The 140,937-nt window shown below is 53.6% G+C and overlaps 3 protein-coding genes across 6 annotated transcripts; 1 reads left to right on the top strand and 2 right to left on the bottom strand.

Annotated features, from left to right (window-relative positions):
- Positions 1 to 43,478: 43,478 nt before the first annotated feature.
- Positions 43,479 to 77,962, bottom strand: CYLD (CYLD lysine 63 deubiquitinase). 4 transcript variants are annotated; one of them, XM_054570322.1, is made up of 18 exons: positions 77,811 to 77,871; positions 77,182 to 77,260; positions 71,038 to 71,688; positions 69,304 to 69,606; positions 67,199 to 67,304; positions 61,225 to 61,323; positions 59,194 to 59,310; positions 55,681 to 56,060; positions 54,631 to 54,796; positions 53,544 to 53,685; positions 52,227 to 52,349; positions 51,450 to 51,541; positions 50,589 to 50,655; positions 49,026 to 49,158; positions 48,023 to 48,131; positions 47,120 to 47,238; positions 46,652 to 46,868; positions 43,479 to 45,126 (listed from the first exon to the last, which is right to left on the bottom strand). In XM_054570322.1, exons 3-18 carry the CDS (start codon positions 71,539 to 71,541, stop codon positions 44,942 to 44,944), a joined length of 2,862 nt encoding a protein of 953 aa, XP_054426297.1. In that variant the 5' UTR covers positions 71,542 to 71,688; positions 77,182 to 77,260; positions 77,811 to 77,871; the 3' UTR covers positions 43,479 to 44,941. The 4 variants fall into 4 exon arrangements, with proteins under 4 accessions (XP_054426297.1, XP_054426299.1, XP_054426298.1 ...); XM_054570324.1 differs by having other exon boundaries at positions 61,258 to 61,323; XM_054570323.1 differs by lacking the exon at positions 77,182 to 77,260 and having other exon boundaries at positions 77,811 to 77,962.
- Positions 77,963 to 86,222: 8,260 nt separating this feature from the next.
- On the bottom strand, positions 86,223 to 106,843 carry NOD2 (nucleotide binding oligomerization domain containing 2). The gene is made up of 11 exons (XM_054570241.1): positions 106,370 to 106,843; positions 105,134 to 105,253; positions 100,767 to 102,568; positions 96,772 to 96,855; positions 96,478 to 96,561; positions 94,307 to 94,390; positions 92,522 to 92,605; positions 91,978 to 92,061; positions 90,330 to 90,413; positions 88,033 to 88,116; positions 86,223 to 86,295 (listed from the first exon to the last, which is right to left on the bottom strand). Exons 1-11 carry the CDS (start codon positions 106,832 to 106,834, stop codon positions 86,223 to 86,225), a joined length of 3,048 nt encoding a protein of 1,015 aa, XP_054426216.1. The 5' UTR covers positions 106,835 to 106,843.
- Positions 106,844 to 116,807: 9,964 nt separating this feature from the next.
- SNX20 (sorting nexin 20) lies at positions 116,808 to 123,108 on the top strand. The gene is made up of 4 exons (XM_054570240.1): positions 116,808 to 116,922; positions 119,624 to 119,761; positions 121,166 to 121,317; positions 122,414 to 123,108. The coding sequence occupies exons 1-4, from the start codon at positions 116,868 to 116,870 to the stop codon at positions 123,077 to 123,079; spliced, it is 1,011 nt and encodes a 336-aa protein (XP_054426215.1). The 5' UTR covers positions 116,808 to 116,867; the 3' UTR covers positions 123,080 to 123,108.
- Positions 123,109 to 140,937: the final 17,829 nt, after the last annotated feature.

The raw sequence follows: 140,937 nt of genomic DNA, 5'->3' as shown, positions 1-140,937 counted from the left end.
CAGCACGGGCCATGGCTCTCTCCAGACTTCTAAAAGCCCCCCTCGCAGGGAGTTTGCCCCATCGCCTGGGGCGTTTGCCTGGGTATCAAATCCTGTGTCCCAGTTCAATGAATTATTGCTTATTCAGCCTTAAGGCCTGGCTCCCTTGAAGAAGCACCCCAGAAATCCTATCCCAGGGGCGCTCTTCCGACGCCAGCCAGTAAGTGCCTGCTAATCCACGCGGCTCCATCAGAATGTAATCGCTCTCCCTTCCCAGCTGGCCCAGCATGTCCCTGGCAGGTGTGTACTGGGGCGGCGGCAATCTATTGCTACAGAAATTGAAACATATCAGACATAACAGAGGCACACAGATCCTGAGAGCACAGATGGCTCAATTTTCAGGCATGGACACACCCAGCCACCCAGCGCCCTGATCAAGAAACACAGCGTGGCCAGCTCTCCAGAAGCTCCTCCTCCTGGTCCTTTCCCGACCCTGTCACCCTTCCCAAAGACAAGCATGAGCCTGACTTTGTCCACCTTCGGATTTCGTGAAGTGGAGTCGCGCCGTGGCTCTTCCCTGCGTCGGTGTCTTCGGCCCGGCACTGAGTGTCGCCCACATTGCTGGGAGAGGCTGCGTTCGCTGGCTCCCACGGCTGCGCGTGCTCCTCTGCAGGCTTGTATCCCAATGAAAGTATCTCTTTTACTGTTAATGGACGTCGGGGGCTTTCCAGTGTTGTGTGCCATTACGAGCGGTGCTCTACACACACCCTGGTGTGTGTGTTTTGGTGAACACATGAGCACCAGGAGTGGGTGCTAAGTCCCAGGAAAGGCATGTGGGCATCCACCACACATCCAAAACCAGCTGCTGAGTGGGACTTTCCTCCCTGACTTAAGGCCCCGGACTGGGTGTCACGCCATCAGAGATAAGCACCCCCTGTTCTGCAGAAGAGCAGCAGGACCACCCCGCAGACCTTTGGAGGGGTGGCTGAACAGGTCCTATGCGCGTCTGCCGTCAGCCACGCCGGTCTCCATGAGAGGGAGAGTCAACTTTCGAGAGGAACACGGGGAAGTGAGAACACTGTCAGCCCTGAGAGCGGACGCCTAGGCAGAGAGCGGGTGCAGTGTGACCCCCTAGTGGGGCGGGGGGGCCAGAAAGCCCACCAGCCACCGTGCCATGGGAGTCTGCGCAAGAGGTGGGCTGTAGGGATCGGCCTGACGCCCCCGGCGGAGCCATGGCGTTTGTGAGCGCCACCCCACTCCCTGCTGAGCAAGATGAGAAGAGTCAAAAACCAGCCTGCACATGTGGACTTGGGACTCAGGGACGCCTGTCTTAGGCTGGGTCCCCCCCTCAAAGCAGCCCGTGCGCTAAGGGTCAGCATGCAAACCGCGGGGAAATGACCTCAGGAAGCACTGGAAGGGCGTGGGGGACAAGAGAGGCTGGAAGGGAGCCAACACGGAACTGTGCGGGTTACTGCTGTGGGCGCCGCACTCAGCGCCACGGAGGGCCGCATCACCCATGCGCCTTGTCCCACCTGAGGGCAAGGGACTCCGCCGATCCGTCCTTGACTGAGGGCTGCTCAGCCAAAATACGAGCACCCTTGGTACAAGAGCAGATACAGCAAAACATAGTAAAGTGGTATGTGGTAAGGGTGAGGAGCGATTCTGAAAGTCAGACACGCTGGCTAAAATTTCAAAGCCAATTCTAGAATCAAGGCCTGGAAACCATAGTTGCCATAGTGCATTTTAATGTGCAGAGTCGTTTCCCTTCTATGAGGGGTGGAGCTGTTAATACATGTACAGAGTGAACGTTCTCACTCCCTGTTTTACAAGGAAAGAAAGAAAAAAAACAGAGGCAAAGCCGGAAATGGAAGTCAGACGGGTCAGATGGGTCTCGATCCCGGGCCAGGACGCAGTGTGGGCCAGATCTGGTCTCAGCGCCTCTCTCCTCAAGAGAAACCCTGGGGACACCGGCCCTCACCCCCTCGGGCGGCCCCGGCCTCAGTCGCCCAAGGCCCTGAATTAAAACGTGTCTGTTTTGTGAGTCTAGAGGAGGGGCTGCGCCCACCTGGGCCTCGCCTCTCCGTCCACCACCCTGCCTCCGCCACCCTGAGCCCCCGACACCCCGCTGGAGTGGTGACTCTTTCAGGGAAACTAAAAATTGCTTTCTTTTTCACCACTAATTTGCCAACAAGCTCAGCCATCAGTCCAGTTGGCCAGAATGAAATTCTATAATTATACAAAAGCCTGGGTCAGCGACCTCCGGATTGCAATATCTTGTCTCTTTTGTCCCTCCCTTCCAGCACCTCGCCCATGGGACAAAATTGCTTCGGCTTCTCCGGCAGCCTCCCGAATGAGGTGGTATTGGAAACTAGTGAGGCGTGGCCCCGTGGAGGTGTTCATAGCTTTGCAATAATTTACCCATTTTCATTTTGTTTGATTTCATTAACACCTGGGCCCCCAGGGAGAGCCCAGTTGGGAAGAGGAAGAAAACAAATGATTTCAGTGGAGATGGAGTGTTTATCCCCGCGTGGCCTGGAAGGCAGAGGGGGTGTGAAGAGCCGAGAGCGCGGCCCGGTCCGACCCTGGTGCTGAAGGAGGCCTCCCCTTCGAGGCAGCTGCGCTGAGGAGTCTTCCCGTCCACGCCCCTCGGCCCTCCGGGGCCCCGTCTGCTGTACACTCCATTGGCACCGAAGTATAGCCCCACGCTGGTCCTTGGTTTTCAAGGAGCCGGTCTCACCTGCCCGGTGGACCGAGGTCACCAGGGTGGCTGTGCCCTGGCAGGACTGCTCCGTGGTGGGGGACACGGATACCCAGAACCAAATCCTAACCCTGGCTCCACCTCCTGCTTGCTCAGTCGCCTTGGGCCTGGAGCTTCGATTCTACGAGCCTCGGCATCCTCGTAAAGGAAGCGGGGCGTGCTGCGCTCCGGCTGCGGAGCGTGGCAGGCTGTGTCTGACACATGTGAACGCTCAGGAAAGGGCAAAGTGACCACGGCGATAGTTGTCACCTTCAGCAAACCCCTTCCTCCTCTTCTTTCTCCGTCTCCTTCTTCGTCTCCTTCTTCTTCATCTTCTCCATCATCGCTCTGCCCTGACCCCTCAGCCTCTACAGGATCTGACCAGCCAGCACCCGGTCCCAGGACAACCTGAGGTGCTTGTGAGGTCCCCAGGCCTAGGCCACTATAGAGAGATTTTGACCCAGTACAAGCCACACTACTGACCTGCACGCAAACTCCTTCTCAATGTCCTAAGTCTTCTGGGTGACTCAGTGATGTCCAAGTGATGGAGGAAACTACCCCACTGACCAATGGCAACCAGATGGTGAAAACGCCCACCGTGGCCAGGCTGGGTCCAAACACGACCGTCCGTGCAGGCCACGTCACTAGCTGCCGGCCAGCTCCAGCCATTGCAACAGCTTCATTGTCTTGAACTAAAATCTCCTGGAATGCATGCCCTTCCGTTTAGGTTCTGCATTTGGGGGGGTCTCTCTGCCCACGTTGGATCCATCATGGAGCCATCGCAATGGGTCAGAGGGCGCTGGGCTTTCTCAGCAAAGCCCCCCTCCCACCTCCCCAGTCCCTTTCTCCCTGTCTCTTCACTCACACCACGCTGCTTCCCGCTCAGGGCCTCGGGACTTGCTCCTCTCTTGCCCAGAGCTCCCTAGGGTTCGCTCCTTCTCCCCACCACCTCCCCCCGGAGGCCGTCTCTGCCCATCCCAACCGAAGCTGACCTGGCCGGGTCTCTCTGTCACACGACTGCTCCATTTTTTCCACAGCAAGGAAATTTCCTCTTTGTTGTCTGTTTCCCTTATCAAGGAAGCCTGTGTTTCTTTTTCCTCTCTGTGCCTCAGTTTTCCTACCTGTAAAATGGGGATAACTTTACATCACAGGTAAAATTGGGATAATCAAAGGTGTCAACCTATGCAGAATGCTCAGAACAGTGTAAGTGACGGCTTTTGTCATTTCTATTACCATTCACCACTTTGCTCTCAGCACCTAGAACCGCACCTCGTTCATAGCGGCACCCGATCCCTGTTGGGAATGGATATACAAGTGGATGGGTGAGCCACCCCACGGAGGGTCCAATGTCTCACTCTGGCTGCCTCATGGGCTGTAATTACGTGGTAATGAGAAACCAGGCCCCCGAGGGCTCAACACAGCACATCCTCCGAAGACGCAAAGCTCATTTGTTAATAACTACATAGCAATATCTAAAATTTTGGTTGCATTGTGGGGCCGGATGCCTACCCCATTCACCAATAATGACAGACCACTTAAAAAATAAATAACACGTATAATTTAAGCAGCTAAAACAAAGAGCAATGCTTGGCTTTCCCTGGGAAAATATTTTCCCTGTCTCCCCGAGGCGTGCCCGTGGGGGCCCCTGCCTCGGCCTCCCCTGCTGAGCCGCTTTCCCAGAGGGCAGCCGGGGAGTGGAGTGTGGCTCGGGTGCAGGGAGAGACCTCCCTGATGGGCTCTCAGCGGGGGGGCAGTTTCCCCCAAGCTGGGAGGCAGGAAACTACTTTCTCCCTTTGCACCAGCTCCACTCCCTTCCATGCCTCCTCTCCCGCCAGGGTTACAAACGCAAATGCCTGACGGGGCAGGCAAGCAAGGTACGCGGGCAAGCCCATGTGGGTGTATGAGCCATAGGGACTGGTGGGACTTGCGGTAAACTGAAGAGCAAACATCCTTCCCACCGGGGACAAACCTAGCCAGAGGCTGTTACACAGAAATGGAGGAATGGAGGCCCCGTTTTGCTAAATTTCCTGACATTTCAAAAGAAACCATCTGCCCTAGCTGGTGAGGCTCAGTGGATTGAGGGCCAGCCTGTGAACCAAAGGGTTGCTGGTTCGATTCCTAGTCAGGGCACATGCCTGGGCTGATGGCCAGGTCCCCAGTAGGGGGCACACAAGAGGCAACCACACATTGATGTTTCTCTCCTTCTTTTTCTCCCTCCCTTCCCCTCTGTCTAAAACTAAATAAAATCTTTAAAAAAAGAAGAAGAAGAAGAAGAAGAAGAAGAAGCAGAAGAAGAAGAAGCCATAGATTTGGGTTTTAAATGTTGGTCCTTTTCATGAGCTCAAAGGTCCTGCATTCTGGCCCCCCATCGCCTGGCCCCACCTCAGATTTCATCTGTTACTCCTCTACCCTTCGCTCATCCTGCTCTGGCCACTCTGGGCTCTTCACCGTTTGGGGACCATGCCAGACACACTCGTGCCTCAGGACATTTGCACTAGCTACTCCCTCTGTTTGGGGCATTCTCCTCCCAGGTGCACTCACGGTTCGGGAGGCCAGTGCAGCTGCAGTGCAGGAGGTGAGGAGCAATACGGCAGGGAAGGGGGTCAGAGGGAAGCAGGGCAGCCAGACTGTGCGGCTGGCCCGGGAGAGGTTAAAACCGTACGCACAGGGATGCTCCTGCTCACCGCCACATTTAGGAGCTGTGAACAGCACTTAGCAGGCGGGGGCCCGTCACATCAGACCCCGTGCCATGAGCCGGCAGCCCTTCACACAAAGAATTACCCACCGAGCAGCAAGACGGGTGAAAACCCCAGTTACCGTGTGTGGAGTCTCGGATGTAACTTTATTTCACACATAAAGACCTCTTCATCCCTGAGATGTAACTACTGTGATTTCCGCTTCGCAGGTGGGGAAGCTGAAGGCAGATGGGGCCCGCAGAGGCTCCGGCCGCAGGTGCGGCCAGGTGCAGGGTCTGCTGGAAAGACCCCGGGCGACACTCCCGTGTGGCCCATAATAGGAAGCCTGGCACGCAGCAGAGGCCTGTGGCAGCATCTGTCACCAAATGAGACCCCTGGGGCTCCGTGGGTGCCCCCCACCCATTTTTGGCTTCTGAGCATTAGGAGGACTGCAGGCTGGGGCCCTGGCAAGTGCACTCTCAGAATTTGAATCAAATGGACTTTGAATTACAAAGTTCCCCAGAGACCCACGTGAGGCATGGGCTGAGGCCTCCGGGAGGGGCAGGTGAATGTGGGGCACACGGAAGCCGACTTCACTGAGAGCCTAGCGCACACAGCGGTGCTGAACAAAGCAGGGGAAATAGACCAGTGCCCGAGAGAGGCACAGGGGAGAACCTCCTGCCCCCGCTCCGCTAGACCTGCACCCCTGATTCTGAGAAAAGCGTGTCCCGTGGGGCCAGTCCTGGGACTGAGGGACTGAGGCCCGGTGGGGGACAGGAGTGGCAAGGAGGATGGGACGAAGCTTTTCCTGGCCCCTCTCCTCCCCGGCCTCAGGCCGCTCACTCAGCACCCTTGGGGTTTAAGGTCACACGAAAGTTCTTGCTGGTGTCCAGCTGCTTCTTGCTCCCTCTCCCCAGCATGCCGTTGCCTGGGAGACAGGAGGCCAGCATCTTATGGGGCACTTCTGCCAGAGCACCCTGTAAGCAAGGGTCCACAAAGAGGTACCACATGATGTCCCCAAAGCTCAAACGAATCCAGGGAGAGTCCCCGGAGTGGTGAGCGGAGCCAGGAGTCAGGTGGGAAGCTATTTCTGCCTGAGTGGGCCGGACCCTGATGCTGTTCATTCATTCGTTTATTCACGGGTTCATTCACTTACGTGGCAGATCAGCCCTGGTCCAACAGCAGGCAGGGGAGTCTCCTGAGTCCACCACCCCCCAACCTCAGCACAGTGGTGACCCTGAGGCAGAGAGAGGGGCGGAGAAGAGAGCAAGGCCAGACGGTCAATGGCCTGCGCTCCAAGACTGGACCTGCCTTTACTAGCTGTGCGGCTCTGGCAAAGGCCACAGCATCGGATGCCAGGAGCCTGGGCCTCCCCACCCGTGAGACAAGAAGAGTAATCAGCCTCGGAGGGATTGTTTTGAGGATGAAAAGAGATAATGCAAGCGAGGTGCTTCTAAACATTTGGCCATGATCAGTATGCAAAATCAAGGGAGCTGCTTGTTGCTATTATTGTTTTATTATTATTTCCACTTTTTTCCTGAACAGGTCCCCAGCCCGGGCCCAGGCTCGTCTTCACACTGCCTCACACACATGTTTTGTCCCGCCTTCTCCACCCCACAGCCCGGCCGCCCCTGGGACCGGCCCGCTTCTCGCCGCCTCCAGGCAGCCTGGCCACCCCCTCCCTGCAGCCGTGCCCCGCCGGCGCTCACGGAGGCGGCCCCTCGTCACCTCTCGGGTGCCCGCGTCCTCTGCCTGGCCCCGGGACGCTCTCGGGCCGTGCCTACGCGCTCTCCTCCGTCACACCCTTGCCCAGCCTTGCCCAGGAATGCTTCCTGGCGGCCTGACGGGATTTGTTCCAGAAGGCTCCAAGTGTCGGTGGCTCTAACTAGGGGTGATTTTGCACCCCGCCCGCGAAGTATTGGTTGTAACAAGTGGAACGCACAGAGAGGAGGGCGGCTGCTGTCATCTCGTGGGTGGCAGCCAAGGAGGATGCTAAACACCCCAAGTGCACAGGACAGCGCCCACAATGAAGACATCCGGCTCCCAAAGCCCAGGGGCCAAGGGCGGGCAGGCCTGCTTCCCGGGGACACCTGTCCTCAGAGAGCAGGAACTCTGCAGTTCCCGGTAATTCGGTTAGCAGCTCCACACCGAGCCGGCGGGGCTGGCGGCTGCATCACGGCCTCCGGCACCTGGAGCCCTGCCTGTGCCTCGCGCACCCGCCCCTTGTTGGAGCCTCCGCCGGTCCCTGCGGATTTGTCCGAAACAATTGACCTGTGACAAAGGCCAGCTGAGCTCGCCTTGTTCCTGCGGAGCAGGGACAACGCCCCATTAACCAGGAGGCCAGGTCCCTGCCCCAGCACAGAGCAAGGACTGCAAGGACGGGGGAGGGAGAGGAAGGGAAGAGGGCGAGGCCGGAGCAGCCCGGGGTGGGAGTGTGGGGTCCCTGGAGCTAAGTATCCCGGCCAGGACAACGCGAGTATCCGAGTATCCGTGTCCCCTTCTAGATGCCCAGCAGGGGAGGACTCGTGCTTTATCCTCATCTCTCATGAGACGCCTCCTCCTGCCAACCCCGTGGTGTCTTTGCTTGTGCTCACGCCAACCGGATATGGAAACTGAGGCTGAGAGAAACCAGGTGATTTGCCCAAGGTCCCCCACCCAGTAAATGGAGAAGTAGTGGCAGAAACTCAGGTGATCTGAAGTACGGTTTTTATGATGCACCCATTCTGTGCGAAGCGCAGTGAAAAGCACAGAAGGGGAGCTGGTGACCCCAGAACCCTGAAGAACCTGGTGAAACCCGGGACACGCCCCTCCGTCTAGCCTCTGGCGCTCACCTAGCACGAGACTCCGCCCCTCACCAGTGATTGGATCAAGAGAGGGCCTGATCCAAGATGAGCCAATCAGAACATCCCTCCAAGAAACTGGAAATTAGGACACCGCGTTTGCCGGTCAGATAGCCGTGGGCCCTGGAAGATAAAGGTCCTGAGGGAGCAGCACCCTCGTCTGGTCTGGGTGTTCAAAGCCAAGGGCAGATGGAAGTGAGAGAAGGACAAACGCTGCAAGCATCTGCTCATGTCAGAGGCACGCAGTCTACCGAGGAGGGGAACTTCCCCGCGGGAAGGCACGGACCCACCCCGCAGGCCTGGAGACGGAGATGGTCCCTCTGTGCACCTTTCTGTATCCTGATCCCAAAGGGACCCCTGAATCTCAACGTGAGGACGTGTGTTTGCACATTGCAAGTTCAATGTATAGTTGGCAGCCCTTTCTGGAAGGAGCCAGAGAGTAAATGTTTTCTGCTTTGAGGGCTGCACAGCGTGTGTCCCCGCCACTTGACCCTGCCGTTGTAGCAGGAAAGCAGCCGCGACAGTAAGAACGTGAAGAAGCGTGGCTGGGTTCCAGTGAAGCAACGCAGGGAGGGCAGACTTTGGCCCGCAGGCTGGAGTTTGCTGACCTCTGATCCCAATGAAGCCTGGGCCCAATGTCCAGCGTTTGTCTAAAGCACAGTTCTTATGTCTCGGGACATGGCCATTTACCCAGCTGTCTGGCCAAGAACCTGGTATAGCTGACCAGACAATGCTCCACCCTGCCCCCCAGGCGCTGGCCCCTGGCCCTGAGGCTGTTTACTGCTTAGTCCTGCCGACAGCACAGAGTGCAGACAGGTGGGGACCCAGCGCCTCACCCCCAGACTCAAGGCTGTGTGCTCCCCCCGTCCCCTCCCCCAGTCCCCAGCAGGAACAAGCTGAAGACGCCCACAGCAGAAACTTCCTGGTTCTTCCCTTCACTGGCTGCTTTCGCTTCCCCAGCTCACTTCTCTCCCCTGGGGGTGCTTCCTGGGAGCCCCTCTCACTTAGCCCACCTGCCCCGGAATCCTGACCTCAGGTCTCTGACCCAAACCCAGACACCCAGGAATCACCGATGACCCCCTCCTTAGCTCTCACCCCCCACCCAGACCGTCAGCAAATCGGCCCTTCCTTCCAACCACGGAGGACCCAGCCATACTGCGCCTCTCCCTCTCTGCTCTCCCCTGGGTCGAAGCCACTGTCATCGCCGGGACCTTCTTGGTCCTTTCTCCACACACACAGCAAGCAACCCAACAGAACCGAAGCCCAGCCAAGTGCTGCCTCTGCCCAAGGGCTCCCCATCCCATTTAGAGGAAATACCACGTCCTCAACCTCGTCGACGGAGCCCCGGAGGCCCGGCTCCTGACCGCCTTCTGGGCTTGTCACTCTGCCCCTCTCACTCTGCTCCGTCCCTCTGGCCTCCTTCCCGCTCCGAACACACCGCACACGTTCCTGCCTCGGGGCCTTTGCACTGGCTGAGATCCCTGTTTCTTGAAATGCACATATTTACCTGATTCCTCCTCTCACTACACCCAAGTGTCCACTCAGATTTGACATGATTCGTGCCGTCTTCACTGTCTGGCCTTCCCTGCCCATCCCCTCATCCTGCTTTATAGCCTGCCCCTGATAAGGTACTATGTTTGTATTTGCTTGTTTGATTCTGCTTGGTCTCTCCCAACTAGAGCGTAATCCGCTTTAACCCAAGCCGGGTACACTAGCCACGCAATAAGCATTGATTAGGGAAGGGGAAATGGTGTTAGGCGGCCTGGCTTCTGCCACGGGTCGGCTGCTGGCCTGCAGACAAGTCATTTTCCCTCCTCACATCTCCATTTCTCATTTACAGAATCAGAATAAATAAGAAAACAACAATAATAATATTTACCTAATGGGATGGCGGTGGGGATCAGGTAAGATAGCCTTGGTAGACTTTAAAGTGCTTAATAAATGGCAACTAGGTTTATCATTGGGATAAACTTAGAGCCTCAGTTTCCCCATCTGTAAAATGGGGGAATTGCTTGGCACATAGCTCTCTATAAAAATCAGTGATTGTTTCTTTAGAAATATGCACACACCCAAACACGCATACACCCAGGCTCCGAAGCTCCATCTATCCATTTCTGCCTTTTCTAAGCAGATCCGCCCCCTCCCCGCAACAGGGCGCGGAATTAGCATGGATGTAAGGCCATGATGTCAAGGCTGAAGAAGGATGGTCCGGTTTAGCCACTCCTGCCCTCAGTGCCTCGGAGCCGACACCAGCACATCCTTTCTGGGGGTCTTCTCTTCCTGCACGCCCTGCAGCTCCGGGCCTCCTGCAGGCAGGCAGCCTGGCGTACCCGGAAAAGCCCCTCACAGGCCTCAGAACCCCAGCACCCCCTCCGCAGCCCAGACCACCAGGCTGAGCAGCCGCCATGCCGCTGTGTGATGTTGCTCTTTATTAGGCATCATTAGGTACACAGTAATTATAATAATTACGTGCACTGCTTAGGCGACCATCCTCAGTAACAAGCAGTGCTATTCAGAAGTCATAATTGCTGCATCGAAACTTAAAATGAAGGCTAATTCAATGTCAGCCCCCCCACACAGCCCTCTACGTAATCTCTGTACCCAAAGGGCCCATTCTTGATGCATCTGTAGAACCCAAAACTAAGAATGCGACGTACAGCCGAGCAAGGCTGCCCGTGGGGTTAAGAGGGAGGAGGAGGGGGCTTGGAGGGTGGCTTGCAGGGTGCTGAATCATTTAAAAAGCAGCGGGGACAAGAGATGGGCTGGCATCAGGAGCTGGCCTGGCGGGGTCAAGGGCTTGCCGTGCCATTGAGCAGGTCACCTCCTTCCCCAGCTGTGAGGTTGGAGGGTTTGACTTAGAGAAGAGCTACGGGAGCTTCCCTTCAAGGGAAGCACAGGGGAGCAATAAATACCGTATTTTGCCATGTATAATGCGCACCCACATTTTTGTGCGCGTTATACACGGGATTATTATGCCCTTTGTTAGACCCATGGTATGTGATCATTACCCATGTGTGATAGGCATCCTTATTTTTCCCTCAAAAATTTAGGCAAAAAAAAGTGGGCATTATACATGGCAAAATATGGTAAAAGACAGGCAAACACAGCTGCTCTGAGGAGCTCCTGCCCTGCCCCCTCCTCGCAGCCCTCAGCTACCTCCCAGAGCCCTGGGGGTTCCCTGTGGAGTCCACGAAAGCACCGGTTCACAGGGGAATCACTGGGAAGATCTAAAAGCTGCAGCTGCCCCAGGTCCTCCCCTTGAGGTTCAGCTTTCACGGATCTGGGATGCGGCCTGGACACCAGGATTTTCCCAGTTTCCCTGGACAATCCTAAGGTGCAGTCAAATGGGAGAAGCCCTGCTCTAGGGGCAGGTACCCAGCGCCGCCCAGCCTGGCACATGGCCTTCACCGCCTCGGGCCTCCCTGTCCCCATTTTCCAAGCGTTGGACACAGTGGCCTCCAGGGCCCCCCAGTTCTCCATTTCCTTCTGGTCGGCATCACTGAGCCAACGTGAGCCTGCCTGTGTCCCTTCTTTCTCTGCCAGATGCTGTTTGTATCCGCTCCTAGGCGTGCAGGCCGGGTCCCGGGGCTACAGAATGAAAAACGGAAGGGAAGAAAGACCAAACTATGCGCTCCTTGCCCTCAAAGTACTTCAGGAACCAACAGGAAACCAGTGGTTGGAAGTGAAAGGGTTAAACAGCAACACACACACACACACACACACACACACACTCACACTCTCACACATGCCAAAGGCACCAACATTCAACTTCCCCGAAGGTAAAGTAGCAGTTTTTGTCGCTGGTGTATGCAAACGCAACATTGACAGAATGCTAATCCTGCCAGAAAACAGTAAAACTGTAGACACATCGCCTTGTCCCCCAGGCGCTGCTGCCGTGTGCCCCAGCCCCAGGCGCCCCCGCGAGGCCAGGAGGGGAAATAACAGGCGACTCCTGCGGAGCCCCCGCTGCACGCAGGGCGCTGCTCTAAGCGCTCCTCGTGTATCGCCTCCCTGAGTCCCGGGCCGGACCTGAGCCCCTGGGAATGCTCTTATCCCCCTGTTCAGATGATGAAGCCAAGGCTGGTTTCCCTGGTTCCTCACTGCAGCTGGGACGTGGGGAAGAACACGGTGGAGGGGTCTTCTCCTTCTCTCACGTTCTTCCCTGTAACACACCAGCAGCTTGGTCCTCTCCAGGTTTCCCAGGCAGGACGCTGGCGTGGGGGGGCTGCCTAAAATCTGGGGCCCAGAAATCTCTGTCGGAATCTCCTGGGGGTCCCCGGACAACAGATGGGCTGGCAATGTGCGCGTGGAGCGAGACTCTGCCAGGGTCGCTGAGGGCGGCTGCTGAGGGCTAGCGGGGGGGTCTGGCCCAGCCAGAGTGAAAAGACCGTCCCGGAGCACCTCGGGCATACGGCTAGGAAATCCGAGGCCTGGGCGTTAGAAGACAGGACCACATTCTAAAGAAGGGCCATGTCCTAAGACGAAGGGCGACACTTAAATAGACCTACCTGAACAAAAAGTACAACCCAGCCTTACAGAAGCAAGAGAATCCATCCAGAGTAAGTAGAAGGAAGAAAACAACAGAGGTGAGACCAGAAGCCAGGAAAATAGAAAACAGACGGGTAATAGAGCAAACCAAAGAAAGTTGGTACTTTGAAATTGTTAATAATACAATCGATAAACCTCGGCGAGAACACTTAAAAAGAAGCGATAAAACAGAAATTGCCAATATCAGTAATGGAAAGGGAATGGCGCTACAAATCCTACAGACATTAAAAGAACAATAAAGGGATAAACAACTTTGTGGCAATGAATTCAACACCTTAGATAAACTTAAAATATTTCTTTAAAAAAACTAAACATATCCAAATTGACACAAAATGAAGCAGAAAAGGTTAGCAGCCTTTTGCCTATTAAATAAATTAAATTCATTTCCAGGGAGAAAACTCCAGGCCCAGATATGTCCATAGTAAATTCTATTAAACACTTAGGGAAGAAAAACAGTCCCATTCTTACACAAAATCTTCCAGAATGTATAGGTAGGTAGAAGAAATATGCTCCAGGAGTTCTGTGAGGCCAACATTACCCTAATATCAAAACCAGACATAGGAGCAGGGATCAAACTGAAAAGGAACCACACAGAACCTGGAACTAAATAGGACAAGTAAAAAGAAAAATTCACTAGAGGGATTCAATCACAATTTGAGCAGGCAGAAGAAAGACTTGATGAACTTGAAGATGGGTTGGGTGAGATTATCCAGCCAAAGAAGTGGAAAGAAAAAAAGAAAAGAAAAATAACAGAAACTGAAAGACCCAGTAAATTCCACCCGCCATTTAAATGTTTCTTAACTCATCTTATGAGTTCAGTGTACCCTGATACGAAAGTCAGACAAAAACAGTGTAAGGAAAACACTATAGACAAATATACCTTATGAATAGTGATGCAAAAATCCTCAACAGAATGCTAACGAACTCAATCCCACAGTATATTTAAAGAACTATACCCCACAGCCACATGGGACTTACCCCAGTAACTCAAGGGTGGTTCACCATTCAATGATCAATGGTGATGATGTGCCACATTAATAGAATGCAAGAAAAGGAACACATATGCATCTCAACTAATGCAGAAAAAAATGCATTTAACATAACTCAAATAGGAAGACACGTGAACTTCCTGAACATGCGGGAGGGCATGTATGAGGCACCCACAGCTAACGCCGTAGTCAGTGATGAGACACTGGCAGCTTCCCCCCTAAGGAGGAAGACGAGGACTCGGCTTTCGCCTCTTCCGGTCGACAGTGAAATAGTTCTAGCCTGAGCAATTATATAATTCACAATTCCATAAATTGTATTATAAACAAAGATAACCCGCAAAAACTCACCACTCACTTTTACTAATGTTTTACTATTACCTGTGATTTTGAGGTTATTTACATCTTTTGTATTTTTATCATAAAAATATTATTGCCTTGGGTGCTACTGAGCATCGCTTCACAACTCCAAGTTCAGTGATGCCACACTGATAGTTTGAACTTGGCCGTGGTGGGCATTTTGACACCATGGAAATCAGCAAACAGTACAAAGCAGGGGTTGATTTATTGTTTTGCTGCCTGTCTAGATTTAAGGAGTAGATGAAGTTAGGAATTCATATTAAATTTAAAAGTGTGATGTCTGTGGCCACTGTATTGTTAGGAGCACAAAACACGAAGGAAATAATCTAATATTATTGAATAGAAGATAACTTTGATAATTTTTTTTTACTGTTATTATTATTTTGATATAGAGTGTCATTGGAACGCTGGTTTTTACTGTTCACAGGATAAGAGCCACACCACCAAAGCCACAGTTCTCAGCGCCGTGGCCTTGCTAGAAAGGATCTCAGAATCTCGAGAGCCAGGACACGGAGATGTGGAGAGGGGAGTCTTGCCCCCGTGGAATGGCTGGACCACTGACAAGAGGGGAGGTGCAGGGGCCCCCTTGCTCCCGGCCCACCAGCCCCCACACGCCCTCCAAGGGCCCTGCCCGGAGGGACACCCGTCCTTTCCAGTGAAGCCAGGGAGAATTTTACCACACGTACTCAGGTTGGCAAGAAACATCCCGTCCTTTTCTCTAAATCAAATAACCCTCCTCCTCCAAGTTCCCATCCAGCAGGCCTGGCCAGAACATCAGTCTTGGCTACGCTGGGTTCACCCAAGAGCCCAGGAGGATTCCCTGGGGTTGAGCAAGTAGGGGGTAGAGGGTGTCTTCCTCTCATGATGGTTTCTTGTAGCTTCCTTGTGAGCCACTCTGGGCATGGCGCCCTTTGGTGAGCCACCAGGCCCAAGCCACGGGGTAACCCAACCCAGCTGGACGCCCCCGGACACATGGCGGAGACACGGGCTCCCATAGGCACGTCTCCCACACAGACAGCCCCATTCCCACCGACCCAGGCAGCCGCAGCCTTGCATGCTGGACACACGCCACACCAGACACTCAGACACACACCCGGACACACGCACAAAGGTACTATGTCTGCACCGCACACACATTCACAATGACAGGCACGGATGTCTGCGGAGCTTCCCCCTCGAACAGATATGGATGCTCACAAAGACACGCACACAGGGACTCACTCGCCCACATGTCCTCAGCCAGACACCAGGGACAGCTGCTGTCACCCTCCACCGCGAGCCTGACACGGCCTCACTCACTCCCGTCCCAGCAGGTGTGCTCGCACACCCAGACAGCGGCACGCGCTGCACACACGCTGAGACACGGCAGGCTCCCACGCGTGCACAGGCAGCGTCCCCAGCGCGGTTCCCGGGCCCGTGCTGCCACACAGTGGAGAGGCTGCGTCCTTCCTGCGCCCCCTCCCAGCCCACCCCACCCTGCCGGCCCGTCACAGGGATGAAAAGACAAAAATATGGCTGGGGCGGGAGAGGTGGGCAGTGAGGAAGGGAAGGGGCAGAAGCTGAAATAATAATACTGCAGAGTTTGTTCATTTCCGTGATAATTAGCGGTGCATTCACGCTGCCTCACCGGCCGCTCTCAGCTGATCCCGCGTGATGGATGCCTGGTGGTGCTGAATGCAAATTAGCATAATTTCATTACCGAGGGACCCGTGAAAAGGTTCAATTATAGAGCAATCTCATTAATACCAGGGCTTGTTAAACTAATAGAAAGAGACAGGCCCCGCAGCTCGAGAGGCAGACGTGTGCCCCGAATGCAATTAATGCCGGCACCCTGGTACCGGGGCCACACCTCGCTCCCTGGGACCCGCCCCGGTGCCCTGCAGACGTGGGCTCCCAAAGGGACAGGGGCTCTGACCCCAGTGACCTGGAGCCCGGTAAACAGACGCCTGTCGGAAGAGGAGAGACTTCAGGCCGGACCAGACTTTACTGATCAGCGAGTCCAGGGTGACAGCTGGGGAAGCAGAGGCCCACAGAGGGGAAATGACTCACCCAAGGTCAATGGCAGAAAAGAGGAAGTGTGGCAATGGGGGGCCATCTGGCAGGGGAGGTGCTGCTCATCCCTATGTTAGGGGCTGGCCCCACGGCAGCACCTCGGGAGCCTCTCACACGGTGACTCAGTTTCCCCACTACTGTGGAGGTCCACGAGGCCCCTCGGCACCTCTTCATTCCTCATAAATCTTACCAAAGCGGAAGCACCAGCTTTGGCCCTTTCCCCAGCTGGAGTGGCCACGTGAGCCCCCAGCTCCTGCAGACGGAGCCCTGTCGGGCTCCCTGCAAACCAGAGCCGCGGGCCCTTGGTGGACGCAGGACCTCAGCATCGTGGCCGCCATCCCCACTTCCACCCGACCCCGCCCACCCAGCGTGCCCGGCGGAAAGACGAGAGAATCCGGAAGGACAGCTCCCATTGAGGGGGGCGCCTTCCCTCACTCCCGGGCCCCTCGGGGCTGCATCAAGAGGTCAGCATTAGAAGACGCCTGAGGAATGCCATCCTCACCCCCTAATGTGACTTCCGCAAAAAGGGGTCATGCCTGGCATTCAGCCATGCCCATCCTCCCCGAAGAACCGCGTGCAATGACTTCATGCCCCAGCGCTCTTCCCAGCCCTGGTATTGCGTGCACGCTGAGTTGGGTTATAGGAATGCGCTGTATTTTTTATCACCTCTGTAATATTTGAAAATTTCTGCAATTGTAAGTAAAACAGCACGAATCCCAAAATACCCCCAAGCTGGAGAATGACTCACACTGTATATCACTGAACACATAAAAATATGCGGTGACTCAGAGGGCCCCACAGAAGCAACACCCCCCACAAAAGGCCACATTGTTCATATTTCAAAGGTAACGGGGGGAGGGGCGCAACGGCAATCGCAGAGCGCGGGCTCGGGCGGGACAGCTGGCACTAGTCAGCGCCTGTCGGTCCTCGGTGCGCTTTGCTTCTCTCTTTTCCTAACGACATAATGAAGCCAGATAATTTCATAATAAGGGAAAGGCCCCTGGAGACCTTTGTTTCCCTTTCAAAGTGCTGATAAGGAAGAGAGGTCAGGGGTGACATCGGAGAGCTGGGCTGTGGGACCCCAAGACGCTGAATGTCCCCTCAGGCCGCAGGACGTCTGGCCAGGCTGATACTCCCGCGCCTCACAGGGGACCGTGGCAGAGCCTGCAGTGGGGGACGGGACCGATGAGGAAGGACCAAGCCATGGGAAAAAGAACAGCAGAGGCCCAAGGTGCTAGGACAGGCGTGACTGGCCGGTCCCCACAGGCATGTGCTGGGCATCGGGGAGGGGGCCGTGGAGCCACCAGGAAGCCAGGGGCCTGGGGAGCCTCGTCTGGCCAAGAAGGGATTCAGGAGCTGCAGGAGGACCAGCCCCGTGGGACCAACAGACAGAGAGGGAGGCAGAGTCCTCAAAGTCAGAGAGGTGACCGCTGCTGGGGGTCCCCCCTGGGAGGCGGCGGTGTGTGCAGGTGGTCAGTGGACAAGGAGGGAGGCTGATGAACCAGGAAGTCCCGGCAGGTGCGCGTTATGCGCAGAGGGGGCAATAGTGGGGGCAGCCAGAGGCAGGGCGTTCATGGGAAGCCGGGCAACACGATGGCATCGTTTCAAACATTTTCTTCAGGAGCTGTTGCTCGTGCTTTCTGCCGAGCCCCTGTTCACCCACTCCTGTTGCCCTGAATTGGGCGGACGTCGGAGAAGACAGACGTGAACCCAGCCCAGCTCCGCGTCTGTCCCGACGTCCACCCCGAGGGCTCGCCCCTGCCTGGTGTTTTCGTCTGACCCCGACCCTGGGAACCCTCACCATCTCTGGACTTTAGCAGGACTGTCTTGTCGGGAGCCCAGAGGGGAAAACACGAGGCTCTCCAAGTTGCCACACTGTTGGGCGTGACAATGGCTGCCTTCTAGGTCATTCACAAAGACCCAGAAAAGCCCTGGAAAGGTCATTTCATTGGGCAGCAAAGTATATCTAAAATGATCTCCTTTACGGGGGGAATAAATAATCTAAAACTCCCGGGAACTGGGAAATATTTAAATGTCCAAAAAAGCCAAAGCCCCTCTAAGGCCCAGGGGTCCACCCACCCCATGAAACTCACACAAACTCTAGAATGAAGGTCTCGTAAATTCTCGGAAATGTGTCCTCCTGACAGTATTCCAAGGAGACAAAAACGCAGGACACACAGTTCTCTCTGGCTGACCATGCAGCACGAAAGCCATGCACTTATGAGGACAGACAGGAGCCAGCGTGGACGAGCCCTGAGGTTCAGAGGGATTGAAAATGATTTTTTGTTTTGCCTTTTCTTTTCATGGCTATTGCTACAGTAGTGTTTGTGCAATTAAAACGCAAGTCCAAGCCACGCCATCCCAAGCTGCTCGCCACTCCGCTGTCGCCAGGCTCGCTGAGCCCTGAGCCCCATGTCTGCCCTGGCTGGCCCTGAGCTGGACGTTAGGATCCCAGAGAGAGAACGAAACGGAGCCCATCCTGGAGAAACTCCCTGTCGGGGGCGGGAAAAGGGGGGCAGAACCCAACAGATCACCACAACAGAGCAGAAAGGCTCTGAGCATGAGGGGCCCAAGAAATAATAGTGATAATGTGAAGAAGAATAATGACAGCGGGTGGGGGGGAGATGTTGTTCATTCATGCATCTCTGTATTAGTCAGGATACAGCAGGTTCTGCTGCAGTAACAAACAAGCCGACGCTCTCACTGGCCAAGGTTCATCGCTTGCTCCTACTGCTCTCCATTGCAGGTTGTCACGAGGGGACGGGGAAGGGAAGGAGGGGGTGACTCTGCTTTGACAGTCACAGAACAACCCCAGAAGTGAAGCAGCCACCATCTCAAAAGTGGCTGGTCCCTGTGCCCAAGAGAGTTCAGGGCAGTCTTACGGCTGCAGGTAATTACTCAGGCCCAGGAAGAGACGGCCGTAATTTCTGCAAATAACCCGTCGGCTGGGGGGTTGAATATGGACTCTATGTGAGGGGACAGCGTTGTGTCAGTGGAGTCCACGTTCCTCGGTTTGATGATTACACGTGGATCTGTAAAGGAGAGCGCTCGTTTTTAGACAGTCTCTGGAATATGTAGGTATGAGGAGGGTCGTGATACCAACACTTTCTCTGAAAGGGGGTGGCAATAACTGTATCAATACTGTACACAGATAGAAAGAGAGAAAGCAAATGGGGTCCCATGCTGGTGACTGTTGAATACAGGTGACAGGAACCAGGCAGCCACAGTCCTGTTCTTCTAGCTTCTTTGAGGCTGCAAGAATGTTTCTCAAAAAAAAAAAAAAAAAAAAAGGGATTTTTAAATAAAAAGTGCAACATGCCTTCTGCCCTAGTCATGCTGTGTGTGTGGGTGGGGGGCACCTCTCATCTGTCTGGAGACGGGCTGTCGGCCGCCCCTCTGAGGATCGGCTGATTCTGCCCAAATTGGCCGGAGCAGGTCTCAGGACTGTGGCCACCAGCTCCAGCCTTGTCACTCTTTCACTTGTAACAGCCTCTCCTCCCCCCATGAAACACCCTGGGTTACAGCCTCTCCCCCACCGTGCCCTCTCCTGCCCCAATCCCACCAGTTTTTCCAGACTTGACTTTCCCCTCCTTGAACTGTAAAGGGAGACATTTCCAGACCCTGCCTTTGCCTCCTCCCAGAGTGGCATGCACCCCCCCTTGGGTTAATTAACTCTCAGCCCCTCAAGCAGGGAGCAGCCCCCACCCCAGCAAGCACAGGGGTGCGAACCGGCTGCTGTCCCCTCCTCCGGCCCCCTTCGCGGCCCCCTCAGCCTGCGGGGTCTGAGATGCATGGATGTGCAGAGACGTGGCTGTCCACTCTGTACAGGCGGTCGCCTGGCCAAGTCTGAGTCCTACGATCAATTATCTACCACCACAGTAATGATTGATAACAAACTACCTTAACATTCAGTGGCCTATCTGACAACCGTTTGCGATTGGTCACACATCTGCTGGCCAGACGGGCAGCTCCGCTCTAAACCAGTCCCAGCGGGGCTCCCTGACGTGTGTGTGACCATCCCACCGGGGCCCCCGCTGAGACCTCAGCTGCCGCGGTGTGGCCGACTCTCCTCTGCTCCACGTGGTCTCTCATCCTCCAGCAAACTAGCCCCGGCTTGTTCTCACAAGGAGACAAAATCCACGGACAGAGCTCAGGGCCGGCGCAGGCCACTTCTACCGTGTCCTGGTGGCCAAAGCAACGTGCGAGTTCACAGGGGTGAGGAAATACACAGACCCACTGTGTGATGGGAGAAGCCACCAGGCCACGTAGCCCGGGACGCAGGGAGAGGCAGAGAACGGGCCGACTCCCAGACCCAGCGCTTAGCCCACGGGTGGGATGACTTGACCTCCGCTAACCCCGCCAGCAGGGCTCGCTCCAGAACATGGGGGGCCCCACGTCGAGTGAAAAGGCAGAGTGTCTCCCTCCAAGGTGATTAGAAGTTTCAAGAGAGTGTGTCAGCAGAGCGTCAAACCAAGCGCAAGCCCTGCTAAGCCTGGGGCCTTGCCCGGCGCTCTCGCTCATGAAGCCACCCGTCCTGCCTGCCAGGCCGCCTCGCCCAGCCTGACCCTGGCTACCCACCTGGGCAGCAGGAGCCCCCACACAGCCAGTGCTGGGTCTTCCTTCCTTTCTTCCTTCCTTCCTTCCTTCTTTCCTTCCTTCCTTCCTTCCTTCTTTCCTTCCTTCCTTCCTTCCTTCCTTCCTTCCTTCCTTCCTTCCTTCTTTCCTTCCTTCCTTCCATCTGTTGAGTGTCTATGGCATTCAGGGACTGTTTGGGGTGCTTACCTTCCAGAGGGGGAGACAAGCAACAAGCATGACAAATAAATATGTCCTCTGCCAGACGGCGAGCCAAGTTATAAAGAAGCAGCCACGCAGGAAGAGACATTAGAAATAGGGGTCCAGGGTCGGGGGGGAGGGCTTGGTAAGGAAGGAAAATAATAACTAGAGTGGGCAGGGAAAGCGTCACCAAGAAAGTGACTTTTGATTAAGCACCTAAAGGAGGGGAGGGGCTGATTCTCGCCCAGGGAATTGGGGGTGGGGGGAGATCCCAGGGAAGGAGACAGTATGGGCAAAGGCCCTGAGGCAGGAACGTGACTGGAGACTTCTCGGAATGGCAGGAGGCGCTGGGACTGCAGAGCAAGGGGGAGACTGGGAGGTGAGTCAGAGAGGGGGGCCGGCCGCGCAGAGCTCTGTCGGTGACAGCAAGGAGTCTGGCTTTTACCCCAAAGAGAAGAGCGGAAGCAGGGATGGCTTTTGAGCAGAGGTCCGACTTAGAGTTCAAAAACATGGGCCTAGCTGCGGAGTGGAGGGGGGCGGAGGGGTTGGGAGGCCAGAGCTGGAGAGGGAGGCCGGTTGGGGGGCGCTGGCCTTACTCCGCCACATACCACTCCAGCCCACGCCTCCGGCCCAGCGGCGACGCCTGTGACCCCCGTCTGTGGGCTTCTGCAGCCAGCACTCGGGGCCTCAGCCATGGCAAATGCACTTGAAGGTGAAATACACCAGCTTCCTCATCTCCCGGCACCACGGTCCCAAAGCGCCCACGGCATTGCCACAGGTGCCCAGAGATCCCCTGCTTGACACTGTACCTCTAACTGCTTTCTGCTCCTCTCTGCCATTGCTTCCTGGGGTCGCCTGCCATAGAAACCACTCCCTCAAACCCCTGTCCCAGGTGTGCTCTGGGAGAGCCGTCCTTAAAACAGAAGCATGACAAGAACTGGCAAGAGTGGGAGGTGGCGGGGCTGGGCCTCGCAGGTGCTAAGACGGCCTCAGATCCTGGCTGCACTGGGGAGGGATTTAAGGAGAACTGGAGGCGAGGTCTGCAGGTTCAAGGCACCTGCCTTCACCCCTACCTGGTGTATCTTTGCCCCCGGCCCCAAACAGGGGCCAGGACCTGAGGCGGTTCAGCCTCCTGGGGTCCAGGAGGCGGGACTGTGGCCTGGACACAGGCCCTGAGTGCCCGGCAGCCAGCCCGTGTCCAGCGGGGTGGGGGGCGGAGGGGCTGCGGCTCAGGAGTTAATGAGGTCCCCGGCTGGAGCGTACCCCGCTGAAAATGACAAACGAACAGCATTACAGACTGTTCCCACAATTACTATCAGTTGACTGCAATATAAATATGCAAATTCCCTGGGCTTGAACTTTAACACCCTCTGTAGAGACCATTCATCTCTTTAAAGTATTAATTTAAGTTGTAAAAGGGCCCATACATCACCGCGTGTCATTTTGAAAACAAATATTAATCAATTTTACCCTCGGAATTGCAACAGCAGAGGAGGCCCCCACTACGGCCGCAGGGGGAGATTTACATATTCCTCCCAGCTTAAGGAAGCCCGTGATAATGCGAGGACAGCCCGCAACTTGGGCCCCGCAGACCTTATCTGCGCGCCCCCGGCCCTGCGCACGCGCCACCATGCAAATGAGGCCGCGCGCTATCTGGATAACCTTGAACGCAGGACAGGAGGCAGGAGCCGCTCCCAACTTCTCTCCTCCCAGAAATGACAACATGCTGGGGAAGGCTGGGCTCCCGCTCTCCAAAGGCAGGGGGACAGCCCTGGGTGGCGGGTCCCGTGCAGGACCAGCCAAGTTTTCTTCTCCTCCGGCCTTGAGGAGGAGAGGACGGGACTCTGCGCCCAGGCTGGCTCGAGGGTGGGGAGCACTGGACGCCTTGTTCCCCTGGGGAGAGAAAGCGGCTTCGGGTTTGAAGGAGACGCCGCCTGCACGCCCGTGTAAGTGGGCGCGGGTTGGCTGAGTACGTCTGAGCCTCAGGTCTGACTTGTCCTGAAACTATGGACCTAGGCATTGAAAAGACTGACTCGCAGAGATTAGTAATTATCTACGAAAAGCACCTAAACAGAAGCGGGTATATAGTCAGAGCTCAGATGGCACTGTTGACGATTATTACGCGAGTTATTATCCCTGCTGGCCTTTGTCCCCTCCCTCCCTGTCTCCATCCTTGTATTTAAAGTGCGTTTAGATAGACCGGAGCCTCCCAAGCCCCACCCACCAACTTCCACAGCCCAGCCTAACAGAATCTCCTGCCTCCTGCCTGAATGTCGCCACTTCTTTACAAAAGGACAGGGGTTCCATGAGGTCCCCGGAGTGAAATGCGAGTCCAGGTGAAAGGTTAACGGCCCTCAGTCCACCCTCACGCCCCCGCAGAAGATAAGGCGTTACCGGGGCTTCAGGAACCACGTGGGCCTGGCCAGGGCAGGGCTGTCGCCATTCCCTGGTCAAGCCAGCAGAGGGCGCATTGCACCTGGACAGGTGCAGGAGAGGGAGCCCTTCCTTCCCCGGCTCACACTTGTGAGCTGCTAACGTGCTGTACGCATGTCCCCACACGCTCGTGCCCAAAGAACACGCACGGCGTGCTCAGGCCCCACATCACACCCCAGAAAACCTGTCACCTGCATCCGCGCTCTGCAAGGCTGGGCCAGGCCTCCCCTGACGGACGCGGCGGGTGGACCTGCACAACCTGAGGGCTCTCCTGGGAGTGTTACACGGACCAGTGGTCAGCGTCCCCCACCCCCAGGGACGGCTGGGTATCAGCCAACGACAAACGCTCCCGGAGCAGCCGCAGATCCCGGCTCAGGTGAGGGACAGAAACCCTTCCCTCCAGGAGCCCCGCCCTGTCCTCCACTCCAGCGCCAGTGCAAGCAAAACGTACCTGGTCACTGCAAGCCTAGGCAGCATGAGGGTCACTCAGAGCCAGTGAGACGCCCCCCCAACTCCACAGGGGCATCCGAACCCTGCCAAGCACATATACATGTTATGAAAAGCCCAGTGTGTGTGCACATCTGTGTACTGAACCACGTGTGTGCACACCTGTACATTGAACCACACATGTGTATATGTGGTCGCCCATGTGTGTGCTGGGCTACACGTAGGTGTGTGCACGTGTGTGATAGTCTACATGTAAGCACTGTACATGCTCAGGAGTGTGTTGAGCCGCAGGTAACTGTGTGCACAGCTGCCTGTTGGTCTGTGAGCGCAGGTGCGAAAAATGACAACCAGAGACCACGACAGAAAGAAATGAAGCAGTCAGTGGGCCCCCCGAGAAAAGAAAAGAAAAGCCCACGGTCAAATACCCTACCTTCAGATTTTTAATTCATCAAACTTTTGTCCCACAAATGTCCATGGAGGGTCTAATAAGTTTCAGCTCCATGTCCTGTCGGGAGGCCCAGGGGCCGAGCTACGAGGACAAGGCCAGGCAGTGGAGCGGTCACGCGGTTCGGCAGGCCTAACATAGGGCTGAGGGCTCTGAAGGAAGCATGTTCCCATGAAGTCAGGGACCCCGGGCCACGCCACTGGCTGCTGCCCTACACCTCAGAAATCACACGGTCATTTCCTGACACTTACGGGAACCCCAAGATTTCTACCAGAGAGGTGGCAAATTCCAGAAAACAGGTGTTTTGTTTTGTTTTTAAAGAGGGGGCAGCATTGGTTATTTTCTAAATGGAAATAGACGTAAATTGTCCTCTGCAAGGAAATCTATCTTGAGACACAAGCCATGTTTCCCACGCCGGCCCAGAGTCCCTCTCGTTAGCAGGTCCCCAAGTCCCCCCGCATAACTGGCCCGAACGGCACAGAGAGTGACCTCAGGCAGTTACTTGCTGTGCTTCCACATCATAACCTGGAAGCCAGGAAACACCGGTACCTGTCTCGCAGCATCGCTGGGAGGGCGAAACCCGCCCAAAGGAGTCCCCGTCCGCGACAAGCACTCAGAGATGTTCGCTGTCATTCGTCATCACCATCGTCATCACTGATCAAAGCCAGCCAGCATTTTACGTCATCCACAGAACGGCGTTTCTTAATGTTTTTAATTCAGTGCCAACACTGAAAATTAAAACAGCTGACTGAACGACTCAGAATTTCAGTTTCTCCCCACAGAGGTGCACCCCTGGGCCTGCAGAGCAGCGCTCACTCAGGGCAGCGTTTGGCTGCCCGGGGACGGGGGGGGGGGGGCGCGGCGGGCGGTGCCCTCCAGCTCACCCCAGTCCCCACCCCCCGGCCCCCTTGCCCACCCCCCTCCCCCTGGCGCCCCCTGGCCCTGGCCGGAGTCTGATCGTGAGCACGTTGACCTCCTGCTCCTTCCCCTCAGTAAACAGGTGGGAAGACTGAAGCCAGGGCGCAGGGCCCCAGCAGCCAAGTGCCCCCAACTCCAGCTCAGAACCCCTTCCCCATCCCCCATTAAATCTGGGGGTGGGGCACAAGGCCAGAGGGAGGGTGAAGTCTCAGCTCCAGTTTTCCCAAGCTCTAAGAGCCCGATTTCCTCCCCGACTCAGTCTAACGGGATTTGCAAAGACAAATGGGGACGTGGTTCAGGGTGGGGCTTGTCCGGGTGGAATGTTTTAGCCTCCCTTCCACGTTCTCTTACACTTAACGTATTACCAATATTAAGGCGAAGTACATCTATTAGGCAATTACACCAGGGAGCCCGGCCGCTACCATAAAGCCAATGAAGTTATGACAGCAGGGCCCGGGAGGAATCAAAGCTGAGTAAAACCTGTCCAGGCTGCTGACAAATGATGATAAAGTGACCGCTCGTGCCCGCGTGTGATGGAAATTGACAAGGTGAGCCTCCCCACCTAATGAACAGATGCAACCCTTGCTCCCCATGAAAAGCACGGCGCGTTTAATCTCAATAAGCATCAAAATAAATTTGCTCCCACGATTAGGAAGGATGTGCACACGTGGGCAGGGGGCGTGGCGTTCGCAGCAGGGACCCCTGGTGGGTGGGGCCAGTTGGCAGCGAAGGTGCGGGCTTCCCACAGACAACACCCCCCTGCACCTGCTGAAAAATACCTCCATTGCCCACCCCACCTACCCCCGGAGCGGAAGCGGAGGCTCAGATGGCACCCGCATCCCAGAGACCCCAACCGCTCAGGGAACAATTGTCTCCATGAGTCCTATTAAATGTGCGGAGCTCCAAATCCTTATCAAGTAATGTCAGCGAGAGAACAATACCAGCTTGCTAGACAAGACACATTAGCAGAAAGGCGGGTGGCGTGGGGGTGGGGGGACACACCCCCCCCACCAGCCCTCGGAATACAATGCACCAGCTGCACATTAATAAATATGTAATGTTTGATTAGAAATATGTATAGCATTTTTCCCTCCCCAAAAGCCAGCTCGCCCTCCGGCGGCAGACGGGACCTGGCCCGCACTGGCGGATTTCTTTCTCGCTTGCTTTGAAAATACAAACTCGAATGTTTTCCTGTCCCAGCTGTTTGCCATTGTTGCTGTTTATCAGCTTGAAGGATGAACAGTGGAATAAAAAAAAAAACACGCCCGCATTTCCAATGTGCCAGTCAGTCACGCCATTGTTCGGAGAAGAAAGCTGCATTGTCTGTGCTGGTAAACTTCTTTTTGGTGAATGTCCAGGTTTTAAGAAAAGCTATTCAGCTGTGCAATTTGTTTAATGCATGCAGAGAAAAGCATATAAAACTGCACGTTTTCTGGAAAAAAAAATGAAATAAAAATGAGGGAAAGGAGGGATTTGGGGGAAAAGGAGGCACGCACTAAAGTTTTCCAAGTTGCCCTGCACTGAGCACCGGGCTTCCCTCCTGGGCTGAGGACCGGGCTTCCTGTTGGGACATGCGGACTGTCCTGCGTGGTCGGCATGGGGCCTGGCTCGCAGCTGGCAGCAGGAGGCGCGGATTGTACCGTCTATAACCCTGCCTCCCCGCGGGCTGCACCAACTGCTGTTGGAACAGCCTCTACTCCCCAGCAGTGAGGTGCGGACGACGCAGCAGCAATGAGCGCTCAGACTGAGCCGCGAAGTTCACTCCAGAGCCCTGTCCAGATTTAAAACGACGGCGAGAAAAAGTTTGTGCAGCTAGAAGGCTAGTTACACACAAAGCAGACAAGGCCCTGTCCCCACGGCTCAGCGAGATCCTGTCCAGTGGGCACAGCGGGCAGCCCTCAGAACCGCCCACTGGGACCTGCCGAGCTGGGGGTGGGCGGGACCCATGGCAGCCTGGGGAGGCCTTGGGGAGGGCCCCTCTGTCTCAATAGCAACGCCGCTTACAAGGCATGGCCTCCAGCTTGGGTTCTGCCCCTGGTTGCCTTCCAGAGGCTTCCACGCTGACACCGATGCCACGGGGCAAGGGATGGATTAGAGCGTCCAGTAGGAAGACCCTCTGTGACGTTCCAGACCCTAAGAAACTATCCCTAGGATGTAGATGGCTGACATCAGACCTTATCTCTGAGCAGAGGAAAGAAAAGAAATTGGACATTTTATCCAAAGAAATCGCACAAGTGAGTTAAGGGGACACCATGATTTGCAGGGAAGGTCACCAAGCAGGGTGACAATAAGGATCCGTGTCACAGGTTTACCCGAGGGTGACACTATTACCCTTCTCAATCTCTCTCCCCCTAGATTTGACCTCAGCGATGTTTCCAGTAGTAGAAAGGGGTGCTACAGCCATCAGTCTCCTGACAGTGTTCCCCGAGATTTTGAACACGTCGCGCCACGCCCCGTGTTGTTCACAGCCACCCCAGGAGGTTGCTGTCACCGTTACCTTCAAACAGGAGAGGACAAGAGGCTCAGAAGAAGAAGGGTCCCTGTGTCCAACAGCTGCCACGTGGTAGTGTGAGGTCTCGAACCCAGACCTCTGAGTCCCGGGCTACCTGGGCCTGCAAAGAGAATTGGAGGTGGGAAGGGTCAGCCAGAGCCTGTTCTCCAGCTGCCAAACCCACGCCCGACTCGGCGGGGCGGAGGGCCGGCCCAGGTGGCCCCTGTGGGCTGGACACCCGGGGGGACGGGGGTCCCCGGCAGGACCCGGGGCGGCTCCCGGTCAGCTCCCTCCCCCGCTCTCCACAGTGATGATTTCAAACATTCACCGCCCCCTCCAGGACCCCTTGGTTCCTCCGTTCGCCCCTCCACCACGATAACATCACGTCCTCCATCACAGAGAACACAGAGGGAATGAATGAGAACACAGTTCAGGGTCACAACCAAACCTGTGCACACGCCTGAACCTGCCCTCGAGCCGGCTGCCTGTCTAACGCCAGCCCTGCCGGTGACCTTCGAGCCCAGCCCCTTGTACCCCTGCCCCGGGGACCAGGCTGTATCAGTTAGCACTTCGTGCCCGTGTCTTCACCTTTCCCTGCTCTGCCAGCCCCGCATCACCACAGGGACACAGAGAAGATTCTCCTGACTTAAGAAAAGCAGAGACACACAACTATGACGCCACAGGGCAACCGAGGCGCTCCCTCTCCCTGCCCTCCGGCCCTGACTCCCGGGAAAGAGAAGCCACATTTAAAAGAGAAACAGTGAACCCTCACCCACAGGAACTCGTCCCCAGTTCTCAGAAGACGGGATGGGATTGGAGGGGCAGAAAAAGCCAAGCCGAACGCCACCGGAGCCAGCGCCACGGAGAGAGGAGACCCACGGTGACCTGTGCTGAGAGCACACAAATCCAGGGCCCAGGGGAAGGTGGCAATCAGCAGGGAAGTTAGTCCAGTAACGGTGTTCTGACCGGTCTTCGCTTAACGCAGGAGGCCACCTGGCCCGTACGCCAGGCAGGGGGCCGCGGCAGCACCTCCATCACAGCCCAGGGGGCCCACCTCTGCGGCCAGTGTGACCCCCTGAGGGCAGGAAGGTACAGCCGCCGTCCCTGAGGAAGCAGGGACACTTCTTCATTTCTTTCCTTCCACGCCCGAAGGATCCTGTGCTAATCGAAGCACAACCCCAGAACCCCTCCGGGCCCTTCACAAGGGAAACGAGAGACAGAACATGCCTGTGAATGAAAGAAATGCTCAGGACCTACGAGGAGGGAACTATAGACGTTCACGGCAGGGCACGAAAACCTGGGTAAGTGGCAAGGTGTGACCGCAGGCCTGGGTGTGAATACTCCGCGCTGTGAGGGTGTCCCATCGCCCTGGATGAAACTAAAGCCACCGCCATCCCAGCCTCCATCCCCACAGGTGTCCGTATGCAACGGAAAAGCCAAAGCTAATCTGCCTTTGAAGGAGAAAAGTTGAAGAGACGAGCCAAGAAACATTTGGAAGAGAAAAACAATTGCTTGGGCACTTGTTTTACCAATATGAAAGCGACCATAAAGTATTTTTAAAAACATGAAATGAATGCTGTTAGGCAAAGACACCAAAGAAGTGGAATAGAAAGTCCAGAAATAGGCACGTATATAGAGAAAAAAGAGAAAATCCAGGACGTGATAGAGTTCTCAGTGCATGAGATTGTCACACCTGTCTCTCCATTTGGGGAAAAAAAAAGGTGAGAGCCCTACCTCACATCATGAATAAAAATAAGTTCCTATGGGATTAAGAAGCTCAATACAACAGACAAATCTAGAAAAGTATTAGAAGACGCTACATGTTATATTGGATGAAAATAGGAATGGTGTGATTTTGAGATCATGTCATATAAAAATAATAATGTCTCCATGTTACATACAAAATTTGAAATCCTCTGCTCCCACGTAAAACAAGTCATTGAGAATTGTGCCAGCCCGGGCAGGTGGCTCATTTGGTTAGAGCATCGTCCCGTACACCAACAGGTCACAGGTTCGATCCTGGGTCCAGGTGCACACAGGAGGCAACCAGTCAATCTTTCTGTCTCATATCAATGTTTCTCTCCCCTACCCCTCTCCGGGATCAATAAAAACATATCCTCAGGTGAGGACTTAAAAACAATAAAAGAATCGTGTCATTTACAAGGGAGCTGAAATTACATTTCTATTACCACAACACGGCTCGTGATGATGCTCTTTAGCTGGCGAAGACGAGGCCCTGCCATCTACTGTCACTGCTGTGCCACCCCGAGACCCTGAGGGGGACCAGCACCGCCTTCCACGCCTCACTAGCGGCTTCCTGGGTCGCCCCTCCCCCGGGGGGCCGACCGCCTCTGCGGACCCAGAGGGGTCACAGTTCTCGGGGGCATGTTCTCGGGTCGCAAGTTTCAGAGCCCGCAGCCTTCTTACCAGGGTCCAGGCCCAGAGCTAAGACTTCTCTGTGGCTCTCTTCCTGGGGAGCAGCCCTCTCTGTCCCCCGCTGCAGGACAGCAGGGGCTCTCAGTCTCCCAGATGGCTCCACCTCGTGACCCACAGCCCTGAGGCTTCAGCGTCCGAGGGACACCCACTTCCACGGCCTTCCTCAGTGCTCTGTGGCCCACACCTCCCGAGCATCGGGGTCCTTGCACGGGGCAGCGAGCCCCTCCCACCTGTCTCCCGTGCACAGGTGCACCCCAGGCGGAAGTCGCAGCAGTTGCGCCTGCCGTGGAAGAGTCTCCACCGCCACCGGGCGTGGGGTCGTCCTTCTAGCCCGCTAACGACTGCCGAGTCCCATCCCTTGCGTCTGTTTCCTAGGACCAAGTCTTTTCCCTCAGGTTTCCCGGGCGCAGGTCTGAGACAAGGAGTCCCGAGCACCAAGAGAGTTCTCATCAGCAAAACAGTGCGGAGGGGCAGGTATCAAGCGAGATGAGAGAGAAAGAGCAGGGCGAGGGGTAGTCGTGGTCAAGCCCGGTCTCGCCTGTGCCATGGCGGGGGTAGGACGCGCTGCAGCCATTGTTCTGGAGGCCGAAGTCTCCCGTGCCCTCGGCAGCCAGTTGCTGGCTGTGGCTGCCCTTGCCGGGCGCGGGTGCTGAGCTTCCAGGGCCCAGCACCTCCCGTCAGCTGAGGGCAATCCTTCGGAGGGGGGCAGCTGGGGGCTGTTACCGCCTACCGCCAGCTGGGTGCAGAAAGCGTTCCGGGAACGGACAGCAGCATCCTGAAGACCCCATAGGGTTCAAAAGCCAGCAAATCTCAAGGCTCACGGTCCCACGCGGAGGTGTGCGCGGTGCTCTTGGAACGCACAGCTTCGTAGTGATGGTGAATTTTTTTCAGGGACGTCAGCCCCTTGTGGGGGTGGTTCGGTCTTCTTCAAAATAACGTTGTCCCTCCATTCTGTAGCCCAGAGCTATTGACGTTTAGGGGGGTGTGTGTGTGAGTGTGTGTGTGTGTGTGTGTAACACACACTCTGGGGCTCCCCTCGCCCTTCAGGAAATGCCTGGGTGGTGTTGCTAAAAGGTAAAAACACATTTGGAACCATAAGATCAGTAATGACGTTAGGCACCAACGTCATCGTCCCCGTGGTCCCAGCCAGTGTCACAAGGAATGCGACAGGAAGAAGAATATATATCTATTTCATACATATAGACATACGTATATACGAAAGAAGGAAATCCAACTGCCTGTGTTCATGGACACTATGATCATTTCCTTAAGAAAAAAAATCTACCATAGGTTTTTTTCTCTGCCATAGTATCTACCCAAAGCAATTAGAACTAATATGTGAGTTTAACATAGTCACAGGACGCAAGATCAATATAAAAAAATCAATTCTATTTCTATGTGCTGGAAATAAACAATTGTAAATTGAAATTTTAAAATACCATTAGCAAGAGCTTCAAAACTGTACAAAATGGTTAGGGATAAATCTAGCAATATATGTGCAGAGTTTACATGCTGAAAACTATAATGTTTTTCTTTCAGCTATTTGCATTGCTGAAAGAAAAACATTGTAAAGATCAAAATAAAGGCAGAGACAAACCATGTCCATGGATCAGAAGACTCAATACCGTTATAATGTCAATTCTCCCCACATAGCTCTGCACAGCCAATTCAATTCCGACAGGCGCTTTGTGGAAATCCTCAAGCTGATTCTAAATAAGCTAACTTTGTATGGAAAATGAAGGAGCTAGGGTAGCCAAAACGATTTTGAGAAAGAAAAGCAAGTTGTCGGGGAATCATACTAACTTCAGACTTACCGAGAAGCGATCTGCTGTGAGCACAATGAAGTGCTATTTGCATACTGATAATCAGATGGATCAAAGGAACAGGATGAAGAATCCAGAAAGAGGCCCACACAGGACGATCAGTCTCCTTTTGCCAAGGTGCCACGGTAAATGACGGGAGGGTATTTTCAAGAAGGTGCTAGAAAGCTGGACATTCATTTCAGAAGAGGAGGAGCCCCAATCCTTATTTTGTACCATAGGCACCAAATAACATGACATGGGTCACAAACCTAAATGTAAGAGGTAAAAACATAAAACCTCTAGAGGAAAACAGGAGAAATGTTTGCTGTCTGGGTGGAGGCATATGATTTTTAGACAGAAAACAAAAAAGCTTCCACCAGAAGAGAAATAATTGGATCTCCTCGAAATTAAAAACTGCTCTTGAAAAGACATTGTGAAGAACATGAAAATAGAAGCCCTGATTGCGAGCAAATATTTGCAGACCACACGTGATGAAGGTGTGCATTTTCGACGGGGTGATTTTCGCTCCTCAAGGGGAAAAAATTGGCTGTTGAGGAACTAAACAAAAAAATTATTCATTATCACACTTGCGTTCAGCCCTCCTAAAAGCGCCAGGGACACCAACAGATACAGTGTGTCTGTGTCCGTGGTGTTAAGTTTGGGCTGGGGGCCGAGGGGCTTTCTGAAAGAAAGTCTAAAAGGCTCCTTGGTAGGGGGGAAGGTAGGAGTAATATAGAGCATATAATGAGAAACATTGTGTAAAAACCTGCTCTCTAGAATATATAAAGGACCCTCTCACAACTCAATAATTTAAGACAAGGAATCCAACTTTAAAATGGGGAAGAAGTGTGAAGAGATACTCCACCGAGAAAGACGTACCGATGGCAAATAAGCGTGCTCCACCCCGCTGGGTATTAAAGAAAGGCGCACCAAGGCCGCCAGGAGATACCACCGCACGCCTGCCAGAGTGGCCGCTAAGAAACAGGCTGAGCGCGGACCGGGGTGGCGACGAGATGGCGCAACTCTCTCGGAAAACACTTTGCTGGCCTTGGACACAGTCATGCGGACACTTGCTGGGTGACCCAGCCCTTGCGCTGCCAGGTCTTCACCCAAGAGAAATGAAAACCTGCGTCCAGAAGAGATCCTGTGTTCACATGCCTGCGGCAGCGTTATCTACGTTGGCCTAGACCAGAAACAAGCCAGAGCTCTACCCACCGGCGAATGGGTGTGGGGCGGGGGAGGAGCTGGAAAGTCCCTGGAACGCGCCTAATGGAACACTCCGTACCGGTCCTTTGCTGTCCGTAGTCATCTCTGTGGGAAGAGGTGTGGGCAAGGCCCTGGTAAGAAATTTAGAGAACACGTGGGAATCCAGGGTTATGTATTCCGGCGGCTCGCCCGCGTCTTTGAGTTCTCACTGCCCCTTTGGGAGACCGGCCGCGTGTCCTGGATGCGCTTCGTAAAAGGAAGATGGCGCGGAGTTGCGACCGTGGAAGGACTCGGCCCTCCCTGCTCCTCTGAGGACGTTTACTAGTGACACCCCGGCTCTGTGGCCGACTCACAGGCCCTGAGGGCTCCGTCCCAGCCTGCCTTGGGGTGTCCCCGCAGCGGCCCGCACAGACCTAAGTAAAGCCACAGGGCTGCCCCCACAGAGCTTGTAACCTGGTGCACGGAGGCAGCCACCAGAGTCACACGGATGTAAAGTGACAGCTGGGACAGGTACCCCTGTTGTTCAGAGAGCCCGTACTTGGGGGGCTTGATGGAGTCAGAGGCAGCCAGGGAAGACTTCCCGGAGGCAGGGATGCAAAGCCCGCGGGGTGACGAGGGGTGAGTGGTGAGCAGGTGCGGACCAGGCCGGGCGCGTACCTCAGCTCCTGGCAGAAGGGCTCCAGGCCCGCGGGCCAGGTGAGCTCCGCGGAATGTGCCGGCGAGATGCCGGGAAGCCCCGGGCTGAGGCTGGGCGAAAGGCGAGCCGCCAGGAGGTGAGCAGCCTGGTCTGGAACATTCTACCCCTGCCCGCCCCAGCTGCCAGCGGGGAGTCCCAGGCTCCCTATTCATTACCTGACATAACTAATTGCCTGGTGACATTTCCCATATTATAGACAAATGTGAAGTATGGGCCCAGCTGTTCCTCTTCTCGTCACTGGGAATCGGTTGATAAATATGTTTATTTGAGGTCAGCCTGGCCTCATCCATTAGAAATATTGTTTTTCTAAACATTACATTGATTTAATTTAACTCTAATCAATTTAAAATGGTTCTGACAATTAACAAAAGCTTCAAATATGACCTTAAAGTAATAGGATTCATTAGCTATGTTTAGGATTAAACTAACCCTAATAGGGCAATTTTTCTTCCGAGGGTATTTGGTAAGCGACTAGTGGTCAGTCAAAATGAAATCAATTATTATAAATTATACAGTTAAAGTTGATTATGTATCCCCTGCTAATTTGTATAAATAAGGGTCTCTGACAATAGGAGTAATTTATTAATAACTATCTCTCCCCCAGCCTGGTATCACACTCCGTGTAACAGCTACCAGGGCATCTGTAACCCGTGAAGTATTATTTTCCAGGGCTGCTCTCAATGTATGCTAATTAAACCCATAATTAATTGGAACAGTTATAGTTAAAGACAATGCTGGCGCCCTTTGCCCTATTATTCATGACAGTCAGCTCATTCAAAAGGCAAGCTGATCAAAAATTCATACGAGCAGGCGCCCCGAAAGCCACGCGACCCCCGGCAGAGGGCGCGGTGACAGCTGGTGGCTGGGGCGGGGCGCGGTGGCGTCCGCGTTCCAGCCCAGGCGCTTCTGGGTTTCCCCCCCTGCCACCCCCTGCCGATGTCCGTGCAGGAGGCATACAGGGTGGGGACAGATGTCTCGGTCAGACCGGTGGCCCATGGAGCGAGAAGCAACAAACAGACAAACAGAACTCAATTTCTGCCGGAATTTTACAAGTTCAGGAATAGCGCTTCTCTTGGAAATTTCTCACCTGGGAAAACCAGGACACACGGAGCCTGCCTCCCTCGCTCCCTCCCTCACACGCACGCTGCTCTTCTCCGTCCGCTGTCTGTCCAGCAGGTGCCTTGAGAGCCATGGTCTGGGGAGAGGAGCCTGCAGGCGAGCCTACACTCGAGGCCCCCCGGGTGCGGGAATGCTGGGTGAGCGTGGACCCACGCCACCGGGTCGGACGTCCTGCTACCCCACCTCTTCAGGCCGGGCTGGAAAAGGGTGGGGACATTCTTCCCCACCCCATACGGGCCCTCTGGGGCATGTGCACTGAGGGGCAAGTCCTGACAACCAAAAGTTTGATCATGGGCCCAAAAGAACATTCAGCTTGGAAATGCCCTCCAAAAATGACCTCGTGTCAACCATTCACCCTTCCGATGACAACGGACGCCCCTCGCAGAGGAGACAGGCGCAACGTGCCTTTGGCCTGCCGGTGGCCCCGCTCCTGGAGCCGGCGGGTGCACAGAAGGCTTTTCGGAGCCCACAGAGTGCTGGGGCACCTGGCGGCTGGGCCCTGGGGGCGGAGGGCAGGCTGTGGAGCTCTGATGGGAGCCCAGGAAAGGGAGGGTAGAATCTCAGCAGGGAAAGCCCTTCCTTGCTAACCTGTCGAGCCCAGGGGCGCAGCGGCGAGGAGGGAGAGGCGGGGCTGGAACAGGTGCGAGGCCCAGAAGTTCTTGTGAGCGAGGGCACTGGGGAGCCACAGGTGGCGTGGTGGAGCCAAGAGCTGGGGACAGGCCCTGGCGCTGTGGAGCGAGCATCTGAGGCCACCTGTGCCAGGCTTGGAAAGCCTATAGCTCGAGGACTTCAAGGAAGGCCAGCATTTTGGCCGCTGCACCTGCTGCATTCAAGGGAGCAGCGGTCCTGGTAAGAGCGCAAACTGGGAACGGCCCCAATGTCCGTTGTTGGGAGCACCAGCAACCAAAGTGCGGCCTGTTTGCCTAAGAGAGCACTGCAGAGCGGCGCGCGGAGGGAGGGCGGCACAAACCCATGGGAACCGCAGGTGCTACTAGGTGGGCGGTTCTCCGTCGCTCTGCAGGTGAGGTCTGAAACCTGGCAAAACGAATCCAGGGTGACCGGATCGCTGGGGCAGGAACGGGAACTGGGAGGAGGAAAGGGCGCCTGCCCAGGTGCTTGCGAGAAGGGCAGGATGCACAGACAGGTCATGCAGGAAGGTCGTGACCTGCAGTTCTGGCATTTTTTCCACGCAGCCTTGTGCTCCCTTTAAAGCCAGTCCTGCTCAGGAGGAACAGCCAAGGGTGCGGGCACAGCCTCTTCGGGAGGGAGGGGGACCGGCCTCACCCACCTGCCCAGCCAAGCAGGTGCGGGAGGGTGGGGAGCTGGGGAGACTGGATCACTGCCGCAGCCGCAATCAGGACGCGCGCCCGTGTTGTTGGCCTTGGGCCCATTGACATCTCATCCGCGCCACGACGTGAGCGAAGGTGGGAGCCATGACGCCGTAAAGCACGGCTGCTCTAAGTCACACACCCAGCGGTTCCTGTCCATCAGCCTTAACCCGGACGCACCCTCTTTCTGGATGTTGCTGAAAGAAAAAAGTTTTTTCCACAATGGCAGGGTCTAGGGCCGGGGGCCCTTAGGCTTTGCAGTGCGTAAGAGTCATTGGGGGGATCAGAATGCGAATCCCAGGGCCGCACTGAGCGTTTGGCCTGTGCATCAGAGGGCAGGGGACTCTGAGCCTGCGTTCTTAAGCTCACCCCACGATCGGGGTGCAGGTGGCCGAAGACCGCTCGTTGGGAACCATTGACGAGAGTGTGGCTGGGTTTTGCATGGAGACCTTGCGGACTTCAGCTGCGGAAGTTCGCCCGCAGGTCAGAGGCTCCCACTGGCGGGCGTTCCCCACGCTCCGCGGGAGAAGATTTCTAACGAAGGGGCTTGACGCAGGATCCGAGGATGCGCCTGCTTGCTTCCTATAAAGCTGTGGATTTGTAGCCACGTCCTCTCAGATCCCGGAGCGACCGACCGCACATCCGACCTGGCGGCATTCTCCCAGTAGATGGCGCTAACTCATCTTAAATGCCGTGTGTAACCGAAGCTCAAGGTAGATGGAGAGCCTGAGAAGGGCCCCCAGAGGCAGGAGGGGAAACGCTCACAGGCAGAAACGCGCAACACTGACCAGCTGTCCTGAAACGACACAGAGGAAGCTTAAAACCCCCGGACATACTTTATCATCTGCTGTGTAGCCCTGGCTAATTGCCACGGTTGCTTTCAAAAATCACCTGCTCCTTCCCAAACCTGGCCTCTGGCCGCTGGTGGCCGCTGGGAGGGAAGATCAGCGACGTTGCCATACCCCGTTATGACCACCAGATGGCGATACTGCGCCAGAAGCACGGGAGGCATTTAAAAAAAAACTAAATTGTAAAAAACAGTCTAAAGACTGAGTATGATCTGGAAATAAGATCGTGGAAAGAAACATGGCTGGTTACATGTGCACTTCACAAACATGGTTTGAACTGCATAGACCTACAATGTATCCACTTCTGAGAGGAGACAGGGGGAACGGGCCCTGACACCTCTGACAAGAGACGGGGACAGCGTGTCATTCCCGGCGCGCCAGCGACAGTGAGTGGGAAGGATTCTATGCGTAAGAGGCCGAAATTTCCTTCTTTTACGCAGCATATATGGGAGCCCCTGCTTTGTGCCAGGCACCGATGGAGGCGCTAAGAAACCTGAAGGGGCAACGGCCGTCCCCCGTGCGGTGTGAGACCCCGCCAGGCCGAAGAGCCGGCGCCAGGCCGCCTCAGGTGCGTTCCAGCCGTTCCCACCGATCCCCGGAGCCCACGGTTAAACTGTCAGGAACGTTGTGAGCCGGCTCTTAAATACATCCATTATTGAAGTTAAATTATATCAACTTACAATTAAATATGTTATATTGAAAAGCTATAATTAAATAAGTCCTATTTAAAACTCATCGCTTCCTACTTATTTTACATTTTACAGTTACCTATGCCGGGGCAAGCAAACTTTCTGTGAAGGGCCAGAGAGGAAATACGTTAGGCTGTGCGGGGCATATGGTGTCCGTCGCAGCTGCTCTGCCATTGTCGCGTAAAGGCGTGACAGTGTGTCCCTCAAACCTTGTCTGCCCTCGTTGGGCAGCCCCTGGTCCGAGCTCAGGGTCTTACGTCCCTGGTGCCTGTAAGGTGGCCGATCCTACTGGTATCTCGTCCCAGCCTCCCCTGCCGTCCCGTCTCACTGATAGCCTGCAATGGGCCATCACAAAATTGGCCAATGTTTTTCTCCCTGGAGAGCTGGTGGTTGAGCACTGACCAGCCCACCACCGGCTACTGCTGTCTGCGAAGGCGGCCATCCTCTTGCCGGGGGGCGGCTCATCCCGCCCCCACGGGGCCACCTGCAGGGCACGGTCTGGAAACACGTCCGAACAAAACAGCCTCAGGTTTGCAGAGATGATGGCCACAGAGAGTAAGACACACATTTGTGTTAAATATATAGATTCCGATGTGAGAGGCCCACCGTGCCACAGGCCACGGGGCGGCCTCGTCTGCTCTCCGCGGGGCAGGAGGCCCCGCTAAGCCCCCACGCACCACGGCCCGGGGCCTGGCCTCGGTTATTCCACAGGCCAGCGAGCCCCGCCTGCCGCCAACGGAACCCTCCGGGTAAGACCTCAGAGGGCACATTGACCATCTCGCAATGGGGAGGGAGGGGGAACGGGGCCTCAGGAGGGCACCGCGCCCCGCCCTTCAAACCCGAGCGCAGCCCCGCACTGTGGGGAAGGCGCTGTTTATCACACCCTAGAGTTACTTGTACGGCGATAAGTTGACGCGTGGATGGGAGAGATTTGGAAAGGCAGTACGGGCAACGCAGCAGATGCGGCTTGTCATTCCGCCTGTGCTCTGCGACGAGTGGCTCTATTTTGGCTCACCGAATGACTTTAATTAGACAGCAGCAAATACTCGCCCCTCCACTAAAAGTCAGCCCCGAAAACGGGGTGGGGGGCCCTGCCGTGGGGCGGCTGCACCCAAACCCAGGGTCGCGCCCAGGAGCCTCTGCGCTCTCGCCCCCCCAGCCTGGCGGCTGTCCCTTTCACGTCCTCTCCGTTTATTCACTCTCTGGAACAGCCCCTCAGCGGGGAGCAGCCCCTCAGCAGGGAACAGCCCCTCAGCGGAGAGCAGCCCCCTCACCATGCCCCTCTGAGGCGGCCTTTACTCAAGTCCCCCCTGAACTAGTGACCTTCCTTCTGCTTCCAAGTCCCGGCTCCCGTGTCCAGAGCACGTCCATCCGACGTGCGCACGTTTCCAAGGCTCTTTCTCAAGAGTCCGGGCCCGGAGCTTCAGGGTGGGTTTTCTACTTTCCCTTCCCAGCTGGTCCAAGTCCACAGCCCTCTGCCGTTCCACAGGGAAGGACGAGATTGGGCCTGTGCCCCAGGCCCCGCTGCTCCTGCCAGGCAGCTCCTGCCCCCGGCTGTGCACTGGACCAGCGTCAGGAGCCCTGACAAACACCAGGAGCCTGGGCTGGGCTGAGGGTTCCAGCAGCGCTTGGGGGGGGGGGGGTTGGCACACAGGGATGAGTGTCTTTAAAGTGTCCAGACCCGAGTCCAGCGTGCAGCCGGGACTGAGAACCGCTGTCCCGGGTGGCGTGTCATTGCTCGTCTTAGGGACGACGTGCCTCAGCCACTCAGGGAAGAGGAGGGAGCCAAGGCTGTTGTCACCTTATTGTCCACGTCCACAAGGACTTGAACAGTCACGGTCACGGTCACAACACCCCCTGCCTCCCGCCGGGAGTCAGGCAGAACGGGGTCTATGAGAAAGCTTGCAGCCCTTGCGTCTGACCAAAGCAGAGGGGTTAACCTGCAGAGCTTCTCAATCACCAACATCTTCATTCCGCAATGGGAAACGGAAATGTTCCTAAATGGTCTATTCAAACCGGTATTCCCAACTCGGACCGTTCTAGCTTTCCTACCTCTGCATGCTAAGTGACACCCTCCGGGTCCCCTCCAGGGAAGCGTGGTTCCATCAGTAGCCCGCCTCGCGGCATGGACTCATTCCTCTGGATTATACACCAAAAAAAGTATAGCCATTAGGGACCGGGACACATTTTTGCAGTAAGTAGCTCTGTGCCCGTGGACGAGCGGCTGCAATGAAGCAAAGCAGGAGCCACTTCTGGCGGGCGAGCTTCAGAGGCTGCGGAACCGGGCGCTGTCTGGGACCGGAGCTCAGATCGGCCAGGTCGCTCCTCCCGGAACGGAGCTGCCCATTTGACTTTCTGCAGTGACCGACCACAAGGGCGGCAGAGGCGCCCACGCGGGTATGCCGGTCTCTCCCGGCCCCAGCTGCCCCGGCTGGCCCATGACCCCAAACCCTTCCCCCAAGAAATCAAGGAAAAGGAACCAAAAAAATTAATTTTAATGATACAGAAATAGTAGGTAGTACATTTCTTTCCACAGCAGCTTTTCATTCATCTCATAAGAATTTAACAAAATTAAGGCGAAATCAGAGCAATCTGATAGTAAAGGGCTATTTTATGTGGTGTTTTTTTTTTTTTTAGGTCTTCATAGATACAGGATGTTCTTCGGGGAGGAGGGGGAAATGCTGAGCAGGAGACCAGATCTGGGAAACACTGTACAAAAAGTGCTTTAGACCAGTTTACTAATAACCATGACATCCCAGCAAAGCTGCAAGTGGGATTCCTGTTTTTAAAAAGCCATTGTTAAAGGCACTAAGACCTTCCACAGCTGAAATTCCACAGTGCTATATAGGCCATTCTAGAAGGTAAAGCCAAGGACGGTTGAGTCTCCGACCCCATTTTCTGCTAGAGAAAATAAAAAGCAAATGTGGGCTGTGTTTAAAAAGTGCCACAGAATTACACCTGAAGCGGTGGGGACAGGACAGTCCCCCTCCCCAAACGGTCCCCCTGACCTGCGACCTGTTATGCAATAACAGACTTAAAAATGTGGCCAAATCAGCACGGCCCCTCCGCCCAGACAGGTTCCCAGCGACCTGCTCCCACTTCTGCGTGTCCGGGGTCAGGGCCAGGGCAGCGCCCCTCCCCCGCTCTCCTCCCTCCTGGGCCGCACGTGCAGGCTGGCTTTTGTCACTGCTCTCTGACTCGAGTCATTTTTCCCTCTCTTTTTCCTCCAATAAAACTTCTGAAAGGAGAAGAGACAGAAGCACGTGCACTCCGTCCCTGAAGGAGGCCTTGCTCTCCAGACTCCGGTGTCTGACCGGTGACAATCTCAGGGCTCACGGAGACCCCACGGGCCCCCCATCACACCTGTGGTAAGGGCTTACCCCGGCTCCCATCCTCTCGTGCCCCCACAGAGGTTCCCATCCTGGCACGCAGCCCCCCCGCTACACCACCTGCCGCCTGCAGAGAAGGCGAGCTGCCCGTGTGGCTGAGTCCCCAGCCCGAGGGGAGGTGGTCTCGTTTGCGAGGACACGCTGCAGGGTGCACCTGCTTTAACAAGGACATTTTACTTTATGATCAGAGGACCTATTACCCCAGAGAGGAAATGTCCTATATAATGTTAAAATGTTCACCATAAAGTTGCAGAGGGTAAGAAATAATCTAAGGTTTTTGTTTAACTTGGCATGACAATTTTGTTTTTCCATTTCTTTAGTTCCCAGAGCCTCAGTTTCCCCTGAAGAAATAAACAGGAAAGAAAAATAACATCCCATGTCCTCGGAGGCAGGCGGGTTCCGAAGACCGCTGAGGCCGCCGCCGGGAGACGTGGCCGAGTACGCGTACACACGCCTTAGACAGTTCACACGCAGACATGGACACACAGCACAATAAACATCCAACTACCCCCGTTTATGTAACACAATAACATTATAAGATCACACAATCACATTTTTTAAAAGACATTTTTTTTTGAGATCTTTCAGTTCAGTGTTGTTTGCTAAATCGGGTTCATCCTCAGCATCACTGGGTAGAGCTTTTCACCATCAAATGTCCTAGGCCCTATTTGCGCAGAGCCAGACCCAGCAGGTCTGGCCTGGATCCCAGAAATTTGTTTTGTTTTTGTTTTTTGCTATAAAGTCCGCTCGGCCAGCCACCTTGTTATACAGAGGAAGACACAGAGAAAGAAAGGGCCTGAGCCGGGTCTCCTGTCCCCAGGCCAGCACCTCCCGTCACACCACCCGGCCCCCTGCAGGGTCCCCAGACCCAGTTCTCTCCCACTTAAGCTAAGCAACCGCCGGGACATCGCGCAGGAAGTGGGCGGCAGGCCGTGTGAGGGTGGGGCCGCGCCTCGAGGTAGGAAGCCCTGGGGAGCCAGTGTCCAACACAGGCCGTGCCGGCAGCCTCGCAGCCAGGGCCCGACGCTGGCTCTCCCGCCCACGTCGCCGTCGACCACCGCCCGGGCCGGCGCCGGACGCACTGGCCGGACATCCCAGGTCCACCTGGTCAACCGGAAGTTAATGACAACACAGGTTCCGGGACATTAATTACTGGGTCTTCCCCTTGTTCCTGAATTGTGGGAATTAGGTGAAAAAAATACATGCACCCGAGGACAGAAAGAAGCCATTTACCTCTAACATTTCTCAAGTACGAATTCCAAAAGCCCTAACCCGTCCTGAGGAGATAATTTTGGGCAATTGTAACAACGATATCTTCTTGAGTTTTGTCACTGGTTCTCGGTTTCCCATGTGTCTTAGAAAACACTGCTTTGCGGGAGGAGTCAAACTCCTCTATAAAGCTGAGAGCCAGGGACCGAACACATTTAGCCGCTATGAGGTGGCATTCCTCTCTCCTGCCTGTCAATTCACACACACTCTCTTATTCGGAGCTGGGGGAAGATGACTTGCTCTATTTCTAAGTGTAGCTATGAGTCAGAAGCCATGATATACATAAGTTAAGTCTACTATATTGTCATGCTGTTTGCAGATACAATATGGAAAAAGAGATCCCCCAAACATTATAAAAACCAACAGGAAAATGTGTAAGCAAATTGAAGGCTAAAAATTAAATAAATCAGCAGGCACGTGGGCCACCAGTGCCCCACAGCGCGGCCCGGCTGGCGCCCACCGGATGCCGGGCTCTGCCGGAGGCGGGAGGGGGCGGCCGCTGGCGCGCTCCGACGGGAAGGACCCCCGGCCGCTAGCCTGCGTCTCCACGGAGGGCGCCACACCGCCCGCCCAGGAATGTGGGAGGACAGGACACTCCACCTCAAGAAAAAGTCCTTAGAAACCACTGCGAGGGGCTCTGACCCATGAGAGCCTGCACGCCGTGCGGGAGGGACCGCGTCCTCACACACGTGTCCAAGTCCTTGGCACAGGCGGCTGGCAGGACAGCTCTTCCTCTGCTTGCATTTTGTTTGGATTTTTACAGAAAGAAAACTGCCTTCCCTTCTTTTTTCTTTTTAGCCTTTAAATCCAATCTTACCTATAGATTCCTAACCATTCTTCCAGACGACCTCTGAGGATCACGTGACACACCCCTTCATCCATTCGTTCGTCCCCCACGTGCGTCCTGAGGGGCCACTGGGCTTGAAGGGGTCAGGGCGGGAAGAGGCCTCAGCCACCATGCGCCCCACGGCCTCCTGCGCCCGCGGGCGGTGGGGGCCGGGCCAGCCCCGCTGCTCGGGGCTCCGCACCCGCCAGTACCCAGCTCAACACCCCACCCAAGCATTTAGCAAAACCTTACACAGAAGTTACACACTTTCATTTCAAAAATGAAAAAAAAAAAATCACAAGATGAAGAAATTTTCCTACCTTACTACAGTTGATAAAGCTAATAGGTATTAGCAAATGGAATGAGAAACCAATGGGTAAAAATGCCCTTAAAAAAAAAATTGCAGGTTTGTTAAGAAAGATTCTCCCCATGAATTTTGGACATCGTTTTTTGAAGTCATATGCTGTACATCTATGACCACTTTTCTGTCTGCACGGTTAGGAGGTCATTCCAGAAGGACCGCAACCACAACAGCACGCTGCCGTTCACGACCCACGCGGCTAGTCTACAACGTCCACGTGGTCTAGACGCACTATGGTGTCAGCTAAGAAAACATTCATTTTCTGCTCATTTAATCAGGAGGAGGATAAAGCTGCTGCTACCAATCAACGGAAACATCTGATTTGTCACTGTCTTTATTTTTAGTGAAGTCAAAGTGAGGGAGCTGACTAACTGATCAAACCTGAGTTCTGGACGGTCTTAGCCATCGAATTCACCTCTTCAGGGAGGCTTCGTGAGCCATTCTCTATGTCAAATTTATTTTCTATGGATCATATGTTTGTGCAGCATGACATTTATCACTCTAAGGCTTTCATAAGATTTACTGTGCCCCATTCCATAAAATAGTTAGAGAGTCTCAAAAAACCCCAAAAAACTGTAGGCTGACAGTTACTATGAATGAAGAGCGTCAAGGGCTGTATACGCTAATCTCCCCCATGAAAATTACATCAAAAATGGACAGTTTATGACAAAATCACTCATTTATCTCAATGGTAGAACAAATAGAAAACAACACCATTAGGGAATTTAAGTACTTGTCTGATCATTACTGCAGAAACTCCATAAATTGTAGACATGCAGGAGTCGGCGCTATAGAGGAAAAAATTAATAAATCAAACTTAATGCAACTTTAATAACTGGGTTGAAGGTAGTCTCTTAATAAAACCAAAATATTTCTTCCTCAAGGCAGCCATTAGCTACAAAGGAAAAATGATTTCATATCCTTGGTCCATAAAGAAGACACATTTATTTACATTCCCAATGGACTGAAAGAGGTTGAAACTGTCACAATTAAAATTTTATGCTTCCAAAAATATCATATGATCAATGCACTTAACTTAAAGCTTCTGTTATTAATAACTTCATTTAGACTTCTTAAAAAACCAACACAAACATACTTTCCAGAGTGCAAAATGCTTCTTATTAAATACTTCAGTAACACAAAAGCAGTCTGTTTCAAACACAGGAATTCTCCTCTGAGGGCTCACCCCACCGAGACGCCCATTGCCGGCAATGGGCGCGAGCAGAGCCGCCGCGGCCCAGTGCGCGGCGAGCGGGCGGCGGGCGTCCCGGCCCCGCCCGGAGGGCCCTACTTGTACAGGCTCATGGTGGGGCTCTGGTACATGCACATGTACGCGTCGCAGAGCAGCCTCCTTGCGCAGCCCTGGATCCTCCTCGAGTCCAAGGAATGCAGGTCTTCCGGGGACATTTTCAGGTACTCCCGGACTTCCGGGCACGGGGTCACCTGGGGGATGTTGAAGCCGTTCTGGCCGCCTGTGGGCAGAGGAAGAGCCCTGCTCAGCGGGGCGTGAGCAGCTGCCCGCCCGGTGGCCCGCCCGCCCGCCGCCCGACGCTCTGCAGCTCAGGCGGGCCGACGGCCGGGGTCTGGAGGGCTGACCTGACTTCTGATTTTTGGAAGTTAAAGCCTCCCTTGGGTGTCGGCAGCTTTCTCACGGCCTGGCCCCTGAGAGGATCCTGGGGCCAAGAGTGAAGAAAACGGGCAAAAAGACACACAGCCTGAGGTCCCAAAGCCACCTCCCAGGCTCCTCTCCGTGCTCAGCGAGCAACAGCGTGACAGAGACAAAGGCACGAGGCATCCAGCGCTCCCGGTTCCCGCAGCCGACCCCCAGCACCACGGCCGTCCCCCACTATGAGGCCGGTCAGGGCGCTCTGGAAAAGGCACGATCGCATCTCCTTAGGTTTAAAAATGCACCCGTGCAGTCCCCACGCCCTTGGGCTGAAAGGAGCTGCGAGGGGGATGGGTTCAGGGGTCACGGCGGGCCCTGCTGGGGCGGCGGGCCCGGGGTCTCTTCCCAAAGCCCAAGCCCTTGTGCTTCCAAGCCTTGCGGGGAAATGGGCCGTTGGCTGGGGCAGGGGCACGCGAGCAGAGGCGCTGCGCTGCGCCCACGAGTGTCTCAGGGCTGGAAAAGGCGGGTCAGCCCCCGCCGGAGGCTGGGGCGTCCAGTCCAGAGGCTGCTGCAGGGGGCGTCCCTGGCTGGCGGGGGCCACGCCCGGAGGTGGGGCCTGGGGCTTGTTGGAACGGAGAGTGGAGGCGCGGGAGGCCTTGGCCTTGCCAAGGACAGGCCAAGGCCGCTCTGACAGCCGTCATTCCTGAAACCCGCCACCACCCCCTGCCTTTCGCGGCCACTAACCAGGCCTTTGTTAATACCAGGCACCCCAGAAAGAGGCCGGGGAGGTGTGGAACCCCCCATTTCAGGAGGAAACACATAGCATGCAGAACAGGCTCCTTCTCCCAAGGGAGACATCCACTCCTGTGCTTAGCCTTGCCACTCAGAGGACAACACGGCGGGCTCAGCCCGAAGCACTTCAGCACCGAGGTCACCGGGTTACAAACGAGCCCTGGGTCCTGGGGCCCCTCAGCCTCCGCCTCAGTAACAGAAGCTCAGGGATCGTTCCCATTTCACAGGGAGCCGGGTGGAATGACTCAATGGACCTGCCGGAAGGTCTGGCTCACGGGCACATGGCACGCGGCAACCAGCCTAGTACTGAAAATGAGAGGAACCTAAAGGGTCAAGACGATGAAGCTGGGAAGCAAACCCCTCAACCCTGAAAAAAGAATTTTAAGGTCCTTTCTTTAACGAAGACCACGTGCAGGTCGGAATATCACCACGTGGTCATCGTTGCGTTAGCCGCGGGGCTGTGAACGGGCTGCGCGGCTCCGGGCCGTCCCCAGCAGAGGCTCCCCGCGCCCGCTGCGGAACGTCTCAGACGGCCCCCACCAGGACTGCCCCACCGCAGACGGGCCGCGACCGCGAGCGGACGGCAGGGTGCACGTTACCGTCCCGATCGGCCATGCTGTCGAAGAAGAGCCAGGCGGAGTCGTCTTTGCCGTACTTCACAAAGGCCACGTAGTGGCTGGTTTCTATGCACAGAACAGCGAAGAGCTCCATCTTCTGGCAGGGGATGCAGCCGTGCCTCCAGTCCCAGTCGGGCAGGTCTTTGGGAAGCGACACCGGGTTATACTGATGATTCAACCTCTTGGGATGAAGGTGGACCTAAAAGGGGACATGGATGACCAAACTCAATGCTTCTCGTGAACGGATCCGCGCCCTCGGCCTGAATCCAGCCCTGTGCCCAGCAACCCAGTACTTCTCTGGAGTCTCTTCGATGAACAGAAGAGGCATAAGTAATGCCACTTCATTATGAGTTCTTAGAAGCTGATCACGCGTTTGAAAACTACCCAGAGCCTGCAGTCCGTTCTCAGATGCGTGCGCACGTCCCGCGGGCGCCGGAGCGCAGCCCTCACCTGCGTGTTGCAGGTCTTGCAGAACTGCTTGATGCTGCCTGCCGCGATGTCGGCGTCCTCGTAGCATTCCCTGCACTCGTACACGGCCAGCCCTCCGCAGATCCGGCACTGCCGCGGGGCTGCGTGGGACGGGGCGCGGTTAGGGGCCGTTAAAAAGTGCGCTCTTTCATTAGAAAGAGTCAAAAGCTAAGCTTTAAAAAGGATAACGTTTATAGGTTCAAAAAAGTCTCTCCCTCCCCATCCCCATCCCCGTCAGCTTTGAATGGGATTTCCTTGGAGTCAGGATGAGTTTAAAGACATTTTCCCTGACCAAATGACACTTTTTTTTAATTCATATATTCTAGGGTTCTTTCCCAATTATAAAATGTCTATTGACGAACATTCAAAGATATAAGACGGGATAAAGAGAACTGAAGGCATCTACAGTTCCTGGTAGCCAGAGACAACCACTATCAATACTGCTGGGGATTTTCTCCACTCACTTTCTATCTGCATTTTTACACAGCTCCATGGGTGTGCGCAGCTGCTCTTGTACAAAGTGTTGACACATCTTGTCACCCAACAGCACACCATGACCGCGCGGGTCTTCAAACATGTGAACTTCGGTGGCTATGGTTTCGGATGGATACACCACAGCTCACTTAAGAACTCTCCTCTCGTTAACATACAGATTGTTTCTAACTTCTTAATCACGCAACAACAAACATGTTTGCATATAAAATATTTACTGGCATGTCCGATTATTTTCTCGGAATAAACTCCTAAAACTGAAATGACTAGTATTTCCAGGCTCTTCAGATGCTGAATTGCCTTTACAAGACTTGTATCCTGTTACTATTACAATTCATGGCAATGACTAGCAGACTATTTCTGAAAAACAGAACTAAAAACTCTTATACTTACTGTCTTCAAGTAAATCTGTTATATTTAATTCCAAGGAAGGAAAAATTTTTTTAAAAAGTTTAAAGTCTTTTCCAAACCGAGGCATCTGAATAATCAGACATGATGGTGCCTGAAAAAAAAAAAAAAGAAAGAAAGAAAGAAAGAAAGAAAAGATGGATTTTTGGAATCAAGGCCCTGAAGAAAGCGTTTCCCCCCGACCCTGAAATCGTGCAGGCGCTCAAGGCCAGCAGCGGCCCCACCTTCGCATCGACGGCCCGTCGAGCAGGAGCCGCGCTGAGCCCGAGCCCTCCAGCCGCGCGTCCTGACGCCCCGGACACGGCGCTCAGGCAGGCCCACGGCCCTGGGTCTCAAACAACAGGGGGACGACCGAGAGCGACATGCTACTCTGGGGTTGCATTTTACAAACGCTTTGGGAGAACTGTCTCCGCACGTACCACGAAGAACCTGTCATCCCTGAAGGACACTAACCCTTCCATTTCGACCAACAAATCACTGTAGCTCTTAAGGTTGTACGAGAACATTCTTTCAAAAATGAATGTAATAAAAATAAGCAACAAGCATGACTACTCAGATCATGAAGACAATAAACAGTAAAAGAAAAATAATTGGCATCATTTGTTCATTAACAGTATCAATATAAGTGAATTCATTTGTCTCTTATACCATTCTTTTTTGAATATTTAGATAAAATGCTTGGGTAAAATTAACATTTTTTTAAAATGTTAACATAACTCTCCTTTGCTTTAAACTACTTAAAAGTTTTCAAATTACAAATTAGTTTAATATTTTCTTTGGCACAAAAATCCAAAAAGTTCAATCTTAATTCAAAGGCATTTTCTACAAGGACAAAATTGAAACACCGCATTTTTTTTGAACTGGTGTTTTGTTAACAGTTTGTGCTTCTAACTATTCTCAGTGGGTTACAAGTAACAGTTATTAAATCTACCAGTAGTCTTAGGAATCCTAAGAACTTTCATATAAAATACAAGCAATGGTCACTAACCTCTGCAAATTTCAGGTTACTGTGGATAAAAGACCATTCTAACAACTGTTGAATTGTAGGAACTCCAACTTTCTCATTTTTTCCAATAAAAATTTGATAGAAGTAACAGTCTTGTACTTTTTGACCTTCTGACCTAAAAGAATGCAGACAAAAAAAATATAATTTATTTATGAAATACTTAGATTGAAATGTGAAGTTGTTCCAACAGTATTTGAGAGGGGAAAATTATGCAATTGATGGTGTAGCTTCAGATAGTCACAACAACGGGGCAGAGACAAAGACTTAGGTAAAATAATTAAATGCCTTTCTGCCAAAGACCTCAAACATGATTTCTTGTTCTAGTTTTCATACTGAAAAGCTCCCCAGTGATCAGGAGAAAACACAATGGAATAACAGCACAATCAAGAAGCACTGTGTCATAACCAGGATTTAAAATCACTCGGTTCAACATAACAATGCCAATATAAGTGAATTTACTTTGAGTATTACTTATTTCGTAATCATTTTTAAAAATATTTGGATAATATGCTTAGGTATAATTTTAAATTGGGTAAAATAAGACTCAATACCAGTATTGTCCAAATCTGGAAAGCAGCAAACTGCATTTAATGCTCAAACAGGAAAAGAAATCCGTTCATGCCTGAATAGGACAGACCCTTAGAACCTTCTAGGCCCAACTTGTCATTTCTAAAGTGAAGGGCCTGAGGCCCACAGCAGGGGAGGCACTTCCCAGCAAGTCGCTATTCTCCAGGCTGGTGTCACCGCCTAGAATTCCAGCTAGAATCTAGCTTCCGTGCCTCCTCTCCTGTCTTCTTGCCAACTGCTTATCCCCCTGAGCTACATTCTGGGTAACTCCTTCAGCTCCACCTTCCACACGAGCGGCTCCCTCTCTTCAGCTGCGCCTGCCGCATCCTGTGAGGTGCCCCTTCCTAGTTATTCACATATACAATGCGCATATATGTCAAATGTGATTCATAGGATCACATTAGCTATTACGGAAATAAATAACACATTAGCAAGATTTTCAGCAGAGAAACCCACACTAAAATATAAAAAGGTTTAGCATTCAAACTGTTTGGAACATTCACCAATTAGAGTATCTCACTAAGAACTTCATTAAATTCAAGGCTTTCATTCCAGATGGAGAGAAAGGGACCACGCTACAAAGCTGGGAGTAAGAGGGCTCATTAATTGAGGGGTGAGGACTCAAAATCAGCGTTCTCACTGTATGATTAGCTTAGAATAAGATTCTCTTACACGGGTTCACTAATTTAAATTACAAAATATTTCTATGTAGTTTTGTAAGAAAATGATTTGCAATGGTATGTATTCCTAGGGCTAAAATTAAAAGCACAAATCCACACTGGCTCCGTCCCCCGAGTTAAGCACAACACCAGAGAGGGGACAGTGACCAGGGTTAATCTGCACTGCGGGGGCCTAGCACACGAAGACCCGAAACAGACGCAGCGCTAAGTGACCCCGCAGAGTTCGCGTCCACGGGATGGCGGCCTGGCGACGGGGGCTCTTTCTTTTCCAATGTTTCTCTAAAAATTTAAAAGTTACCTTATTTTTAACAACGGTTCCACCCTTAAAATATCATGAAACAAGATATTCAAGAATTCTTCAGGATCTAGGAGAAAATAAAAAAGCAAATAAGTCAAAGACAAACCCTATAAATCATTCTATTTTTTAAATAACAATCATATTCCTCTACTGAATTCAATTTCATAATCAACCTTATTTCAATGAAAAGCATTGAAATAAGTTTCTCAAGTTTCCCTAACTAAAATACAAAGGCGATAAAGTATTAAGTACTAATTTTGTTATAACTCTATTGCACTTGAAAAGGTATAATAATTCACACAGAGCAAAATAACTTTATTTTGAGGGGCTCACGATAAGTGAAATGAAGCCTGAAGCACGACCTAGTCTTTTCCTGATAGTTAAATCATTCGGGAGCCTCTAGACATCACAGCTAGTCACAACATGCTGGCCACGCGCTCCGAGTCAGGGGCCTCTGAAGCGTAAATCCCTTCCCTGAGAATCGATTAAATCACGGACCCTGACCACAAATTTAATTCCTCCGTGACAAGGACATCTCAGCGGGACAGTGTGGGTGCTGCCTTGCGGCCTCCGCCACGTGGGGAGAGAGGGACTGATGCTGCGGGTGGGAAGGGGCGCGCCCCCTAGCCACCCGGTGGCCGCACGAGGGCCGGCCGGTTTCTGAACGGAGCTCTGATTCCAGATCATCGCTCCCTTTTAGAAGACAGGCAGCACTTTAATAAAAGGGGGGAATTGTACATCACGCGGAAGTGTCTACTTTAAAACAAAGTCCCAAAACTACATGGGCAGACATTTCAGCCAGTCACTTAGCATGTGCTCTCAGTTGTTTTGAGTGCATATCTTGAAAGGTAGAATAGTCACCTTTTTCTTCAGAGGTAAATCCTGATGCAGCCTTCACTTTTTCAAGTATTTTCCTTAGTTTCATAATCTTTGTTGCACACACATATCCGTATCTATGTTAGTAAAAAATATGAGTGAATACTGACAGATAATTAAATTAATATTTTGATAATCACACATTTCTTATGTAATTTTAGCATAGCATAAATTAATAGGCTAGACAATTATTTTGAAAGATACAATTATAGGCTTCTTCTTGAGGGCTGGAAAATTAAGAATCTAGAATCAGACTTATCCCAGGTACCATTACGCCCTAAAACTATCCCATGCTGATACAAGAAAAACTGTTTTAAATTCATGATGACTGGTTTTTTAATTCTTTTTGCTTAAGAAATTAAAACTACCTTTATAGAACAGAACGCACAGCTTTGTGAGAGAGAGTTGTCTCGCTGCCGCACTGACAGATGAACCGGCCCCCGGGGGAAGGGCAGGGGCAGGACAAGACGCTGGAAATCTAAAATCTGCACTCAAACCGGGCCTCAGAATTAGGACACTTCCTCTCATCTTTGCCTGCACATAGGGGACATTCAATACGTTTCCCATCAGCCGTGACAAGATTCTTATTCTAACAATGGCTTCAGAAGAGATGTTAGAGGCCACCATGGGCTTACAAGGGCCCGTCCGAACTGGCTGACCTTAGAGCCATTTTTCATATTGACTGTTCACTTGCTCCTTCACTCTCTGTGCCAACGTGTACGGAGCACCTAGCACTCACGCGGCTCTACGTCTTCTACTCACATTCTCAGAGGATTAACGATTTCTGTCCTCAGTAGCTCTTGAGTCTCACTATAATATTCTACATCGTTCTTTTCTTTGGGTCGAAGTAACACAGTGTCCAGAACAGAACTAAAAGCAAACAAGCTGCAAAAGAAACAATATTTTTCCCATGATATATGATACACACACACATATACATATATGTAAATTTTCCTTCCTTTTTCTTGAGAAGCACATACTAGAAAGGATGCAAAGAGAAAACGCACAAATGCTGGAGAGCAAATAACATACATCGTTGTGTTTTCCACCATGACAGGATCCCACGACCCTGGCAAGCTTCCCAGGGTTCAGGCATCAGCGCCTGGAGACCCTTCCAGGTTAAGAGGAGAGCAAGCATCAAGAAGGCCAACGGCAGACCAGCCATGGTGACGGATGAATCACGCCTTCAGTACACTGGGAAAGCAGCCTTGCAAAAAGCGAAAGGGGGCCCGCGACCCCGAGTGCCTGCCCGCGGCCCGTGCAGAGCCCTGAATTTCTTTCAATGCCACGCCTCTGTGACTGATTGATAGCAGTAACGTGCTGGTATCAGAGAAAAACAACATTTGGCTAATAGAGATTTTTTTATCAGGAAATCTAAAGAATATTATATCAATTCTTGCTTCTGTCAACACATCTGAGAGACAAAGTACTCTGCCCCCCAAAATGGCCCACCATTTTATTTCTTCCTCCTACCTTTAAAGTTTCAGCGCCCTATTAACTCCCCAGCTGCCCTGCCCTGCCCTGGCTGCGGAGAGCGGGCAGGCTGCCGTCGGAGTCCCTGGCAGTACGCTCGCCGTCCAGGCTGTGCCGCTTGGCAACAAACTACACACACGAGGGCAGCTGAGCTTCTACTGACAGTCATGCTTTAAAGTAGAGTCACCCTAGGATGGCCTCCACCTAATGAAACCGCTGCACACGCCCAGCCAGTGGCCCGCTGCGGGTGCGCACAGAGACCCCGCGCCTCCTCTCACAGGCCCGGGGCGGCCCGCGCCCCCTCCGGAGGGCTACCCCGCCTGGGACACCGTCATTCGCCTCCGAGCCATCGTTCACTGCATTACGTCTTATGCTAATCTTTTGGAAACAGGCACAGGAGACAACCACTGACAGCTTCCAAGGAGTTACAATGGAATGCGCACCTCCCTTTCTTTCCTGGCCCCCAAACACCCAGCGGCGCTACTCAGAGGTAGTTAGCAATCTCTCTCTCTCTCTCCCCGCCCTCCCACTCACATAGACACGCGCACGTGTGTGCGTCCCTGCCTCCGGGACCCTGCAGTCCTCCCGCTCTCATTTTAAACTTACCAGAATAAGGTCGAGTCTAAGTAACAAGAGTTGTAATGACCCTGGATACCTTTCTTCTTTCCAATCATTATCTCCAAACCTTCTTTTTCCATTTTTGGTGGAGTATTTTCTTCCACTACTTCACTTAAGTAGCCTCCAAAGGCTGAAGAGAAAAAAAAATAATTCTTTTAAACTATGACAACAAGCGTACCTGCGTATGTCCTCACTTAAAATAGTTTTTGCTTTGTGAGTCAAAGTGTTATTTTCTCAACTGAAAGCTAAGTTAAGGGTAGGTTTTGACTGCTATTCAGCTTGGCTTGTAAAAAATGCCGCTGTGCATTTCCAACCTCACCTCCTCCACAACACAGAAAGCACTTCAGAATACTAAGTAATCAATGTAAAAAAGCACCTGCCAAGCAAAGGATTTTTCCCCAACTGTTTTACTATTTGTTTGAAGATGTTTCATTTTCAAACTGGAAAAAAATTCCAAAGGACTATTGCAACTGCACTGAAAAGGGTTTTCCGTAAGGATGGTTTTCCTTGTCACACCTATTTAACCCTCGAAATGCTTCGCCACCGTCATTCAGAAGGCGGGGACAGGACCGAGAGCCTGGCCCGACCCAAGTGACGAGCTCCGAGCCCCGTCCCGCGCCGGGCAGCCTGAGCTACATCTTCCAGCAACGCCAGCCGCTCGATAAATGCGCCTGTGGCTGCGCTTGGCGCACAGACAGGGAGGCCATTCCTGGTGACACCCACTCGCTGTCTCCACCGAACGACACGCTGAGAGGGACATCGGTGCCCAGAAAGGCCGCCCGTCTGCCCCTCGTGCTGCTGCAAATTAAATGTCTATAACCAACAGGAAGAGAAAAATCAATCCCGCTGATTTTCACTTCTTAAGTCTCCAACACGTTTTCCTAAGATCTTTTTTAAATGTCCCCTCTTAGGATAACTGAAACTTTCTTATACACCAAGTAACAACTCTGACGGATTTAAAAGCTTGATGACCACAAGGGACGCAGTGAAACGGTCACGGCCACCTCCTGCCGCGCGGCCTGAGGTCAGAGCTGGAGCCCCTCCAGACCAATAGTCAGTAAAGGCGGGCACATACCTAGCGAGTTACAGCGCTCGATCTGATTGGAAACCGGCTGCAGGGAGGCGAACCTCGAGTCGGGCCGGCAGCTCTTCAGTTTGACGAAGAGCGCCTTCTTCAGGGCGCAGGTGAAGTAGCGGGTGCCCCGGAAGGTCCCGTCCGTGCAGCCAGCACATTCGTCCTCCTGGAAGAGAGTGGTGTCCCCATGGGTCACTCTGCTTCTTGCGAAGACGGTGTGCAAAGAGCTGAGGCTTGTTTTGGGTTTATCCTGCCTCCGAATTCCCGCATCCCACCTGTACTGAGAGCTCCCTCAGGCCTGAGGAGTTGGCTGGTCAGCATTTTAGTCCACAGCTAATGATTTAAGAAATCAACTCCTTAATCCAGTGCTACGTTCTCGATGGATTGCCCTCTAGAATACATGCTTGACTCTTCCCTGGTTAACTCACTCTCCTGCTCCTTTTCCAAAAGTATTAAAACTGGGGGAAGGGGAGGGAGGGGGCGGGTAGAAGAGGCTATTCATCTTACCGACCCCCAAAAATAGCATTCACTAGCATGCAAACAAATAAAACAGGAAGCATATTTACATAAAAGCTAAATGTACTCAAATTCTCCTCTCCTCGTTATGAAATGTCAAACAATATATTTTCCTAATCTCCAAAGGGAAACTCTCTCCTTCTAGCAAAGATCCCGAAAGATTTCTTAAAGTGGTAATTAATCTTAAAGTCAATAATATAAACATTAGAACTGACTGGGGGAGGGAGGCTGAGAAAGCAAAAGAAAAGCTGTAACAGACTGGCTTTCCTCACTGTGTATTCTGCTTAATATAATGAGCCCAAACATATTAGCCTAAACTATTGTCATTCCTTGGACGCTGACCAACCGCCACACAGGAACAAGTGATCAGATGCTCGATGGTGGCAGAGGAAGCCACGCAACATGGCAATACAATTGTTCTCGAGTGATGATTTTTCTGACAAGTGTAGCATTTCACCAAAAAGCACGTAAAAGGGGAAAATCTGTACAAAATCCCACCTAGCAAAGAGCAATTCTTAGGTTAAATGGAGTTACCAGTTCCAGCCCGGCCAGCACTTCGTTGAGTCCCGGCGGCTGGCCGATCCAGCGGATCACCCCATAGAAAGGGGGGTTCTCCTTGACTTCAGCCAGCGAGCCCACCTCCAGGCCGTGCGAGCTCCCGGGCGACGCGGCCAAGGGCGGGCTGTCCTGGACGGGGGCGTTGTTCAGCTCCCCCATCACAGACTGGACAGACAGGGAGAGCGGGCTGTGGCCGATGCTCCCGTTGGTGCTGGGCGTCTTTGTCAGGCTGAACGGTAAAGAGTGAAATCTGTTCTCGCTGGACAATGAGTTCGCGGATGGAGCCTGCGGGGGCGGCGAAGCTTGTCCGAAATCTGGAGACAGCTCTGTGAGCGACTTTGCAGGGTCTTCGGCAACTATAAACAGTTATTCTTTGTTAGCGAAATTCATTCGATTATACTGAATATGCCCTACAGCCCTAAAGATTAACATGCACATGCAGCCCAGCTGCCCGCCTGACCCCTCTGGCAGGGGTCGCGCAAGCACCACAAGCCTGGCGCCTGCAAACCGGGGTTCTTCGCTCTCGCCGCCCCCACAGCCTCCACATCTTCTGCCTCAGTAAACGGCGCCCAACTGTCCACACCAAAGAGCATCCGTTATTGATTAGTATTGTATAGGTTCTATTCTTTGTCCATAATGAAGTTAGAAACCACCCCAAAAGATACCAAAAAAAGTTAAGAAAGACGCTTCTAAATAACAAGTGGATCGAAGAAAAAAATGCCGATGTAAATTTTTTAAATCAAGAAAAAAAGAGAGAAAAAACAAACATTTGTGGAGCATGGCTAAAGTAGTACCTGTAAAGAAAACGTCTAGACTTAACAGTTTATATTAGAAAGAAAGAAAGGTAATAGTAATGAACTTAGCGTACAACTTAAGTTAGAAGAACAGAAAAGTAACCAAGGGGGAAGAACAAACAGAAAAACGGAAATTAAGGAAAGAGAAACCAAACACACAATAAAGAGGAGCGAGGCCAGCACAGCGGCCAGGCTGGCCCTGCGGGTCGGTGGGGAGGGAGCGACCTCCTTCAGAGGCAGCGTGGAGGTCGTCAGTCACCCACACACCACGCAGAGCCACTGCCCGGTGCTCCGGAACACACGTGGAAGGCAAAACTACAACTGCTGGGAAGACAACACAGAGGAACGTTCTCCATGACTTTAGGAGAGAGAGAAAGCTCTTACACGTGAGTATACAAACAATAAAGGAAAAGACTGGCGAATATGAGCATATGAAAATTAAGAGCTATTTGGTCATTAAAAAGCATCCTAGTAAGAGTGAAAATATGAACCACAAGCAGGAAGAAATTACTTCCACCCTTGAATCTGACAGAGGATTAGAGTCTGAAAAAGGTCCATAAATCAGTAAGAAAAAGATTTTTTTTAAAGTAGAAAAAAATGGACAAAAGGCTTGAAAAGGCAACTCACTAAAGAAGAAACCTAAACCACCACAGAGTGGATGAAGATTCTTGCCCTTACTAGTTAATAGAACAAAGAATGTCAAAACCAACATGAGGTATCATTTCAGAAGTTAAAGGTCTTAGAGCATAACTGCTGGGAAGACAGGAACAGCGATGCCCTGGCGCGATGCCGACGGGCGCGGGGGCCGGTGTGACTGCCCCGGGAACCGGTAAAGGCAGGCGTGCACAGCCCACGACCCAGCGCTCTGCTCCCGGTTACAGACCCCGGACAGGCGTGAGACGTCAGTTTCAGAGCTGCTCCCAACAGCAGGAAAAGGAAGCCAATCTGAATGTCTATCAGTGGTTGAATGGGTAATTACATTGTGGTAAATTCACATATTTCACAGCAAAGGACTGGAATGGAAGACTATACAGCAATGAAAAAATTACAGTCATGCCATAGAGCCTGCATGAAACTTAGGAACATAATGTTGAGGGAGGACATTATATGACATACATATAGTCCAACCCCTCGTATATACAGCTCAAAATATGCACACCTAAGAGTATGCTGTTTACCTATTGAAACTTAAAAAGCTCTAATGAAAACCAAGAGAATGATAAATACCAAATTAAAGATGACAAAAGCTCAAGGAGAGAGCGAAGACAATGACAAGTCCAGCCAGTAAGTTCCTCTAGGCTCAGCCTCAAGCCACAGCCCCTGTCCCCGCTGCCTCCTCAGATGCTCCTGTTCACGGGACGTGACCCGCCACACGTACGAAGAGAGCCCGCCCCTGCATGTCTCCAGCTCGCGCCTCCCCTCTGGCCTCCACACCTGTATCTCCAACGGCCTGCGTGAGAGCTCACCTCCAGGAAGTGTGTACACGGCCCCTCCAACTCAACACATTCAAAAGCAGCCCGTCCCCTTCTGCACAATCATGTACGTTCGCGAGCCGACAAGTCAGGAATCAGCGTGACAGCCTTCTCCCTCCGCTCTCTCCCCCAACCTGTCTGAGAGTCCTGTCACCGCACCTCCCAAATATCTCAGAGCCACCCAGTTCTCCCCATCTCTTCCCCGACAAGCCCCGTCCCGGCTACTGCCACCCGGGGCTGAGCCCCCGGCCGTCAGCGGTGCCCTTGCATTCACATGCCCCCCTCCCCGCTCCAATCCGCTGTCCACCCCGCAGCAGGGACGCTCCTTTCCAAAGGGAAACCTGGTCACGTAACGCCTGCTGCCACCCCTCCCGCGCTCCCCTGCCTTTAACAGGGCGCCCGGCCCCCCGCACCCTGGCCCTGTTTGCCCTTCCCGTCGAATGCGATGCGCGTCTCTCGCTCTGGCTTGTCTCAGTCCCTGGCAGCACTGGCCGCGCGTCCTCATGGGCCTTCCCACCTGCTGCTGCCTCCGCCTAAAGGGCCCTTCTGTCCCCTTTCACGCCTCTCCCACTCCCCCGCTAAAGCCAAGCTCATGTCATCTCCTCAGAGAGACACCCCCGAGCCCCCTAAGTAAGATCTCCCTTTAATTCACTGCCACAGACTCAATACCTTCTTGTACTCATCACAATTCTGCATCTGTTTCTGTGATCGCTGGATTAAAGTTATTTTGACAAATGGACCATGAACACAGAAAGGCAAGGACCATGTCTGTTTCTCTCACCGTGTGACCTCCATGCCTAAGAGACTGTCTGGCACATTGTTCAATATCCAAAAAACATGCACTGACAGACGAAGGAAGATGAGACTAAACCAGAAGAACATGGTGTCCCAGAACCAAGGGAAGGTAGACTTTCTCAAAGGGAGCATTTCCAAGAGATACAGACCCAGGCAGAAAAGTCTTTAAATGGTTCTTTGATTCGAGTGGTCTTCTACCCACAACAGATCGGTTAGGCCAAGAATGTGAGCTGCTAATGTATTTTCAAATTTTTTATTGATCACAGCGATGCAATTCAAATTGTGTGCAATATTTCAGTTTGGCAACATTAATAAAGAATGGTCTGCTCTTTCTATTTCCCAAAACTACACATTTGTAAAAAAGCCATTTTTCTCTGATGTGTTAAATAGAGAGGTTCAGTAGAAAGAACGCTATAGTTATAGATTACCTTCATCAAGGTACCACGAATTTTTTGATTTGGATTGCGGCTGTGAGTCAACAGAAGACCCATTTACGTTATAATATAACTCAGATCTGCTTCTACTTCCAGGGTCTGAGGTAGATCCTATGAAACAAGAAAAGTTCCTTTTAAAAATAAAGTCAATATGCTGTGGAAGTTTTTTATAAGAGAAATTAATATGCATATGATATCAACAACTATTCACATAACCAACAGACATCCACGGACACACTGTATTTTATTAGTGTCTTCAGCTTTTAAAACTTCAGTAGCCATTTTAGCAATGCCAAAAATATTCTTCCGAGACTTAATATAGGAGGGGAAAGGAGAAAGATTAAAGAAAACCACACACACACACAAACTATTTTTATAAAAAAAAAATTGTAATCATTTCATGCACTATGGCTTATTTCCTAATGTCAAAATCACCATTCCCCAATTTCACTTGCCAAACCTGTGGGTTCACAAATTTAACCTATTATTTTAAAAGAGTTGCTCCCAGAAGGAGGTAATCTTCAAATATCATATAAAAATTAGTGACCAAGTTCAGTTTTAAAAATTTAATGTTTAAACATTTTATTTTATTTTGAAATATTTATTTTTAGAGAGAAGGGAAAGAAGGGAGAAAGAGAGGGAGAGAGATACCCATGTGTGGTGCCTCTCATGCACCCCCCACTGGGGACCTGGCCCACAACCCAGGCCTGTGCCCTGACCAGGAATCGAACTGGTGACCCTTTGGTTCTCAGGTTGGCACGCACTCCACTGAGCCACACCAGCCAGGGCCGTTTAAACAGTTTAGAGCTGTGGACCACCAAATTCCTTGCTTAGCTTCTTCATGGCCTTGGGAAAAGGCAACAGTATCATTTCTTAGGTCTTAGACTCCTTAAATGTAAAACAGAGATGGTGCCGCTACGTCACAGACGTCTCAAGACACTGCCTGCACTTGGTCCAAGGAGGACACGCCGTGGACTCAGGTAACAGGGTCTCCAGAGCCCATGCAGTCACCTGAGTCTCCTTTCCATTCACAGCAGACGGCTCTACACTTTGTACCTACAGCTAAGGTCTGCTAAACATAAGGAACACCCATGTCTTGAGACAATATTGCGGCTACTTATATTTAAGTGAAAGTAGCATGTTTGAGCTACCTTACCTACGACAGATCTATAGGAAGTGCTATTACCTATATATTCTATTTAATTCTAAGTCTCCCAGGGTCTGGTGCCACATAAAATATTTCTAAAGTACAATTTCCTTTTAAATGAGTTGAAACATTTTTTGTTCACTAGATGACGGAGGAAAAAATACTCTTCTCTAGCCCACATCTAAGTTAACAAAAATTCTTACAGCTTTTTTAATGAGCTGTTTAGCTTATATAACTACCATCCTATAAATCTATGAAATCTGTGGGAGCTAACAAAAAAAAAAAAAAAAAAAGCTAAGAACTTTGCATCTATTTTGGGGAGTTCCTGGAAAAGGGACAAAAATTTTTGCCTAGCAGTTTGGAATTTAATTTGTGCCACATCTAGTCTGTGAACTCCACATACTCTCTAGTACACTTTATCCTGTGTAACACTAGCCATATATAGGCTGGGGCAACAGCAGGTATACGGCTGTTCATGTGGAAAATAATACAGTAATAATAAACATACAAGAATAAACGCTGTGTTTTGCGTACTTCCAACTATAAACCTACTTTTGCCCACCCTGTAAGACCAGGTTGTGCAGTTGCAACTCTAAACAATACACAGATGTCCCAAACAGAGTTCCAAGAACCAGGTGCTAGGGACCAGCAAAAGACACGGGTCCTCACGAGGCACTTTTCATCAACAAGAAAGGCTGGGAACTCTTGGCTTGAGCAACATCATCTATAAAAAATTTTAGTAAACTATTAAACCTGTTTGAAAGAAGAAAACCCACTTGTCCTTGAAGGCGTAATACCTTGGGTCTTCTCTCAATGCTACGGGAAACCTGCTGTCACGTGAGTTAAGCTAGAACTGAGCTCGCTCGATCAGTCCGTACCTGTAACCTTTGGTTTATTGTGACTGGACGAACCTTTGTCCCCAATACCTCTGGAGGCAAAGGCGAGCTTGGGAGGCCTCCTTTCCTGGGTCACGCTGTCTGAAACAGTAAACACGTTCTTTAAAGATAAAGGCAAACTCTTATGGAAGAAAAACAGTCGAGCAAATGATGACAATCTCAACCACAAAAATCTCCTTCCAACAAAAAAAAGCAGTCCTTTCACGGTAGTTTTACAAATTCTTAAAGGCTACCGAAAGTATTGCAGTCAATGCTGTGTTTCAAAACAGAATTTCTGCAAGCTAATACAAATCAGCTAAACACTTTAACTTCTTGAAGATAGAGTCGCCTTCAGTCAATTTTATTTCATGTGTTAAAACGCTACCAAGGAAACCTCACTCGGGTTTCCCTGTTCCCTGCAGGATTCCCCAAACCAGTGTCCCCTGACGCCCCGTGTGTTCCAGTGTTCCGCACTCGGACATCCCTAGAAGATGCTGAGATGAGCAACGGCAAACAGACTTCTTTACGGAATAACAGCGGGGCCTTTAACATGCTCATGTGCACCTTGACTCTCTCAAACAGGGACATGGTTAACTTACTTGGTAACATTTTTTGAACCAGTCTACTTAGCATCCTGGATTAATGTAACCCATGGAACACACTTTGGAAAAAGTCTGGTTAAAAATATGTGTCCATTTTTAAAAACACACACACATCAATAACACAAATGTCTACGCAAACGTACATATAAATAGGAAAGACACAGAGAACTATATGTTGATTAATAAGGCAGAGAAAGAGGCAAATCTCACTAATATTTTTGAATAAAACACTCAAAACTTCTTTTAGAAATATAGGCAGAATAGCTTTGGCAAACTTGATACAAAGATGACTCTAAACTTCAGGGGCCCGTGATTTTCTAACGATATTCACCAATACTGATCGAGCAAGTGCAGAAAGGTCAGTTGGGGAAGCTTTTCCCCTGCAGAGTCCAACCACACACCTGTGCAGTGCGGAGTCCCACATGACGCTTGGGGCCGTACCTGGTAAAGCTGTGCATCATAAACACGATAGCACCCACAGTGGGTTTTGAAGAACAGAAAGGAAAAAATAGGACAATTTTACGTTTTAAATACAAGGAGAAGCCATTTTTTTAAGAAAAAAGAAATAACACTAAATTATATCTAAACGATGCTTGGTAACTTTTCTCCATGGCTAGGGGAAGAGAATGCATGTTAAACTGTATGTAAAATGTCTCAGAATATGATTAAATAAAATATTATTTTAATTTAGAAATTACACTAAATGACCATGAGGTTAACCAAGTGGTATAACAAAAAAAAAAAATGCTATTTACTAATACTTTTATGATATTACCACTCAAATATCTCCAAATATCACATATGAGAGCTACTATGGAGGGCAAAACTTCTTAGTCACTGAAAAAAGCTCCCAAATTATAGCATATAAATTGACTAAAGAAGACTACTTTCCCTATTTGCTGTACGTCCGTCCCTTTTTAAAAGGTATGCATGTGTGCGCCGTAACCTGTGTACACTACAGAGCTAGTGAGCAGTGCAACAAAGGCAGCAAAGGGTGCTCACTAAGGCAGCCGGGCAGCACCGGGGGCCAAGCAGATGAGCCGGCCGGTGGTGACCGTTCTCCTGAAGAGGGTGGGGGGCCCCAGACTAGGAAAATGGGGGGCACTGCAGTTGGGGGCAATGGTCGTCTCCTGCCAGAGACTTTGTCTGAGGGGAGATCGAATACCAGTTCTGAGGACTAGGACATTCCTACAGAATTCCATGCAGATAAAGACGTTCTCGCAGAGGAAGGAAAACTAACATAATCTGTCACCTGCAGGTCTACCCTAAAAGAATGGCCAAAGGAAGTCCTCTAAAGGAAAAGGAAATGGTCAAAAAAAGGAATCCTGGAAAATTAGAAAGGAAGAAAGAACAACAGAAAGGGAAAAATATGATTAAATACAGTAGGCTTTCCTTCTTCCATCAAGTTTCCAAATTATGTTTAGCTGAAGCAAAAATTATAACACTAATGTGGTTCTAAATGTAAGTCAGGGAAATATTTAAGACGATGACAGCAGAAGTGGAAAGAGTAAAGGGATAATAAGGAAGGAGGTATGGTTTCTACACTTAATTCAAACTGGTAAGAAATCATGTCACCAGTAAACTATGATTAGATTGGTATATATAATGTAATATCTATAGCAATTACTAAAAAAGCTATATAAAGAAATAGGTTCAAAAATACTACAGATAAATCAGAATGGGTTCTAAATAATGTTCAAGTAACCTAGAAGAAGGCAGGGGAAAAAAATAGAGAAATTAAGGAGAGAGAAACCAATGAGAATACAGAATGTTAGATTTAAGTCCTGAACACCAATAGTTACATTAAATGTAAATTGTATAAAGAGAACAATTAAAAGACAGAGATTGGCAGAGTAGATTTAAAAACATGATCCAAACACATTTTCTCTGTAAGAAACTCACTTCAAATATAATAATATAGCATGTTCAGTATAAAAGGTTGGAAACAATATATCATGTAAATATTAATACAAAAATAGCAATAGTAGATATATTAATATATTATACAGTAGATTTCAGAGCAAATAAAATTACTAGCTACAGATAGGACATTATAAAAATAAGAAAGGGTCATCCACCAAGAAGATATAACAATCCTAAACGTACATGTGCCAAACAAAAGAGTTCCAAAATATGTGAATCAAAAACTGACAGAAATGAAAGAAAAAAATGGACTTACACTACAATTATAGTTGGAGACTTCAATATCACTGTTTACAATTGAAAGAACAAGTAGACAAAAAGTAACAAGGATATAGAAAAACTGAACGTCTCCATTAACCAAGAAAATGTAATTCGTATTTATAGAACATACCACCAAATAACAGAACACACATTCTTTTCAAGTGCCAATGGAACATACACCAGATTAGATCATATACCAGGCTGGGGCATAAAACAAATGTAAAATATTTGAAATCATGCACAGTGTATTTTCTGACCATAATAAAAACAAGACTAGAAAAAATACAGAAAGATAACAGGAAAATTTTCAAACACTTGGAAACTAAACAACATACTTCTACATAGCCCATGGGTTAAAAAAAGAAGCCTCAAGGTTAATCAAAAAATATACTGAACTAGTTGAAAATAAAAATACAACCTATCAAAATGCTTGGGACACAGCTAAAGTAATGCTAAGTGGGCAATCTACAGTACTAAATGCTTACATTTAAAAAAGGGAACATTCCAAATCAATAATCTAAGCTCCCACATGAAGGACCTAGATAAAGAAAAGCAAAAAGAGCCTGAAGCAAGGAGAAGGAAGGAAATAATGAGTAGAAATCAATAAAATGAAAAACAAGGGAGGAAATCAGAGTAACAGACTGTTTGAAAGGTCAATAAAACTGACAAACCTCTAGCAAGACTGACATAAGAGAAAGAAGACATAAATTAATTATCAGGAATGAAACAGGAGACATCATCACAGATCGTGCAGACATCAAAAGAATAATGAATGAATACAATGCAACACTAACATACATAAAGTTGACAATTTAGATGATGTGGACCAACTCCTTGAAAACTCAGGTTACCACAACTCACCTAATATGAAATGTATAGTTGCAGAGTTGTATAATCATTAAGAAAACGGATTTATAATTTTAAAGCTCACATACACAAAAAGGAATTTTCAGACTCAGAGGGTTTAGTTGGATAATTCTACCAAAATTTAAAGAATTAACATCAATCCTACATAATCTGTTCCAGAAAAAAGAAGAAGCAAAAACACTTCGCAGCTCATTTCAATTCAGCATGGCTTCCCAACTCACTCATACAAAGCTACCATACAATGCAAAGAAAGAAAACTACAGCTGAATATCTCTCATGAAAGTAAATACAAAAATTCTTAACACTGTATTAATAAATAGAATTCAGCAATACATAAAAAGAGTTATATACTATGACTAAGAGGACATTAGTCCAAGATGCAAAGCTGGTTCCATGTTTGAAAATCAACCAATGTAATATGTCATATTAACAAGTTAAAATATGTATATATCACCTAATCATATCAGTGGATACAGAAAAAGCATTTGTAAAAACTTCAGTTCCCTTTCAGGATACAAATCCTCTGCGGTCGGTCACTCGCTAGAACGGAAGCTCCATGGGGAACGTCTTGCTTCCTACAGCGGCCTCAACGCCTAAAAGAAGCTGAGTAAGAGCTTCCTGTGTTTGAATGAATGAATGGATGAGTGGCCTTTTACAAAACTGCCTTTTAAACATAGGTATTTATTGTAACATTAAAAAGTAGTCTGATTTATCAGATCATAAATTATGTTATTTTCACAATGAGGCTTGAAAAAGGTCAAGTAAATATAAGTAGATAAAATATGCAGATACGTGTGCTTTCTTTCCCCTGAGCGCAAACCATGTCTCCAAAAAGAAGCAAAGAAATGCCTACAAATCCAATTTACGAGAAAGTAAAAACTGATTTTAAAGAAATCAAGAAAAGCAAAGTATGTCGGCCTTTTACAAGGTAACACTGAAATACAGCTGTCATTGGAATGCCGTACATCCAACTACGTTAATGAAGTTTTGTTGGAAAACTAAAGAATACCAAAGCAGAAAGCATTTCCTAACTCAGCAAAACAAGCACTTATTACTTGTCAAGCCAACAGGAAACAGGCAAGGCAAACCATGCAGGCTGGATGGAGTCTCCCGGACCATCTAACGTTAGTCCCTTCATTTTTACCAGAAAAGAAACCGAGGACCTGAGATGACCAGTGGGGAACTCGAAAGTGTTCTGCATCAAAATTAGCGATAATGGAAAAACACTGGAGGCAAACAAACCATTCTGTTCCGTTGTCATTCTTGTTCGAGTAAAATTTAGCTTTTATAGAATTAGAGACAAAATCCATCTCCATGGAAACAGTATTCTCAAGCGCACAAGTGAGGCTGAGAAGCTTGCTCTTCTAGGCAGGTCTTCACGTTCGAGTGCACGCGCGGGCCTGGGGCGAGGAGGTCGTTCTGAGCGGAGCCCTAGGACCCGACGCGCCTGGCCTCGCCCCCCGCCCGTCGTGGCTCGCTCCGGCCTGACCGAAGGCCCAGTTCTCATCGGCGACATGGGGATACTGCAGACCTACCTTCTAAGTTTGTCAAGAATGGGGAAAAGTACAAGTCACCTGACTCGGGGGCGCATGCACTCGCGGCTCCCGCACGCGAGCCCTCGGATATTGTACTCCAAGCTGCCCGGAGCTCAGGGTCCCCGGCAGCTCTGGCCGCCTGTGCTGGTTTATGAGTGACACACTATCGGTTGCCGAGCCTGGAACCAGAATTCTACTCAGAGCTAGGGAAGGCGCCCTGGGTGTCGCTGCCAAGAGGAACTTATCAATTTGCTGACAGCAGCCATCAGGCACTATTTGTTCGAGGTGAAATAAAAGATTGCGTAGGATTTTTTTTAAGATGGAAAGCTGAGTGATCTGTTTCTGGCTACAGAGCGGTAGAGCCTGACAGGTCGTGCCGCCTCAAGAGTGACAGGACCTCACGGTGCAGCCGGCAAGACCCCTCTCTTCTGCACGTTAGGTCACAGTGAACGGCCAGCCCCTGCTTCACAGCCTCACACCGGGCGCGCCCTCCAAGAGGCCGCAGTTTATTGCATTTTCTGCCTCCCCACCCCTTGGAGTGGACGGGGAACGGAAAAGTGAACGGCAACATATAAACACCACCCCGCATTCACATACTTTTGAAAATAAGAATCTGTAAGTATTGTTTTCCTTTCAGGGTAAGAGAGGATAGCCTGTTGACTAACAGCTCCTAATTTTATAAAAGTCAAGTTCCAAAACTGCATCTTGAAGCTCACATTTGCATCCTCATACCAAAATACATCTTTCACGCTCGGCCTAATTAATACATAAAACACGAGGCAAACCCACCTTGGATGATGTCGTTGATGTGCAGGAGAATCGTACTCTCAACGCTTGCAAAGCTGCAGAGCTGCACGCCGTCAAACCGGCCGTCCCAGTTGCCGATGGGGTTATCCTGGAAAGGAAGCGACAGAATCAGCTGGCACACCCTCCTCAGTAAAATGTCAGTGTGAAAGTCCGCATTTTCCATAAAAGGATTCTCCCAAACGTTTTACGCGGGCGATTTTAAATTGTTTTTGGGGGGCCAATCAGACAGCTGTCCTGAGCACCAATGTGTACAACACGCTAAATGCCACTGGAAGTAGGAGACGAACGATGTTGCGTTTGCCAGAACTTTCCTTTCAAGGAACGCCCTAGAGGGCGGATGCTCGCACACGGCACCGGGAGGGCAGACAGAGGTGGGGGGGGTGGCGGGAAGGCACTGGCGCGGCCAACCTCAAGGCAGCCGCCCCCCCCACCCCCGGCAACGCGGGGCCCATCATCGAGGGAAGGGAAGGCCTGACCAGCTTCTGCCAAGTCTGAGGCCCCAGTGACCCGGAGCAAGGGGACACTATCGCCAGTGACCTCTTCCTCCAACCTTCCCTGCACCCAGGCACAATCTCTCGTCTGAATTAAGGCTGCATATTTAAAGAAGAATCGGTAGAAGGCGCGCTTAACCGCTAGCTCTCCCGAGGGACACGCGGCTTTGACTCGGGCTCTAACGTCTCAGGTGCTGAATGCCCCGTAAACGTTTGTCTAAACGTGATTGTGATGTTGGTGTACCTAATGGGTATCAGTAGAATTTCCTGAATTTCCAAGCACAAGATAAAAGAAGTTCATGCTCGAACGTTCATACCCTACCGAAAAGCATATCGAATAGATAAAAGAATCACTACGAACATCCCGAGTACAAGAGTCTATTTCTCACATCCTCTCCTAACTCATTGTAGTGTTTAATAATTCAGGGTGAGTTGCCTTCTTTTTTTAAAATCCTCCCCTGAGAATATGTTTACTGGTTTTAGAGAGAGATGAAGAGGGGAGGGCAGGGAGGAACGCCGACGTGAGAGAGAAACAGCGGCCGGTTGCCTCCCGTTCGCGCCCTGACGGGGCGGGGGGCAAGCCCTCCACTCTTTGGTCCACGGGATGACGCTCCGACCCGCTGAGCCACCCGGCCAGGGCTGAATTTCCTTCTTTACACCTAACAAATTCTCATCCGTGTTTTCAATCTGTGATAAAAATCTTCTCAGCCTTTTCTTCTCCTAATGCCACAGGTCTCACTGGAACGTATCCGTTATTAACAAACATGATTGTAAAGGAACATTAAAAATGAATGGAAAAAAACCAAAACAAAAAACCAAATATGATGCTACTTCTACGAGGTACTTAGAATCAGCAAACTCCCAGAGACAGAAAATAGAACAGAGGTTACGAAGGGGACCCTGGCGGAGCGACAGGAGTCCGTGTGGAGCGGGGACAGAGCTGCAGTTGGGGATGATGAGGGAGTTCGGGAGACGGACAGCGCGCCGGCCACACAGCGCTGTGCGCGCCCTTTACCGCCACTGCACCGTAGACATAAAACTGGGTAAGACGGTGAGTTTCATGTCATGGAATATATTTCATCATGGTAAGAAAATTTTTGAGTGAGTTACCTCCTAAGAAAATATTCTGACTTTCCTGTTACAGGGATGTGCTTTTTCTCTATCCAGGTATTTTCTGTAAAGGATTTTGACACTACTCGTTAAAATCATCTCGGCCGATAAAATTTTTCAAAATATTACGAAAAGAGAGAGGCAGATTACAAAAATAAACCTTTTCAAAATAAAGAAAAATAAGGTATGATGTAATATAGTTTGATATTTTTTTTTCCTCTATTGGTCAGCTATCACGGGGCAAATTTAAAGATGGGAAACATATTCTGGTTTATTCGAACCGAAAAAAAGAATGAATGTAATTCTCTGTGTAGACCCCTGTCCCCGAGCAATGTTCCTTTGCTGAAGATAAATCAGAACCTGTTCCTTAACGACTTCCAATGAGTCCACTTGACATACGTATTCAAAGTGTTTAACTGGTACCTAAGGTGGTGACAGAACTAAGAGCTACAGTCACGAAGATAATATAATCCAGAAGTTTCTTACCATGTCCACACCAACAAAATAGCCTAAACTTTCCTTTCCTGGCAAAACATCGCAGAATATAACTGTTCCAGATTCTACCGTCTCTCCGAGCTTCAGAGACACCCTGGAGTTTATTTCCAGAGGGGGCAGCTCCACCGTCGCCGCGTCCCCCGGGCCTGCATAGTCACTCTCCAGCCCCGCGCCCTCCTCTCCCATGATCTCCAGCTTGTCCAGCGCAACGAACACTCCACAGTCTTCTTCACACTGGAACAGCTGCTTCCCTTGATACACCCCATCAGTGAAGCCTTGGCCGCGACCTTCTTCCTAGTGTTTTTTTTTTTAAAAGAAAAAAAAAAGATTGATTGATAGATAGATAGATAGGTAGATAGATGGAGAAAATGACCCGTAAGAAAAAATTATCCACTCTGGGATTTCAGGGAAATCGCTAACAAAATTCTAAATGACACATATAAGAAATACAATGTAATGATTAATAACAATATAATAACAATATAATTATTAGGATTATAATCCAATAACAATATAATTATTGGATTTAGAGTGTTTTGAAAAACTAAGGGAAGAAATTGTATTTGATGCTGAAATAAAACTACTTGATAATTTCAAATCGTAATTCCGCTGTGAGGGAGCCAGGCTATACTCTACATTGTCACTTTAACAATAATTTCGTCATAAAAAGAAAATCTGACTCCATGGTAACCGTAACATGAGCCCCACTTGTTGAGCACCTGCCATGCGCCAGCACCACGCTGACTCCTGAATCCCCGCCACACACCCCTGAAACCCCCCGGGGCTGTGTGCTAGTGTCAGCATTTTACAGGCAAGGAAGCCCATTTAGAGAGGCAGCGTGTTCAGTCACTCGTCTATTGGTCAACTATTGGTCAGCGATTGGTCAGCGATTGGTCAGCCACGAACCGGCACAGCGAGCTCGCGAATCCCCAGTGGTTTCGCCGTCTCTGCTTCAGAAAATTAAATCGAGAAGCCAACCAGGGCTGAAATTCTACTTGCAAGAATGCAACTGGTATTTAAGTTTTCGGGAATTAATATTAACTTTGAAAACCTATCGCGGGCTCTTGGTTCTTTTTGTAGTAGAAATAAATTCCAAGGTGACTCTCACATGTATTAACAACGATCAACAAAAAAGTCAAAATGCAACTGACATTTAGCTTCTGGGGACCTAATATTAATTTTGAAAATCTACTGTGGGCTCTTGGTTCTCTTTTTAGTAGAAATAAATTCCAAGGTGACTTTCACATGTATTAACAACTATCAGCAAGTTTAAAGAGGTGCAACTTATTAAGAAAAAAAATCTTATATCCAAATTCCATCCCTAATAGCTCACAGTAAGAAAAATTGAGAAAGCTACAGAGGATAATGCCACAAGATAATTAAGTTTTGTGATGTGATTGATTAGTTTACAATCAGTAAGTTCCTTTTTAACATAGATAATGTTAAAACTTCGAAGATACTCAAGTTCTTCCATAATTACATGATCTGTTTGCATTTCCTACTGTTGGAGGTAGTTTTTGAAGCTTTCGATGCAGTATTCATTTCGTCTTCTCAGTTTATCACTAGCAAGTAAGTTCTCAGGATGATAAAAGGGAAAGAATTTCAGAAAGTTTCTGGGAAAATATGTGGTAGTTAAAGGGGGGAAAAAGACACGCACCCACACCAACACACACAAATGCGTGCGCACAACACGCAGTGCGCACTAAAGCGGATCATTGAGCTTACCAGCAATTCCACTCCAAAGAATATCCCCGACACTGTCCTTTCCGCTAACAAGGGCCCCCGGAAGCGCACGACCCCCCGGAACTTCTCCTCCCCGGGGCGCAGCTGGACCTTCACAGGGCAGCCCACATCTATCTGGAGGCCTTTGCTTAGTCTGCTCCTGTTTTTGAACAGGCTCAGCCTCTCCTCGCAGTTGGTGATCGCCAAGAGCAGCTCAGTGAATTTCTCATTGATTTCTACCACGTCCTTTTCATCCACAAGGAGAACTGCGTGGGGCTGCTCCAGGATCTTTAATCCTATCTGACTTTTCTTGCTCTTGGCAGAAGGACCCCGGGAGTGGCCCAGGGCGCGGTCTTGCACGTACTGCCCTATGCTCCCCTTGGGCACTTTGAGGAGCTTCTGGGTTTGTTTGTCTGTGACGCTGCATTCTTGGAGAAGCAAGTAAAAAATCCGCTCTTCCCAGTAGGGCGAAGCAGCTTTTTCTTGGCTCCATAAGCCTGAACTCATTGTGACATTAACTCCAAAATATTAACTCAGAAAAAAGGGAACTATGACGTTTGTGGTGAAACCGCAGAAGAGAACTCCTCTGAGAGTCCCCGAGCCTGTTCCCAGCAAGCTGACGTCCATGCTGCAAAACGCCAGGAGAGCAAACGCCTGCAGGAGAAGCAAGGAAAGGCTTTCAGCTCAGTGGCTTCAGGATCTCATTCGACTAGTAAAAACACACACGCAAAGAAAACACTTCCAAAAAATATCTGAAAAGTTTAAAAGACATATATGACTTGTACCTACTGCAATTCTACATATTTAATTAAGGAGACCGGTCGTAAAGTGTCTTCAGAAAGAATATGATAATGTTTTCAAGGCACTAAAGTTTGTAAAATCAAATTCTAAGTAAGAGATAACCTTATGTACATATCTTTAAACTTTAAAAAGTAGCTTTTTAAATAAATCCTGCCTAACTTAAATAAGCTGCTGTATTTGGACAAAAACCACAGAAATCAAAAAGGGTATTATTTCTGTATGTACATCTAGTTTAAATAAAAAGTTATCCATCGTAACTATTACCTTAAACATCTTTTACCAATAAATTATCATAAAATCACATTCCGAACCACACTTCATTTGTCTCTGTGCCATATTTTGATAATGGAACATTTTATCTCTGTTTCGTTTCCTTAGTCTTGTACATTTCATCCTAAGTAGGCAAATGTTAACCATATTAATTATAGCTATCATTTAATTTCTCACAATCACAAATATCAGATGTGGTAAATCTGATTATATTAAAGATATCTGAAATAATCAATTCCGGAGCTATCAAAACTTGGACTACCTAACAAGGAAATAAATATAGCCAGATAGCACCAAATAGAAAATGTTTTTATACCACAGTTTTAACCATGTATACCGGAAAGGAACACATAAATGATGATTTTGTTTCAAATTTTCATTTAACATTTTTTGAGAAAACTCATCTTCCACAATTAAAACAGCCTACTCAACCCTGCTTTAATTGATAATTAAAAAGTGTTCAATTTCATTAATTCAAATTAAGACTTTAAGTCATTATTTTATCATCTTACTGAAAATAATAGTTCCTACCTATTCTCTGTCACATGAATGTGGCTATCTGGTTTCTAAACAGGGGTCTTATTCCATCCTTCTCTGAGGGGTATCCATTTCCATTATTGTAGGTAACCGCGGCAGTTGATAGCACTATCATATTTACCTGTTTTGTTCTTGGAATTAAAAAATAAACACTCCGAAAACCAAAGAACCAAATGTGTGGTTTCATCACCTAACTTAATGATTAAATAACCTGGCAAATCGAGACACAGGATGACGTCCCTTTGACACTGTGCTGGCGGGTGGCGATGCTGTGTGCAGGGGGCGAGTTCAGAGGCCTGCCCCCTGCCAGCCAGAGTGCGGCCTGCCGATTTCCCAAGACGGGGTCGGGCCTGCACCCCTGCAAACCGACTTCAAGCCAACGTCATTGAACTATCTGGGCAGCGTGAGAACATCAAGTGCTTCTCGCCCATTTTTTTCCCCTTTTTTTATTGGGTGTTTGTCTTAATTCCACTTGAGGGCACTGTCTACTTCGGCAGGAACAGTGCCCGTTTCTAATTGCCACTTACATAAGACGCCCGTGGACACCCCGATCTGGCCCCACGTGAACAAAACCCCCACGAGGGCGACCCAAACAGCCGCCCCGCGCCCTTAACTTGCCTCTACCCTGTTAAGGTACCAAAATGACGTGTTTGTTAATTCTGACTAAAATTCTTTTTAAATTTTTCCACAAGGAAATAGCACTATTTTTCTTGATCATCAAATTATCCACATGAACACACATGATTATCTGTGACTCTCAAGAGGCAAAGGTGCCTGTTCCTTTGCTGCAAGGCTTTGGCTTTTGGGCTCCCGGGCTTGCTGGCGGGGGCGGGGGACGGACAGCCTTGTTCTCCCTGGCCATCAGCCATAGCCTGGGGTTTCCTGCGGTGGGCATCGGACCTCTTTTACCACTTGCTGCCTTCCAACTGACCGCTTCTAGTCACTTCTGAGAAGCCCGGTGATGAAATAGGTTTGTGTGCTTAAAAAAGCAAACAAAGCCATTCTGAGCGGGTCTCTGGGGGGCCCAGCAGGCTGCTTCCCTGCAGACATGCGCCTGGTTATACTGCACAGGAACTCGGTGGCTCTCGGGAGGCTGAGGTGGTCAAAAAGGGACTCCTAAGACACGCGAGTGGTTGTTTTGCTCTTTTTAAAATATTTTGAGCCAAGAAGATTGTTTTAAGTACAGCACTTCTGTTTTGAAAAGAAATTTTTTTTTAATTTCTGAAAATTATGCCTTCAGATGGTAAAATTAAGAGCTTCCTTAAGTCTGAATAATTATTACAGGCCAACAATACCTACTCTTATTGTTCTCTAGCCGAACAATTTATGTCCATTTAAAATAAAACCACCAATGCTAACGAACTATTATCAAGACAAAACTAAATTACTGCATGATTGCATTAGGACACTATGTCTTAAATAAATTTGATTACAAAAGTGTTTTCTGAAATCACTTAAGAGACAGTCCCTGGTAAAACTGGATACAAATACTTGGGTTTATAAAAAGGTTGAGGGCAATTTAACAACAGTTATCAAGAAGCATGTTTTACATTGAACTCAAAAAGCAGTAGCTTATTTCTAACTTGCAATAGCACCAGAAAGAGTAATCTCAGACTCCATAACAGGTTACATTAGAAAATCAGAACAGCCAAAGCAAAAGTTATAAAATACTTAAAAAGCATCATCCAAAACTAAAAAGGATGTGGTCTTTCCTCTTTTAGAAAGAGTACATTAAGAAAGAAAAGGTTAGAAACTATCATAATAAAAATTGATTCTCTTCATTGCAACTGATAATTAGAGAAAGTTGAATGGGGAACTTCATAGCTCTAGTCTAGAATTACACAAGATGATACACAAGATAATGATCTTTAATATCTCAATCTAACAGCATTACAACAGAAATCTGTTAATAAAGAGACTTTCTATGTCTTTAGAAGGAATATAATGCCAACATTTGTCTTTCCCAGGATATCCAGAACAGTTAACAAGTCCTAAGAAACCCGAGCAGTAAACACTAAGTCAAGACTATGTGGAAAAGATTTAAATCACATTAGCAATGAGATTATCACTCAAGAAGGTTTGTCAGTCAGTTTGTTTAGTATTTTCATGCACTCAGCACAGTGTTAGACACTGAAAAATACAGAGTTTGTAAGATAACGACTGCCTTCATTTATGTTCTCTTACTGCCTTTCAGGTCTAATTGTTTAAAAATTGCCTCTAATAGTACACTTCACTTTGAGAATTAATGTATCACAAATGAGTCATCTAGATAACATTGTACTTACTTCAGGCTGGAAAACTGAATGATTACAAATACCCTGATGATTTCTATAAGTACTAAATGCAGATTACCAAGCAACTAGAATACAAAAATGTATTTAACCCTAAAACCATACTGAATAGAAGGTCTTTTTTTTGACAACATTCAAGATGAGAAACAGTTCAGGGTCACAAAGATTTGAAAATATATCTGGTTATCTGAGCTTGGTGATGATAGTCTGACTTCTAAGTAAAGGAGAATTTAATTATATTACAACACAGTCATTAAATTAAGATGAGGGCTGGAAAACACAAATATTTATCAGTTTCCTTTCGGTGCAATACAAAGATGATAAAGAAGTTTTATACAAAAAATATTAAAGGTCAGGACTTCCACGTGCTAAAAGATAATATACTTGTCATATGCGGAACTGAAGTGCAGTAGCCACATAATGCTGACAATGATTAACTTACCCAGAAGATACAGTCACTGGGATTCTCAAGTTATTACATTATATTCATTCAAAGAACTTCATTAAAGAAAACACAGCAGATCTCATTGAAGAACAGTTTGCAACTCCTGAGATATCTAGATTTGATCTTAGACACACAGAAGGCTCTCTAAATCAGAGTAAAAAGTGCAGTACTAAACTACTGTCCCCAACAGAAATGGCAAACAAGTAGGAAGGTCAGTGTGAATACCAAAGAAAGAAAACAATGGGACTTATCTCAAATGCTTCTGGATAGTGAGAATAATTACTGTTTTAAGAAAGAACGTCTCTCATTAAAAGAACAAGTTACAGTCCTAAACAGCTAAAGAATAGAGGTACAGAGATTCAATGATGAGAAAAGAGACAGGCAGCTTTAATTTCCCTCGTGGGTTAACCTGTGACCCAAGCAGGCAAGTATCCAGTCCCTAAAACAAGTGGGATTTATAAGGTTATAAGCACCCGCCTTCCGCACCTGCATACTCATCACAGAAAGACAAGGACGTCTGCTGTCTCACCAGAGTGAGTATGGCCACTACACTTCCAAGCTATGAATTCTCCAGGTCCTTCATCTGTGTATTTCTGATCCCCAAACCTGGGCCGGACCGTCTGGCGGCATTCAGGACACAGGAAATGAATGAATGGCTTGGAGAACTCAAGTGGTAACAGTGCAAACCAAAATTCCATTTCCTCATTTTCACTGCTTACGTGATTAAAGCTTCTTCCAGGTTAAAAGACAAAAAGAGAAAAAGACTTGAGTGTTGGAAGCATTTTAATGCGTTTTACCTAATTCTCTGGGAAATAATAATTCTAATTCATAATGAAGTCATGGTCAGTTTTTACACTTCATTGTTACGTATGTAAAAAAGAAATAGGAAATGTTTCAATTACAAAAACAACTTGTTTGAGGTTCATCTGACACATGTCCTAGATTCCCTCACCACGCCTGGTGCCTATAAATTCTGTACAACCACTGAAAAGACCTCCACAAACTTAAAATCATAGTATGACAAAATACTAATAGTGTGATGAATAGGATAATTACTCCTTTCTCTCATCTTGTAACAACGGCATCCTCAAATCAAACAAAATCACAGTGTAGACAGGGCAGACCACAAGCAGTCATGGCTGCTGGGTGTTTGATGTTTTATGTAACAGGGGCCCTGGCCTTCTCAGCTCTTCACTAAAGTCACCACCCAAAGGCAGGCTCCTTCACAAGAACACTGTAAAAATGTGTAACCGAACGTTAGAAAATGTTCTGGGTGCTACAAACATGCACAGTACGTAAACTTCCACAAGGACTTCCAGCAAATCATTTTCTCCTAATGCTGTTCTAGTTCAAATCCACCCACTACCCAGTGGGGAACTGGCAGCTACATTCTGCGGGCCATTCAGTCTACTTGGGACATGAGGGGGTGTGCAGAAAATCAAAACTTGAATGAACACCCTCTCTCAAGGCCCGGATTTCCCTCCGGGAGCCAGTGGCTGCAAAACGGACAATCTTATTAAGAGCCCTATTAGCCCCAATTCAAAGGCAAGGAAGGGAAAGTGCCGCACAACTTTCCAGGGAGCCGGGGGAGCGGAGGGGGCAGGGATGATGGTGGCTGGCAGACAGAAAGGCTCAGTGGCTGCAAGATGACAAGCACTCTGAAACATGCAAATGCCTGGGGGTGGAATAGAAAAGATGCCAAGGGTGTGAATAACCCGGCAGCTGACCCAGCTGAGAGCCGCAATCAGCAGATGGCTAATACGATCGCGAAGAAAAGCAAAAGGAAGGAAAAGGAAAGTATACCTTGCTTCAACGGAGCGCACCTTGACACTAAAGAACTCCGGGTAGTGTAAGAACCATCCTCACCCAAGAAAGGGGGAAACTGAAAGAAAAAGCAGAACACGCCATTAACGAGGCCTGAACCCTGACTGCTCTTCCTGGACGGAAGCCACAAGCACCCCAACACAGATCGATCCATACGCCCCACCGCACACAGGTGAGATGTTACAGCCTGGGGCTCCCGATGCCAACCCGGGCGGTCAGAAGCTGGCCGGAGGCCCGTGCCTCGATTTCCCCATTTGTAAATACGGGGCCGAAGGGCGAGAGGGTTTCTTGCGCTGCTCCCACCCCAAGTCCTGTCTTCTTCGGGGGTCCTGGCAGTGGCGACCAAGCTCCCACCACTTCGGAGCCCGGGAAGGCCCGGGGTGGGGTGGGGGGCGGGTAAGACCCGGACGAGGGGAAGCCCGGGCTGACGTCAGCAGGCTCAGCTCCCCGCGGTCCTGATCGGCTCGGGGCCGGGGCACCTAACGGGCTGGCGCAGAGGGCCCGACGGCCTCGGTGGCGGCTGGAGGCGCCCTGAGGCCGGGGAGGGGCGCCCCAGGGTACCCAGCTGCCCGCCGCTCGCAGGTTCGCTCGCCTGCTCTCTCACTCACCTCGGGCGGCGGGGCGTCGTTCCTTCCCCTGCCTCGGTAGCCTGCGTACGAGACCAGCGCCAGCGACCCAAACCCACCGCCCTGGTATTTACCTCCGACTCGCAGCCCACGCGCAGCCGAACCTGCTACCTGGGCCCGCCCCCACCTGCCCCGCCTCCGAACCACATGAGGGGGAGGGAGCGAGCGGGGGCAGAGGGGCAACCGAAGCGCCAGCCAATCAGAGCCAGAGTTGTGTTCTTGTGCACGCTCTGATTGGGTCACCCAGTGACAGACCTTCCTCCAATGGCTGCCGGCCCAGAGAGGACTGTAGGGACTTTCCGCTGTGTCAAGCTCGGTGGAGCCAAAGGGAAAGCGGAGGGGAGAAAAGAGCAGGGGAGGATGGGGGCGGGGAGCTCTGGTGATTGGGCAGGAGACTGTGGGTTCCTCATCGCCATTGGTTGGCACGAGAACCAGGGCGGAGCGTCGTGCTTCCCTAGCTCCACCTCCCATGCCCGGGTCCTGGCTGTAGGTTTAGCTGTCAAAACTGAGTTTGGGGCTGCGTTGGGGAGCGGTCCAGAGGAGAGCTGGGGATAGGACTTCAGGACTGCGGGGAAAAAGCAAAGCTTTAGAATCAACCCTAAGTGGGAATTCTTTGTGCTTCCGTAAGGAGCCGTGTGGCATGGGAAACACAACCGCGCTGAGCCTCCATGTCCTCACCTGTAAAGTGGAGATAATCTCATCAGCTGTCTTACAGGGGTTGTTGTGAAATACCGTGTATAAAGCTCCTGATGCACAACAATCGCTCAGTCACGGCAGATCCCTTCCTCTCCCTCAGATTCAGCCTGGAACCCCTGCTGCTCCTGAACCTCTGTAGCCACCTATCCCTGGTCGGAGGGAGGTCTCCCTAGGGTAGTGAAGAAGGGATTTCCAGACACTGCCTCGCTCAGCTCTGCACCCCTGGCCACCAGCCAAAACTTGGGGTGTAGTTAAGGATCTTTCAATTAGAAGGGAGGTTTGTGATTCCCAAAAGTACTCAAAATATTTAAGGAAGTGCTTTTTATAATCAGTCCCAGAGCCTTGCAGCATGCTTTGCTGCAGTGGATACTCCTGTTAATTAATTCCTTCTCCTTTGACATTTTAAGTACCAATTATAGAAGAAGGTGATTAATAGTGAGGAAAGAAGGGTGTGTGTGTGTGTGTGTGTGTGTGTGTGTGTGTGTTTAATCATGAGATGGGGAAGTTTTCCCAGTGGAAAGTGATATCTCCAAAGATTTGGGGAACTTAAACCAGTGAGTACATTCTTTAAAAGTCACATGAGTGATTACTAACAGTACAGTAAACAGGTCACCCTTGACCCTTGCCATATGCACCCGGAATGAAATGAACATCTTTTGAAAACCTAAGCTTCAGTCCATGCTTGTCCCTCCCTAGTTCATCCTTATCTTGTTTCTCAAGCTTCATGACCACACTGCATAGAAAGCAGTAACATGGAACCAACAGTCCAAGCTCACAGTGTGGCCTTAGGTACCTTCTAGAGCTGGCTTCTCCAATAAGATGGTAGGAGTCAGCGGTCACAGTCTGTCTGTCTGAAAGGAAAAAATCAGCCTGAAGACTCCTTTTAGACAGGCCCGGCGCTCTCCCTTCTCCCTATTATTATAAATATTGCTATTAATAATAGGGATGGCGCCACGCCCTCACCATTCCCCATTATTGCTCCCAGCACATTTCTCTCACTTCCACTGACTGCCGGCCTGGAGGCACCTCAGTCTGCCACCCCTGGTCTAGGCCACCCAGGCGTCCCCTGCGATAATGTGTTTGGTGCCACTGGGCTCTCTACTTCGGTCTGGGTTTCTTCCCCACCAGCTGTTGTCAGATCCCCAGCTCAGGCCTCCTGCCACACATTCCCCGAATCACACAGGGTCAGGGCCTGGCTTCTCCTGAGACACGCTCCTCTCAGCCAGGCCGGATCAGCAGGGCTTACTTATCTCAATGGCCTTCTCCTACGAAGGGGCGGCGGCTGCCTACACGTGGTGTTGAAAGCAATTTGGAGGCTGTATTCAGGTTTGGTGGGATAAGGCAGGGAGTAGTCGTCAGGGTGCTATTATTTCAGTCCTTCAGAAGCCAGCCCCTCCCTTTACAGATGGAAGATTAAAGTCCAAAAAGGGGAAATAATGAGTCCCCAGCCACCCAGGAGATGAGCTGAGACCCTGCTTCTCCTGATTTCAAGCCAGGGCTCTTCCCACCTCTGTCGAAACAAATTCGGCAGCTGAAACACCCATCCTCTCTGCCTTCCAAATCCTCCCCCAACTCCGTCTCAGGCCCAGCCAAAGCCCACCGCCTTCGAAGGGTCTTTGCTGATTGCTCCAGGCCCTGCTGATCACCTTGGTCTCTCCTGGGTTCCACAACCGATGGTGACCAGAAAACAGGAAAGCCACCAGGGAGCGGCCGCCCTGCCCTCTGGCAAGGAAGGCATACCTTTAGGAATTACACGGTCAATTATTACTGAGGTTAGAGTGAGGCTCAGAAGTCTCTGAGCACAGAGAAAAGGCGGCAGGGCACTCGGGGAAAGGCTGTTTGAGGAAGTCCCCTTTGAGATGAGATGGGGAAGATGTCTAGCGGTCGGAGGTGAAGAGGGGCCACCAGGCAAAGGGAACAGGAACGCGGGCGACATGTTGAAGGAACGGCAAGAGGCAGACAACAGAGGGGTGGGTGTAAAAGAGCCGGTCAGGCGGGGCCTTGAGAGCCACAGCAGGTGTTGGTCCACAGCCCAGGAGCCGTGGGACCCCTCTGAAGGGCTTTAAGCCAGGTGGGTAACTATGCTTCTAAGCTGTCTTCAATGATTTTCTTATGGCACGCTGCAGGGGCCCAGCCAAAGGTCTTTGAGCTGAATGGGGCACTTCCCCGGGAGCTGGGGACCCCCGGGAGCCTGCTAGGGGCTGAGGACTTAAGAGTAACATCTAGTGAGGACTCAACAAATCTCAGCAACATGGCTATTCTTTACACCCTGCCCCGTGCTTCCCAAATGGTGCTTCCCAAATCACAGGCCACTTCCCACTTCCAGCCTCACCAAACTCAGCGTGCGTGTCCCACTGCCCACCCAGCATCGCCACGCCCCACGGCCTCAAGGGAACCCCCGCTATGCCCCCATCCACTGCGTCTCTCTGCCTCCTATCTCCCATAAAGGCAACTTCCAGCTGTTCACCCAGCCTCCCATGGTCTGGCCGTTTCCCATTCCTCCTCTGAACAGGTGCATTCAAGATGAACTCAAAACCGCGGTGCTAATTGGACCAGGCGTCCCTCCCTCCTAGGCAAGGATGCTGTACCCTACTTGCTCCATGATCCCCAGTGCAGTTGGTGTTTCAATCAATGGATGAGTTGAGGGTCTACCATGTCAGGCACGCCCTTCTCTCTTAGCGAGCGGGAGCTCCGGGGGCAACTGAACAGTCCGTCTGGGGCCTCTTCTTCTGGCCACCTAAACACTCTTTTTGATAAGATAAAAGGGATTACTTTAAATATCTTTAAACTAATCCAGCTGAACTATAAATCCATGCTCTCCTGTGGGAGCTATTTGCTGTTATCAATACCAAATGACTTTGGTGGAATCTGGAAAACACCTACCTAGAGAAAAGGGGGCGGTTCTCCATTGGGAATCCCATTTTGAGAACTAGCTACGTTAGGAACCATCCTGTGTCCAGGAAACCTTCCTCCCTTAGGGAGGGACACTGATGGTTTTGGGGAAAAGGGGACTCACTGCCCAGCTTCTATTTTCTGCCCCCAGGATGTAGGGTGGACTCTCTATCCATTCAACAAAGATCTGAACACTTACTGCGAGCCAGGCACCGTCTATACTCTGAGGATGCTGCAGTGGGCATGGCCCCTGTTCGCCTGGAACCAATGTGCTGGGGACGGAAGAAACAAATGCACTTAAGTAGCTCATGCTGAGAAGACAGCGGCAGGCAGGGCAGCGGAGAAGAGAGTCACAGGGACTGCAATTTCAGTCGGAGCGTTCAGAGAAGGACTCCCTTAACGAGGTGACGTTTGAACAAAGACCTGAAGGAAACCAGAAAGCCACTCTCCCTCTAGGAAAGAGGGTTTCCGTACGAGGAAAGAGGCAGGCGCAAAGTTCTGGAAGCAGCAGCGCGCTTGGTTAGCATCGTCAAGGGATGGCCAGGAGGCTGCATGGCTGGAGAATGGGGGGGTGGGGGAGAGGGTGCCGGCCCAGGGGAGGCCAGGGAGAAGCAGCGGTGGGCCAGGCACGCGGGACACCTCGGCTTTCACCCTGCGCCAGGCCGGAAGTCCTGGAGAGTTTAGATCAGGAACAGGGAGACCAGTCAGGAGACTGATGCAGCAGTGGAGTCAAGGGGGCTGCAGAGGAGCCCCTTGTTGACTGGGGGTGGGGCGGAGCAGCTGAGGGGGAGGGGAATGTGAGATCTCCTAGAGGGAGGATTTGCAGGGTGAATGGGCGGGGGAGGGGCGCAATGCTTAGGAGACTGGATTTGTGAATTATTCTGGCAGTGACGATACGGGGGATTAAATTAGGAGCAAAACAATAAAACGGGGGGGGGGGGGCAAAAATCCTGGACTGCCAGTCTGCACAGTTGCCTCCCCAAGGGAAACTGCCCAGGCCAGTCTCCAGTGCGGCCCATGACCTTGCTGTTCACCTGTAACCTGCCAGCCAGGGCCTGAGGCTGGGCGCTCCGGCAGGTGCCGCTGGACCTGCCCAGCGTGCGCCCCACTGCTGTGCGCCTCACCCCCCAAGGCTGCAGCGCCCCGAGCCGGGGGTGGGGGGAGCGGGGAGGCGCCAACGTGTTGGTGCAATAATGAAACGATGCTGTCGTCTCAATTCGGCCGCTTGGAACCTGATTCTGCCGCCCACATCTCCGGGGGTGTGTTCCTTTTGGCATCTGGTTTTGGTGCTGTGAGGGGAAAAACACCCAGACTGACTTTTTTTTTCCCCTCTAGGATGATGGTGAATATCATAAATGTCTGAAGCTCTTTTAAAAAACTCTCCTGCTCTGGCATCTTTTCCTACACATAAGAATGATGCATTCTTTGCCACAAATGAGGGCTCTGTCTGCTCCTGGATAAGCCATCGGTCCCCAGCACACATCTTCCAGGCAGCGTCCTTATCAGAGAACTTTAAGATCAAAGTCCTCCTTCCTGCGTTACCTGCCTGGCCTGGAATGCTTTTGGTGGATCCTTTGGATTTTTCAAAGTTAGGAAACTTCTGCTCTGCGCCTGACCGTAATCACGTAGGCAGGTCTCTGTGGCTCTCCCCCGAGCTCCCTTGAACTCTCTGTTCTCCACAATCTCTCCCTGGGCTATGTCGCCCAGGCCCGGGGACCCCGTCCCCCTCTTGACGCCGAGGACCCCCACGCTCTTCTATCTGGCCACGACTTCTCCCTCAGGGTCCAGACTCACACCGTGACTTGGCGTCTTCACTCGACTTCTCCACCTAGGCGTCTCAGAAGTCCCTCCCACTTCAAGCTGGGCTCCTACCTGTCATCTCCGGCGTCCCAGACCCTGAAGTCAGATGTCTAGGAAGTCATCCTTGGTTCTTCCCTCTCCCTCATCCCTTTCATCCGGTCTCTTCGTAAGCCCCTGAGCACTCACCTCTAGGCTGCCTCTGGAACCCACCTCCTCTCCACCCCTACCAACACCACCTTAGGCCAGCCAACTGCTCCTGACCTGCAATAGCTCCCAGCTGGCCTCCCCACGTTGCCTCTTCTCCTCCTCCCCACCCCTCTGCATTCTAGTCCGTTCTCTATCCAGGAGCAAAAGAGATCTTCTTTAAAGTAATTGGGTCACACTTCCCCTGCTTAGAACTCTCCGGTGGCTTGCCACTATTCTAAGACCGAGCCCAAGCTCTCAACCACGGCCAGCGAGGCCTTTCATGACCGGTCCACCTCTTCAAACCTGTCTGGAGACACGCTCCCCTGAGCTTGCCTCGGACATACTGTATTCATTTCCTATGGCTGCTATAACAAATTGCCATACACTGCGTAGCTTAAAATGACAGAGATTTATTCTCTTACAGTCCCAGAGGCCAGAGGTTCCAAATGGGCTGGAACCAAAATGACAGCAGGGCAGGACCCGCCCTAAGGACAAACATGTCCTGGCCTTTTCCAGCTTCTAGAGCTGCATTCCTGGCTCCACGGGGCCCCTTCCTCCACCGCCAGGGCCAGCCGCGTAGCCTCTTACATCAGCAGTCACATTGCCTTCTTCTTCTGGGTTGGACCTTCCTCTGCCTCTCCCTTCTGAGGATACCAGCGGCTGCATTTGGGGTCTATCCTCATCACAAGATCTCTAGTTTAATCATACCTTTAAAGCCCCCTTTGCCATATAAACAACACTCACAGGTCCCAGTGATTAGGGTCTTTTGGGGGTCATTATTCAGCCTACCACACATACCAAGCTCTTTCTCATGATGGGGTCTTTGTACAGCTTGTTGCCTGTTTTTCTGGTTCTCCCTCTCCCTGCTCTGCCTCCCTCTCCCCCTCCCCTCACCATAACTGCCTAGAAGACAAGGACTGTGTCTGTTTTGTTCACCCACTGATCAGCCTAATACATGTGGCTAACATAATTGCAGTCTGGAATTAAGGAAGATGCATCGACAATCCAGGATGTGCAAAGGGACTGCTGTGCTCAGTCATCAAGACAAAGCAGGCCCACCTCCTCCTTCCCCTCGGTCTCCGCTGTCAGAAACAATGATCTGGTCAGAGCCTCACACCCCCAACAGGGCAAAGCCACAGACACGCTCCCACGCAGGAGCCCCAGGAGAGGCTGCCGCATTTAACGAGCCAGGCACACACAGGATCTTTCAAAGCAGTGGGTTTCACTTTGGTAAGCGGCCACCTGAGCCCTTGCTCATTAAATGCAGCTAAGAAACATTTCCACGAGGCCTAGCCAGGAAGCTGCTGGCTGAGGAGAGCCGTTAGCAAACTTCCCCATCCTTCCCCTGTTAAAAGATGCCTGGAGCCACTTGGAGAATGGGGCGGGGGGTGGAGGGAGGGACAGACAGGGGCCCTTAAGCAGGGGCACCATGAAGGTCCAGCACGGCTCAGAATATCACGTGGGGTCAGATCGGCCAGGCCGAAGCCAAATCTTGATGGCAAGGCTATTTCTAAGCATCACTTTGCCTTAAGCAATGCATTATCGAGTCAAAAACAACACCTTTCACCCTTCCAGTAGAAAAGTGCGCTTTAATATTCGGCAAGTGGCAAGAACATTAAAAAATGCTCACAATGAAGACAGCTTGGGGTACTCCATAGTTTTCTCCTCCGTGACTATTTTGAGCATAACATTCCTGGTCACGTTTTTTTATAAAAATATAATCTCGGCATAATAAAACCAAGTGGTTTATAAATATTAACCAGTTTTCACAAATAACAATGTTTAAAATAATAATAATTGCACGTCACTGGACAGTTTACCAAGATTACACATGCATCATTCTGAAAAATCCAGAAAAACGTTTGCTTTATCAGGAAGGGCCTTTGATTTTGCCCCTGTAAACTTTTGATCCACAACTTTATATCCTAAAGCATTGTGGCACACATAAACCAGAGCCGTCTCTTGGGAATATATTGTGGAAGCTCGTTCTCAGAGTTCCGTTCATGGCACCAACCAGAGAGCTAGTGGGGCTGTGCAAAATCCTGGCGCGGACTCATTCTTCGAAGCTGCGTTTGGATGGAGAGTTGATTCCGAAGGCTTAAGAAAAGAGCAGCAATTGGCTCAACTGGAAATAAAAGTCCACATGTGATACCAGATATTGTGTGGCCATCTTCCTTGCAAATCCAGGCTGTTGTGGGGACTAAATGGCTGTCATGTGTCACCTCCTAATAATGTCTTAAGGACGAGAAAGGAGAGCAGGGTACATTGTAGCCCCTCCCATCCTGGGAGCGGGGACATCAAAGCCGAGAACACTGATATTCACAATCCACAACCACACAGGAAATGCCATGTGCAGGGTCCAGGGTGCATGTTGGAACCAGATGTGGGGAACAGCTGGGTGGTTGATGCATGAGTTGAGAGATGGCAGAAAGTTTCTTCCTGAACAACCACCCTCATTGTGAGAGGCGTGGAAAGGGGCCTCTCATGTGGAGCCAGGTCTCCACGCCCACAGGCGCCCGGTAGCCTCGCGGCCCCTGACAGGTCCCATCAGCGGGAGGCCGGCCCGTGAAGCAGAGTGGCGCTCCTCTCCTACGGCCCCCAGGCTGCATCGTGGGAGGGGCCCGACGGCCAGAGCAGGCTTTGGAAACGTCCGCTCTGAAGGACGTTGACGGTCCTCTGCGGGAACAAAGGTAGCCTCCCGAGCGGGCCCTGGGCAGGACAGGGCTCCATGTGAATGGGCTGCTGCCCGATGTAATCAGCTTCCAGGGTCCAAACCTCAGGGCTCACACACAACCTGGGACGCACGTTGGCCCGGAGACATCACAGCAGGAGCCTGGGGTCCCTGTGGCTGAGCCGCTCGATTTCCTCAGGAGACAAAGTGTTTCCTCGGAGCCTGAAGAGGGCACAGCGAAGAGAGGTTGGAAGGGGGACAGAACCACAGCACCGCTTTCCAACGGAGGCTTCGCTGTCCAAAGCCCGGCCAGGGTGGCCTGCGCTCCGGCCCAGCGGCAGCTGCCCTGGGAGGGACGTCTGCTGGTTCTGCCCCGTCTCCAGGGCAGCTCACGAATCACGGTGCACGATGAAGCAGGCTCCGTGGCTGTGCTCAGGGTCCACCCAGGACCCGGCCGGCCGGCCATCCCTTTTACAGCAGCAGCAGAATCGGCCCATAATGCGATGAGCACGCCCATCGCACACCCGGCACCACCCGCAGGGAGCGGACAACATCAGAGCCCTTAACTACCCGCCTGACGCCGGCTTGCTCCCTGCAGGCAGAGAGCGTGACATTCCTTAGGACTGTGCTATGATTTAAAAATAAAAAATAACCCGCATTGTGCACGGGCCCTGAGGCCGCACAGGAGCCGGGCTCCTCAGCATGGGGCAGATTCTAGGCGTCCTTATTCTCAGCTTCATCATTTGATACCTACACTTGCTGCTACCTTGATATGCACTTCGAGGGAGGGGTGAGTCTGTGTATTGAAAGCGGGGTCACAATCTCCCAAGAATGAGGCAGGTGACATACAGCAGCCCATGAGGCCCGGCCCAGCCCACAGGCTTGCGGGTGTGCGGTCAGCCCGGACCAGTTTGTCCAGCGGGGCGGGGCTGGCTCTTCCTCTGCACCACTTAATTACCGGCAGTTACAAGAGGGGTCCAGGGTGCCGGCTTTTTTTTTTTTTTTTTTTTTTTTTGAGAAAACTCTGAAGTATAGATTTTAATGGGGGAATCTCCTAATTTTAAAATACACGTGGGCCCCAACTTACAATGGTCCGATGTAATTTTTTCATTTCACAATGGTGCAAAAGCAATATGCATTCCATAGAAACCACACTTTGAATGTTGATCTCTTCCCAGGCTAGCGATTGTGGTATGATGCTCTCCCGTGATGCTGGGCCATGGGAAGATTTTGCCCAACAGGAGGCTGATGTAAGCATCCTGAGCACATTTAAGGTGCGCTGGGCTAAGCTGTGATGTTTGGTAGGTTAGGTGTATTCAGTGCATTTCTGACTAAATGATATTTTCAACTAATGATGGGTTTATTGTAAGTCAGTGATCACCTGTATTGGTCTCTAGCTCAGAGTCTGAAACTGTCGCTCACATATAACGCATTAACCAGGGGGAACCTTTCGACTTACTACCTGAGCGATAAGTACATCGCTGGAAAGGAAGATAAATCTTTGAAGCTGTGACTCAATAGTTTTTTTCAAATACATGAAAGAATATGGGTTTTAGATAAAAAGCCTTGGATACACGGCACGCCAGGGCCCACTCTGTGTAACGCCCACCCAGAGCCACACATGGTCTGACACCGCGGCTGTGACCTGCGACGGCAGATGTAACACCCAGGAGGGCAGGAGCTTAGTTCTTTCCTCTGTTACTCCTCAACCACACGACTGACGAGAACAGAGCCGCTTCGAATACATACTCACGATTTAGAAATAAAAGGACCGGTCCCTGCTCAGAGACAAAAAGACATTTCTCCCAAAGAACTACATCCAACACATGCAGAATGTCACGGACTGCCAGAGCCAAAAGGGACCTTAGCAACTCTCAAGCTCCTCTCTCCCCTCGCCCCATTTTACAGACTGGGAAACCGAGGCCCAGAGAGGTGGCGGGGTCTTCCCAGGGCCCTTACCAGACTTCCAGGATGGAACCGTTCCTCTCAAGGGCCTGCAGGAGGGCTTGCGCCCCGTGGTAGGTGACACAGTTGTTGGACAGCCTGCAGGGGAAGACGCAAGGGTGAACTCCAAGGATGCTGGCTCATCCTCTCGGGCCTGCCCGATGGAAGGCGGCTTTCGGAGTTGGCGGCCCTGCTGAAGCCCGCCTGTCCCTCTCCTGCTGCGAGTCCCCGTGAGCTCGTCCACCAAGGCCCAGGGCCCCAAGTGAGACACACTCCCCTCTCTCCTCCGCCCACTAGAGTTGTTCATCGAACGAAATGGCTGCTCCCCTAGCAAGCTGCTATATAGCATGGTGGTCAAGTACATGCATTTTAGTGCCAGACTTCCTGGGTCCAAATTCAGCTCACACAGCTTCCTCTCTCATCTCAAGCAAATTAATCCCAATCTCCTCACCTCTCAAATGGACCTAAAAAAGTACCTACTTCACAGAATATAAGAATCCAACAGAGTGGTTTCCTCTAAACCATGTGGCGCTGTAGTTAACTGATAGGAAACAATGAAGAGTGACGTTTCATCTGGAGGGTGTGGGGGGCCACGGGGACACAGATTAGAGAAAGCGTGAGGCTGGGGCTGGGGAAGGGACGTGGCGTGCTGTCAGGGGCAGACGGGAAAGGGCCACAGGTTCCCAACGCTGTCCCTCTGCTCGTGTCTGTCTGCCTGTCTCTGAAGGCGGCTGTTCCCCTCGGGCCATATTTGCCAGGGAAAATGCTACCCTCCTCCAGCAGACGGAGCCAGCTGGTGATGCCCTCGCGTCCTTCGGCTCCATGGCTCGGGTGGCACCAGCCTCAGGCTCCCACACGGACACAGCTCCGGCTCCCAGCCGCCACCCTCTCTCCATGTGGCGTGGGCCCTGGCCCACCGAGTCTGCCTTCAGGGGGCCTGACCCCTTGCCCTCAGCTCCTGGTCCCACCCAGACCTCCGCGAGCTCCTGGCCCCTCTCCCCAGCCTTCTCTACTGCCATCGGCCCGAGCCAAGCCTCCATCTCTGCCTGGAAGGCGGCAGGGGCCTCCTGACCCGTCTCCCCGCTCCCCTTCCACTCCTCCTCTCGTCTGCTCTGATGGAGCAGCAGGCAGGATCGATCTTTCTACGGCCTAATTCAGATCATGTGACCGTCCTCATTAAAGCCCTCCACAGGCTCCTCAGTGCCCTTGGAAAGAGATCCCCACCCTCCCCATGGCCCTGGGGCCCCAGGGGCCCGCTCCCCCACCTCTGCCCCACTCTGCCCCCCAACAGTCCGAACACACGGGCCCTCCTCTGTTCTCAAAGCCACCACGCTGATTCTGCCGCAGGGCCTTCGCACCTGCTGCTCTGTCCACCTGGAGCGCGCGTCCCGGAGACCTCGGCCGGGCAGGAGCCTGCTCGTCATCCGGGTTCCAACTCCAGTGCCGCCTTCTCAGAGAGGCCTCGCCCGAGGGGCAGCAGCAGCCCCCTCAACCCCGTCACTCCGTCTCTCCCTCTCAAATTCTCTCCAGAGCCCTCACGACTACCTGCCGTTCGCATGCATGTGTTTGCTAGTCCGTTACCTGTCCCTCCAGGAGACCCTCAGAGCCTGCCCCTCCTTGCCACCACGCGATCCTCGCTGCCTAAACAGGGGCCCGCACCGAGTGGGCGCCCAGGAACACGTCTCCTATGGACACACACGGACGAACACGCCCACGGATAAAGCAGGCGCACCTGCCTGCGCGGCACGAGAGCAGCCGCGGCAGGTGCCCATCGGAAGACTTCTCTCACCTGAGCCAAAAAGGGTCCTGGAGCCGGGGAGGGGCCCCCAGCCCATGCTTTCCCTCACCTGTCACCTCCCACTCTGGGGGCTGCTTTCCGGAAAGAACCGCATCCGCCCCCCCGGCCTGAGGCTTTGCTCCTGACCCCGGAAGCATGCTCAGCCATGCTCAGGGCGAGCTGCAAGTGCCAGCCAGTTAACGTCCCCTCAAGCACATTTCCACCTAACGAGGACAGGCAGTTGGTGGATACATATCCGCGCGGCCCTGCACCAGGGGACGGGCCGCCAGTTGCCTCAGTGGTGAAAGACTTGGTGACACACCATTATGCGTTACCTTCACCTCCCCACCTCACCTCACGGCTCTCTCACGGGGGTGTGCCGAGACTACCTCGCCTTGGAGTCCCTGCCTGTGTGTTGGGGACCCCTGACAATACCAGGCCATCGCGTGGGAGTTAGCCAGGCTGGGCCCCTGCCCAGGCCTCCGATTCAGAAACACCCCGCCCCATGCCGGTCACGGCTGCCCTGGCTCCTTACTTGAGGACTTTCAAACTTGAATTTCTTGTAAGTCCTTCGGCGAGAGAGCACACACCTTCATCTCGGAGATGGTTCTCCTCCAGGCTGGGGAGAAGGGGGAGACTCCGTTGGCACGGTAACATTTATCATGGACAACCAGGTTCATGAAGGTGAGGCATGCCCCCCCATTTAGAAGGTCCAACATCCAAAAGGCAACATTTACAAATAAAGCGGGAACAGATCAGGCAGGGTGTGACAACCGCCGTTTCAGGGACACCTTGTGGACAGAATTCACCCCAAGTCTTCTCATGGCCCAAGGATTCAATATCCATTTCCCCTTTCTTTCTCATCAACAGAAGCCTCATTTTGTTCAGGGCAGCCATGTGCTTGGTAAAACAAATGAGCAAGAACAACAGCGAAAAACATCTCCCACTCTCCACTGTAGCCAGGTTCGGCCAAAGGACAGCCACATGGCCAGGAAGGAACACGTAAGGGGACGCTGACAGACGGGGCCCCTGGGAATGCTCTTCACAGGGGAGCAACCCAGCCGGCCCGGGGCCTTCGCCTTCCTGGCTGTGCAGGTTGAATCCCGGGGCACAGGAGGGATGCCATCGGCGCCCCAGCTCTCCTGTGATCGCGAGGCAACCAGCTGCGGGGACGCAGCCACAGACTGAGGAGCTGGCGGAACACAGGGCGCCCCGACCCCCGCTGGCCTCGTGGGACCATGGAAAAACACGCCTGTCCTGTGGGCGGCGGCTTTCCCTGCCCCGGCAGCCTACAGCAGTCAGAGCGGATGCCCTCACAGCGAAGCCCTCCTCCCCCGAGAAATTCCAAGGGGTCAGGCCCAATCAGGGTGCAGCCAACGGGACATGGGCGGGGCCAGTGAGCCCCGCCCACAGCCACAATGTCCATTTTGCGACCTTGCTCAGAGGTCTCCGTGCCCTTCTGCTTCCTGAGCAAGTCAGCCTTTCATCTCCCTGACACAACGTGGCACTGCCTGGGACAGGTCGTAAGAAGACTAGGCTGGTGACATCTAATGGACGGAAAACCTGGACTCAGTTTCAGGCCAATGGTGTGAGGGTGACTCACAGTTCACGTCTGAACTTCCCCCAAACTCCCCTCCACCTTCCAAGGTGCCCCTGACCCTAATGCCCAGTGTTCTCAGGCACTCCCCCTCCCTCTGAAATGATCAAACTTTGCCCGCAGCCACGGTCACAACGGACTGCGGCGGCGGCGGCGGCAAGGGCAGTCACGCCATCCCCGTCACCGGGGAACGTAGGAAGCCCTGACGCCCGTTAAGCTCCTCACAGGCAGGCGTTGCCTCCTTTCATTCCTACACCGCGTTTTCTAGTTGGGAGAAACCTGAGATTCAGAGATCGCTACTGAATTGCCTCAGAAGCTCAGCCCGCTTGACTCCGGCATCTGTGCTCTCCCCCATGAGGCCACGCGGAGGCAGAACCCAAACCCGCAAACCCAGAAATGCCACGAAATAGAAAGAGTGATCCAGGTTCTACAAGCTTCACCCACGCAGGACGCCAAAAGACAAACACATTCCCCAGCCACTCAATCACACGCCTTTGCCTCATCTGCACAGTCGGTCCCCGGAGGAGGCCGGGGGAGGGAGACGGGCCGCTCTCGGCCCCCAGAGCAGAGGCTCCCCCAGACTCACCAGAGTTCTTCCAGCACCACGTTCTTCTCCAACATCAGCGCTAAGGCTTTTGCGCCCACACTGCCGATGTTGTTCCCCACCAGGCTGGATGGGACCAAGGAACAAAGGGGTGTCAGAGCCGGCGGGGGGACCTCAGGGAAGGGGGCCCGTGCAGCCCCCCTTCCTCTCCCGCCCCGTCTCAGACATCAGTCATCTGTCGCCTTTCCCGACCAGCCCAGAGGCAGCCTCAGAACCTTCCCTACATGGCGTGCTGGGCAGCACTGCGGACACATTCGAGTTGGTCTTGGAGATAAAGTGCATCTGATCCAAGGTCTTCACCTTACAGATACGGAATCAAGACCCCTGAGAGAGGAAGGGGCATCTCCAAAGTCACCCAGAAAGACTCAGGCGGCCTGACTCCAAACCCAATGGCCTTGCTTTCTCATCCCACTGTCTAACGTAGGGGGGTAAACGTGAGGTTCAAAGACCTTCCGCACGGGCCCCAGCTTGTCCCTCCTCACGCTGGCTCCCCCGTGCCCACTACAGGACAGACACGGAAGCTTACCTGAGCCACCTCAAGCTCCGGTGGTTGCCCACGGCTTCCGCCAAGGCCTGGGCCCCCTTGTCACCCACCTTGTTGCCCCAGAACCTGAAAAGGCCAACAAAGTCAACAGACAGTGTCAGTGGGAATCTGCTATGTGTCCTAGACGTGCTCTAGTAGTTCCTTCCTCTCCGCGGCCCCAGCCAGATTTTTCAGCTGCTTTAAATCAGACTTAGGGAACAGCGTGACCACCCAGCGCATACCCTCAGGGACGGGGAGCTCACTCCCAATGGCAATGCACATGATGCGACATTTTTCTTCACACGTGGGTGGGATCTGCTTCCTGGTAGCTGCACCCACAAGTTCATAACGAACCCCCGAGACTACCCAGAACCAGCCTATCGCGTTGTCTCTTGCACCCTGGTTTCCTCACGGTGTCAACTCTGTCACCTTCGGGGCCATCAGATCCACTGCAATTTGGAAACACCCGTTTTCAAAGGTGCCGCCGGCTCATCCTTCGTGACTCAGCCGTCTGACACCTGGGGGATGAGCCTGATCCACGTGTGCACACACGTGAGCGAAGAGAGCTGAACTAAGATATTCGCACTTCCATTCACTAGGTAAACATCTATTGGGTTCTGCCTAGGTACCAGCGTCACCCCACGCCCCAGGGACGGGACGCCGCAATAGCAAAAAGCCCGGGCACAACCTGAGTGTGCAGCAACATCCAACCAGCGGATCGCTACACAGCCGCTCCTTAAACAATGAAGTCATGCGAGATGAAAAGATGTCCACACTCTATTGTGGAGAAAAGATTGCTGGTTGCAGAACCGTTTGGATCCCAGGACGGTGGTTGGGGGTTTGGGCACGGTGCCCGGCCCACACAGGGGCCGTCATAAGCCTGTGCTGGAAGATAAACCCCCCAGACGTGCCAGATGTGATGTCATATAGGAAAGAGCTCAGTGGGGCTATGGCCCCTGTCCTAGACTCCGAGTTACTGAAGCGGCTCGGAAAAGGTGCCGGTGTCGCCAGCCACGGGCCCGCGCCGGGCCCCAGCTGCACGGGGGCAGCCTGCCGACCTGTGGAATGGGCGCAGCACGTGGGCTCTAAGGCTGTTCTGCCTTCCTGCAGTCCGGGGTTCTGGGGCCCCCGGCTCTTGTCAGACGGACCCACAGGGGGAAGACAGGACAGGGGAGGGGCTGCAAGGGACTGCACCGAGCCATGTTGGGGGCTGTCGCTCTGCCCAGCACGCAGGACGCTCCACTCGGGGCCCTGGAACCCGTGGAACTGCCCTCCCAGCCTGTGTCTGACCGTCCCCCGCCTCGCCCCTCCCCGGCAGGCCTGGCGTGCCCTCCTGTGAGCAAGAGCTCGGAAGGACCTGGCGAGGCGCCTCCCCGCTGGCCCGCTCTCCAGCCTTCCCCGGGCCTGCTCTGGCCTCGGTCTGGCCTCCGTTGTCACTGGGCCCCCCCTCCAGGTCGTTCACAATTAGTCTGGGGTGGGGCTCAGGCGATGGAAACCTGTGGAAGCGCCCTGACGGTTCCAACGCACACAGAGGTGAGATGCACAGCCCCAGCACCCACGAGAACCCGAGGGCTTCCTGCCCCTTCATGGGCACTACCCTCCCCCACCACCGACATCCTGAACTTCCTGTGTATCGAGTGGAAAGCAAGCATCAGGCAGCCAAGGGCCGCCCACTGTCTCCTCTGCCTCACCCTCCCCACCAGAGCCTGGGCTGCCCCTGGGGCCCTCTGGTTCGGCAGTTTCACCCGCCCCCAACCCTCCACGCAGCCCACCCGGAACCCAACCTACCCCAGAAACTGCAGGGAGGCGTTGGCTCTGAGCCCCCTGGCCAGCACCTGGGCTCCGGCGGAGGTGATATGGTTGTTCCCCAGCCTGGAAGGGAAGACAGAGGAGGCTGAGACAGGCAGGCCGTGGGGACCGAAGGCCAGGTCTGCTGGGGAGAGTGCGGCCGGGACAGGGAAACCTAGACGCCCCGCTTCGGGGACTGTGTGCTGGACGCAGAAGCCGCCTGTCCTGGGGGAGCTTACGCAATAGCTCCTGAGACTCTATTTTCCACCAGTACCGGGAAAGGAGGGGCGGGGAGGCTGCTTGGCAAAGCAGGGTGGCAGGTACAGGCAGGAACCACAGGAGCCAGAGGTCCTGGAAGGTGAGCCAGGGTTACTCACTGTGACACCTTTTCCTCCTGTCTCAGCGCCCCCGCAGCCTTCCCCGCCCCACTTTGTGGCAGGTAGCATCTACCTGTTTCCTGGCAGGCCCAGGACTGGGAGTGAGGAGGGGGTCCCGCTGCACCTCCTGGCAGGAGTTTGGGGACAGGGGGTTCTCCAAAATCCGGACGCTCAGAGAGGCCCCCAGAATGCTCACCCACAAACCCAGGCTTCCTGGAACAAGAGCACACTTTTGTTTTTTCAAAGAACTTTCACACTAAACCGCTCTGACTCACCAGGACCCAACAGGGCAGGTATTATTATCCCTTCTGAGAAGACAGTAGCCTCTCAGGTTGTATGACTTCAGGCCCCACTCTGTGCCGGCAAACCCAGCATCGGCTCTGCACCAAGGCCTGCTTCCCACACCCACTGCCAGCCGGGGACCAGGGGGCAGGAGGGACCGGAGGACCCTCAGCTGCCTTCCGCCCTCTCTGAGAACTGCCCTGAAGTCCGAGCTGCATCCTCCCCCGCCCTCGCCTCCCTCCCCCTTCCTCCCTGTCCCCTTCCCTCCGCTCACACCTGCAATGTCCTGCAATGTGTCTGATGGCTCTCCCAGCCTCCCCAGCTGCTGTCCCCATAGCCCCTCACAGGCGGTTTCCCCGTAAATCGGTGGCATGTCTAATCCCTCCTTGGAAGAGCGGACGGACACGGGGAAGCGTGCTGAGAACTTATGTGACTGCCCACGACCTCCCACTCACTATGCAAAGCCCTTACTGTACGCGTCTGTGGAGATTAACTCACTCGCGCAGGGCAGCCGCCTGGGAGGTAGCTGCTACGACTCTCCTCACGTTTTGGGAGGAGAAACAGAGGCACACGGTGGGCTGACCCAAGGCCACAGCAGCTAATGAGGATCCAAATCGTTCAAACCCCGCTCAGCCTGGCTCCGCAGTCCCAGGCTCTCAGCGACAACGCTCTGTTGGCCAGATGCCCAGGCCTCCACCTCTGAGCACGACCACCCACAGCCCTCCCCGCGGTGGGGCCAGCGCAGGCCTGGCCACAGCCGCTGCCGGGGTGTGAATGCGGGGGAGCGGGCACGGCAGCAGAAGAGAGTCCTTTGCACAGAAGGCCCCCGGCGCTGGCCCTCAGCAGCCCTGCCGGGGACTGAGATACACAGTCAACAATTTAAAAATGGCAGCTCCCATCTGCCAACCCAGCCCCCGCGGGTACAAAGAATCGATGGAAACCATTCTTCACTTTGTCTTCTCTCACTGCCTGTCACTCCAGGAGGTCGGAATAGCCCAGAGAGAAAGAGAAGCCAGACCGAGCCAGAGACCCGCTGGAGAGGCGATTTAACGGTGTCAGATAGGAGAGAGCCCAGTGGAGGCGGGGGTGGGGGGCAGCCACATACCTCCCAGACCAGAGTGCAAACCCCGCACCGCCAAGCACCCAAAGGACCTTCTGAGAGCTTTTTGGCAACTGGCAGCCACACGGGTGGTGACAAGTTACTGCGGCATACCTCCCCCAGTACCCCTGAGCTCAGCGTACGGCAGGGAATTTGGAAACCCAGAGAGTTTGTGACTCTCTTAGACACAGGGAAGGAAGAGGGCCTGGGTGTTAAAGGTCCAAGGGCAGAAAGCCCTCAGCACAGGTGGTCCAGGGTTCACGGGGGACGTCACAGCACTAGCAAAACCCTGCCCGAGGTTTCAGGACCCTGGCCCTGTACTCGGCCAGGAAATCACATGCCGAGCCCAGGCCAAGTGGACGGAGCTGTGGGGAAGAAAGGCAGCGTGTAAGGAACAGGGGGCCAAGGCTCACCTCAAGGCCAGGAAGTTCCGCCTGCACTCCAGGAGCCTGGCCATGGACTGCGCGCAGCCGTCGGTCAGTTTGTTGTTGAATAAACTGGAAAATTTGGAGAAACGTGGAGACAAGGCATGATGGACAACACCCACCCAAACCCAGGGCCCGTTCCCTAGGGACAGGAGTCGCCCTGCACCCCTCAGCCATACACACGCCTGCCCAGCCCATCACCGCTCGCAGCTGCTCTTGGGGACGCAGCCTGGGATGAGGCCGGAGACGCGGGCCCGGCGTCCGCAGCCCGGCCCAACTTACGCTAACTTCTGCAGCCTCTCACAGTGAAGGGCGTGTTCAACAAGCTTGCAAATGCCTCGGTCTGAGATATTGTTATCTCGCAGGCTAAAAAAATACCAAATGAAGAAACTTGAAAACACAGCTTGTGAGAGGGGGGAAAAGAATGACCAAAACCTCAAAAGAGACTTTCACTCATCCTCAAAGTGTTAGCGTCTGTGCTTCTGGGAAATGCCGCAAAGATGGAGCAACCCAGAAACGTGGCAACTCCTCCATCCCTGGCCAGGGAAGCACTCCGTGGGGTGCAGCTCAGAAACTGGGGACCCAGGGCCTCTGCTCGAGGACACTGGACTGCTCAGGAAGTCACAGACCTAATTACTCTGAGGCACCCCTTTCCAGCTCTGTGGAAGGGAAGTGGTTGTGAGCATAGCCTCACAGAAGGTTCCGAGGTGCGAAGAAGCTGCTCGCTGGCCAAGGTGCAGAAGAACTAGACACCGTGGTGCACCAAGGTGCAGAGAGGTCTGCCTTCTGCTTACCAGCTTGGCAAGCAGAGGGTAGACCAGTTAGACGAGAGGGGCCAATACTTTGGAAAACCAGCATGCCTTGCGGCTGCGGTTGGTGCGGCCCTGCTACCCAGTCCCTCACCCCAATGACATCACTTCTGCAGGCCAGACCCTGCCTGGCAGGCCCCCTGACATGCCCCTTGGGTCAGTGTTTCCGTAATTCACCAGATCACAAGATCCGAAAGCATCCCTAAACTACAGACTTCCGCCGTAGCACCTGGAGCCAGCAAGGCAGCATGTACAGGGCGGGGCCCAGGGTTCTGTGTATTCTAACACCTGTGTGTGGGATTCTCCGTCTTCAGAAAAACTTGGGAGGCCCTGAGCGAGCGGGCACCAGCTCAGGCTCTGGGATCCCCCGGGGGAAGTCCTGATCCTGAGCAGCCACTTTCCAGCTCTTTGCTGAAAGGCAAGCCCCGGGGTGGATTTAAAGAGACAGTGCCTATAAAGTCCTGTCAGCATGTGGCACACGGTAAAAGCTAGCTGTAATAAGGATCACTGCGTGTCCGGAGCGCCGGACACGCTGGCGCAGCCCAGAGCACTTGCTAATAGCAACAGTATTTAATCCTGGCAAGCCCACGACGTAGGTAGAGAGGAGGAAACGGAGGCACAGACCAGCGAAGTGACTTTGCCGGTCTGCACAGAACCTCAAGGGCTGGGACTGGGCGGGCTGGCTCCAGAGCCCACTCTTAACCGGGACCTTGTTTGGCTTCTGTCTTCTCTGGGACTTAAGAGCGATGACAGACTGTAGATTAAGACTCATTGGTGGGTCATGAAACCCACTTTGAAGGTCACGAGCAGCAGTTTTTAAGTGGAAAAAGAAGAGAACAGAAGGAGAGAGTAGAGTGAGTCCAAGGTAATGAGGGGGAAGTCATTCTGAGAAGTTTTTGTTTTGTCTCTGTTTCTCATGGGGGGGTCACAGTCAAACACTTTAAAGCCAGCAACCTCCCCGCAAAGTCAGAGCCAGGGTCTAAAGAAGCCCATATAAGGGCACTTGGTGTTCATGTTTCCCAGAGACTGAGGGCTTCAGTTGGCATGGAAACTCTACAGGTGGGAAAGAGGCCCAGGGAACTGTGGGAGAGGAAGGAGCCTCTCTCTCCCTCTCTCTCTCAGTCTCTCTCTCTTTCACACAGGAAATGCCCACAGAGCAACCTTGTAGTGGTTCGCCCTCCCCCACAGTATAGGCACCAGGTAGGCAAGACTTGGTCAAGGGCGGTCAGTGCTAACAGAACATCAAGCGGGTTCCCACCGACCAGCGGTGTCCACCGCGTGGCCCTGGACCGCTTGTATCAGCATCTCTAGGGACGTTTGTTTAAAACTGAGATTCCTGGGCCCCTACCCCAGACCTAGAGAATGGGAGGCACTGGGACGGGCCCAAGAACCTGCATTGCCATGAGCCCCTCTGCCCCGAGAGGCTGAGCCGCAGGACTAGGACCAGCCCAGCCTCGGCCCCTGGGGAACCAGAGTCAGGCGCCCGGCCTCCCCTCGGCGCTTGGACCTTCGGAGCTCGGGGGCGGGAGGGGAAGGTGGGCCGGGAGCAGGACCACAGGGGCTTTCCTCACCAAGGAGAAGGGGTCCGTTCATTTCCGAGATGGCTCTGTGAGGACCGCCCAGGTCCGTGGGTCTCTTGGGACCTCTTGGGGCTCGAGGACCCCTTTGAGAACCGTGGGTCCATAATCCAGAAACACACACGTGCGTAGTTCTATCACGTAACAGTTTCCACTGACTGGCCTGGAAACTCCTGAGCGACAAGTCGGAACTCTCCCTGCCCGGGGACATCGATGGGCTGCACTGGCCACCTCCTGCACCCGCCTGCACCCATGGCCCCCTTCTCGGCCGGCTCCAAGGCCTGGGGGCTGATTCCCAGGATGCCACCCGCTTGCCCCGCCCCCGGCTCTGCCCCCCGGTGGGGTTAAGGCCACCCCATGGGGTGGGGAGTGAGTCCAGAGTCATTCCCCAGGTCCCACCCTTCCGGGCTGCTGCCACCTCAGCGGCTGTCGGGTGGCCCTCTCCATACCTTCCTGTCCCCAGCCCTGTCCCCAGCCCTGTCCCCAGCCCTGTCCCCAGCCCTGTCCCACTGCTACTCGCCACGGGCCCTGCTCTTCCTAACACCGAAGCCTTCGAAAACACTCCCTTTATTAAACTCTCTTCAAATCACCCAAGGTAAGTGCGTCATCAGATATAGTCACACTTGCAATATATAGTCATTATATGTAATATACATAAACTGTATGTGACCTATGTTGTATTATTACATCTTATTTATACACTGAGGGCCACGGTCCCGATGTAAGGTCACCGCTCAGTTTCTAGTCGCTACTATCTATGTGTTTGCTCCACGAAGAACAAAGTCTTGCTGCTTTGGCCTAGAGAAGGTATGTCACCCTAATAGGTTCCAGAAGAGGTTTGTCCCTTGCTTAGCATCAAATGCCTGGGAGGCCGTGAGTAGATTTTAACTTTAAGTTACAACTTCTGCTTTCTCCGGGGTTATTAATAGGGGGCAGGACATCCCCTTCCGAGGCTGAAAGGGAAGCTGGGGAGACTGCAGGGTGCTGGCCGCCAGAGCTGGGCACACCCCCAACGCTGGTTGGGCCCAAGACAGGGAGGGAGGCCCACGGGGGCCGGGCAGCGACCTTGCAAAGCGGGAGCCTCGCACCCTCCGACGGGGCTGAAGGCGGCGTGGGCAGCACCGGAACCTCTCCTGGTTCCCGCACTGCATGCAGCACAAAAGCTCAGGGGAAGCTCCACAGCCTCGTTCCCTCTCTGGGGTCCCGGGATGCCCCTCTGGTTGGGGTTTTGAAGTCTCTAAGGGGGTACAAGTCACTGCTGATTTGGAACAGTTCCTCACACAGACACAGAGGACACGAAACTTTGCACGTGACTTCAAAGCTGTCAGGGAGCTTCTGACACACGTCCACAGACGGGGTGCTTGTGGGGAGCAGGCACATGTAACCAGAAAGATGTGACGTGTGACTCCCAGCTCTGGCATTCCCTAGGGGACCCTGGACCGGTTGCGTCACGTCTCTGAGACTCAGCTCTGGGGATGAAGGGGAAAAGAATGTCCCTGCCACAGCCCAGGGTGGCTGCGGAGATAAAAGAGGTAACGCTGGGAAATGTGTGGCACATGCCCCTCACACAGGCTGGCCTAGGAATTAGGGCTCTCGTTACCGTATATTTAACGAAGGCCCAGGTGGGTACTAGAGTTATCAGGGAGATCGCCTTGTGAATTATATAATTGTCTAACAACTAATGCTGTACACCTGAAACAAACATAAAAAATAAAATAATAAAATAAACCAAGGCCCAGACAGGGGAAGGGCCTGGCGAGGGCTGCACAGAGGAGGAGGCAGCCGGGGGCTGGGCCTGAACTCCTGGATCCCAGCAGGTGTTCCCGCACCTACCCCTCCACGTGGGTGGCACCCCCATCGTGCCCGCCAGCGCCCCCACCGCAACACTCACTAGAGGGCCTTGCAGACATGGAGGCAGGGCAGCAGCTGCTCCACACCGATATCACCCACGGAGTTGTGGTCCAGCTGCAAGGCCACGGGCTGCCGGAGGTGCCGCAGCACGAAGGCCAGGGCGGCACACTCGGCGGGGCCCACGCTGCAGAACGTCAGCTTGAGGTGCTCGACGCGGAGCCCGCGCACAGCCTCCCGCGCCAGACGTTCCTCCCGCAGCTCGTACAGACTGCGGATGAGCCAGATGAACTCGGGCATGGCGTGCATGCTCTTGGCCTCGCCCGGCAGGGCCGGCGGGATGGAGCGGAAGTGCCGACGGAGGCTGCGAGCCAGACACCAGCGGGCACGGGCCTGGCGCCGCCGCAGCGCCTTCTCAGACGCCCGGCACTGGGCCAGCAGGCCCCGGTGCTCCTGGGACAGCAGCCCCGCCAGGAAGGCCGCCGTGATCTGGAGGTTGTGCGGCTCCGCCTCCTGCAGCAAAGCCTCCACGCTGCCCTCCTTGCACCGCGGGCCCGGCACACACAGCGCGGGCAGCAGCGTGGCCAGCGGTGAGCTCCCTGTCCGACGGCAGCTGAAGAGGTGCCTGAGCGAGGAGGGCGTCACGTCGGCACTCAGCGCCAGGTAGAAGGCAGCAAAAAAGCACTGGAAAGTGATGTGTAGGAACTCCAGCGAGGGCGCGCTCCCGGGCACGACCCTCTGCGCCCGCACCAGGAAGCCAAGAGAAATGTCCTCCTCGTCCACCTGCGCTGCCTGGAGCTGCCTGGCTGAGAACACATAACAGCTCACGCCCAGGCCCCAGAAAGCCAGGCGGCCGAGGTGCAAGAGCGAGGGGAGTCTGCCTCGAAGCAGGCCGGGTCCCAGCGTATGGGGGGCCGAGTTTGGCGGGGAGGCGTGCGGCAGCAAATGCTGCAGGAACAGCAGGTACATATCCGTGGTGGTCTTCGGGGACCCCCCGCCCTGCAGCAGCAGTTCCTGGTGGCATTTGGAGACCATCCAGGCGAAGACGGGAAGGTGGCACAAACCGTGGAGGGTCGAGGTCTCTTTGAGCAGGCGGATGAGGCGGTCGGCCACGCCGGGTTCCCGGTGGCGCTTCCGCAGGTACAGTTCAATGCCGTCTTCGGAGAAGCCCTTGAGGTGGAGCTCCGTGCGCACGTACTTCCGGAGGAGCGTCGACACCGCGTCCGGGCGGCTGGTCAGCACCTTGCGGGCGTTCTTTAACAGGTTGCCCTGCAGGAGGTTGAAGAGCAGATTCTGGACAGACGTGGGGTCGGTCGGAGAGCAGTGACGCTCGTGGTCCGTGAACTTGAACCTGAACTCATCGAAGCCATCGAAGGTTAAGAGGACACGGTCAGGGCAGTCAAGGAGGAATTGGAAGACGTCTTCTTGGCCAAGATCAGGCCAACAGCAGTGTTCAAAGAGCAGCGTCCGCACGGACAGGGGTTTTGCCACGCACTGCAGCTGCCGGCAGCTGAATGAGAAGACAACGAGAAACTCCTGGAAGCCCCGCCCCGCAGCCCACAGCAAGTGCAGCCGCTGCAGGAGCGTGCTTTTGCCGCTGCCCGCCTCACCCACCACCAACACGGTGTCCGCGTCCTCGTTGAGGTGGCCACGGGCGCTGAAGAGCTCCCCCAGGCCCAGGGGGGCAGGGCTCTGCTGCGGGGGTCCGGTGACGCCCACCTCCGTCTGGACCTGCAGAACATTCTCCGTGTATATTTCCTCCAGGCAAAGATTCTCTGTCCCGTCGTAGGTGCTCAGAAAGCGAGACTGGGCGGAGACCGTGGTCCTCAGCTTGGAGATGTACTTCTTCCAGGCGGCAGTCTCTGGAAGACAGAGGAAGAGGCCAACGAGGTGGGACCTGAGCAGAGAGGGGTCTGCAGGAGACAGTGTGACATTACAGGAAGGAGGGAACAGCCAGAGGGCTCTCCACGCACAAGCTCTTCACTTGGAGGGCGGTCCTATAACCTTCCTCCCCCTCAGCTTCCTCCCTTGAGAAGTGGGACGGACAGGGGTCCCTCTGTCACAGGGTTTTTTCCTGGATCAATTAAGAGCGTTCACATCAAGGGGCTTTATTCAGTGTCTGACACAAAATCCGACCCAAAAGAAGTGCTCAAAAAACATCAGTTAGTGCTATTCTCATTGCAGACGTCAGGAAGAGCGGCTGATGAGAAGGAGCCCAGCGCTGGACCAGAAGACCCGGCGTCCACACAGACTTAGGGGAACCCCGTCGCCGCTCAGCCGCAGCTGCATCTTCCTAAAGGGAAGCGGACGGGGGTGGGGGGGCGCTGAGGAGCCCGGGTGTCTGAAGTCGGGCACCCCTGAGCTTGAAACCCGCGCCCACCATCAGCCTGGGCGAGCCCCTTTTCTGGCCTCCGTAGCCTTATCTGTAAAAATGGGGCCCATTTGCATCGGCAAGGATTGTTTCGAGAGGAATCGAGGTATAATAGAGTTTAGAAGAATGCCTGACACATTTCAACTTATAAAAAACGGTGTTCATTATCATTATTATTAGGGGGTGTGTTCTAGGCACGACCATGGCGCCCCCCCGCCCCAAAGATGTCCACACCTCATCCTTGGAATCTGTGAACGCGTCGCCTGACTTGCAAAAGGGACTGGACCAACGTGATGGAAGACCTCGAACGGGGAGACTCCCCTGGATTGTCTGGGTTGGCCGAGCCCTCGGGGTCACGGGGGTGCCCGGGTCAGCACTCGGACAAGGCTTTCTGACCGCGGTCCGCTTCCCCATCGTCCCCACCTGCCCTCTGCAGTTGGAGCCCCGTGTGTCGGGAGCATCCACAGAATCTCTGCGTTTCCTTTGTCATCCCAACGCTGGAGCACACTTCCTCGTCCGGGGACAGTTCCCCTTTCAGGGAACAGGGAAGTGGTGGCCGGCAGCCCCGGCTGCGGGAACCTCAGGGCATGGTCCACCCCATCAAGGCCTCGCTGTCCCCGTACCCCTTTCTGACCCACATGTTCCCCACCACAAGGCTCACAAGCAATTTCCACAGAACGCTCTTGGCACAGCGAAGCTGGACTGCGTCACGTAAAGGAGGCGCCCTGTACCTGCGCTTCCTCCTCTGTTCCCAGAACTGGCGACCGTTGTTCGGAACGCCTCACGGCTGCACCGGGAGTGCTAAACGGAGGCCACGAAATACTCTTGTGCCCAACACTCATTTTCAGTGCAGATTTTCTAACCAATGATAGCAAAGTTCTCCAGGAAGAACAACATTACCTCTCATTTGAAAACCACACCATGCCCGTCGTCCCCTGTAGGGTCCTCGCCTTGAGGAATCGTGCACCATGGCACAGGGAGACACTGGGGGAGCAGCTGGTGGTGCCTGTATTAACCAGCAGCAAATGTTAACCAAGGGCTAGGCGGGCAGTGGCTCTGTGCTGTGCGCGTCCCCGGCAGAGCCCTGCCTGATGCGTGCGCTCTGTTCTCAGGCGAGAGTGTGCCCGCCCCGGGAACAAGCACAGGCTTCCAGCCACCCCTCCCACGGGCACGCTCGCCGCCCGGAGAGCCAGGCCCAGCATGGCCGATCCATCCGCCAACACCACACAGAGACAGGGGTCCTCAGTGCCAGGGGGCTTTCTGTACAGGGATGTGGGAATAAGACTCAGAGCGCCAGGCTTACGTCTTCTCTTCACCGCTGACAATCTCTCCTCCCAAGAAAAGAGAAGCAACAGCGGAGACTGTCTACCGCCAGCCCCTCCCCGCTGTCTGGTCGCTGGCTTTCACGTCTGTAAGGCAGCGAGAACAACACCTACGTCTCAGGGGACAGAGATTGTAAACAAAGCGCCTGGCAGGACACCTGAGTCGGGTGGCTGACCCTGTGCAATGAAAGCTACCACCACGTTATCGAAATCCATGTGGTTCTTGAGTTTCCGAGAGTGAGCAGCTCCATTGCAGAGGCCAAGAGATTCCAGCCCTTGCTAAGGTGTCTAAACGCCTAATCACTATGTTGTACATCTGAAACTCAGATCATATTGTCTGTCAACTGTAATTGAAAAATAAATTCAGAAATAAAAGGGAGGCCAGCCCTTTCTCAAAGTGTGTCCACATCGTTTTGGTATAGATAGTGAGAGTTCGGCTAGAAAGCAAACCTGCAGTCAGCCCTCGATACACAGTAGCTCCAGAGATCACCCTGGAAATAATAAAAGTGAACCTTCGTGTCGCACATTGATCCTGTCACCCCTCCCAAGAGCCCACTGAGGCCGTGGAGCTGCTAGCCTTAAAAAGAGGGCTGAGTCTGAGAGAGGCTCGTCCAGGCAGGGGGCGGGAGCCTCACTGGCCTGTCTCAGCCTGGAGCTTCTGCTCTGAGCCGTGACCCTGCACAGCCTTTCTTTATTTTCCGATGGATGCAGAAGAACCTCCACATACATACCTTCGAAAGGCAGGGTCAGCGGGCCCGGCAACTCCGGAACGTGCTGTAGGAGGAAGGCAGCCAGCCCGTTGGCTTTCACCGTGGCCAGATCAAGGAGCCTTCTCGCCTGTGGGGAAAGCAGAAGTCGTTATTTTTCCAGAAGGGCTGATGGGGAGGCGCGGGGAGGTTCCCACTGATTCCTGCAATTTGTAGGCACACAAGGAGGCCAGAGAAACAACCGAACGACAGCACGAGTTTAGAGAAGTCCAACTCATTCGTACAATAATTCACATATTTCATCAACAACTACTATGTGCGAGGCACTCAGCACAATAAGCTTTCTGACAGAGCCTGGCACGTAGTAGGCATCTAAACACATTCTCTCCGCATAAATGAGTGATTAATGAATGGTGCCTGAGTGAGGCAGGCAAGCGCTGGCCCTCTCTGTGAGCTGACTCAGGGCGTTTTCTGGGCCTCAACCCCCTCGACGTACCCAGTGGGATGTTCACGGCCATTCCATCTGTGTCACAGGAGGCCTGCGGGTGATTGTTTGGGGGGAAATAAAACACAGAGGTTCAGAGATACCCGACGGACACGTCTGTGCTCTTGGGGAATGGCGTTTTCAGAGGCTAAGTTATACCCTTGCTCCGCGTGTCGATGACCTAACACGGCTCCACATCAGAACTCTTATGTGGGCATTTCGACTATGTGAGTAGATAGTGTGCTTACATGAAGTATTAAATGCAGATTTAACTGGATGAATTTTTATGATCCGCTGAGCTGTTCATGGCAAACAGACAGCCGTGGAAGTGCGCGGCGTGAAATACCGTGATAACAGACTCACTAGCAGCCAGTGGCATTGCTCATGAGTGCTCGCTGTGTGCTGGACACCGTTTCCAGGGTGACACAGAGCACCTCCCCGATCGCTCTCAAGGAGCTGCCTGCGCTTTTACAAATGAGGAGCCTGAGAGGGGACAGACCGGGGCTGCAGCGTTTCCACAGAGAGGCCGGCCGCGTTCTGACTCCAGCGCCTAAGCCCACGGCCGCCTCGCAACGCTCCTTCTCGCCAGAAGCGGGGGTGTTCCAAACATGACCGCTTTTACCCACCGGGCTCCCTCCCTAGGGGAAACCCACGACCCCTGTCTCACCCCGGGGCTGACTTCACAACAACAAATGACTCCCGGTGACTAAGCAGCCGCCTTTTCCTGCAAACACTGATCACCCAGGAAGAAAAGCGCCTTACCCGCTGGGATGACGTGAAGATGGGCAGCTTGATTTCATCACACTCGTAGGGGCTGATGAAACCGCGCGCCTGCGCCAGCTCCAGCACACCCTCCACATGGCTGTAGAGCCTCCTGACAATGGCCGGTCGGTGACTCTGCAGGTCCCGGGCTGGGTGGGGTGAGCGGGGGTCCCAGCGGCCACGTGGCGTCAGCGTCGGGGATGCGCTGTCGGACTGCACCTCCTGCACGGCGGCGATGAGCTGCTGACAGCCCCACACACCTTTATCCCAGACCGTGTCCAGGAGGCGCCTGGCCAAGCGGGAGAGGGGCTGGCCCGGGAGGCTGAGGCCCTCATAATCCTCCCAAGACAGGACTTCCCAGGACAGCAGCCAGTCCAGGATGCTCTCAAAGCCCTCCAGGGACCCCGAGGCCAGCAGCTCCACCAGCTGGCTCCTCTGCGCCCGGAAAGCCTCCTGTGTGCACATTTCACAACCTGGGGAGCACAGCGAGGGCAGCATGACATCTCTGGAAGCAGGGAGGCATGAGGGGAGCGGGGAGGGCGGGAGGGGGACAGTCAGCTCCACCCAAGTCCCAGCAGGCCGCGGCTCAGCCCTCAGCCATTCCCTGAGCTGAGTCCCCCATTGTACAGATGTGCAAGCTGAGGCCCAGAGGAGGCAAGAAACTGGCTCGAGGCCCCGCAGAGAGTTTGAAGGGGGCAGGAGGTAAATCAAGGCCCCTGGCTCTCATATCTGGGCTTCATCCCCCGCTTGGGAAGTTTAAAAGAAGCCTGGGCCAACACTGAGAGCCGTGGCTGCCGAGGGACCAGGGAACGCACCCTCCCTGAGGCAGTGTGCCAGGGCTCCCACACGCGGGCTGGACTCAGGCCACCGCCGTGCTCGCTGTGACCGAGGCTCGTGTTCACTAGGCACCTACGAGGGAGCAGGCACCACTCCAAGCAGTTTCCGGTCTGAATTCATTTACCCCTCCCCCCCACTCGGAAGCAGGTCTGTTGATGCCATGGCCAGCCCTGTTGGAGAGATGAAAAAACCAAGGCACAGGGAGGCCAGGTGGCCTGCCCAGGGGTTCACGGCCAGATGAGGGGGATCTGAACGCAAGCAGCACGATTCCAGAGGCAGCCTCGAATCCCCTTTTCCCTGAGTCCCCGCAGGGGCCCGAGCCCGTGCCTGTGTGGGTGACCCTCTGCCACCCTAAGAGGCGGACCCACAACATTGCTACAAAGACCCAAGCGAAGCAAAAATCATCGGTGCAAGCTCAGTAGTTTCAAAACTCAAGGGCACACTGACTCCGGTCATCACCGTCCCCTTCCCACCTGCCCCAGACCCTCACCTCCCTGCCCACCAAGCCTTACATGCTGTTTCCTCTGTCCACGGCTCACACTGGGCTCCGCCCTCAGCCTCCAGGTTCTGGAAATCGAGGAGCGGTCACCTCTCAAAGATTCAGGCCCTGGGAGGGTCCCCAAGCAGCAGAGAGAATCTCCGAGCAGGGTCCTTCTGCAGCTGTCACATGTCCTGGGGACGAAGGCTGGTGAAAATGAAAGTAAAAGGGTGTGGGCACAGAAAATGAGGGACACCAGCTTCTTTTTATAAACCAGGGACATTCCCAGGAGTATGGTGACTTGGTGGCTTTCCTGCTGGTTGTTTACAGGTCTCACGCCCTTCCGGGCCTAGGACTGATTCAGCGTAGCATCCCAAAGGGGTAGGGCCCTTGAGAAGCACAATGGAAACGTTCCTGAATCAAAAACCCACCGCAGGAGGGGAGGGGCTGGAATGGCCTGTGCAGTCCTCACCCCGCAGCCGAGGTAAGGGAAAGGAGAAATCTCTGGCCGGAGGAGGAAACCGCCACAGCGAAGTCGCCGGTGAGTCTGGCAGCTCAGGAAGGGGGGCATCCCCGATACAGGGGGTAATTAACCAGGACTTAAACCATTCTCCGTGGCCAAGCAGGCCATCTACCTGTGCCCACGGCCAAGCAGAGCTGAGAGAGGAGAGAGGAGAGGAAGAGAGAGGAGAAAACAGGAGAGGGTGGGAAGAGCGCTGGGCTTGACCCTGGAGTGATTCTCAGCTGCACAAATACCAGCCCCCCCAGCACCCCTGGGAAAAAGAACCCCCCCTCAGAGCATAGCCCAGAGATGGGGTCGGTGCTCACCCTCTGAGCCAACACCTGCAGGGCGTGTGGGCAGCCGGGAATGAAAGACGGTCAAAAGTTAGCGTGACACAGGACGATGCCAGCTTCTCCCTCCCAGCGTGGACGGCTGCTCTCTCCTCCGGATCCGGACAGTCTGGGCCACCCTCTCCCTCGTCGAAGCTCATCAGGCTGAGCGAGCGGGCATGGCCGAGTCATCTCTGGCAAGCCTTGAGCAGGAAAGGCAAAGCCAGTGACTCAGGACTGGCAAGCCTAGATCTGCCAGGGGAAGCCCAAAACGGATGCTCCAGAAGCCAGAGTTAACCAACCGGTTGTCCAGAACGAGGTAACTCTGGGCAGTTGTGACAGAAAGCATTGTGCCTCTGCCATGACCTCCAGGGGGACCTGAGACATGCCCACAGGTGTGCTCACCTACCGGGGACAAGTGAGCAGGGCCCTTCCTGAACACAGCAAGCCCCGGGCAGCGGATGCATGGTCAGGCCACACACATGCAACTACTAAAGTCAGGGCTCTGTGGATGCCAGGAGAGAGAGGCAGGGCAAAACATAACATTTGACACTCTGTTCTCCTACCAGCGGCTGGAAAGCCCCATCCCTGCCCAGGCCCTGTTCCAGAAGCCTCAGAGCAGGAAGAATCCCCAAGGGCTGATCTGGCCAGCACCCTGTGTCCAAGCAGGCCTCGTCCTATTTCATCTTTAACATCCAGGAAGGAGGACCTGGCTTTGCTTCTGTCCTCACTACGCAGCTCAGGAAGTTCTTTATTACGTCTAACTTGAGTTTCTCCTGTTCCCCTTTTAATTGAGAGAGAAAGAAAATAGATGTCCGCTCATCACCTATTTAATAAAAACTAAAATCCTGCCCCTTGACCTTTTATCCCCTGCTGGGACTTCCCCTCTTCAGACTTAATGCATCTGTCTATCGCTGTTGCCTTTTCTTCTCCGCTTCAGTTCCTACAACCTTGGAGTCATTATAGTCTTTCCTTCGGGAAGAGGAGCCCCCACCCCCCACAATCCGGAGAAAGGGGCATGTCCTTGCTGAGACAGGACCAAGGGGTTGGGGTAACCCACTCAGACCCTCCCTGATCCCCAAACCCAGGCCTAGGCCCGGATACCTCCTTCCTCCCGAGACCACAGCCAGCCTGGGTCTTGGGGACCCTGAGCAGCTGACTTGCTTCAGTGATGAAAGCTCAGCCACTAGGTCCCCGCAGGCCAACGCGGGAGGGGCGCCCTGGGAAGCCCAACCTCTGAACAGCGTCTCAGTAGCAAGGAGTCTGCCATTACTGAGCCTATGCTGCAGAGGGTCCTGCGTCGGGGGGAAGGTGTGTGGGCTGGAAGGGTCCCCGCCAGCCTCGGGTCTCAGTGTGCAGGCTGGCGAAGGGCACCTGAGTGACCCACAAACTCAGGGGCAGCGTGGCTGGGACGCGAGGGCACAAGCAATGACAGGGTCGCTGTGGTTCTCTTCACCAAGGGGTTTCCCTCTAGAGACCAAGGACCCTGCGGCCAGGGGACTGCCCATCGGGAGACCAAAGCCGCAACAGGGAAAAACGCAAAGGCTCAGAAAGAGGGAGAGAAACAAGAGCCGACTGAGGGCCAGCGGTTGAACGGAGGGCAGCCCTCCCCCAGGGGGCTTGGGGGGCCTTTTAGTTTCCTGGGAAGCAAGTGGGGTGGGGTGGGGGTTCCCCAACATGAGGCGCAAAGGAGAAAGACAAAGGCACAGAGATGTGACACTGGACGGATGCTGGTGTGGCCCTGCCTGGGGGCAGTGAGGGGATGAACAGGGTTCTCTGCACCCACCAAGGAGGAGACCCGGGGGGTCCCAAAAGGGTTACCAGGCCGCAGGAAGGGTTAAAGATCACCCAGGCACTCCCACACCAGAACCCATCCATTCACAGGCATGCATGGGAAAGACGGGGACACTGAGGCCCAGGGAGAAGAGAGTGGTCCCCTCTGAGTAAGCCCGGCCTACTCGTCCCCAGCCAGCCGGAGCCTCAGGACTTCTCCCTCCCCGTGGCGCCCCCCTCCACAGCCCCCGGCACCCCAAGGCACCGCGGCTCCCTGCACCTAAAAGGCTCACGGGGCCCAGAAGTTGTACCAATGTCTCCAAACCTCCTCGTCTTCCAAAGCCACAGCCCGCTAGGGGGCTCCCCAACCTCGAGACCCCTGCTTCCGTCTTACCATCCAGGAAGACCCCGGAGTCCTCCCGGGGAAACCGAAGCAGCCTTTCCTAAGCCCGGTGGCCAGGAGGGCTCCGAAGCCAGGTGTCCGGGTCCTGGGGCGGGACCCTCGGCACCCGCGCTCTCCGGGCGGCGCTGGAGCACGCAGTTTGGGCCACTGGCACCCCGAGTCCTCCTTGCGGTTGGGGCCACCCCTCCAGGTTGCCGAGGCTCCTGAGCTCAGTCCCGCCCCCGCCGGGCCCGGGCCCGGCCCCCGCGCCCGGCCCCGCCCACCTCCCCGGCAGGCCACGCCCCTTCTGTCCCCGTGCCCCGCCCCGTCTTCGCTGAGACTGGCCCGGCTGCCTGCTGGGCTGGACCACCCCGGCTGCGTGACTCGGGGCATGTGTATCCCCGCTTCTGGGTCACCTTTCAACTGAAAGGAACCCGGGAGTCCCCCTCCCAACACCATCCCCTCCTCACACACGTAGGCACACGCACGGCGACATCCTGGGAAATGAGAAGCCAGGAAAAGTGGTGACAGAACAGAATGCGCGCTTCGAGGGCGTCAGTAAACCCCTGGTCCTCTAAAGCCTTAATACTGTGCAGTCCAAGAACAGGGTTTTGAGGGTGTGATGGGTTACATGTCAGGCGTGTCGTATTTTTTTTCGTTTCTCTTTCGAGACTGCTGTTTGAGTTGAGGCTCCGTTTAGTACTAACAGGGCTCAAACACCTTTCTGTGATGATTTCTTATTGTTCCAAGCAAGTGACACTAGTTTTCCATCCAAGGCATTAATACAAATGTTCCTTCGAAAACACTTGTATTTGGAGATTTTTTTAAAGTCAAGTGCATTGAAAGAAAAAGAACTGATATTTGCACAGTGCTTCCTATGGGCCGGGCTTTGCACTTACTAACTCAGTTAATTCCACCTCCAGGGGACAGACTATCATTATCCCTAATTGGTAGATGAAGAAATCGAGGCACTGAAAAATTAATTAACCTACCCAAGCAGTGACCGCAGAGACGAGGTTCGCCCTCAGGCCCCTGGCAGGTTCAGGCTCTAAGCACTGCGCCACACTGCCTCCCGGGAAGTACCTGCACAGGTAGTACACAGGAGGTCGGGGTTGGGAAGCGCTGCCTTAGAGGCCTGAAACCACCCCCGGAGAATCATTCCAGGTGGCGTAGTGGTCTACCTGCAGGCATGCCCCCCCGCCCCCCGCCAGCCTCGCTCTAACAGCGCCAAGCTGGCAGCCTCCCCAACGCCCCACAATAGGAGGGTCCCTAGGAAAATGCACAGAGCAACTGGGAAACTTAGCCACCTCGCCTTCCTTTCCTTCATGTGCACAGCCAACCTGGGAGCAAGTGTTCTGGCCTGACCTTAAAAACACACCCAGGATGCAGCCCCTTTCTGGTTAGACCACAATGACCATGTGGGCCCCAATCACTGGCGTCTCTTACCTGGGCTATAGCAAGAGGTCCTCGCTGCCAGCCATGCTTCCACCAACAGCAGCCGGTGTGAGTCTGTTTAAAAAAAAAAAAAATTTTTTTTTAATTTAAAAAAAAAAATTCTTTTTTTAATTTAAAAAAAAAAAAGGCCCTGGCTGGTGTGGCTCAGTGGATGGAGCACTGGCCTGCAAACCAAAGGGTCGCTGGTTCGATTCCCAGTCAGGACACAGGCCTGGGTTGCGGGCCAGGTCCCCAGTAGGGGGCGCATGAGAGGCAGCCACACATGGATGTTTCTTTCCCTCTCTTCCTCCCTTCCCCTCTAAAAATAAATAAATAAAATCTAAAAAAAAAAGTCATTATGTGTCACTCCTCTGCTGAAATCATCCAGTGCTATTTGTGCCCTACACCCTCTCAGAACCCCCTCCTCACATCTCCAGCACTTGCTCTGAGCCAGCCACACGGCCTCCTGCTGTTCCTGGGACGAGCCAGACCTGCCGCCACCACGGGGCCTTTGCATTGGCTGTTCTCTCTGCCTGGAATGCTCTTCCTCTAGACGCCTCCATGGCTCCCTCTCTCCCTGGTTTATTTGGTGTTTTCCTCCACAGAACTTACCTGCACACAACAAAACTATGCAGTTTCTCCTTTGTTGTCTTTGGTGTCAGTCTCTTACCCAAAGGACCACGCTACCTTTCTGAGTTAGTGTTTTCATTTCCTTTGGATAAATACCTAGAAGCGGAATTGCTGGATCCATGGTAGAAGAACCAGTGAGAGTTTTAAAAGGCTTACATGTGTGCACCCAGCTGTGGAAAAATAACGTCGACGTGACTGGATTTTGTATCACTTACGGACACCTCACCAGTCTGGGGTTTTGTTTGTTGGTTTTTGGTTTTGCCAGACCCATGGAGGCAACTTGTCAGTGATCGGTTCTTGTTGAATTTACAAAAAAAAGAGAAATGTGTCAGTGTTGGGGTCCTAAGCCCGTCGGACCCCGCAGCGGTGGTGAGCGGTAGTGGACCGTATTCAGTTACTTGCCCACCGGAGTGAGGAGGATCCCTAATCTAATTTCATGTTGCAATTAAGGGAACTGAAATTTAGAGAAGGGCGGCGGCAGCTCAGGGCCCTTGGTGAGTCAGGGCTGAGCCGGAGCCAGAGCGCCAACTGCCACCCTCTGCATCACCCTCATTCATTCATTCACTCGCCCATTTCTTCATTCATTCATTCATTCCTTCCTTCCTTCCTTCCTTCCTTCCTTCCCATGGAAACTACCGAGCACCCACGGGACTGGGGCAAGTGCCGCTGTCGGGACAGAAGGACACAGAGTCCCTGCCATTGTGGTGTCTGAGACCAGCTATAAACAAGTAAATAAGTAGGCAAAGCAATGATAGTTCTCCGCAGAGGAGACCAGGGCAGGCTGCCCAGGGAGAGACAGCTGGGCTGCACCGTGAGGATGAGAAAGGGCGGGTCTGCAAGGACCGAGAGGAAGGCACTGCGGGCTGAAGGGAGCGCGAGGGCGCAGGCTGGGGGCGGGGCTGGGGGCAGAAGGCTGTTGCGAGGCTGCTGTGTGTAAGCAACGCTCAGAGGGGCCGGCCTCAGGCGGGGTCTGGGTTTACTCCCAATGCAGTGAGAAGCCAGCAGAGTCTGAGCTCCAGAAGAGACACCTGGACTCCAAGATACCAGCATTTCCGCTCTTGATGCCCCGGGACCCCTTGGTGTCGCTGTCTCACCACCAGGCTCCAGGACTACAGTGGAGGGCCGCCCACTCCTGTGTCCCCTCCCTCCATGACAGTGGGGCCTCGCCTGTCCCTGCAGACACAGAGCTCCTCAGCCACGTCGAGCTGTGTGCTGCAGAGAGAAGCCCGCTCGTGGCAGGTTACTCCGGTCCAGCTAGACGCTTCCTGCACAGGCCAGACACTCCTGTGCATCCGGGGATTTCCAAAGAGCGTCTCCTGCCCCCAGAAGAGGAAGCAGTGACTCCCACACACTCTGCCCCGTGGCTGCCAGCTGCTGGGCGAGAGGCTCACAGGCCCAGAAAGAAGAGCTCAGGGTCTCTCTTCCCTGCCACCTCGTAGGTTCCAGGCCCCGGCAGAGAGCAGGGGAGATGCCTGGAGGCCGCAGGACAGGACGGAGGACAGGAGGGGAGCGGCAGCTCCAGCCTCGCTCTGCAAGGGAGGGGACGCTCTGTACAGTGTGTCCCCTGGCCACAGCAGCCACCTGCGGACAGTGCCGGACGAGATGAATGAGGTGTAGCTGCTGCCGTTCCGGGGCTCCCCCGCCAGCGGGCCAGAGCCACACTCTTGGGACGCTCCCCTTGAGCTAAACAGAGCCTGACATATGCAGATATTCTTTTTTTTTTAATATTTTATTTATTTATTTTTAGAGAGAAGGGAAGGGAGGGAGAAAGAGAGAGAGAGAAACACCGATGTGAGAGAGAAACATCAATCAGTTGCCTCTTGTATGTGCCCCAGCCGGACACTGAACACACAACCCCGGCCTGTGCCCTGACCAGGGGTAGAACCTGCGACCTTTCGCTTTGTGTCACAACGCCCAACCCCCGGAGCCACACCAGCCAGTGCCAGGTACTCTGTATAACCGCGGCGGCGCTGCCAGCGTCCCGGCCATTTCGGCAAGCAAGGCCATAGGTAAACATGGGGGAATGAATATTGCACCTTTTACCTCACGCCATACACAAAACTCTGCACTACATGAGACAGGTAAACTGGAAAGGTTTTTGGAATTACCAGGGTTGCCACCTCTCCCCAGAGCTCGCTCTGTCCTTACGCTGTTGTAAGTGCTTGGCACATCTTAGCTCATCCCAAGCTTCACGATAGCCTGTCTGACATTGTTGCAGAAATACCCATATTTTGTTGCAGAAATATCCGTATTTTGCCGTGTATAATGTGCACCCACACTTTTGGCCCAAACTTTCAGGAGGAAAAAGAAATCTTTTGTTTTAATTTTTTAATTCAATATTTTATTTTGGCCCAAACTTTCAGGAGGAAAAAGAAATCTTTTGTTTTAATTTTTTAATTCAATATTTTATTTATTTATATTTAGAAACAAAACCGATCATCGTATTCCAGGGTATTATTTTTACATACGGATATTGTTATTGCTTTCGAGGGTTACACTTTTAACTCATAAGCATAAATAAAAGAATTAAGAACATTTAGATAGATATGGAATTAGTACTACCCATGTATAATGCGCATCTGTACTTTTCCTCCAAAACTCAAGCAATCTAGTGCGTATTATACATGTCAGAATACAGTAATAAGAAAGAAGGAATCTCTAGGACCTCAAAGTATAACACCCATGTTGAAAAAAAAGATTGATATGGTTGAACACTCTAAATTTGGCAACTTCTACTCCTCAAAATACCCCATGAAGAGACTCCAAAGGCCAACCACAGGATGGTGGAGAAGACTGAGAAGCCGCACACCCCAGAGAGACATAAAGAAGGCCTACCATCCAGAAGGCAAATAGTCCGATCAAAAATGAGCACCTTGACCAGATGTCTCACCAAAGAGGGTATAGAGGTGGCAATGGGCCCATGAAGAGACACTCAGCCTCATTAGTCAGGTGGGGATGCAACTCAGAACCGCGAGGAGCTACCGCCGCACGCCCGTGAGAGTGGCTGAAAGGAAAGATACGGAGCACATCGAGCGTCGGCGGGGACAGGGAGCTCCTGGGCCTCTCACGCACAGTGGGTGGGGATGCAGACAGACGCCGCCACTCCAGGGAGCGGCGTGACACAGGCTAGTACAGGTGCAGCCAGCCACTGTGCCTCAGAGGGACGTGGGCCCTCGCACGCGGGCGTAAGAACATTCCCAGCAGCGTCACTCAGGACAGGATGACCTGAATGGGCACCCACAGACCAAAAAAAAAAAAAAGAGAGAGATAAATAATCATGCGTTTAAAAATGGAGCAATACAACAATAAAAATGGAGAAACCAGCTACACACTAAAACTGATGAATCTTATTCCAGTAAATGTTGAAGGAAAGAAAGAAGACACAAAAGCATACAAGGACTATGAATGGTTCAATTTATAGAAAATTCAGAAAATGAGTAAAATGGGACTCTGTTGTCTTGGGGTCTGTCTACAGGTGGTTGGTTTACTAGGAAAAGCAACGGCTTCTAATGGCAGCGGGGGACAGAATCAGAGCTGGAAGACACAGAGGGGACCTCCAAGCTTCTATTTTTTATCTTGTCCCCACCTCCTGTCCTCAAGGCCACAACACCAGCGGCCGTGCACCATGTCACTTCCCCGAGGTTGGGCTTCCCTGGTTCTTTCTGTCGGGAGCGTGGGAAGCAGGTTTGCCCAGGGAAAGGCACCCAATGGGACTGTGGGTCTATCCCATCTCCTTTCCACACCCTGCAATGGCTCTGGCCCTGCCAGCTCTGTGCTCCTAGCCTCAGTCTCCCCACCTGTTAATAGGGCCTGAGGACCCCCATTATGCTGAGCTTATAGGAGGACAGTAAACACTGAAGAGGTCTGGGAGCTGAGGTCTGAATGCCAGGGATCGTCCAGGACTCGGGGGGACAGCCGGGCCACAGCAAGGCTATGGGACGTGAGTCCCAGCTTGAACCCTCAGGACTGCCTGCCCGTTGGGCTCACTACACCGTCTTTTGCCAGCCAATGGGCTGGGGCGACCCGGAGCAGTTCGCATACCCTATTTCCTGTTTTCAAATGGGGAACTTAGGGACGCCACAGCCACTCGGCTTCTCCCCCCGGAGCTGGGCTGGAGAGCCGAAGGGGGCCATATGACATGCGTACCGGACCCCTGGACACCCACAGAGCAGAAGCCTCAGGTCAGAGGTCAGTGTTGACCCCAAGCTTAGTGGGCCTCCTGTGGCCTGGGCCCGCCCTTCTGGGGCCCACCTCTCTGTACCTGCGGGGGGAAGGGCGGGACGGAGAAGGGTTGGTGGCAGCGTCCCTACGTGGGGCTTTCCTTAGCGCCGCGGGGCAGAGCAGGGAGCAGCTCCTCAACCTTCCGCGGCATCGGCACCTTCTGAAGGGGCCAGCACCTTTACGGCCCCTCCTGAACCTGGGGAATAGGTCACCATCAGCCATTTCACAGACACACTAACTGCGGCAGGCGCCTAGGAGAGCCCACGGGACACTGGGCCCCAAGGATCCCAGCCTCCAGGAGGCCGTCAGATAAGAGAGTGTGCGGAGCGCTGGCTGTCGTGGCTGGGCACCTACCCGAATCTGGGGAGCCCGCCCCTCACCCCCCATCGTCTGTCAGCGGCACAGACTGCTCAGCGGAGAAATCAAGGCCGAGACACGCAATAACTTGCCTGGGGGGTCACCGTTGGCCGGGACGGAGGCCTGACGCCCGGAGGGGAGAGGAGAGCTAAATGAGGTACGCAAGCCACACTTTGCTCTGCGCCTCCGTTTTCCATCTGTATGAGGGGAAGCTGGATGGAGGGTCCCTGACTCACTGGACAACTGCCCAGAGCCACCCGGGGGTGAGAGGGGTGGCCCAGGACTCCTTTCACCTGACACAGAGAGAGCTGCCCCTGGGAACGCAGGCCCCCGGCCCGCGCCGACCTCACCTCCCCCTAGGCCAGGCCGGCTCCAAGAGGCCCTCACCCCAGGGCTGGGGACGGGCTCTGGCTACGCTCAGGGACAGAGCAGGGACGGTTCCAGCAGCATGTCCCGCCTCTGTCTAGGCCAGAGGCAGTGCAAGGGTGCAGGCGCAGGCCTGGAACCTGAAGACTGGAGTTCAAGTCCCAGCTCCAGCCCCTGATCCGCCTGTGGACCCCTTGGGTCCAGTAAAAAAGGCGGTCCGGTCCCCGGCACCCTTCTTATTTTGAATTTCTGCTAACGCTTTAGCTGTCCCTTTTTCTGACTTGCCTCCGATGTTTAAAACTCTATTCCAACATATACCTTGATTTAGAGTCATTTATGCCTCAATTATTTCTTGAAGCACCTATCACAGGTCAGATAACAGAGGAGACAAGGACAGTGCCAGGTGGGAGGGGCTCTGAGGTGACGCTTGCTTTGCATGGACTCCAGCCTCCGGGAGGGGGGTTCTTTTAGTCGGTCCCCTCGATAGGAAACTGAGGCACAGAGACGTGGAGGAACTCGCCGGGCACCGGCTCCTCTCGTTCGCCGTCAGGATGGCAGACAGCCCCTGGTGAACTGACCCCGGGGCCCCCGCTGCCTGCCCTCCCCTGAGCCGGGTGGGGAGGACACCGGCGCCAGGCCAGCCCGCGTTGGTGTCCTGCCCGCCACCCACAAGCTCCCGATTGCGGGCACCTCGAAGTCTCAGTTCCTTTATCATAAAATGGGGATTCAACATTTTCGCGAAGATGACGCCCAAAGTGAAGAAGGAAGCCCCTGCCCCCTCCCAAAGCCGAAGTCAAAGCAAAGACTTTGAAAGCAAATTGAAAAGTGCCCATGGCTGCAAAAAGAGAAGAAGAAGAAGGTCCACACGTCACATACCTTCCAACAGCTCAAGATGCGGCGCCTCTGCAGGCAGATTAAACACCCCCAGGGGCGACCCCAGGAGAAACGAGCTTGACCTCTACGCCATCACCAAGCTCCCCCGACCACCAGGGCGGCCGTGGAGAGGGCGGAAGACAACAATGCAGCTGTGTGTACTGTGGAGGTCAAGGCCAAAGGGCGCCGGGTCACACAGGCTGGGAAGAAGCTCTGTGACCCTGATGTGGCCAGGCCCACACCCGATTGGGCCTGATGGGGAGAGGAAGGCCCATGTACGACCAGCTCCCAACGAGGGCGCTTTGGATGCTGCCAACAAAACTGGGATGATCTAAACGGAGTCCAGCTGGCTAATCCTACACGTAAAACTTTCAAACTGTAAAACAAACAAACAAATAGATTCAAAACTCCTACCTCACAGGGATTCCGACCAAGTGAGAGAGCGGGTGTTGCCCAGAGAGGGCACAGGCTGGCATGTCACCAGTGCGCCAGCCTTCGCTCACTGGGCATCTTCACCGGCCATGCAACCGTGGGCTAAACCTCACCTGTTCTCAGGAGTCACGAGAGATTGTTGTGGTTATTAAATAGGAGGTGGCTGTGAAGGACCTGGGGGACTTTGAAGTGAGTATAAGAAGGTGTCAGTAAATGTTTGCTTAATGATAAAGGGAGGGATGGGAAAGATAGATGCCAGTGTCTCTCCCCTGGACGCTGACAGTTCATTCACAAATGTCACAGCGAATGAGATATTGGGACATTTTTCTGGACAAGCCAGTGTCTTTCTTCCAACTCGTCACTAAAGCCGTTACGTTTGCTTGAAGTCACTTCACTTAAAATTCACAGCAACTTGATAATATCAGGATCTTAACAAGAAGGGAGGATCTGCTCAGCCTTGGACCGATTGGTCTAGCGAAGGGCCAGACCCCCGTTTCGCATCCGGCGGTTGGGCGGACAGCTAGGTGGGCAGGGGAGGGCTCCGCCGTGGGGACTCTGACACGGGTCCTGAGCATCCCAGGACCCACCGGGAACCCCACCACGAGTGGGCACTCACGGCTCTCTCTTGTCCCCCTGGCAGCCTTGAGCATGGCGAGCAGCGAGCACCCTGGGAGCCCCAGATGGACGGGACGCATAGCCCAGAGCTGGCCGGGGGCCAGGCAGGAAGCGACAGACAGTGGCCCAGCCCTCCCACCTCCAGCACCTGATGGGGACTCAGGTGGGTTCAAGGCATGGGGTGCTCAGGGGAGCAGAGGCATGGAGACCCCTGAAGCGCACACGCGGGCCCTTCAGCAGATGCCGCAGGACGGCAGGGCAGCTCTCTGAGCGTGGGCCATCCCGCAGTAGGCGCTGGGGCAGGGATCCCGTGGGAGTGGCTTACCTGCCAACGGTCCCCGTGGGAAGAGCAGGGCAGTGGGGGAAGGAGGGACGGGCAGGGAACCACACGGGGGCTCAGTGAACAGATCACTGGGCAGCTGGGGCTCCCTGGGAGGAGCTGATGTGGAGCATCCCTCAGGATAACCCTCTCTGACAAGCCAGGAGCCAGGCTCTGACCCACCGATCCCACCCTGCATGGCTGAGGGATTCCCCGCAACACGCTGCCACAAAGCCCTCGGGGCAGGCGTCCTCGGACACCCGTGGAGGGTCCTGAACAGTGAGCGCCAGGCGTGGGCTATCGCGCCCTCCCGCGGAGACGGCCTCTGCTCCGTCGCCGACACCCGTGCCGCGGTTGGCCAAGCGCCCACAGAAGGGCCTTGCTCGATCCCTGGCGCTGGGCAAGGGATCCCAAACACCGTGCTGGCCCACAAGTTTAGTCGGGAAACAGGGCTGTGAAAGACCATTTGAGATGCCACAGGAAAGGCTAGAGGGCCCAGGTGGGCGGCTCTCACTCTAATGCCATGAGGTGACGTGAGGGCTGGGCCTCGAAAGTCACATGGGAGAAGGTCCCCTCAGACCTATATCCCCTGAAAGAAGATGCACGATGATTTGTGCATTTTTGGTGAACGAGGACTCTCTTCTCTGCCAAGGTTCAGAGTAGCCCAGGGCTCATGCAAGGCTTAAGGAACACAGACGGTGTCAGTTTTTGAGGCAGGGAAGAGGACGGTGGCCCTGGGGGCAGAAGGGGTGGCGGGCGCAAGGAAAAGCACAGTGTGCGGACAATGAGGGGAGATGGCTGCGGGGGTCCCGCCAGGCTGAGCCCAGAGCCCAACCTCCTCGTAGCTCCTCCCCCCCCGAACCCGATGACCCCTGCTCAGGAGGCCGGCGACCACCAACCACCGGGAGTCAGCGTGGCAGGCAGAGCAGAGAAGAGCAAGCCAGCGTCCTGGCCTGGGGCTCCACGGTGGCCGACCTGCAAGCCGGAAGTGCACACGATGCATCATACTCCGCACCTCACAGCGAAAGCACCTGGGGAAGATAGGCTAGTTCAGGTTGCCTGTGGCAGGGCACAGGGTCGGGCTGATGCCCAGCATGACCTGCCCTTGGTAGGATGAGGTTGGGGGGAGGAGTCACAGCTCTTCTGGGAATCCGATGTCCCGCCCCAGACAGACCCAGCCGTCTCCCCAGGCCCCTGGCCCCAAGCGCGCTGACCTGGTACCAGGCCTCACGGGTGCTGTTCCGGCAGACGCCGACGGCGGCCCGAACCCCAACTCCAGCATGACCACGCGGGAGCTGCAGGAGCACTGGAGGAACGAGAAGGGCTGCTGGAAGCCCGTCAAGCTGCTCTTCGAGGTCGCCTCCGCCCGCATCGAGGAGAGAAAGGTCTGCAAGTTTGTGGTAAGCACTGCCCCCCGACCCCCCACCCCGCCCCAAGCAAGTCCTGTGGTGCCTCGGCCTCCCCGGCCAGGGACCGGGTTCACACACTTGAACTTGCAGAGTTCCTCTGGGGAAAACAGTGGAAAAGCAGGTGCCGTGCTCAGCGCTGTGCCAGGTGCCATGGGGGGGGGCGGAGGGGAGGTGTCTGGGTCCCGACCCCGATCCTAACGCAGAGCTGGCCACTGATCCCAGGCCGCCCGCGTCCCGTCGCCGTTTTTACCGTATCCCCGTGCCGTTTATATTATTATTGACCTAATTTTTTCCCTTAAATTGGATCACTTTAAAAAAAACAAACACTGAATAGATTTATTTCTAAGAAAACGACCTTAAAGGGAAAGCCATGATTGCGAGGCACCAAGACAAGGTGACGGTGAAAGCGCAGGGAAAGCTCTGCGCTTGGGGCTGCTCTCCTGGTGAAACAGGGGTGTCAGCCTGGGCTGGGGGAGGTGCCGCTGACTTCGGAGGAGCCACGCTCCACCTTTCTGGGGCCGGAGTTGCAACAATAGCTGGCACTGCGCTGGGCTGGCGGCCGACTGGTGTCGCTGCCTCAGCTCATGGAACCCTCGCCTGAGCCAGGCCCCGCGGGGCTCCATTAGCCACCTAAGGCCTCACAGCGAGGCCAGGCCCAGGTGGGGCCTGCACCCGTCGCCAGACCCTCCTGGAAGAGAACTGAAAAGGAACAGTTTTCTCACTACATGGCCTCACTGCCAGCGTAGCAGCTACAACCATCTCCGAGCGCGGAGCCCTTGGGGAATGGAGGCCAAACCCAAGCTTCCTCTCCAGGGACCCCAGGCCCCGTGCAGACCGCCCCCACCCCCTGCCTGGCCCGCGCCGGTGCTCTTTCTCCCCTCCCCCCGCCCGGATGCCTCCCTTGTTATTCTTGGCTTGACCCTTGTCATGAGCCACTTGTACCCACTCAGCTGATCCCAATGGCAATTTAACAGAGAGGAGCCATGTAGAACGACCCTTCTTCTACAATTTACTTTGCCAGGCTTGCCCAGTCAACGCGAGCCCTCCGCCAGGATGTCCTCCAAGCCCGTCTCTTTTCGCCCCGCAGGTGTACCAAATCGTCGTCATCCAGACGGGGAGCTTCGACAGCAACAAAGCCATCCTGGAGCGGCGCTATTCAGACTTCCAGGCGCTGCAGAAAAACCTCCTCAAGACGTTCAGGGAGGAGATCGAAGACGTCCCCTTCCCCAAGAAGCACCTGGTGGGCAACTTCAAGCAGGAGATGATCTTGGAGCGCAAGCTGGCCTTCAAGGAGTACCTGAGCCTGCTCTACTCCATCCGCTGCGTGCGCAGGTCCCGCGAGTTCATCGACTTCCTGACGCGGCCCGAGCTGAAGGAGGCCTTTGGCTGCCTGCGGGCCGGGCAGTACACCAAGGCCTTGGACATCCTGGTGCACATGGTGCCCCTGCAGCAGAAGCTGACGGGCCACTGCCCCCTGGCCCTGGTGCCGGCGCTCTGCGCCATGCTGGTGTGCCACCGGGAGCTCGAGCGGCCCCTGGAGGCCTTCGCGGCCGGCGAGCAGGCCCTGGAGCGCCTGCAGGCGCGGGAGGGGCACCGCTACTATGCCCCGCTGCTGGACGCCATGATGCGCCTGGCCTACGCGCTGGGCAAGGACTTCCTGTCACTGCAGGAGAGGCTGGAGGCCAGCCAGCTGCGGAGGCCCACCACCCGCGGCTTCACCCTGAAGGAACTGGCTGTGCGGGAGTACCTGTGATGCGCGGCTTTGGCAAGGCCAGCTTCAGATCTGGGGTCAGCGCTGCTCTGCCGGCTGTCTGGGGGGCCTTTTGATTGGGAACAGCCATGATGGGCCCCGTGGGGCTCTGCCTTGCTGGGTGGCCTTGGGCGAGCCCCTCCGATGGTTCTCCACTTCCCCATCTGTGTTGAACTGAGGTTCTCCTGGGACATCCTTGGAAGCCTCTCTTTGTGTCCTGTGTCCCTGGGACGTCAGGCTCGATTTACATCAAAACCTGCAACCCAGCTGCTGGGACGGGAGAGGGGAGGCTCATCTCACCAATGTTCCTGCAGGCAGCTGGAGCGGAGGTTTCCAACGCACCCTGGGGACACGGTGTAACCCGTTTCTTCTCAGAAGCCTCCTGGGTCTTTCTGTCTGCTCCTTCCGCCTTGAATTTTCTACCTAAGCAAATAGCAAATGTTACTAAGCATTATCCTAAGCATTCTGGTCCTCTCTCTGAGCGTGTAGACCCAACTCACCAAACAAAAGGTCACCTCCTGCTCCCCGAGGCCAGCTGGGGCCTGGGGTGGGGTGTCTGTCATCTTGTGAAGGGTAGAACCAATCATGTCATAGTCACTTTATTTTTTTTAGAGAGAGGGGGGAAGGGAGAGAGAAAAACATTGATGTGAGAGAGAAACATCAATCAGTTGCCTCTCACACGTGCCCCAACTGGGGACCAAACCCAAAACCCAGACATGTGCCCTGACTGGGGATCGAACTGGAGACCTTTCACTCTGTGGGTCAACACCAAGCAACTAAGCCATACCAGTCGGGCTCATAAGGCATTTTTAACCAGGGCAGTTGCTAACCTCCCCTGGTTAGGAAGATATAACTCATTGCATAGGAGTGGGTTTTTTTAATAAAGCCACTGTCCCTTGAATGGCCTCCCTGGGTTATGAGATCATAGTCCCAAAGGGAGGCGGGGCCTTGTAGAAAAGAGCCTGCATGCTCAACACCTCCCCATTCTAGGCACCACGTTCTGGGAAGCTCCCTGATGCATCGGGGTGACCCTGACTGAAGTCCGCCGTCAGGAGAGGCCACCAAGGGCCTCAAAGTGAAGAGGAGTCTGGACCCGTGGCCTGGGTTCAACACTGGAGCTGACACGGATGGTACAGGCTGGTTTGGACCCTGTTTGTGCTTGAGGCTGGAAGTTCCCGAGGCCCTAAACCGTCTGCCTGAGCTTAGCAGGGGGAACTACAGAGGCTGTGACTTAGGAACCTTAGTGTGGAAGGCCATGCTGGCCTGTGCAGGAAGCTAGCTGTGGGCAAGCATTCACACAGCTGCACCAGAAGGTGTTCAACAGCGCCACCGTGGGGCAACACCTGCAGGGCCCCACCCGGCTCTGTCCAGGAGGTTAGAAACATGCTGATACTTTGGCACAAAGGAAGCTTCAAGTCTCTCCATCTCTCCAGAGCCAGAAGGACACTCTGGGTGGGGAAATACTGGGCTTCTGGAAAATTAAAGCGTTAGGTGCAGAAACAAAAGCCCCTGCAACTCTGTTATGGTGAACCGCACTGATTCCACAATTATTTCATCACATATGCGATGCTGTCAACTATGAGACGCACCCAATATTCACTAAGAAAGAGAAAAATGCCCAACTGCAGTGGAGGGAGGAGTTTAATAGGAGATTCGGGCAGCAAACTGGGCGAGCAAAGAGCCAGCCCCGGAGGCAAGTGCCCCGGTGCAATCAACGTGCTGGGTGCACAGGGACAACAAGGAAGCCCGGGAGTGTAGCTGGGCACTGGGTGGAGGGTGGGGAATCTTCTAGAATTTGAACTGCGAGGTCTGGGATCTGAAGGCACACAGCGTGGCCAAAATACTGCCACAGAGAGGTCATGGCAAGGGGGTCTCAGCTGGCGGGGTGCCGGCTGCCTGCGCCATGAAAGCTGACTCTCTGCGTGAAGCCCCCTCAGCCGGGCTGGCCTAAGCGGGGGTGCCGCTGAGGACAGAGATATCAAATGTGGGGGTAATGGGCACCCCAAAACCGCACGTATACTGTGTATTGTGTGGTAGGGAAAGGTAATTTTTTATAAACCTCCCTGAGGTAAGAGGTGCTCCCCATCAGGATCCCTAAGGGAGGGCGGGCTCCCCGCTTTGTGTGTGGGGAACACCAAGGGCAGTTTCAGGGGCCCACCGTGCCCCTTCCTGCCGACACTCGGGGCTGCGCTCCCAGGCCCTTGACAGCCGTGGCCTGTCGGTCACGGTGCTTCTGGCCACACAGCGTCCGCCTGCATCCGTTCTGGGGCGTCTGAGGGCCTGTGACGGCGCATGACAGCGCCTCCTCCTGGCGTCTCCCTTTAGCTGCAGAAGCCGGAGGCCCACTCGCTTCTTGGGTCCGGAACAAGTCCTTCTTCTCCTCAAGGCCCCTCCCCCAGGAAGCTTCCCCCACGGCCAACCCGCCACAACCACCTCCTGGAGCTGGTTAGAAAGGCTGAGTTCCAGGCCCCACCCCGACCTGCTGAATCAGAACCTGCAGGCTCACAGGGCCCTTCTCCACAAGGGGCTCCTGTCTGCGCGGGCTGGAGCTGGAGACGCGCCCCGTCCCCAAGGCCTGGGCAGTCCGCTGGCCAGTTCCTCCCCTGAGCCTTCTCCCTGGGCCTCGGCCCCTCCCGCCCACCTCCCAGTGCAGGGCCCCGGAGCTGCAGCGGGGAACAGCAGGCCAGCTCGCCCACTGCTCTGGGCACACTCCCCGGAGGCTGGGGGCTCCGTCAGATAACAGCTTGCTCCAGAAGCCTCCCCTTCCTGCCCTGTGCCGCGCCCCCACCCCCCATGGGATGCCCTGTGAGACCTGTGCCTGGGATGCTGGCAGGCAAAGGTGGAGACACAGCCTGCCCCTGCGCTGAGAACCAGAGCCGCCCAGCACTGCTGGAGCCCCGCTGAGTGTCTGGGCTCCCCTCGCCGCTGCCCGTCCAGCTCTGCTCGAGAGATGTCCTCATCCCATTGACAGACGGGACACAGACACCACGAGAGATCAGGCGACTTGCCCAAGGTCACACGGCCAACAGCAGCTGGAGCAGGCAATTCGGCCCAGGCCTGAGTCACCACACACCGGGGGCACGGAGGAGGGGGCTGGGGGCGTCCCTGGTCCTCTCACCTGGCAGCGCCCTTTCAGGTCATTTCACTCATGTCTGTTTCCAGGTGGGGAAACTGAGGCTTGGGAAGGGGACCCACTCAAGGCCACACAGTGAGACAAGGCAGCCCCGGGGCCAGAGCTGGGGTGTCCACAGAGCTCGAGCGAGAGGATGCAGTAATCCTGGGCCGGAACTCCAGGGGCTCGGCCAGACCTGGGGCGCAGGGTCAGCGCTGGCGCCGGGGCAGAGGTGCGTGGCCTGCTGGCCAGGACGGTCACCTCAGGGTGGGCTCCGGCTCTGCGACGCCGCGGAGGGCAGCCAAACCGGCTCCAATCGCACCTGCCCCCACTGTCCCCAGCGGGCCCTTCCAACGCTCCTCCAGACACCTCCCGTCCCGCCTGCAACAACTACAAAGGGTCACCTTCCGGAACCCTCCCTCCAGCTCAGTCACACTCCCGGCTCCCGGCCACCAACGCCACCGCCGGCTCCGTCAGCCCCTGGCCACATCCTCCTGGCAGCCCTCTTTGTCTTGTGGAAACTTCGCGTGACTACCCCAATAGCAAAGTCAGAATCACTTGCCCCGATCAGAAGGCAGCCATAATAATAAACACAGCAGCACCTCACAGGCCTTTGTCAGAGCCAGGCTTGAGTCTGAGGCTGCCAGAGGCCTCATTAAAAGAGAGACAGAGACCAGTGACAGGGACCAGGTATCACCACGCTGAGCCTTCTCTTTGATTTTCTCAGAAGGACTGGAACACACTGAAAGGAAGCTTCTGGCGCGTGGCCTTGGTCGTCCGATGCTGTCTGTGCTCCGCCCCTGAGCATCAGGGGGCTCCCTCCCTGCCCCTGGCCCTGGTCCCTGTCCCCAAGCCTTTAGTCGGCTCTGCTTGTTCTCCAGGCAGCCAGGTTAATCTGACAAGGGAGGACTTGATTATCAGAAAAGCCCAGGAACAAACGAGCGTGAAGCCAAAGACTCAAACCCCATCACCCAGTCTCTCTTCCTCACTTTCACTTTCTCTGCATCACTTCTGCTTTCTTCAGCTTTGCCTCCTCTCGCCTCCTGGTGACAAGATGGCTGCAGCAGCTCCAGGCTTGTGCGCTCCCTTCTCTGTAACACAGAGGACCCCCCCCTCCAGGGCTCTGGTGAAGCTGTCAACTGTAGGAAATGCAGAGAGCACCCACATGTCCTTTCCCGAGGAGCCTGGGCCAGGCGGCCACCCACCCCAGAGAGCGGCAACCAGTATTGCTCGCCCAGTCTACAACAGATATAGGCCTTGTCTTGCAATCGGCTTTGTAAATGTAATAGATTTTAGTTTTTAGAGCAGTTTTAGGTTCACCGAAAAATTAAGAAAAAGGTGCAGAGATTTCCCACTTTCCCCCTCCCCCACACATGCACAGCCTCCCCCATTATCAACACTGCTACCAGCGTGGAACTTGTGATGAAACTACACTGATACATTGTTACCACCCAGAGTCCACAGGTGACACCAGGGTTCACCCTCAGTATTGTGCATCCTGTGGGTTTTGGGGGCATCCAACCCGCGGCCTGCGGGCCACATGCAGCCCAGGATGTCTGTGAATACAGCCCCCTACAAAGTCGTAAATTTACTTAAACCATCATGAGATTTTTTTTTGTGTGATTGCATGTCACAATGTATTTAATGTGTGGCCCAGAGCAACTCTTCTTCTTCCAGTGTGGCCCAGAGACACCAAATGGTTGGACACCCCTAGTAGAGAAATGTATCCACCATTAACATGTATCTGAGTACGAAAAATTATTTAAAGTATGAATAAATTTTATCAATATAGCATGAGCATGTCTTGTAACATATATTCTCCTGTCCTATTGTCATTGGTTTCATTGTATCCTCCTGCGTCGTTTTAACCGTCTTGTAATGTTCCAAAGCTCCCTTGCTTCAGGTGACAAAGCAGCAAACGCCTTGACTGATGTTTTTTGTTTTTTGTTTTGTATTTGCACAAAGTTTTCTCGATTTCAATAATATTCATCCCTCTCTCTCCAGAGAGGCTGTTTGAACCCATCCACCAGCTGACTGGGCCAGGACCACCCCAGACACCTCACGACGCTGGATGACAGCATTTTACAACTATTCTCCATGTGGCAGATGAGAAGTGGTATCCACGGTGCAATGTGCATTTTTCCTCGCTCCTGGTGAGCGTGCATATTGTCGCAGGCTTACCGGTCATCTCCGTTGTACCTCCGGTTATAACGATGTTTCTTTGTCCCCTTCCACCAGGCACTTCTGTGGGGAGGCCCAGGCAGGGTCGAATCCTGCGATTTAAAAAGTGACCAGCAGATGGCGCTGCCGCACCGGAGGCTCGTACAACGTCGTGGGCTGTGCGGGAGCCAAGGAAAGAACTGGGAGGGGACTTGAGCATTTCCCAAAAAAGAAAAAGAAAAATACTTTGAAAACCCGTCCAAAGGGGCTTGAAATAATATTAGAAATTTTTTTTAAAAAAATAGAGCTTTGCTGGGAAAGCGCTGATGCTTCGCTGCCTCCTTAACCACCCCCCACCCGGCCACCGCCATTGTTGATTGGGGCCCCGGGCCACCCCAACTTGGAGTTCGGGCCTCACCGCACCCCCCTCGTCCCCCGCACAGCCTCTTCCCGCAGCCAGGAGGCCCCAGAGACGGAAGGAGGCCTCCTGCTGCTGCCCCTCCACCTCCTCCAGCCATCAGAAGGGAGCCAGGGGACCCGCAAATCCTAACAAAATAGGGCGCGGAAAAATAGTCAAGGAGCGCGCAGGGCCTCCCGGAGCCTCTGGTGCTGTGACCGCTGGCTCCCCGGGGAGAGGGCTGGATGAGACCCCCCTCATGGTGGCAAGCGGTCCTTTATCCAGCGGCAGCGGTGAGCTGCCCGAACCCCACCTCGGTCCCCAGACGTCGCCCCCCCACACACCTTTTGAGGACCCAGAGGGTGCTCATCCCATCCATCTGCCTGCCGGACTGGGGGAGGGGGAGGATTTCTTGTCACCAGTCCCTACCCTGGGCCCCGCGCCGACTGATGGTGAGCCACCAGCTGGAAGAGGGAGAGCGATCGGGAGGTGAAAGAGCAGAGAAATACCCGCTGCTTGTTCCAGGGTGAATTGGTACAACCCCTTAGGAGAACCGCTTGGCACCATCTCCTAAAGCTGGACGTAGGCTCTGTGAGGACCCCACACTCCCGCCCTGGGAACGTGCCCCATAGATACATAGGCAGATGTTCCCGGAAAAACACGAACTAGGATTTCAGAGCAGGACTACTGCGAACAAAAGCCCCCAACTGGAAACAACCCAAGTGCGCATCAACAAGGAAACAGGTAAGTACACTGTGGTACGTTCACACATGGGAATATTATACAGCCATGAGAACAAAGTGTGCTTAGGCACCATGAAGTGGAAGAATCTCACAAGTGTATTGAGTGAAGGAAGCCAGGCACAGAAAGAACAGCTTGGGGCCTGGGCCTGGGAGCTTAAGTGGTTAGAGCATCGTCCAGATGCACCAAGGTTTCTTGTTCGATTCCCAGTCAGGGCACATACAAGAATCAACCAGTGAATGCATGAATAAATAGAACAACAGATCTCTCTCTCTCTCTCTCTCCCCTCTTCCCCTCTCTCTCTAAAATCAATCCATCAATAAAGTGCAGCCTGTATAACTCCAACTTAATGACATTGGAGAAGAGGAGAAACACCCACAGCGGTTAAGGGTACTTACTCAGATGGCAAGGGGGAAAAGGCCAGAAAAGGTTACTGTGAACTCCAGGTAGCCGCTAGTATCTCTGGGAGGGGGAGGGGCTTTGGCGGGAGGGGTGTGAGGAGTCTCCAGGAACAGGAGGTCACCTAGTCTTAGTCCTGGGTGACGATTATAAGTACGTTTGTTATTGTAATAATGTTAAGTTGCACATGTACATTTTATCCACTCTTCTGCTTGTGGTTTGCTTTGCCATGAACATGTCTGAGTAAAAGAATAAAAGGATGCAGCAGAGATGAACTTGATACTTATTATGCACCAAGTACCGTGGCACTCAGAACTTGTACCCGAAGGCCTCTGCTCCCAGCCTGTGCTGTCCTGTGGTGCTAAATCATTGCAGGGAGTTGGGGGCGGGACAGTGGCTACATGAACGCTAGGCTGCAGGCGAGTGAACAGTGGAGACCAAGACATGTCACGCCCCCCTGCTAGCATGGCGCTCCGACGCCAAATCGACAAGAACAGCTCAGGGAAGGTGGGCCCGGACTAGCACCCCCTGGTGGGGCAGGGAGGGCCTTGCAGGTGCCCGTTAAAACAAGCATGTAGTAAATTGCCCTGACGGCCCCACTTCTTCATCCCTCCCACGTGCCTCTTGCCACATGACATTGCAGGTCCTGTCCCCACGGATGCAAGGTCAGCTTCCCCGCCCCTGGCGTCTGGGCTGTCCTGGACACGTGGCCAGTAGGATGTGGCAGAGAGGCAGTGTGCGGAGGGGCAAAGCCTCAAGAACGCGGGGGTGGAAGAGCCAAGGCTTGGACTCAGGTCTCTGACCTCCCGCCCCGGGCTTGCTCTTTGGTTCCAAGGATTCAGGTACTAAAACTCTTGAAGGGAAGGCATAAGCCTGATTTTTTTAAACATCTACAGGGTCCAGCAGAAGTAACTCCTGCTTGAGTGTGGTTGGTAGGGTAATGATATGGGTATCATAATGTATAGTTTTAATTGGAACGTTTCACCTAAAATGTCATGGTGTGCTCGAGTGTGATATGGTTATGTTACAGAATTCGCGGGCCCAACACTCACTTGTATTTTCTCCTCCAGTCACGATGAGACTTCCTGGCTACCCCTCGGGGCCCCTGAGGAAAAGTTACATACTTATGATTTTTTAATAAAAGATTTTGTAATAAAAAAGGGGGTGTTATCTGTATCTGCCGGACCCTGTATTTTAAAAATGGTGCAGCCTTGGCTGGCGTAGCTCAGTGAATTGAACATTAACCTGCGAACCAAAAGGTTGCTGGTTCGATTCCCAGTCTAGGGCACAGGCCTGGGTTGCAGGCCATGTCCCCAGTGTGGGATGTATGAGAGGCAACTGCACATTGATGTTTCTCTCCCTCTCTTTCTCCCTCCCTTCCCCTCTCTAAAAATTAATAATAATAATAAAAGAAAAGAAAAATCTTTAAAAATGGTGCACTTGGCTTCTCATTTAGTCACTAAGAATTGCTCAATCATCAAATGTCAGGGTCCTATTTATTGCTTTGTCACTTTAGCTTGGGGTCCACTGGGACCCTGGACTCTTTTTCTCTGGCATCTTCTCCCTTGCCTCCTCCCCTGTCCATTAGCACACAGCCCTTGTGGAGCCAGCCCCCTGCAGAGCAGCTACCCCGGGAGCTTTCCCCAATGTCTGTACAACCTCCTCCACCTCCTGGGGCAATGGACAGGCTGCAGGTGTCTGCAGATGGGAAATTATGCTCGAGAATATTCCACAGGCCCACGAGCAGCCAGCGAGGCCAAGGAAGGGGCTAGGAGTCATGCATGAGCTCTTTCTGGGTTTGCCTTCCTGGCTCCTTCTGGAAACAGCGTCTGGTTATTCTCCTTTGAGAAGCCACCCTCCGTGATTCTCTGCCCGTGTACTTGGGTGAGCTGGGCGCTGGCTGCCCCTGGGCCCACTCCTCTACTCACTGGTCCTCAGTTCCTCTGCACGGAAGCTCTACTGGTTTCCTAGGGACGCCTTAGCCAATCACCACACACTGGGCGGCTCGAACAACGGAAACCTGCCCTCTCACCGCCCCGGAGGCCCAGAGGGGAATCAAGCTGTCAGCAGGCCCCGCGGGTCCCCGGGAGGTTCTTGGAGAGAATCTGTACCGTGCCTCTCTTCTGGCTTCTGGTGGCTGCTGGTGGCTTCTGGCAGCCCTTGCTGTCCCTTGGTTTATAAATGTAGCTCTCCCATCTCTGCCTCTGTCCCCACATGGCCTCTCCCCCTCGGGGTAGGGGGTGTGTGTCCAAGGTTCCCTCTTCTGACGAGGACACCTGGGCCCATCCCAATCCAGGGTGACCTCATCCCAGCGTGGCCACATGTGCGAAGACCCTGAACCCAGCCCATGATTCATGGTGAATCACAGTCTAGGCGGCCGATTTCCCCCCAGAAACCCCCTCCCACCAAGTCCCCTGGGGAGGCCTCCCCAAGCTTAGGGCCCCTTGGCCCTCTGACGAACCCAAGCTGCAGGCGAGCCCTGAACCAGCCGCCGACAAGCAAGTCTGGAGGCTGAGAACCGTGTCTCTGCCCTCAAAACCACCATGGGCTGCTTCCCACCGTGTGCTCAGCAAATCTTCACGGGCTGCGTTTTAAAGACTCTTCCTCCTTTTGCTGTGATCAAAGGACTTGCTTGTTCCCCTGATAGATGACAAAAGAAGTCAGGGAGACTAATGAGAGAAGGCGGTTGCCGCCCCTTCCTCTCTCCCGGAGGAGGGAGGATCCCAGGGCGCTTGGGCTGGGTGGCCTTTAGGATTGGGGGGTGGGGGCGGGGGCGGGGTGCAGAGATAAGGGGAGAGGCCACACACAGGGGTGGAGAAGGGGACTTTAGGCAGGCTGATAATTTGGCGCCAGTAGCCGACGTGGGTTGGGTGGGCCTCCCAGCATGCATTTCCCTTTTTTCTGGGCAGAACGCCCCAGTTTTGCTTTAGGGTGACCACCCTTCCTCCACCCTCCTCTAGTCCCAGCCCCCGCAGCGTGTGTGACTCAGAGCTGGCAGAGCGGAATCAGGTGGGTATCCTCCCAGCCTCAGAGCCTGGTTGCAAGGTGGGCATGTGGGCCAATCAGAACCATCCAGGAGCAATCCTGGGCCTCTGCTGGAGCTGCTGGGAGCTCCTCCAAGAGGGGATAAGGGACCAGAGCCAAAAACGGGGGGAGAAATGGACAGACGCTGCGGCCTACTGACCTCAAGCTCCTAGATTGAACTGCTCCTGAACATGGAAGCAATAAACTCCCTTTTTCTTGCTTAACATGTTGCATTGAGGCTTTTCTCTCATTGTGACAAAACATGGCCATTTCATGGCCACCGTTTATCGCTGAACTTGTGTCTTCAGCACCTCCCTCGCCACAGGGACCCCACGGACGGCGCAAGTACATTTTCTCCATTCACACGGTCCTGAGCGCAGTTCCAACCCCTTTTTGGCGTGTTGCACCCACGTCAGAGGAGCCTCTGTGAGGGGCACAAATCTGGACGGGGAAACCGAGGCTCGCTCACGTGGGGTGGCCACATGTCTGGGTTGTCTCTGCCTGGGCATCTTCTCCTCTCGGCAGAGAGTCCCGAGGAATGGGTCCGAAGTCCTCCCAACCCTGTGACCCCCGCAGCCTAGCCCTGTCCTTGAACTTGGCAGTCCCATTTTATAGGCCAGGGACTGAGGCCACAGGGACAAGGGACATCGGACGCCCCTACTCTCATCTCCTTGTCTTGACACACGCTCAGCACTTAGCCCTCCACCTTGCATCGAAGAGAGAGCGAGACCGAGTGCTGCAATGTCAACTGTGCCCCTGGATCCAGCTGTGCCTGAAGGCCCTCTTTGAGGCGTAAGCCGGGTTGCGTTGGGATTCTGCCACTTAATCAATGGAAAGAGTCCTGATTATATGGCAGCCTGCAAACCTCTGAGGTGCTGTGAGTCAAGGGCAAAGGGAAGAGCTGTACCCAGTCGGCCCCAGAGCTCAGGGAGAAGGCCTGTCCCAGGAAGCTCGAGCACTTCGGGACTCTCCCCAGTTACCCAGGCATCTCAGAGCCCCTGGAAGTAGGTGGGGGCGAGGCTGGCAGGGTGGGGACTGGGATGTAAGGGACAGGCACCCGTGCCAGGGCTAAGTGGCCCTGGAGAGGGGCTGGTCTTCCAAGACCTGGGGCCACAGGCACCCCAAACCGGTGGTCTCGAAGTGGGGTCCCCGGACCAGCGGTATTCAGGATCACTTGGGAACTTGTTAGACATGCACCCGCTCAGGCCTCACCTCAGACCTCTCGAATCAGAACCTGGACGTAGGGGGTGTGGGGCCAACATTGCGTGTCAACAAGCCTTCCGGCCGAGTCCGATGCTGGATGAAGCCCGAGCACCCCCGGCTCAGACATTTCCATGAATTAAACATGCCCAGTGAAGACCGTGACGATTTGCTGCGAGGAGGCAGGTGGGAGGCCGGAGCCCAGCTACGAGGCTTCCTGTTCACAAGCCCCGTGCTTCTCCCACAGGCTCAAACAAGCGAGGTGGCGAGGCTAGGAAGGGCCACCTCCGCCAGTCCCTCCAAGGCCACCTGCCTTGGCCTCCTCCAGAGGACCCTTGTCCACCGAGGCCGCCGCAGGTGGCAGCCCCCGGGCCTGGCACACAGATGGCATGAGCGGTGGGCGAGGGCTGCCCGGATGACCTGCAGCCTGGCGAGCTGGATCCGACGCCGGCCAGGCCCCTGACGGCACCTCCCTCTGTCCGCAGCTCCGGTTCAGTAGCTCCACCCCACATTCGTCAGGGTGAGGCTGGGTTACGTTGCAACAGGTCCTCACAGCTTGATTTCTTGTCCTCCTGGAGCCTAGAGCGAGTCGGTGACTTTGCAGGGGGGTTTTCTTCTGCGCGACCCCTCAGCAAGCCCAGCTGTTTAGCTCTCGCGTGCTTTAGGGGCAGACAGACCGGCGGGACATGCGCAGGCTCCTGAATCCTTCCACCCAGGCCCCTGCCCCTTGCAGCCAGGACTGGCCGTGTGGCCTCGTGTCGCTGCGAAGGGACTGGGACACGTGGGGACACACAGAGCGTTGCTGATCAGTAGAAATCTCTGCTGTCTACCTGTGGACACCCCCAGCGGCGGGCCCTCTGCCACCCCCACGGCGTCACGCGCTCCCTCACCAAACGTCTACCGTGGACGTCTCAGGTCCGGGCGCTGCGCTCAGCACCGGGTCCACCACCCCGAGCAGCACGGGCGTGGCCCCAGGCCTGAAGGAGCTCATGGGGGGCAGGGGCTGGGAGACGGAGCGGCCCCCTATCAGAGTCCCGCAGGCCCCCACTTCTGTGCCCCACCCACTTTGTTACAACGTCACCATCCTGTCTCACTCAAGTTTACTCGGCTCTCACGCCTTGATGCGCCTCAGTTTTCTCATCTGTGCAACAGGGACAAGGAGAGATTGACAGGTCCTCCAGGGACAGTGAGGAAAGGGGCTCTCGGATTGGTGAAGTCTCACAGCTTCACGGGCGACGGAACTGGGATTCAAACACCGTCTGCCTAATCCCACGCTCCAGCCTCACCTCCTCTTCCTCCCCGCGGAGCTGGCCTCAACGTTGTGCGCCTCCTAGAAGAAGGCGGGGGTCTGAGCACCCACCTCCCAGCCACACAGCGAAGGTCAGGCAGGCCGGCCCGGCCTGGCCCGCAAGGCATCGCAGCGCCGGCTCCCGATCAGGCCGTTCCAGCAGGGCCAGCCCCCCGGGACGTGGGAAGGGGCAGCTCCGAGCCCCCACCCCCACCGCCTTTTCCCCAGACTTGGCTGTGGTTGAAAAGTTTACCACGGGACCAGCAAGGCCACTGCTGCCACCATGAGAAACCTGATCCCCAGTCGCTGATTAAAACCAGGAGGGGGTTTTAATCAGCCAGAGCCATATGCTATTTAACCGAAGATGAAAGTACTAATGATAAGCATCGTCTCGGAAAGGATGTCGTGCGAGGAAGAGCACAACAGCAAGTGACACCTTCCATCATCGCGGCAGCCCCTTGCGATGCTCCCATCGGGGGCTTTGGGGACCGTCTGGGCCCCGTCTCCGTTAAGCTGGGGTGTCCTTGTGTTTGACGGCGACTCTGCACCCATGCCACATTCAAATTCTAAATATACAATTAATGCCAATTAATTATAGTTTTCAAACCAGCCAAATGATCCTTCATTAACTCAATCGCCTCTTCTGTTTTATCAGGAAATTGTATTCCCTCTTTTCATAATCCCTGCATCCGAAGCCACCCAGCGACACGCGGCCGCTGGCGCCAGGCGGACGGGGCATGGGGAGGCCTGCCTGTCCCCTGGCCATCCTCACGCCCCCCACCCCATCCTCACCCCACCCCACCCTCCACCATGAGATGGGGAGCCACCTCCGGTGGGCGTGGGGGCCAGGGGATGGTGGCAGAGGTGAGTCTGGGGCCGCGGGACCCCAGGTCGGATGTAACTGACCTAATCGATGCGGTCAGTGGCCTGTGGAGAGGATCCTGGAATCAGCGCCTTGGGTATCCCTGTCAACTGCTCGGCCCTGTCCTCACTGCCAGCACCCCAAGGGACACCCTCCAGGCACACTAGCCAGAGGCTCCCGGTGTCGCTAACCCCAACGCCTAGATGAGGACGTTTCCTTCCCACAGAAGGGAAATGACTTCCCCCAGACCACAGAGCAGAGGGACAGCCCAGCCGGGAGCGAGACGCAGCTCATCCAACTCCCCGAGACGGGGCGCCACCCTGCGTGTGCGGGGGCCACAAGACAGCAGCGTTGTCCCGCGATGTCCACTCTCCTCGCCCCCCTTGGCGGGCAGGGTCCTCCTGCCCCGTTGTCCTTGGGTTTGGCCATGTGACCTGCTCCCGCCTATGGGATGCGAGCGAGTGTGGTGCCCACCACCGCCCGTCTCACGGGTGGTCAGGACAGGCTCGGGGGAGGGACAGGAGAGGGCAGGACAGAGAGAGGCAGATGGAGGTTGAATCGTACACGGCGCATCTTTGCGCCCTGATTGGGCCAAAGGGCGTAAAGAAGTTCCAGAAGCTCCCAACTTTACCCTCCTCATTTGCAAAATGGACGTGATAGAAAACCTGCCTCCCAAAGTCTCTGTGAGCATTGAGTGGGTGGCACGATGCCTGAAGGGAACGTTCCCTCCCGTGGGATTTCGGCACCCGGGCGTCTCGGAGGGCCCAGGGCAAGGAGGGCGTCTCTGTGGCTCCCAAGCCCATCTGGACTCTGTGGAAGCCCCATTCCAGCGCTTTATGAACTCAAAGCACCTCCGCAGTTCCCCCTCTGCTCCAACAGCGTGTCCGCAGCCTTATTTCAAGCCCTCTCATCCCATCTCGTTTATGCCATAGAAGTAGTTCAGCACCAGGCAGAGAAGACAGGCAGGGAGGGAAGGTAGGAAGTTGCAGGGGTGAGGCAGGAAGCAGGCAGGGCTGCTCCCGGACCGGTCTGCCGGCTGGGGGTCCGCCCCCATCCCGAGGGTAAGAGCAGGACAGTGGCGTCATGGGCCCAGTGTCTGAAAAGGCCCTTTCTGTCTGCAGCGTGCAGGCTGATGGGGAGGACCAGCGGGAAGGACCAGGCCAGGGGACAGCTGGCAGCTCTGCACTGCCAGGGAGGCTGGGACAGAGGGACTGGCTAGAGGTAGACTCTTTAGGAGGCAGAACCGCAAGATCTCGGTAGCTGGCTTAGAGGTGACAGAGGAGGTAGGGAGGACACCCGGCCTTCTGGCTTGGGCCGCTCGGTGGATTGTCTGGCTTTTACTGGGCTCGGAACAAATTTGGGGTTGCACGGCAAGTTTGGGGGGTCTGGAGCTGGAGCTCCTTGTCAGCAGCCTAGAGAAAGCCATTGGCCTTGGCAGTGTCTGAAACCCCAGGAAGAAAGACCATGGAGAAGAAGACAAGGGAGCCAGACCTGAGGTGGAAGCAATGACAGCATCTTAAAAACTTTTCATTTTGAAATACTTATGGCTTCCCAGGAAGTTGTGCAGAGAGGCCCCGTGTCCCCAGCTTTCATGCTGCCATTTTTAAAGGGGGATTAGGGAAAGCCTACTGCTACCAGTGGCCCAGGGAGGCCAGAGAAAATCGAACAGGGCTAGATGTCAGGAGGGCGACTTCACTTATGATGTAGTTCAGCTGCAAGTGAAAGCAGTTTATGAGAACTTGATTTTTTCCTCATCTCATAAGTGTCCAGGTCTGGAATAGAACCCCTGTTCCTCTGTGTCTTCAGGGACACAGGCTTCTTCCAGCCCCAACACCGTCTCTAGGGTGTTGTCCTTGTCCTCATGGTCCAAGATGGCGGCTAGAGTTCCAGCCATCACATCTGCCTTCCGGGTGGCAGAATAGAAGAAAGGATGGAGGGAAAAAAAGGGATGATGGGAATAAACAAGCTCTTTTTTGAGGACAAGTTCCAGGAGCTGCCACATGACCAGAATTTAGCCACAGAATGCAATTGCGAAGGTGTCTGAGAACTGTAGTCTTTCTTGAACTCCAAAGCAGGGGTTCCAGTGCCAAGAAGAAGGGAGGATGGATACAGGGGAGCAACTAGCAGCTGGGACACAGAATCCAAGGGCAGAGGGTGTATGGGAAGGGAGGCTGTGGAACACAGCCAAGAACTCAGCAAAGGGAGCCCCTGAAATGCCCATTGGATTTGGGGACCAAAAAATTGCTGGCAAGTGGGTAAGAATGACCATTGTCCATCTGACCCCAGAGCCCTTGGTCCTGAGCTCTCTACTTTTCCCAGAGCTGGCATATGTTGGGGGGGCGGAGCCTGAGAGGTGACAGAGTGGGGGGTATTGGACCCGGGGTGCTGGGAACACAGGCCCGGGGCTAGAAGAGCAAGCCGGAAGTGGTGATAGTGCGGGGGCAGGGTGAGCGAGCGGGTGTGTTGGGAAGAACCAGAGGGACCGTGACAAGGACAAGAATGAGGGCAAAGGGAGGTGACTGGCTTAGACAAGCCAACAAGAATGAACAGAGGAGGCCCCCCGCCTCTCTGAATGTGTTGAAGGCAGGCGAGACGGAGGAAGAGGAGGGGAGGAAAAAAGAACCAAAGAGAAGAAGAAAACCTCACATTGGTAATGCCAGAAGAACTGTACGAGCTCAAAAACTCCTATTGGTTATGTTGTACATATTAAAAAGTTGAGAAAAAACAAGACGAGCTTAGACTAATCACCTCGGCACAGAAGAGACACTGGGGTCAAGCACGGGGCGCAAACACGGCCCTGGATCCGCCCCTCCCGGCTGCATCTTCCGCTGGAGACTCATGAGGCAGTGAAAAGGCGGAGCTGGCCAGCCCCTCCGCGCCGCGCATCCAGGCGTGCACCCTTCACGCCTCGGGCATGCGTGTGCCCGTTCATCCACCCATTCTTCCACCCATTCGTTCCTTCATCCGTTCATTCATTCGACGAGCGTGCATAGAGCGTTTACGACGCCCCTGCCCTCCAGCTCACAGGCTGCTTGCTGGGGGTGGGGGTGAGGGAGACCAGAAAAGCAGGCGGCGTGTGCGTGTCTGTGAGTGAGAGCGCCGGCGTCCGGCGTGGGGCAGGACCCGGGCCCCCTCACCGGGCTGCTTTGGCTTCTAGAATGCTCCCCGCCCGCCAGGATCGTGGCCGACCCCAGAGCCACTGTCCGGCAGGAGGCTTCCTGAGTTGCCCAGGCCTCCCGGCTCCACCCAGCCCCGAAGCCCCTAGGACCTCGGCCGGGCCGGGCCCCGGGCGCACGGTGCCCTGGCCGGCTCTGACGTGTCCTTGTGTCCACCTGTCTTCCCCTTCAAGGGCGAGGGCTTCTAGAAGGCGGGAGGACTGTGTCTCCAGGGCTGACCCACAGCCTGGCCTGACCCGCAGGGCGGGGATGGGGGGCAGCCCCAGCCCCCACACCTGCCCGGCGGCCCCTCCTCCTCTCCCGGTCGCTCCGTCCATTTCTTGTTTCATAAAAATCAATATCTGTCCTGCGTGTGTCGTGTACATAAAAGACTATAGCATCAATTAGCCTTCGTTCTCTCTCTCTCCTTCTCCCTTTTTCTTCCTCGTCTTTTTTGGAAACCTCTTTGTAGGGAAAATCTCGTATTTCAGCAATTTGCATTATCCACACACTCAGCTTTGAAGTTCTAAGTTATGGTAAGAAAAGGACCCACTTATCTGCCCATAAAAAATGTTCAAAGCTTATAAATTCCCTGAAACAGATGTACATTATCATTGGATTTGCCTTTCTTTTTGCTAGAGCATGCCTAATAGAGTTTTGGCCGCCCCCTGGCCCCCTTCCCCCGCCCCCCTGAGCATCTTGTCTCCGCAGAAGCCTGCTCCCCACTGGGCCCGCCGACTTCAAAGGTCCCAGGCTGTCTGAGAAGCGAAGCACAAAGTGGGAACATAGGGGCCTTTTAAATCCCCCACGTTTAAGTCAATATCGGGCCTGCCTTCTTCCCCTCTCCTGGCAGAGGGCTGCGCGTCCACCGTTCCTTCCTGCCTTCCCGAGCCAGTCAAGCCAACTCGGGGAGGAAGCAGAGGCCTCGTTCTCTGCCGGGCTCTCTGCCGGGCTCTCTGCCGGCCCCCATCCTAGTGTTCTTTCCAACTTTCCTTCGCGCCCCTCCCCGCGCTTGAGAAGAATGTTATTCGGCAGTCAGGGGAGGTGCCCCCGGGCACTTTCGTGGGTAGCAAGAGCACCAGCAGCTTCTATCCGGCCGGTCACCACCACGGGGGAGCCCCTCCCCAGGCTCTCCTTTCTCATCCCTTCTCCCCTCCGTGGCCGGTCAGTCACATCCTGCCCCACGTGCCCTGCTGACCCTCCAGCTTGTCGCTGTTCCCCCAGAGTAGCGAGCAAATGCACGGCCAGGCCGTGGGCCCTGCTCACCTCGGGCCCCCCGCACTGCCATGCTCAGCCTCACCGCAGGGCCTCCCGCCACAGGGCCTTTGCACCAGCTGTTTCCTCTAGCTCTCCACCCGGCCAGTTCCTCCTCGTCCTTGAGGTCTCCACCTAAATGTCCCTCCCTGGGGAGGCCGTCCCCAGCCCCCCACCTCGATCGTCCTTCCTGCGGTTCCCTCCCACATCTCCCCAGAAGTGACCGCAGTTGACAACAACATAATTTTTTGTGGGACAGCTGTCCCCGC

This window comes from Pteronotus mesoamericanus, unplaced genomic scaffold (assembly GCF_021234165.1).
Source record: "Pteronotus mesoamericanus isolate MK-2021 breed Mesoamerican mustached bat unplaced genomic scaffold, CSHL_Meso_final contig_202, whole genome shotgun sequence".
Lineage (NCBI taxonomy): Eukaryota > Metazoa > Chordata > Mammalia > Chiroptera > Mormoopidae > Pteronotus > Pteronotus mesoamericanus.
The sequence above is the reverse complement of the archived record's forward strand: the minus strand, read 5'-3'. Positions and strand labels throughout refer to the sequence as shown.

Bases quoted from the DNA above. Each gene is read 5' to 3' on its own strand.
- CYLD (XM_054570323.1), bottom strand. From the start codon at position 71,541: ATGAGTTCAGGCTTATGGAGCCAAGAAAAAGCTGCTTCGCCCTACTGG. The intron at 59,311-61,224 runs GTACGGACTGAT...CTTGTTTCATAG, and splicing joins CAATAAACCAAAGGTTACAG to GATCTACCTCAGACCCTGGA. The intron at 46,869-47,119 runs GTGAGGGCTGCG...GTCCCCTTTTAG, and splicing joins GCAAGACCTGCAACACGCAG to GTCCACCTTCATCCCAAGAG.
- NOD2 (XM_054570241.1), bottom strand. From the start codon at position 106,834: ATGTGCACACAGGAGGCTTTCCGGGCGCAGAGGAGCCAGCTGGTGGAG. The intron at 88,117-90,329 runs GTAAGGAGCCAG...CTTCCCCTGCAG, and splicing joins TCAAGTTTGAAAGTCCTCAA to GCTGTCCAACAACTGTGTCA. The intron at 86,296-88,032 runs GTAAGGGCCCTG...TGCCCTCTTCAG, and splicing joins GGTTCCATCCTGGAAGTCTG to GCTCCGAGGAAACACTTTGT.
- SNX20 (XM_054570240.1), top strand. From the start codon at position 116,868: ATGACATGCGTACCGGACCCCTGGACACCCACAGAGCAGAAGCCTCAG. The intron at 119,762-121,165 runs GTGGGTTCAAGG...CTGTTCCGGCAG, and splicing joins AGCACCTGATGGGGACTCAG to ACGCCGACGGCGGCCCGAAC. The intron at 121,318-122,413 runs GTAAGCACTGCC...TTCGCCCCGCAG, and splicing joins GAAAGGTCTGCAAGTTTGTG to GTGTACCAAATCGTCGTCAT.